The sequence below is a fragment of the Triturus cristatus genome, chromosome 7, assembly GCF_964204655.1.
Source record: "Triturus cristatus chromosome 7, aTriCri1.1, whole genome shotgun sequence".
NCBI lineage: Eukaryota > Metazoa > Chordata > Amphibia > Caudata > Salamandridae > Triturus > Triturus cristatus.
In genome coordinates this window covers 1,249,439,042-1,249,583,220 of record NC_140590.1, presented here as the reverse complement: position 1 = coordinate 1,249,583,220, position 144,179 = coordinate 1,249,439,042, and the positions used below count along the sequence as shown (strand labels likewise).

At 45.7% G+C, this 144,179-nt stretch overlaps 1 pseudogene across 1 annotated transcript; it reads right to left on the bottom strand.

Annotated features, from left to right (window-relative positions):
• Window positions 1-53,040: 53,040 nt before the first annotated feature.
• LOC146811728 (perforin-1-like) lies at window positions 53,041-115,563 on the bottom strand (annotated as a pseudogene). Its single transcript, XR_014966773.1, has 3 exons — window positions 115,462-115,563; window positions 108,754-109,310; window positions 53,041-55,259 (listed from the first exon to the last, which is right to left on the bottom strand). The product of XR_014966773.1 is annotated as a perforin-1-like (transcript).
• Between the last annotated feature and the right edge of the window lie 28,616 nt (window positions 115,564-144,179).

Genomic DNA, 144,179 nt, shown 5'->3' with positions numbered 1-144,179 from the left:
ATACTGTCGACGAAAGTACAAGAGTAAAGATAAATTCTACACAAAATGTCGATTTGGATTTCCACGACCTGTTCTTTCAAAAGGAAGAGTAAACAGTTTTATGTCAGCTGTGCGACATACTATTACAAGAAAATCGCCTAAGAATACCTACAACCTAAGAAGAAAAGAAGAGTCAAAATATATAAATGACTACAATCCAGTCATTTTATCCATGTGGAATGCTAACATGGATATACAGTATGTGGCTGACAATTCTATTGCTGTTGCTCGGTATGTCACATCTTACATCACTAAATCTGAGAAAACGGAATTGAAGGAAATGTGGGAAGAGATTTCTCACGAGAAGACTGTCAGTAAGAAGCTATACAGTTTCAGTTTAAAGATGTTATCGCATCGAGAAATTGGATCCTACGAATGCTCAGATAGGTTATCATCTGCAAGTCTGTACTGCAAATCCAGAAGAATAATTTGGGTAAGTTTAGGCCTTGCAGGAATGCGAAATCGAGTACTGAAATCTATTCGAGAAATTGAATATTTAGCAGAGTTTGAACCAGAAAGTACAGACATTTTAAGAACTAACATGTTGGACACATATTACCCACAAAGAAGTCATCACCTTGAGGACATGTGTCTTTATGAAGTGCTGCAGAACTTCATTTTTAAACGGAATGCCACAGAAGATATCAATAATGGAAAATATAAAGTCAGTGGTGAGGAAGGATGTTTGGTGAAACAAACAAAAGGATGTTTGATAAATCACCGGAAGCTGAGTTGCGACACTCCTGACAAAAAGGAATTTTACTACTTGGCACTTTTGCAGCTGTTTAAACCATGGCGTTCAGAGGACGAACTACTTGGAGAATTCCAGAGTTATGAAGATTCCTTCAATGCTAGCAAAGACAGCATAGAATGCAGTACTTTCACAACTTATGTTCAAATGTTAAATGAAGAAATTGAACAAGAAGCAACAATTGCAGCTGAAGTAGCTAGAGACAGTTCTCAAGACAGTCAAAGTTCTGGGACATTCAGTCAAGATCCTCTAGGACAACCAATCGTAGAAAATGAAGCAGCAATAGCCATGAATGAAGTGGAAACAGCTATGAATCAAGCTCAGGAAGATTTAGTAGACTTAACATATTTGGAGCAGCAACTGAATGAAGAACAAAAACAAATTTATGAAGAAGTCAGGAAAAAAATTGATCACGGATTACTACATGAAAATAAAGAGTGCTCATGCACATCTTTTGAACCAATGAGAATGTATGTAAGGGGACAAGCAGGAACTGGAAAATGTTTTTTAATTAATGTAATTAGAAGCTACCTACAGAAGAAAATGGATTCCATTTTGTCTTGTGTTGTTACTGCTCCAACTGGGTTAGCAGCGTATAACATAAAAGGAGTTACCTTACATCGTTTGCTAATGTTACCAGTAGAGCATGAGAACAAAATACAGTACCACAAACTAGCAGGAGAAGCATGCTTGGAAGTTTCAAGAGTATTGAAGAAATTGAAAGTACTCATTATTGATGAGGTAAGCATGGTATCAAACTTAATGCTTGCCTTTGTGAATTTAAGAATGCAGCAAATTCTGAAGACAGAGTATGACGTGTTATTTGGAGGAAAACACGTCATAGTTTTTGGGGATCTTTTGCAACTTACTCCAGTTAAAGGACAACTGATATTCCATACACTTACACATGAAGACACGAAAAAGTCGTTAGGAAGTATAGGCAATGTAAATATTTGGACATATTTTGAGTATAAGGAACTCATTACCAATATGAGGCAAGCCAATGATGAGGACTATGCAAGTATTCTGAAAGATATAAGAATTGGACTACTCACAGAACATGGCAGAAAAGTATTACAGAGTCGATTGCTGAGTAATTTGTTTACAACAGAAGAAATAGTTCCAGAGAAAATATACAAGAAAATTGCTGAAAAAAATACTGTAATCTGCTTAATGCCAACACTACATGAATGCTCTGTATTCAATCAAGAACTTTTGAAATTGGAAAATGAAGAGATCATAAAACTGGAAGCTGTGGATAAAATTCAACATGAACGAATAACTATTATATTGACAGGCAAATTGGCTACTAAATTGGATTCTCTGGAGAAAAACATTTCAAAAACAGCTGGTTTGGAAAAGAATCTTTATGTGTGTATGAACTGTAGAGTAATTTTAAGACGCAATTTGGATGTAGAAAAAGGTTTAGTGAATGGAGCTATGGGTAAAGTTGTGGGTTTTGTAAAGTACCAGAAAAAAGATGGAATTGAATTCTTAAAAATAAAATTTGATCAGATTGAAGAGGTTAAAGTTATTAGTCGTTGTTCAGTTTGTTTTTTGCTAGTGAAAGACTTATATGTACGCAGGAAGCAGTTTCCGATTTCTCTAGCATATGCTGTAACTATTCACAAGTCTCAAGGATTAACTGTTGATAGTGCTTTTGTAAACATTGGGTCTATTGTGTTCAAAGAAGGTATGGCATATGTTGCTTTGTCACGCGTGAAAAAAGTATCTGGTTTATTCATGATAGACTTTGATGACTCAAAAGTAAGTGCTGATGCAAACTGTGTAAAGGAGTATAATAGATTAAGAAGAAGCTATGCTCCTCATTTAGGTCAGTATCCTGTGTTTGAAAAACATGTTGTTTGTCGGAAAAGGAGATTTGAGAATATCTGTAATGAGGATGTACAGAAGAGAAAACAAAAAGATAGTGATGTGACTGCAAGCAAAAAGAAAAAGGACAGTGTGGAAGAGGTTGTTGGTTGTCATTTTGAAAATAGCTCTGGTGTCAACTGCTACGCAAATGTAGTACTGAATGTTGTATTTTATCTTGAAACTTTGCAAGAGCAGATAATACTAAATCATGAAAAAAGATTCTGTTCTTTGCTGAGTCTCCTTTATGAGAAGCTGAGTAATGATAAAAATAAAATAGAAAGTGCTTCTGATGTTAGAAATCTTTTAGATGTATGTTCTGGATGTACACAGTTTACACAAAATGTCCAGCAAGATGCACAGGAATTCTTGATGTATATCCTGATGGTACTGGAAGATGAAGGAGTAGAAGTAGAAAATTTATTTGGTGTCTCTTATAAATGGGAACATTGTTGTGATAACTGTATGAACACAAGCAGTAGTAATGTTGATTCTGAAAGGTTCATATATTTACCATTACCAGAAAGTAAAACAGTGACTTTTAGTAAATTAGTTAAAGATGCTAATCACAACATGGAATGTTCTAAATGTAAATCTGAAATGTTGTCAACGTTATTTTTAAGGAAATAGGGACAGTATGTAATTTTAATGGTACAACGTTGTAGAGCTGATGGAACCAAATTGGAAACTTTAGTAAAGAAGTTTGTTGGTAATCAATTATCTATATCTGGAAAAACTTTTGTAGCAGTTGCAATAATTTTTCATGACGGTCCTTCTATAACTTCTGGTCATTACACAGTTTATCTTAAATGTGAAAAAGGCTGGACACTGTGTAATGATTCTCAATTGATTTTCAAGCAACGTTTGCCTTATGATTTACCAAATTGTTACTTAATTTTTCTGAAACCCACATTTTAAATACTAAATTCAGCATCTGAAGAAAGCATTATTTAAATTTTAAAGGATTAAAATGAGATATTTCACTCAAAAAGGATTTTAAACTTACCATTTGGCCTCAAGGAAAGGTAAAACAAACAATTGTGGACTTCTTTGACAGATATTATCTTGGAAAATGTTCTTTTGCAACAAGGTTTACAGACGTGATTTCTTGTAATTTGTTATTGTTCTTAAAAGGTATGTTTGACATTTCTATTAAGGTATGTTTTAGTGAGGATACATTTGGGGCTTTTTTAAACAATCTTTCAGATTGTTTTTTTTTGCCCGCTGTTAAATGATGAATACAATTGATTTCACTATTTTCAGAGAAAATCAAAACATTCTGAAAACAGCAAACAAAGGGCAAAAAATTGCTTTGCTAAATATAAAAAACATGTACTGTTTAATAAAATGTATTGTTGAATATTAATACTTTTTTTCTTTTTTTCAGAACTAGAAAGAAAATTTAGAAAATGTAATTCAGTTTCCTTGCAATTAAATAAAAACATTTATTTCTAAATAAGTTACTTTGATGGTCAGGTAAGTTTAAAATATCTGTATGTGTCACTGCTTTCGTTTCATGCTTCCTTTTCTTCACCTCCCCTTACTCTGCTTTTCTCATTTCTCTTCTCACTCACTCTTCCTGCTTTACTACTCTTTTGTAACTCCCTCACTCCTTCTCTACTACTCCCCTACCTTTACTACCTCCATCACTAATTTTTCATCCATGTTTCTTTCTCTGTATCCATATGTCTTAGTCTTTTTAACTGCCTTACTCCTTCTCAGTTGTTTGCTCTCTGTCTCTGTATCTGTCACTCTCTGTTTGTATGTTTTACCCTTACTATCCTTAACATCTCTGGCGCAGATTTACAAGCCACCTGCACCACCACTACGTCACTTTTCTTGACATACTAGTGGTGCAGGGTGCTTTTCCATATTTACAAGGAGAGGATAAGCCACTCTGTGTGTCTTTTCCTCTCCTTGTAAATACAGCCAATTCAAATGTAGCACTAAAATGAGCTATTATCTTTTTTGGGTACCTATACATACGTACTGATGCAGAGTTTAAAGTTTAATAGGAAGACTCTCTTCCCTTCATCTGTGAAATGTACACCATCTCTTTTTTAATTACTTTGCCACTCCCCTCTCTTTGTCAGGGAGTCCCTGAAGGTTTACTAAAGGTGAAAAAAATGATTATTTTTTTTTTTTTAAAAACCCGTTGGGTGCGCGCAGGGTGCGCGCACCCCCCAAAAAAAATGACAAATAGATTCAAAAAACAAGTTTTTGTGTTTTGATTTTAGGTGGCTCTAAAAAGAGCCCTTGAGTTAATGTAGGGACAGAGGAAGAGAAAAACGAAAAAATAAAAATAAAACTATGGCCTAGTGCAAGGGTGCTCCTCAAATTTTCTTTGAATGAGATCAATACTACTCTCACCCATAGTAATAAGAGTAGCACAATCCATGCACCGTGTACTCATCCTCCCAAAACAAGGACGAATATCCAGAGGTGTGTTAGAAGGTGAAGGCACCATTGCAGAAGAAGTGCTCGGCTGAGCTGCCGAAGATGTGCTCGGCAGAGCTGCTGCAGATGTCATCGGCTGAGCAGGTGGAGGGTTTGCTCCAGAAGCTTGATGAAAAGTCACAGGATGCATTTTCTCAACGTGCCTCATCATAGTGTGAATACTAAAAGAGTACTTCTTATTAGCATTCCCACGTGACAAGATGCGTTGACAAAGTATGCAGGTGACCTTTGGTGCATTCACCTTCTTTTGTCCCTCAGGAAAAGTGAAAAACTGCCATATAAAGGAGTCTTTCTGCTTCCTCTGCCTCTGTCTCTCAAGAGTGTCCTGCTCACTCTGAGAAGGTGGCTGGTGCTCTGCCATTGTCTCTCAAAAACAGAGTAGCTCCTTCTCCAAGGGAATCAGAACTAACAATGAGGGGAGTGGGTGTAGTTTTGGAAGAATCTGGAACTGAAAGTACTTTGAACCAATGAAAAGTGATGTTTCTTGATCACATGACTTACCATGAGGGGATTGGGTGTGGTGTTGAAACAATCTGAAACTGAAAGTAATGAAAACCAATTAAAAGTGTTGTTTTATTAATCACATAACCCGAGGTGCGCGCACGGAGCAAGCTCAGAGCGCGCACTGTGCAATTACGCATGCGCAAACGCGTACGCGTGCATGCGCATAAGTATTATGCGCGTACGTAACGCGCATACGCAGCACGCACGCATGCGCGAACGTCAGCGCGCGTACTCCATACGTATACGCGAGTGTAGCGCGTGGAGCACGTACGACGCACGCATGCGTACGTACGCATGCGTACTGGGTGCGCGCTACGAGCGCGTACTAAAACGTATGTATGCGTACGTAGATAACGTACGCCTGCATACATGAAAAATGTACGCAAACGTACTAGGTTCGCGCTCAGTGCGCGCACCCTAAAAATTTATAGAAAAAAAAAAAAGAAAGAAAGTGGACATAAGTTAATAGAAGAGATTAACTATGCTGTACAACTTTATCCAAATTCAAAGTAAAAAAGAAATGACCCACACAAAATTAAAGGATACAGATAATTTATAAATGTATACATAGGGAAATTTTTGTAAAAGAAATATATAAAAAATATATTAAAAAAATACAAAATTAGCATTTAAAAAACCTTTGAAATTCACTGAAAAACCATAGGTTTCACACACGTTATAGTTAGGAATTAGCATTTAAAAAACCGTACAAATTCAATGAAAAAACCATAGGTTTCACACACGTTATAGTTAGGAATTAGCATTTAAAAAACCTTGCAAATTCACTTAAAAAACCATAGGTTTCACACAAGTTATAGTTAGCTGTACATTTCACACGTAAAAAACCAATGAAATTCCACGTTATAGTTAGATCAGGTAACTATAACTTGCGCGACCGCAATCCACAATGTGTCCTTTCAGATGTCATCATTGATGTCATGAGTGATGTCACTGACCATGTCATGAGTGATGTAATATGTGACATCATCAGCAGTTTATTGTGGGCGCGCAAGTTATAGTTACCTGATCTAACTATAACGTGGAATTTCATTGGTTTTTTACGTGTGAAATGTACAGCTAACTATAACTTGTGTGAAACCTATGGTTTTTTAAGTGAATATATATATATATATATATATATATATATATATATATCCTGAGAGCATATTTTCTGTAAATTCACATTATCTTTCTCAGTCATGTGAGAATGAAGTCTGACATTTTCAGTAAAACATGTACATCCAACAAGGGCAGAGACTGTCAGTTGATTCCTTTGTGTTCTACTGCAGCTTCCCAGAGTGTTCTAAGGAACAACTAGAGCGCTAACAGTCCTACATATGACAAACGTATGGCACACCTGAAGCCATCTTGATTGGAATAAAGTGGTAACTCTTAAAACATTTAATTTAAAAAGGAACAAAATGCGGGGGTTCATTTTGCCATAGTAAGTATGATTAGTGCTGCAGAAAGAAAAATTAGGGCACTTCATTAAAACATTCTGCCATGCAGACTGAAACATGCACTTTGAATACCAGCAGCAGACTTCCCTGGTGAGCAGTAGCTTTACTACAGTGATCTAATAAGCAACTAGAGTGCTAACATTCTGAATTTATGGCAGATGTGGGACACATCTGAATTCCTTCTTGATGGAATCAAAGTAAAAAACTGAAAGTATTCCTACTGAGGAGACTGTAGTAAATGAGGAAATTAGGAAACTTCATAACAAATAAGTCTCCCAAGATGGCCACCAGAGACAAAAGAGCCCAAATGTAGCAGAAATATCACCCAGATGTAACCCAAGTATAGCCCAATGACAGAATGTCCCAGAGTGTTCTAAAGAACAACTAGAGCGCTAACAGTCTTACTTATTACAATAGTATGGCACACCTGAAGCCATCTTGATTGGAATCAAGTGGTAACACTTAAAACATTTAATTTGCAAAGGAACAAAATGAGAGGGTTCATTATGATTAGTGCTGCAGAAAGAAAAATTAGGGCACATTTTGACTTCTCAAATCCTCTTCTATTTCATTTAAAAATTCTGACATGCAGACTGAAACATGCACTTTGAATACCAGCAGCACACTTCCCTGGTGAGCAGTAGCTTTACTACAGTGACCTAATGAGCAACTAGAGTGCTAACATTCAGAATTTATGGCAAATGTGTGACACATCTGAATGCCTTCTTGATGGAACCAAAGTAAACAAGCATTGAAAATGCAATAGGTCTCGCCCTCGTTTAAGTTAAAGCAATTCTGTTTGTAATTAGGTGACTTTTTAGCTTTGCTTTTATTAGTGTTTTTCAAACTTTCATGTACATAACATGCATATGCATGCATATATGTATATGTATATGTATGCATGCATTTATATTTGTATTTATATAGATATGCAGATTATATATATGTTTATATATGTATGTATATATATATACACATACATATATATAAATGCATATGCATATATATGCATATATATATATATGCACATGTGTGCGTGTAGAGAGAGGTAGAGGTGTAGAGGTAGCGAGGAAGAGGTAGAGAGGTAGAGGTAGAGAGGTAGAGAGTAGTACAGAGAGAGAGGTAGAGAGGTAGGGAGTTGAGGACGAGTAATAGAGAGTAGAGAGTGAGTAGTAGAGAGAGTAGCAGAGAGTGAGTAGTAGAGAGTAGTAGAGTGAGTAGTAGAGACTGAGTAGTAGAGAGTAGCAGAGAGTGAGTAGTAGAGAGTAGTAGAGTGAGTAGTAGAGACTGAGTAGTAGAAAATTGTAGAGTGGGTAGTAGAGAGTGAGTAGTAGAGAGCAGTAGAGAGTAGTATAGAGTGAGTAGTAGAGTGAGTAGTAGAGAGTAGTAGAGAGGGAGTAGTAGAGAGAGAGTAGTAGAGAGTGAGTAGTAGAGTAGGAGAGAGTGAGTGTTAGAGTAGTAGAGAGTAGTAGAGAGTGAGTAGTAGAGTGAGTAGAAGAGAGAGAGAGAGTAGTAGAGAGTGAGTAGTAGAGAGTTAGTAGTAGAGTGAGTAGTAGAGAGTAGTAGAGAGTGAGTAGTAGAAAGTGAGTAGTAGAGAGTAGTAGAGAGCAGTAGAGAGTAGTAGAGAGTGAGTAGTAGAGAGTGAGAAGTAGAGAGAGAGTAGTAGAGTGAGTAGTAGAGAGTAGTAGAGAGAGTAGTAGAGAGTGAGTAGTAGAGAGTGAGTAGTAGAGAGAGTAGTAGGGAGTAGTGGAGAGTGAGTAGTAGAGAGAGTAGTAGAGGGTAGTGGAGTAGTGGAGAGTGAGTAGTAGGGAGTAGTAGAGAGTGAGTAGTAGAGAGTGAGTAGTAGAGAGAGTAGTAAGTGAGTAGTAGAGAGTGGGTAGTAGAGAGTAATAGAGAGTGAGTAGTAGAGAGTGAGTAGAAGAGAGAGAAAGTAGTAGAGAGTGAGTAGTAGAGTGAGTAGTAGAGAGTAGTAGAGAGTGAGTAGTAGAGTGAGTAGTAGAGAGTAGTAGAGAGAGTAGTGGAGAGTGAGTAGTAGAGAGAGAGTAGTAGAGAGTGAGCAGTAGAGAGTGAGTAGTAGAGAGAGAAGTAGGGAGTACTGGAGAGTGAATAAGAGAGAGAGTAGTAGAGTGAGTAGTGGAGAGTAGTAGAGAATAGTAGAGAGAGTAGTGGAGAGTGAGTAGTAGAGAGAGAGTAGTAGAGAGTGAGTAGTAGAGAGTGAGTAGTAGAGAGAGAAGTAGGGAGTACTGGAGAGTGAGTAGTAGAGAGTGAGTAGTAGAGAGAGTAGTAAGTGAGTAGTAGAGAGTGGGTAGTAGAGAGTAATAGAGAGTGAGTAGTAGAGAGTGAGTAGAAGAGAGAGAAAGTAGTAGAGAGTGAGTAGTAGAGTGAGTAGTAGAGAGTAGTAGAGAGTGAGTAGTAGAGTGAGTAGTAGAGAGCAGTAGAGAGTAGTAGAGAGAGAGTAGTAGAGAGTGAGATGTAGAGAGAGTAGTGGAGAGTGAGTAGTAGAGAGAGTAGTAGAGGGTAGTGGAGTAGTGGAGAGTGAGTAGTAGGGAGTAGTAGAGAGTGAGTAGTAGAGAGTGAGTAGTAGAGAGAGTAGTAAGTGAGTAGTAGAGAGTGGGTAGTAGAGAGTAATAGAGAGTGAGTAGTAGAGAGTGAGTAGAAGAGAGAGAAAGTAGTAGAGAGTGAGTAGTAGAGTGAGTAGTAGAGAGTAGTAGAGAGTGAGTAGTAGAGTGAGTAGTAGAGTGAGTAGTAGAGAGTAGTAGAGAGAGTAGTGGAGAGTGAGTAGTAGAGAGAGAGTAGTAGAGAGTGAGCAGTAGAGAGTGAGTAGTAGAGAGAGAAGTAGGGAGTACTGGAGAGTGAATAAGAGAGAGAGTAGTAGAGTGAGTAGTGGAGAGTAGTAGAGAATAGTAGAGAGAGTAGTGGAGAGTGAGTAGTAGAGAGAGAGTAGTAGAGAGTGAGTAGTAGAGAGTGAGTAGTAGAGAGAGAAGTAGGGAGTACTGGAGAGTGAGTAGTAGAGAGTGAGTAGTAGAGGGTAGTGGAGTAGTGGAGAGTGAGTAGTAGGGAGTAGTAGAGAGTGAGTAGTAGGGAGTAGTAGAGAGTGAGTAGTAGAGAGTGAGTAGTAGAGAGTGAGTAGTAGAGAGTGAGTAGAAGAGAGTGAGCACTAGAGAGTGAGTGGTAGAGAGAGAGTAGTATGGAGTAGTAGAGTAGTAGAGAGTGAGTAGTAGAGGGTAGTGGAGTAGTGGAGACTGAGTAGTACAGAGTAGTAGAGAGTGAGTAGTAGAGTGGGTAGTAGGGAGTAGTAGAGAGTGAGTAGTAGAGTGAGTAGTAGAGAGCGAGTAGTAGAAAGCAAGTAGTAGAGAGTAGTAGAGTGAGTAGTAGAGAGTGAGTAGTAGAAGGTAGTAGAGTAGTGGAGACTGAGTAGTAGAGAGTAGTAGAGTGAGTAGTAGATAGTGAGTAGTAGAGAGAGTAGTAGAGAGTGAGTAGTAGAGAGAGTAGCGAGGAGTAGAGTAGTAGAGACTGAGTAGTGGAGAGTGAGTAGTAGAGAGCGAGTAGTAGAGAGTGAGTAGTAGAGAGTAGTAGAGAGTGAGTAGTAGAGAGAGTAGTAGAGAGTGAGTAGTAGAGAGTATTAGAGTGAGTAGTAGAGAGAGAGTAGTAGAGAGTAGTAGAGAGTGAGTAGTAGAGTAGTAGAGAGTGAGTGGTAAAGAGTAGTAGAGAGTAGTAGAGTGAGTAGTAGAGAGTAGTAGAGAGTGGGTAGTAGAGAGAGTAGTAGAAAGTAGTAGAGTAGTAGAGAGTGAGTAGTAGAGAGTAGTAGAGAGCGAGTAGAGAGTGAGTAGTGGAGAGTGAGTAGTAGAGAGTGAGTAGTAGAGAGTCAATAGTAGAGAGTGAGTAGTAGAGAGAGAGCGTAGTAGAGTGAGTAGTAGAGAGTAGTAGAGTGAGTAGTAGAGAGGGAGTAGTAGAGAGAGAGTAGTAGAGAGAGAGCGTAGTAGAGTGAGTAGTAGAGAGTAGTAGAGTGAGTAGTAGAGAGGGAGTAGTAGAGAGAGAGTAGTAGAGAGTGAGTAGTAGAGTAGTAGAGAGTGAGTGGTAGAGTAGTAGAGAGTAGTAGAGAGTAGTAGAGAGTGAGTAGTAGAGAGTGAGTAGTAGAGAGAAGTAGTAGAGAGTAGTAGAGAATGAGTAGCAGAGAGTGAGTAGTAGAGAGTAGTAGCGAGTGAGTAGTAGAGAGTCAGTAGTTTAAGTTAAAAGGAACACAAAGAGGGGGTTCATTTTGCCATAGAAATTATGATTAGTGCTGAAAAAAGATAAATTAGGGCACATTTTGATTGACTTCTCAAATCCGCTTCTATTTCATTAAATAATTCTGACATGCAGACTTAAACCTGCACTTTCAATACCAGTAGCAGGCTTCCCTGGTGTGTAGTAGCTTTACTACAGAGATCTAATAAGCAACTAGAGTGCTAACATCCCGAATTTATGGCAAATATGTGACACATCTGAATACCTTCTTGATGGAATCAAAGTAAAAAACTGAAAGTATTTCCTACTGAGGAGACTGTAGTAAATGAGGAAATTATGAAACTTCATGACAAATAAGTCTCCCAAGATGGCCACCAGAGATAAAAGAGACCAAATGTAGCACAAATATCACCCAGATGTAGCCCAAGTATAGCCCAATGACAAAATGTCCCAGAGTGTTCTAAATAACAACTAGAGCGCTAACAGTCTTACTTATGACAAACGTATGGCACACCTGAAGCCATCTTGATTGGAATAATGTGGTAACACTTAAAACATTTAATTTGCAAAGGAACAAAATGAGGGTGTTCATTTTGCCATAGAAAGTACGATTAATGCTGCAGAAAGAAAAATTAGGGCACATTTTGACTTCTCAAATCCTATTCTATTTCATTATAAAATTCTGACATGCAGACTGAAACATGCACTTTGAATACCAGCAGCAGACTTCACTGGTGAGCAGTAGCTTTACTACAGTGATCTAATTATCAACTAGAGTGCTACCATTCAGAATTGATGGCAAATGTGTGATACATCTGAATGCCTTCTTGATGGAACCAAGTAAAGAAGCATTGAAAATGCAATAGGTCTCGCCCTCGTTTAAGTTAGAGCAATTCTGTTTGTAATTAGGTGGCTTTTTAGCTTTGCTTGTATTAGTGTTTTTCAAACTTTCATGTACATAACATGCATATGTATGCATATATGTATATGTATATGTATGTATGCATTTATATGTGTATTTATATAGATATGAAGATTATATATATGTTTATATATGAATGTATATATATATACACATATATATAAATGCATATATTTATGTGCATTTGTGTGTGTGTAACGAGAGGTAGAGAGAGGTAGAGAGGTAGAGGTAGAGGTGTAGAGGTAGAGAGGTAGACGTAGAGAGGTAGAGGTAGAGAGGTAGAGATAGAGAGATAGAAAGGAAGAGATGTAGAGAGTAGTAGAGAGAGAGGTAGAGTGAGGTAGTGAGGTAGAGAGTGGAGAGTGAGTAACAGAGAGTAGAGAGTGAGTAGTAGAGAGTAGTAGAGAGTAGTAGCAGAGAGTGAGTAGTAGAGAGTGAGTAGCAGAGAGAGAGTAGTAGAGAGTGAGTAGTAGAGTCAGTAGTAAAGAGTAGTAGAGAGAGAGAGTAGTAGAGTGAGTAGTAGAGTGAGTAGTAGAGAGGGAGTAGAAGAGATTAGTATAGAGTAGTAGTAGAGAGAGTAGTAGAGAGTGAGTAGTAGAGAGTAGAAGAGTAGTAGAGAGTGAGTAGTAGAGAGTAGTGGAGTAGTAGAGAGTGAGTAGTAGAGAGTAGTAGAAAGTGAGTAGTAGAGTGAGTATTAGAGAGTAGTAGTGTGAGGAGTAGAGAGCAGTAGAGAGCGAGTAGTAGAGAGCAAGTAGTAGAGAGTGTGTAGTAGATAGTGAGTAGTAGAGAATAGTAGAGAGTGAGTAGTAGAGAGTGAGTAGTAGAGAGTAGTAGAGAGTGAGTAGAAGAGAGAGAGTAGTAGAGAGTGAGAAGTAGAGTAGTAGAGAGTGAGTGGTAAAGAGTAATAGAGAGTAGTAGAGTGAGTAGTAGAGAGTAATAGAGAGTGAGTAGTGGAGAAAGTAGTAGAGAGTAGTAGAGAGTGAGTATTAGGGAGTGAGTAGTAGAGAGTGAGTAGTAGAGAGTGAGTAGTAGAGAGTAGTAGAGAGCAAGTAGTAGAGAGTGAGGAGTAGAGAGTGAGTAGAGTGAGTAGTAGAGAGTGAGTAGTAGAAAGTGAGTAGTAGGGAGAGAGTAGTGGAGAGTAGTAGAGAGTGAGTAGTAGAGAGTATTAGAGAGTGAGTAGTAGAGAGTGAGTAGTAGAGAGTAGTAGCGAGTGAGTAGTAGAGAGTGAGTAGTAGAGAGAGAGAAGTAGAGAGTAGTAGAGAGTGAGTAGTAGAGAGTGAATAGTAGAGAGTAGTAGAGAGTTAGTAGAGAGTAGTAGAGAGTGAGTAGTAGAGAGTAGTAGAGTAGTAGAGAGTGAGTAGTAGAGAGTGAGTAGTAGAGAGTGAGTAGTAGAGAGTAGTAGAGAGTGAGTAGTAGAGAGTAGTAGAGAGCGAGTAGTAGAGAGTGAGTAGTAGAGAGTGAGTAGAGTGAGTAGTAGAGAGTGAGTAGTAGAGAGAGAGTAGTAGAGAGTAGTAGAGAGTGTGTAGTAGAGAGTGAGTAGTAGAGAGTAGTAGAGTGAGTAGTAGAAAGTGAGTAGTAGAGAGAGAGTAGTGGAGAGTAGTAGAGAGTGAGTAGTAGAGAGTATTAGAGAGTGAGTAGTAGAGAGTAGTAGCGAGTGAGTAGTAGAGAGTGAGTAGTAGAGAGAGAGAGTAGTAGAGAGTAGTAGAGAGTGAGTAGTAGAGAGTAGTAGAGTAGTAGAGAGTGAGTAGTAGAGAGTGAATAGTAGAGAGTAGTAGAGAGTGAGTAGTAGAGAGTAGTAGAGAGTAGTAGAGAAGTAGAGAGTGAGTAGTAGAGAGTGAGTAGTAGAGAGAGAGTAGTAGAGAGTGAGTAGTAGAGTAGTAGAGAGTAGTCAGTCAGTGTCAGTCAGTGTCAGTCAGTCAGTCAGTGTCAGTCAGTCAGTGTCAATCAGTCTGTGTCAGTCAATGTCAGTCAATCAGTGTCAGTCAGTGTCAATCTGTCAGTCAGTCAGTGTCAGTCAGTCAGTGTCAGCTAGAGCAGCTCTGCTGACCTGGTTCTCTGGCTCTAAAGCAGTTCTGCTGACCTTGTTCTCTCCCTTTAAAGCAGCTCTGCTGACCTGGTTTCTCTGGCTCTACATCAGGTCTGCTGACCTGGTTCTCTGGCTCTCGAGCAGCTCTGCTGACCTAGTTATTAGGCTACAGAGCAGCTCTGCTGATCTGGTTCACTGGCTCTACAACAGCTCTGCTGACCTGGTTCTGTGGCTCTAAATTAGCTCTGCTGACCCGGTTCTATGGCTCTAAAGCAGTTCTGCTGACATGGTTGTCTGGCTCTAGAGCAGCTCTGCTGATCTGGTTCTCTCCCTCTGGAGCAGCTCTACTGACCTGGTTCTCTCCCTCCAAAGCAGCTCCACTGACCTGGTTTCTCTGGCTCTACAGCGGCTCTGCTGACCTGGTTCTCTGGCACTAGAGCAGCTCTGCTGACCTGGTTCTTAGGCTCTAGAGCAGCTCTGCTGACCTGGTTCTCTGGCTCTAAAGCAGCTCTGCTGACCTGGTTTTATATGCTCTAAACCAGCTCTGCTGACTTGGTTCTCTGGCTCTAGAGCAGCTCTGCTGACCTGGTTCTCTCCCTCTAAATCAGCTCTGCTGGCCTGGTTCTCTCCCTCTAAATCAGCTCTGCTGGCCTGGTTCTCTGCCTCTAGAGCAGCTCTGCTGACCTGGTTCTCTGGCTCTAGAGCAGCTCTGCTGACCTGGTTCTCTGGCTCTAAAGCAGCTCTGCTGGCCTAGTTCTCTGGCTCTAAAGCAGCTCTGCTGACCTGGTTTTCTCCCTCTACAGCAGCTCTGCTGACCTGGTTTCTCTGGCTCTACAGCAGCTCTGCTGACCTGGTTCTCTGGCTCTAGAACAGCTCTGCAGACCTAGTTCTTAGGCTCTAGAGCAGCTCTGCTGACCTGGTTCTCTGGCTCTACAACAGCTCTGCTGACCTGGTTCTCTGGCTCTAAAGCAGCTCTGCTGACCCGGTTGTATGGCTCTAAAGCAGATCTGCAGACCTGGTTCTCAGGCTCTACAACAGCTCTGCTGACCTGGTTCTGTGGCTCTAAATTAGCTCTGCTGACCCGGTTCTATGGCTCTAAAGCAGTTCTGCTGACATGGTTGTCTGGCTCTAGAGCAGCTCTGCTGATCTGGTTCTCTCCCTCTGGAGCAGCTCTACTGACCTGGTTCTCTCCCTCCAAAGCAGCTCTACTGACCTGGTTTTTCTGGCTCTACAGCGGCTCTGCTGACCTGGTTCTCTGGCTCTAGAGCAGCTCTGCGGACCTGGTTCTCTGGCTCTAAAAGCAGCTCTGCTGACCTGGTTTTATGGCTCTAAACCAGCTCTGCTGACTTGGTTCTCTGGCTCTAGAGCAGCTCTGCTGACCTGGATCTCTCCCTCTAAATCAGCTCTGCTGGCCTGGTTCTCTCCCTCTAAATCAGCTCTGCTGGCCTGGTTCTCTGCCTCTAGAGCAGCTCTGCTGACCTGGTTCTCTGGCTCTAGAGCAGCTCTGCTGACCTGGTTCTCTGGCTCTAAAGCAGCTCTGCTGGCCTAGTTCTCTGGCTCTAAAGCAGCTCTGCTGACCTGGTTTTCTCCCTCTACAGCAGCTCTGCTGACCTGGTTTCTCTGGCTCTACAGCAGCTCTGCTGACCTGGTTCTCTGGCTCTAGAACAGCTCTGCTGACCTAGTTCTTAGGCTCTAGAGCAGCTCTGCTGACCTGGTTCTCTGGCTCTACAACAGCTCTGCTGACCTGGTTCTCTGGCTCTAAAGCAGCTCTGCTGACCCGGTTGTATGGCTCTAAAGCAGTTCTGCAGACCTGGTTCTCTGGCTCTAGAGCAGCTCTGCTGACCTGGTCCCTTGGTTCTAAAGCAGACCTGCTGACCTGGTTCTCTCGCTCTAAAGCAGCTCTACTGACCTGGTTTCTCTGGCTCTACAGCAGCTCTGCTGACCTGGTTCTCTGGCTCTAGAGCAGCTCTGCTGACCTGGTTTCTCTGGCTCTACAGCAGCTCTGCTGACCTGGTTCTCGGCCTCTAGAGAAGTTCTGCTGACTTGGGTCTCTGGCTCTAAAGCAGCTCTGCTAACCTGGTTCTCTGGCTTTAGAGCAGCTCTGCTGACCTGGTTCTCTGGCTCTAAAGCAACTCTGCTAACCTGGTTCTCTCCCTCTAAATCAGCTCTGCTGACCTGGTTCTCTGGCTCTAGTGCAGCTCTGCTGACCTGGTTCTCTCCCTCTAAAGCAGCTCTGCTGACCTGGTTTCTCTGGCTCTACAGCAGCTCTGCTGACCTGGTTCTCTGGCTCTAGAGCAGCTCTGCTGACCTAGTTCTTAGGCTCTAGAGCAGCTCTGCAGACCTGGTTCTCTGGCTCTACAGCTGCTCTGCTGGCCTAGCTCTCTGGCTCTAAAGCAGCTGACCTGGTTCTCTCCCTTTAAAGCAGCTCTGCTGACCTGGTTCTCTGGCTCTAGAGCAGCTCTGCTGACCTGGTTCTATGGCTCTAAAGCAGTTCTGCTGACCTGGTTCTCTCCCTCTAAAGCAGCTCTGCTGAACTGGTTTCTCTGGAACATAAACTTTTTTTGCGGGAGTTGCGCACCCAGCGTGCCCCAGCACGTATATGACATCACGCGGGACCTGCCACCGCGCAAGCATCTCGTACCGTAATGCGCATGTCTCGCAAATGTGCGGGAGCAGTAGTCGCGGACTGGTCGCATACCAATTGCACACATCACGTAATATTAAATGTATATGATGTAACTGAAAAACAAGCAGCCGTCGCACACCGTACGCGGATCCTTCACGACTTTTTTAAAATAGCGGCTAGAATCCGCGCCCCCAACGTAATGTGTATGCTTTGAGTGTGCGACTCCGAAAAAAAATTGGAAACATTTTTTTTAAGAAAATAATATAAATATATTAAAATAATTTTTTTATGTTTTTTTTGCAATTTTCAAAAAAATATGTTATTTAATGAATAAAATATTTATAAATGAACAGTTAAAAAACTGTAGAAAATCAGTACAAAAAATAGGTATAACTACTATCACGCTTAACAATTAGCATTTAAAAAACCTTTGAAATTCACTGAAAAAAAACCTTAGGCTTCAGAGACGTTATAGATAGAAATTAGCATTTAAAAAAGCTTTGAAATTCACTGAAAAAACCATAGGTTTCAGAGACATTACAGTTAGAAATTAGAATTTAAAAAACCTTAGAAATTCACAGAAAAAACCATAGGTTTCAGGGGTGTTATAGTTAGCTGGCCATTTCACTCATACAAAACCATAGAAATTCCTCCGTTATAGTTAGTTCTGCTAACTATAACTCGTGCGCCCGCAATGCACTGCTGATGATGTCACATATTGCATCATTCATGACATGGTCAGTGACATCACTGATGACATCTCAAATGACATCACTGATGACATCACTGATGACATCATCCACATGACAATCTGATACACCTCATCATATACTAGTATAACCTTTCATCACTCACTGTAAAATACAGAGTACCATATTTGAAACCATTGACACACCAATACCAGAAACTACATACCCACTCTCTGATTCCTAAGTCTACACACACAACCACCCATTCAACAACAGAATCATTTATACATGCAGTCACTAATTAATAGAACACTATCAAATGCACTTATAAACATATATAGACATTGACACATCAGCAGTCATCTTAGTCTGTTATGCAATCATCCTACTCACTCATGAAAAAAGTTAATCACACTTATATTTACTCACTTACACAATTATCCAACAACACCTCATTTATTAATACATATAGTAACTCATAGTTAATATGTTAAAAAAATCACCATTACAATTATACACTCATTCATATAGTTACTCTCACAATCAATGACTCTTACACATACTTATTTATATACACCAACTCTCACATACAATGCCTTTTATTTTTTTACTTTGTTGAAGATGTACAACTAAAACATATATTCGCTCACCAACACACAAATAAATACACTCACTCACCCAATCCACATGCACTCTTAAACCTATACACCTAGTCAATAAACCATTCACACATCTATGCATAGAGTTACACACACCCCATCCAACCACACACAAACTCAGTGTCCCATACATATACTCACCCAACTAATCAATAACAAATTTACACGCTCATGTAGTTAGTGACCAACTGATGCAGCATGTTATACAACAACAGAGACATTCACATACTTTAGTTACTAATCCATATATTAAGTGAGACACTTTTAATTACTCACTTAAACAGACAATCAGACAGCTACTAAATCCTCCATTCATAGACAGTTCGGTGAACGGAATTACCACAAATTTGGCAGGGAGAAGGGTCTTGGTCTAGAAAGCACGCTTTTGTTTATTTGGTGTAAATTCGTTCAGTAGTTTTTGAGAAATATCGAAATTTACAGATATCCATATTTGGAAATTCTGCCATCTGATTGGCTGAGGTGTTACGAGCACGAGCTTGTTGCTGATTGGCTACGAGCGGTGCGAGCGGTTGCAAATAGGAAATGTTGGCTGCCATTTTGTGATTCCGTTGAAGCGAGTAAGGTGAAAAAAGGGAGAAAAAAGGGGGGAAAAGTGGGAAATAGGAGGGTAGGCGCACTGTAACCTCTGTGGGGTGTTTAGGGTGTGCTATAGAGGGGGTGCGAAGCAAAGTATTTACCCCTACCGGTGTGTAAGTGGTGGGCTACGGAAATTAAGTGAGGTATTGGGTAGAGTCTGATGCGGGTAAGGTGAGCTGGTGCGGGACTCGGGATTAAAGCGTGAGCCCAAATTGTGTGTTTTATGCTAGGAAGTCATGTGCCGTGGCCGCTGCACTACAGTTGTGGAAGTAGTGTCTGGATGTGTTTATAACTACTAGGACGAACTACTGACCCGTACTGGTATGAAAGTCCTGGGGTACGGAATATATGTGAGGTATTATCTAGAGCACGGTTACTCATAGTACGGCCCGCGGGCCGCCAGCAGCCCGGCAAGGCTTCCTTGGCAGCCCGCGGACCGTGAAGACATCCTACCTGTGTTTTAAAAAAAAATATTAAATAGTGTTAGCAAATACTGCCTGGTGCAGCAGCCCGGACTCTGAGACTCTGCTCTGTGGGGGCCGGGGGATTCCAGTGATTGTCAAAGTGGAGATGCAGGGGCCCCAAGAGTTGAAATACAACAAAGCTTTATTAACATGTAAATGGTCTTTTAAAGACCTGTGAAGTACTTGGGTGGGGCTGTGTGTGCGCGCTGGGAAGCTGTGTCAGCCCGGGCTGACACACACACGGGGTGAGATGACAGAGGATGACGGAGGGAGGGAGAGGGAGACAGAGGGAGAGGGAGGGAGACAGATGTTAACAGAGGGTGACAGAGAGAGGGAGACAGAGAGGCGCAGTCTGGGGGAGAGGGAGGGAGGGAGACAGAGGGAGACAGATGGAGGGAGGGAGACGGAGGGAGAGAGACAGAGGGAGAGGGAGGGAGATGGAGGGTGACGGAGGGAGGGAAGGAGACAGAGGGAGGGAGAGGGAGACAGGGAGGGAGACGGAGGAAGGGAGAGAGACAGGGGGAGAGACAGTGAGGGAGACAGAGAGAGGGAGGCAGAGAAGGAGACAGAGGGAGGGAGACAGAGGGAGGGAGACGGAGGGAGGGAGATGGAGGGTGACGGAGGGAGGGAGGGGGAGACAGAGGGAGAGAGACAGTGGGAGAGAGACAGAGGGAGAGGGAGGGGGAGGGAGGGAGAGAGACAGGGAGAGATAGAGGGAGAGAGACAGGGAGAGATAGAGGGAGGGAGACAGAGAGAGACGGAGGGAGGGAGGGAGACGGAGGGAGGGAGATGGAGGGAGACGGAGGGAGGGAGACGGAGGGCGGGAGATGGAGGGAGACGGAAGGAGGGAGACGGAGGGAGACCGATGGAGGGAGGGAGACGGAGGGAGGGAGACGAAGGGAGACAGACGGAGAGACGGAGGGAGACGAAGGGAGACGGAGGGAGAGGGAGGGAGACAGGGAGGGAGACGGAGGGTGACAAAGGGAGGGAGACAAAGGGAGGGAGAGGGAGACAGAGGGAGAGAGACAGAGGGAGGGAGACAGAGACAGTGAGAGAGACAGGGAGAGATAGAGGGAGGGAGGGAGACAGAGAGAGAGAGATGGAGGGAGGGAGACGGAGGGAGACAGAGGGAGAGAGGGAGACAGAGGGACACAGGGAGAGAGAGGGAGGGAGACGGAGGGAGACAGAGGGAGGGAGACGGAGGGAGATGGAGGGAGACAGAGGGAGGGAGGGAGACAGAGGGAGACAGAGGGAGGGAGGGAGACAGAGGGAAGGAGACAGAGGGAGAGAGACAGAGGGAGAGAGACAGAGGGAGAGGGAGGGATACAGAGGGAGAGGGAGGGAGGGAGACAGAGGGAAGGAGGGAGACAGAGGGAGGGAGACAGAGGGAGAGAGACAGAGGGAGAGAGACAGAGGGAGAGGGAGGGAGACGGAGGGAGAGGTAGGGAGATGGAGGGAGAGAGACGGAGGGAGAGGGAGGGAGACAGAGGTAGAGAGACGGAGGGAGAGAGACGGAGGGAGGGAGACAGAGAGGGAGACAGAGAGGGAGACGGAGGGAGGGAGATGGAGGGAGGGAGGGAGAGGGAGGGAGACGGAGGGAGAGAGACAGAGGGAGAGAGACGGAGGGAGAGGGAGAGAGACAGAGGGAGGGAGACAGAGGGAGACAGAGGGAGAGAGACAGGGAGGGAGATGGAGGGAGGGAGACAGAGAGGGAGACGAAGAGGGAGACGGAGAGGGAGACAGAGAGGGAGACAGAGAGGGAGACGGAGAGGGAGACAGAGAGGGAGACAGAGAGGGAGACAGAGAGGGAGACGAGGAGGGAGACAGAGGGAGGAGGGCGACAGAGGGGGCGACATAGGGGGTGACAGAGGGGGGAGGGAGACAGAGGGAGGAGGGAGACAGAGGGAGGAGGGAGACGAAGGGAGGGCGACAGAGGGAGGGCGACAGAGGGAGGGCGATGGAGGGAGGGCGACGGAGGGAGGTCGACGGAGGGAGGGTGATGGAGGGAGAGAGACAGGGGGAGAGAGACAGGGGGGAGGGGGAGGGAGGGAGAGGGTGGGGGAGAGAGACGGGGGAGGGGGAGGAAGGGAGAGGGTGGGGGAGGAAGGGGGAGAGGGAGAGAGAGAGAGATGTGTGTATGCCGGGTCTGGTGGTTCTGTGGACGAAGGCGTCTGCTGCAGGGACCTGTGTTCAACCTCATGGTCACAATTTTTTTTGCTTTAGCCCCGCCCCTCCCCCTCTGACCCCGCCCCCACAGGTGCGGCCCTCGGCCACAAACCACACTGTAAATTTGGCCCCCGAGAGAAAGTTTGTGAGTACCCATGGTCTAGAGTCTCATGTTGCTAAGCTGAGCTGCTGCCGGAGTCGGGGATTAAAGCGTGAGCCCAAACTGTGTGTCATATGCTGTGAAGTCATGTGCTCTGGCATCTGTGCCCCATCTGTGCAAGTAGTGTCAGCATGTAGTTATAGGTACTTGGATGATCTTTTGTTTAGAACATTGTAGCTTGTGTATGGTGCTTAGGTGGTGTTGTATAGGGAGTGCGAAGGTAAATGATTATGGTATTTGTAGAGCGCAAACTAATCACCCCTATGGGTGAGTAGAGCTGGGGATCAAAGCGAGAGGTCTGTGCTGCAAAGTGAGATGGTCTGGCCGCTGCGCCACAGCTGTGTGGAGAATACATTTTGGCGAGGGTACGGGAGCTGGCATTATATGGCCCTAAAATAGGGGGCCTAAGTTGTAAGTTATAGGGTGGCTCTAAAAAGAGCCCTTGTGTTCATTAGTTGGAGCTACATATAAGTGTGGATGCACAGCTACCAGTTATTCAGAAAAACTCGGTTTCCCTGATCTGTGAAGTGTACTCCATCACTTCTGTATATATCTGCCATATCAAAACGTGTGTTGTTGTTGTATATGGAACCCATTTTGTGGTCTCTGAGGTATGCAGAGACAGCTTTGTTGACTTTTTTCCGAGATTTTTCAATCTGAGGAAAAAATTGTTTGGACCATTTCCACTTCTGTCTTTGGCATATATTGGAATATACAAAGACAGTTTGAGGCAAAAGTAACATCAATTGTCCAAAGGTGTCCTTCATAAGCATTTCCAGATCTATCCCAGTCAATGTGCCTAGGTCGTTTCCACCACAGTGCACAATCATGAGGTCAGGGTGTTGGAGATGCAAACAGGTTTTAACCAAGGCAACAATTGGTGCCTCTTCAATCCTCTCTGTCCAAACTATTTAATGTCCACTTTTTGTAAACCTAGGTCTAAGTCAATACGTCTCTGTTCTGCATACCTCTTGCACCAGAAAACATAGCTATGTCCTACGATCCACACTAGCATTTTGAAGGTATGGCTAGAAGGTATGGAAAGATGTCTTTTGCTCATGCAGTTCCTTCGTAGAATAAGAGATATGTTTAAAGATGGGGAACTAGTTTCTTTTCGCATACAAAATGGTACCTGATTGGGAGATGAAAAGCATTGTTTTTTAAAAGTAGGGTGCACATTCGTTTTGTGGAAAAGTATGTTTGTGATTGGTTAAGAAAAAGCGGTTTGCACGTACATATTATAGTGCATATTATAGGATAAAATTTGCTCAACTCAACTACACCTGCTACTTGCATTTGGAAGGCACTGTTCTAACTTAAAACAATCGTGAACTTTTAACCTGCACGTGCCGTTAAATGTTTGAGAAAATGTTGCAAAAAAATATTGTTAGGTTTAAAATAATTGATGAACTTTTAACCTCCACGTGTTGTAGAATGGTCTAGAAAGTGTGTTGATAGAATACGTTGCATTTCTGACTTCGATTTGTGTCCTCGAATATTTAAAAAACTATTTATATGGAAAAGTAGAAAGACAGTAATAGAGAGAATTTTTGAAAGCTAAAAGAATCAAGGAACTATTGTAATTTGTTCTTGATTACCTACTGGCAGTCGCCAGTATGTAGTTATCACTATTAACGGTCTGAAAGTGCGGTGTTGCTCAGAGTGGCATGGTGGTGATATGATATGGTGCTACACTCGGGTATGAAACCGAGAGTCTAAACCGTGAGGTCATTGCTGTAAAGTGATGTGGTCTGGTGTTTGTAGCATACATGTGCAAATAGTGTTAGTAGGCGTTTATACCATACAGGGAGTGGGAAGCGAACTACTGACCGCTACTGTGTGTTGATAGTATACTGGAAGCGGGAAACAAAGTAGTTACGTCTACCGGTGTGAAGACTTGGGGATGAAACCGAGCTGATTGCTGTAAAGTGATGGGCTCTGGGCAGTGTATGATACTAGCCGCTGTAGTATAAGTGTGTAAGTAGTTTTACTATGTGTTTATAGTATATAGGGAGTGGGAAGCGAACTACTCATCCCTACTGGTGTGAAGACTCGGGGATTAAACCATGAGCCTAAATTGCGAGCTCATTGCTGTAAAGTGATGTGCTCTGGGCGCTGTAGCATACTTGTGGAAGAAGTGTTAGTTTAAGTTTATACAATATAGGGAGTGGGAAGTTAAAGTCTTAGCCCTACCGGTGTCAAGACTCGTGGATGAAACTATGAGCTCATTGCTGTAAAGTCATGTGCTCTGTGTAGTATTCCATTGTAAGTCATAGTAGACTGTTAGTATGTAATTCTACTAGAATCAAAGGGGCATATTATCAAGGAACGGCGTTAAAATTATCACCGCTTTAGTGGCAGGAAACTGCTGCTAAAACGGCGATAATGGGCTTGATAATATGCCGTAGAGAATTCCAATAGAAGCCCATGTTAACACGAGAACATGCACTTCTATTGGAATTCTCTATGGCATATTATCAAGCCCATTATTGCCGTTTTAGCGGCAGTTTCCTGCCGCTAAAGCGGCAATAATTTTAACGCCGTTCCTTGAAAATATAGCCCTCAGTATGTAATGTTAGAATGTAGGGCTGTCATGAGGGGAACCATGCGGAGTTTGTACATGGTGCTGGATTAGACGGTTGCTTTGCTGCCTGCTCCTGTTGGTGGTTGTTTCAGGTGTCTTGTTTTCTTGTAATAAATCTACTTATTGGATTCACTGCTGTCTGCCTCTTCACTACATAAATTTGGCAACGAGTGGGAGAAGGCAAAAAGAAGGCACCACTCAACAATATTTCAAAATTGCTTGCGTTGTGCTGAAGACCCATTTTGTTCGTGTAGCTGTTTCTACTCATGCCAGGGTCGTCGGCTCATTGAACTATGTCATCCGACTTCTGGTAGGATTTATATTTTTAGATTTTGCGCTTCCTCTACTTCTTCACTGCATTATGGTGGCTGTACTACACGTGTGTAAGTAGTGTTAGTATGCGTTTATACTAACAGAAGCATCATGGTAGTAGGGAGGGCGACCTCTCAGGCACAGCTCATACAATGTCCCGGGGTGTGCATTCACTGGACATTTGTGTTTGCTATTAGAGGGTGGTGCATGGCTTCCAACCTGTGATAGCAAATACTTGTTCGACTACTTGAAGTGAGAGGAGGAAAGCTTTGTATCGCTGTAATAGAGGGGATGCAGATGGTAAAAATGGAGAGAAAAGAACAAAACAAAAAAAATGCGGGGTCTCACCAGTTCTTATACATGAGGCTCCTGGTGGGTGGGTAATGTTCCGTGACCAATCCAATTATTATATTGCGGGGTCTCTGAAGGACTGGGGATCTTAATGTCACATGTAAACTAGGCGCGGAAGGGCACAGAGACGTTTTGCAGCCTAGGGGAGCACCACCTTCCTGGTTATTGTTTACTAATTGTTCAGGGGGTTCGAGGCCAACTGAAGTCCGGGGATCGCCACACTCCGGGTCTTTATTTAAATATGCAAGGTGGGCCTCAGCAGTCCCTGAAGCCTCAGTGGTCCTAGGCAGTGCCATATTTGTTCTGTAATCACACGGGCAGTACTTATGGTGTTCTAAAGTGATACACTCATAGAACTCTTGCAATTGTACAATTACCCAGGCTTCATTTGTCTAATAGTCAGTTAGATTATGATTGGTAGGTACACTATACTATTAAATAATGTTGTCCATAAAATCTCCTATAAACAGATGAGTTTCACAATAAACAATAGACAAGTGTCGTCAGAAAAAGAAGACCTATACACTCAGTTATTTAGTTGAAAAAATAAGTAACCTTTATTAAAACAGAAATAAATGGAAATATAACTTTAATAGAACAGTATAATAAAAAAAAAGTGGGTTGGACTCCAGTGGAAGCAGCGTAGGAAACCTGCACGACAAAAATGAAACATAAGTATGTGTGCTATGTGGAAGAGGTAAAGAAAGGTAGTCCGAATGAAAGGACCATAGTGAGAATGGAAGGGAGGGAGAGTGGGTGGAAGGGAGAAGGGGAGGGAGAGTCAAAAGATGAGAGGGAGGAGGAGACAGAGCAGAGACCTATTGCACCCAGCCCTTAGTGTTTACCCTCCGTCACCTGTTTGTCTAGGAGGCTGGGGTCTGCGAGAAAGAGTGTGGTTCAGCAAGTCCTTAAAATTAAATACATGAGGCCAGAGATTATGGGCCATATTATGAAGGAAGGGCGATAACATTATCGCCGCTTTAGCGGCAGGAAACTGCCGCTAAAGTGGCTATAAGGGGTTAATATGCCCTTGTGAAATCCCTTAGAAGCCCAGGTTCTGGTGTGAACCTGGGCTTCTATGGGAATTTACAAGGGCATATTATCAACCCCTTATCGTCGCTTTAGCGGCAGTTTCCTGTTGCTAAAGTGGTGATAATGTTATCGCCGTTGTTTGATAATATAGTCCTACATTTTTAGCTACAGGAAAATCGCTTGCATGCACCTGTGCATCCAGGGTGCTGCACCCCAACCCCTTCCCCCGCACTGTGCTCAATTGTAGGTCTTCTGCACACCGAGGCTTCACTGTTCACCTGCCACCACTGGTGTGTCCCACGACGTGTTGGTGCAAGCTCCTAGTCCGGGGTATGTTTGTACGATAGACCAGGTCTCCGGTTGGGGACGGTGTCTTGATACCACGATGGAAGGTGTCAGAATGCCAGGGCATCATTGCGGGGTCAGCTCCTGCTCCACCCTTCTTGTGGCAATCAATGGAATGTCTGAAAAGGGAGGAATAATTTAATGGTGGAAACGTCTGGAGGTAAATGAAGGTTTATTTCAAGCTTGATTGAAAATAGGAGTTGAGTGCATTCTTCGTTTTTGAAGTACGATCTACCAACTGTTAGTGGTAATCGTGGTTCAAAGAGGAGTTGGAGTGCACAAGAATACACAAGGTCAAATAATAATATGTTATGCCAACATTCACATACAAAGGAACAGAGCGCATGCTAGAAGCATAATGTGCGCGTGTAATGCAGTGGCGGGAGCCTGTGTGCATGTACACTTAGTAAGGAGCTCACTACAGTGTCCTAAAAGCCAACACCACGTGTCTGTAGGACAGCGCTGCCCGCTGGCTCAGGCCTACAGTACGGTCCAGCAGGTCCTTAAAATTAGACCGATGTGACTGAATGAAGTCAGAGATCACATCATTACGCATGGCAACATCGCTTTTTTGCACGTGCGCACACAGGGTGATGCACCCCACCCCTCCCACAGAACTGCCCTCAACAGGTGTCTGTAGGGCAGCGTTGCCCGTAGGTTCAGGCCTACCTTATGGTATAGCAGGTCTTTATAATGAGACACAGATGTGACTGAATGAGGTCAAAGATCACATCATAACACATGGCAATATCGCTTATTCGTATGGGCACAGTCTGGCTGATGCATCCCATCCCTCCCGCAGTACTGCGCTGAAGAAGTGTCTGTAGGGCAGTGCTGCCCGCTGGCTCAGGCCTACAGTACAGTCCAGCAGGTCTTTAAAATGAGACAGAGATGTGACTGGATGAGGTCAAAGATCACATCATAACACATGGCAATATCGTTTGTTCGGACCTGCGCAGCTAGGCTGAAGCACCCCACCCCTCTTGCCACAGCGCACTCAATTGGAGGCCCTGTGCACCCAGGCCACTCTGCTTACCTGCTGTCATTGTTGTGTGAGCAAACACTATGAGCAGCAGTGCTCACAATTCCGATGGAGTGTTGATTGCAGGAGAGTGTACACCTCATGGATCCCTTTCGTAGACGACGGGCAGTAGGGCTCACAATTTAGATCCCGTGTTGATTGCCAGGTTGGAGTACACCTCATAGATACATTTCTTTTTTTTATTGCGCATTGTGATATCCGAGGTGGATGTGGCAAATCATTTGAGGTAATGTGGAAGAAGAGGGTCATGTGGCGTCGTGGTTATCCTATTTATACGTACGCAAAGTGGGCTGGGCTTACGTACGCCAGGCCAGCGTAGGGGTGTGAATAATTATTCCGGGGACTTGGGCGTTGTTCAGTTCCTGCCTGGCCAGGAAATGTACTTATGTGTGTTTCTTTTGTAGTTTTGACCTCGCAGAGTGTGCAATTTAGATTAGTGTAGCATGTGTCGAGAGTGCTGCCTGCCTGACGCTACCTGCTGCCGGCTTCCCGCACTTTTTCGCCGCCGACGCCGCCCAGTGACTTCTTTCCCGCCGCTGACCCTGCTGACCCGCCTCCCCTTCCGACCCATTGGACACCCCGCTCCCGCCTCCCAGCGGCTCCTCCCCCCCGGCTCCTTACTTATGACGCCCCCAGAGCGACCGCGCAGCGGACGCGCGCAGCGGGAGCACCGATTGAGCGCCGAAGGCCCGTCTGCGCCCGTCCGCGCCTGGACCGCGCCCAGTGCCAGGACCCCTGGCCCCCGCAGTCACCCGCCCACCCGCCGGACCTACGACGCCACCGAACTCAACGCACTCAACGCCGGCCGAGTCCCGAGCTGCTACCAAGCCACCCCGGGACGCACCCACGGACCCTTCTGCTGCAACGCCTGCAAATTCACCTGCATCCAGACCTGCACTACACCAGCACCAACCAAGACCAAGACGAGCAACAGCAACAGCCACCTGAAGTGCATCCTGCTCAACACCCGCTCCGTCCACCGACACGCCATCGAACTCTGGAACCTGCTCGACACCGCAGCCCCAGACGTCGCCTTCCTCACGGAAACCTGGATGAACGCCTCCTCAGCGCCCGACATCGGCATCCCAGACGGCTACAAGATCATCCGAAGGGACCGCATCAACCAGACCGGAGGAGGCATCGCCATCATCCACAGGAACACCATCCATATCACGACCAACACCGACGACACCCTCACACCCACCGAGCACCTGCACTTCCAGATCCACATCAACCCCAAGACCACCCCAGGCCAGCGTAGGGGTGTGAATAATTATTCCGGGGACTTGGGCGTTGTTCAGTTCCTGCCTGGCCAGGAAATGTACTTATGTGTGTTTCTTTTGTAGTTTTGACCTCGCAGAGTGTGCAATTTAGATTAGTGTAGCATGTGTCGAGAGTGCTGCCTGCCTGACGCTTCCTGCTGCCTGCTTCCCGCACTTTTTCGCCGCCGATGCCGCCCAGTGACTTCTTTCCCGCCGCTGACCCTGCTGACCCGCCTCCCCTTCCGACCCATTGGACACCCCGCTCCCGCCTCCCAGCGGCTCCTCCCCCCCGGCTCCTTACTTATGACGCCCCCAGAGCGACCGCGCAGCGGACGCGCGCAGCGGGAGCACCGATTGAGCGCCGAAGGCCCGTCTGCGCCCGTCCGCGCCTGGACCGCGCCCAGTGCCAGGACCCCTGGCCCCCGCAGTCACCCGCCCACCCGCCGGACCTACGACGCCACCGAACTCAACGCACTCAACGCCGGCCGAGTCCCGAGCTGCTACCAAGCCACCCCGGGACGCACCCACGGACCCTTCTGCTGCAACGCCTGCAAATTCACCTGCATCCAGACCTGCACTACACCAGCACCAACCAAGACCAAGACGAGCAACAGCAACAGCCACCTGAAGTGCATCCTGCTCAACACCCGCTCCGTCCACCGACACGCCATCGAACTCTGGAACCTGCTCGACACCGCAGCCCCAGACGTCGCCTTCCTCACGGAAACCTGGATGAACGCCTCCTCAGCGCCCGACATCGCCATCCCAGACGGCTACAAGATTATCCGAAGGGACCGCATCAACCAGACCGGAGGAGGCATCGCCATCATCCACAGGAACACCATCCGTATCACGACCAACACCGGCGACACCCTCACACCCACCGAGCACCTGCACTTCCAGATCCACATCAACCCCAAGACCACCCTCAGAGGCACCCTCATCTACAGACCCCCAGGACCACGCACACAATTCAGCGAAGACATCGCCGAGTTCATCAGCCCGCACGCCCTCGCCTCCGCTGACTACCTCCTCCTCGGGGACCTCAACTTCCACCTGGAGAACAACAACGACCGCAACACCACCACCCTGCTGGACAATCTCGCAAACCTCGGACTCAAGCAACTGGTGACCACCCCCACCCACTACGCGGGACACACACTCGACGCCATCTTCTCATCCAGCAAGGACATCTCCTTCAGCCACGCCACCGGACTCCACTGGACGGACCACAGCTGCGTCCACTTCAGCTTCAGAAGGACCACGATCCACCACCACCAGCAACAGGTTGCACGCCGCAGCTGGAACAAGATCACAGCCAACCAGCTCGCAACCTCCCTGAGCAAGAACCCACCCACCAGCGCAACGAACCCCAGCCAAGCGGCCACCAACCTCACGAAGTGGATCAGCGACTGCGCAGACGACCTCGCCCCTCTGAGGACCCCGCCTAGCAGACCCGGCAGCAAGAAAGCCCCATGGTTCACCGACGAACTCAAGAGCTCCAAGAAGAACTGCCGAGCCCTCGAGAGAGACTGGCGCAGAGACCCAACACCTGACAACATGACGGCCCTGAAGCTCGTCACCCGAAAACACCACCAACTGATCCACGCCACCAAGAAGACAGCATTCAAGGAACGACTGGACAACAACGCACACAACAGCAAGGAACTCTTCAACATCGTTAAAGAGCTCTCCAACCCCAACGTCGGAAACAACGACATCACCCCTTCGCAAGACCTCTGTAACTCCCTCGCCTCCTACTTCCACAACAAGATCGCGGACATACACAGCTTCAGCACTCTACAGTCGCACGCCACGTCCGAACCACCGCCCCCCACCACCACCCTCCGCGCCTGGACCCCGATCAGCTCCGAAGACACCGTCCGCACGATGAACACCATCCACTCCGGGTCTCCGACCGACCCTTGCCCCCACCATGTCTTCAACAAGGCCGACGCTGTCATCGCACCCCACCTGCGAGACATCATCAACACCTCCTTCGACACCGCTGCCTTCCCGGAGAGCTGGAAGCACGCCGAACTCAGCGCTCTACTAAAGAAGCCATCAGCCGACCCCACCGACCTCAAGAACGACCGCCCCATCTCGCTGCTCCCGTTTCCAGCAAAAGTCATCGAGAAGACCGTCAACAAGCAGCTGTCTGCCTTCCTCGAGACGAATGGATCCCTTGACCTCTCGCAGTCTGGCTTCCGAGCCAACCACAGCACCGAGACCGCCCTGATCGCAGCCACCAATGACATCCGAACCCTGCTCGACAACGGAGAAACAGCGGCCCTCATCCTCCTAGACCTCTCCGCAGCCTTCGACACGGTCTGCCACCGTACCCTAGTGCAGCGCCTCAACAACGTCGGAATCCAGGAGAAGGCACTGGAGTGGATCATCTCCTTCCTCACCGGAAGGACACAGAGAGTCCGCCTCCCACCGTTCAGATCAGAAGCCACCGAAGTCATCTGCGGTGTTCCTCAAGGCTCCTCGCTTAGCCCAACCCTCTTCAACGTCTACATGAGCCCCCTCGCAGCCATCGCACGCCAGCACAACCTCAACATCATCTCCTACGCCGACGACACCCAGCTGATCCTCTCCCTCACCAACGACCCCGACACCGCCAGAGCCAACCTACACGAAGGGATGAAAGAGGTAGCCGAATGGATGAAGAACAGCCGCCTGAAACTGAACTCGGACAAGACGGAAGTCCTCATCCTGGGTTCCTCACCCTCCGCCTGGGACGACTCCTGGTGGCCCCCCGCCCCAGGCAACGCACCCAAACCAACAGACCATGCTCGCAACCTGGGCTTCATCCTGGACGCCTCCCTCTCCATGACCAGACAAGTCAACGCCGTCTCCTCGGCGTGCTTCAACATCCTGTGCATGCTACGTAAGATCTTCCGGTGGATCCCCACCGAGACCAGGAAAACGGTCACCCAGGCCCTCGTCACCAGCCGTCTGGACTACGGCAACTCCCTCTACGCCGGAACCACCGCCAAACTCCAGAAGAGACTCCAGCGGATCCAGAACGCCTCTGCACGTCTCATCCTGGACATCCCCCGCCGCAACCTCATCTCCGGACACCTGAGAGACCTGCACTGTCTATCTATACTTTACTTTATTCGGTTATAAAATACAATAACCATCAAAGTACAATGTTAAAAGACATATATAATTAGCAACAGTAAAATCCCGATCAAAACATAAGTATTTTAAAAATCACATAATCATTGTTTTCCGGCATCTAAAAACATTTTTAAGAAATACAGTTACAGTAGCAATGATGAATTTGTCTTCTAGAAATTGCAAGGCTAAGAGGGCAGGGCGACAACGTCTCAAACCAAGGGTCCTCAAGGCTGGTACAATCCAGGTCTTTCTTGACACTTCATAAAATTTGCAAAATAGAATAACATGAATAGTGGATTGCATGGATGTACCATCACAAGGACAATTGCACAAATGTTTGGACCAGTCGTTCATCATTGGGAAGCTAAGAAGTCTAAATATCAGGTTGAATCTAAAACGAGTCAACAAAAAACGATCAAAATCACTATCAGTTAGGGATAGGTATAACTGGATGGTGGGTGAGGAGAGGGTCAGATAATGAGCTTGGGCAGTAGGTTTTTTTAATTCAATAGCTATTCTTTTATCATCTAGATGCTCCATGCAGCAAGCCTTAAGGTCTTTCCTGGAAATGGTACGCATGGTAGTTGGATCTATATAGTATTCTGGATGGCCTATGTCTAGCATGAGTTTTTCCACGTATTCCAGCCACCTGATGGATTTAACACCGTCTGATTTCAGTACATCGGTGAGTAGGTAGCGGTTAAATCCTGTTTCCTCTGACATCCAGATACTATGCCATAGAAGGACGGGTTGGATTTTAATGATATCTTCCAGGTATGGGATACCCAATTCCATATGTATTGCATATGTTGTGGTACTTTGGGGTACTGCTAAGAGGAACTTCAGGAACCTGTTTTCCGCAGTCTGCATAGTGTGTGTATCAGCATATCCCCAAACGCCTGCTCCATAGATGGCAATAGGAACACATTTTGCCTTGTAGATGTGTATAAGTTCAGCCGGTGAGCGCTTACCTAATTTTCGACTGAAGTTTGACAGGGCCGCTAATGCCCTGACGAACAGTAGATGTCTATTCTTAATCGACTCAGTCCAGCTTCCTGTCCTCTCAAATAAAATCCCCAAATAGGAAAATGTTTTAGTTTGCTCAATAGGGCTGGTATTAATAAATATAGTCTTGGCCCTCCTGTTCGTCCCAATCCCGCAATTCATAGTGTAAGTCTTTGTACAGTTTATAGACAACCCCAAATTTGACATAAAACTAGTGTAAGAATTAACTACCCTCTGTAGAGCAAGTGGGGTACGGGCCATTAAAACAGCATCATCTGCATACAGAAGTGCTGGGATAGAACGTTTTGCTGCCATGGGTAGATCCCTACACTCCTTGGTTAGGATAGTTTCCAGACCATTTATATAGAGTGTGAAAAGGAATGGAGCAAGGACGCAGCCTTGCCTCACCCCTTTCTCGATACCAAAGTGCCTCGTGCATTCTCCATTTCTTCCATATCTTACCTTAGCCCTGGCCCCCGAATAAAGTTCCCTTAAAAACGAAATGATTAAAAGATCTACGCCGAGCCCTTCTAGAATCAACCACAGCTTGTCATGCAGGACACAGTCGAAAGCTGCCGTAAGGTCGACAAAGGTCATGAATAATCTACCCTTTTTTGCCTTTGTATATTTTTCCATCAGTATATGGAGGTTCAACCCCTGTTCGACTGTGCCCAATCCCTCGCGAAACCCGTATTGGAGGTCACTAATGATAGCTTGTTCGTCAGCCCAGGTCTGTAGTCTATTAAGTAGTACCCGGCCTATGATTTTGGTGGTAGAATCCAGCAAAGATATCGGGCGATAACAAGCTGGATTTGATCTATCACCCTTTTTAAAAATTGGCACGATCAAAGATTCGTACCAAGTTGGTAAAAAGGTAGAATTGCATGCGTTAGAAACCTGGGTTAAAAGAGGACCCCATAGTGCTGTACTAGATTTAAAAAGGTCCGCGGGAATGCCGTCTGGGCCTGGAGCTTTACCAGAAGGGCTAGAATCAATAGCTGCAATAATTTCATTTAAGGTAAAATTCATTTTAAAATCATTTACTATATCCAATGTATTAAAAGTGGGACCTTGTTCCTCAGAGTTTGAATTCTTGTACAGATTGGAGTAGTGTTGGACCCATTCAGATTCCGAGATGGCAACCTCCATTACTGCCATATCTTTATCTGCCATGAAAGGTGAGTTCACCACTTTCCAAAAGGCAGAGAAATCACGACTATCTGCAGCGTCGCGTAATGCCCGCCAAGTATTGAGTTTTAAAATAGACTTAGCATTTTTAAGGACATTTTTATAATTTCGCCTTGCCTCCCTTATGTGTTCAGTGTTCTTGGGTGATGCATGAATACAGTTTTTAAGGTAAGAATATGCTTCTGAACACTCGATGTTAAACCAGCCTGATTTGCTTCTCGAGGTCTTATTCTTTTTAACAGATAATGACTCTTTTATGTATTTCGAGATTGCCAGAAAATTCTCCCTAATCTCAATACTGGGTGTGGTCTCGTCGAGGCACTTCAGAAACATGTTTTTACAATTGGTAACTATATTTGAGATAAGTTCATTAGTATTTACGTTGGACCATTTTAGTGCAAACCCATTTTGTCTAATGCCAACAATGTGGTCAACATTGTCAGCAATTATTGATCTAGTGGTACAGCTCTGTTTGGACGTAGTTACGTCAACACTAAGAGGGAAATGGTCACTAAGGACTATCTCATGTGTCTTAAAGTTATTAATACAAGAGGAATATCTGGATGAGAACAAGATAAAATCAATAGTAGATACTCGACCATGTGCATGAAATGTAGGGGAAAAGGGAATCGTGGGGGAGCACAGTGTGTTAGCAAACCCTATATCAAATGTAAACATTAGATCATTTAGAACATCTCCATAAAGCGTGTGTGAGAAATGAGCGAAATTATCCCCGTTTCCATAAGTTAACCCACATACATCGTCATCAAAGTGTTTACATAAGGAGGAATTAAAATCCCCACCCCAGATCACAAGCACCTCTTTCTTTAGTCGGGCAATTAGTGTGTGCAGGAAATCGGTCAATGATCTCAGGGTATCTGTAACCAGAGTCGGTACAATATTATTATAATAATTTATAATTACTAAACAGAGGGCACTATTCAGATGGAGGGTCACAAGATGATAATAAGGATTGGTGGAAAGAAAATCAATTTTATCGACAATAAGAAAATTAGAAACATATGTGGAGAGGCCCCCCTTGGCTCTCCCATGTGGTGCTGCAATGGCTGACGTATGAAATGTTTTATAACCATTGATATGTAGGGGGTCTTGCATCCAGGTTTCTTGTACATTAATTACATTAGCGTTATCGATAAACTCGATCCAGAGGGGGTTATCCACCTTTGATTTTAGCCCGGCGATGTTCCAAAAAATTATTTTACTCTTAGCCTCTTGGGCTCTTTCATGATCATTAGTCCCTACTCTATTGTCTTGGGGTTGTAATGAATCAGTTTGTTGATCTGGGTTAAGCGCTCCCTCCCAGGTACAAGGACCCAGCACAGCTTGCACTAAGGTAATGTTTGTTGGGTCATTATGCGCAAGTGGCTCTTCCAGGGTGGTATCAGATTGTAATTCAGGGAAGTTTGCTGGGTCATTTTGTGCGGGTGGCTCTGCCAGGGTGATGTCAGGTTGTAATTCAAGGAAGTTCATTCTGTCCACCCGATCTTTGATATTGAATACATCAGTGCTGGGAAGTTCTCTCAGTTGTTGTCAATCAACTGAGTTGAGGTTTGAGAAAATTTCAAAGCGGTTTTGAACAGGGATACTAAATGAACTTGCGGGGCCTGAAATAGATGTTTCCCTGAAATGGGCCGGTTTACTTAGGCTATCTGGATGGTAAAAAAAGCCTAGTGGCACCAGATTTATACCCTGAGTGATGGTAGAGAGGGAGCCTGCTCTGTGCAAAATTTCCCGGACCAGATTTGGGGTTTTAAATGACAAGATCACACAGTCCCCTTTCATAAGTTTCTGGCCTTTGCCAATCCACGGTGCCCTTCTGGCCAACTTGAATTCATCATACAACCTTTCTGTGAGGCCGGTTCTAGTGCCTAGCCAGTGTAGTGACTTGTTTCGTAAGCTCTCCCAGGATTCTGTGGTTCCCTTTGGAAGGCTCGGTACATTGGTTAAAACGGCTACATAGGGGGTCACTGCGGGTGGTAAATCCGGATTATTTTTCCATTGATCAACTGCACGATCTTTACCAGTAACGGCGGGGGTGTAGTTTGGACCCCCGGCATTCAAAGTTGTGAGCATGGTTGGGGAATGTATGATTGGATTGATGTCAGGTTTAGGAGAGGGATTGTGAGCAGAACTACGTGGTAAGCCTCTAGTCTGTTCCTCGTTGCATTCAGGCAGGATACCGACCAGCTGACAATTGACTCTCTTTTCGTTACCTCCCTTTTTTGGTTTATGCATATCTAATAGACCCTCAGAGAGCTGCTGGGTACTACTAACGCTGGTGTGTACTAGATCCTCTAACTTCCCAATTCTATTAGTTAAATCATCTAGGGTTGCCCTAATGAAAGCATCCAAAGAGTCCAATTTAACATTCATCTTGTTTATCTCCTTTGTAATCTGTGCGTTTGAAGTGCCTAATTGCTTGCTCCTGTCCCCTGGTTTATGGTACCCTACCTGGGGAGCCTTTTTATAAGTCTTTTGGCGCGTCGTTGGTTGGAGTATTACCGGCGGTACATTAAGGTTTCCCGCGGGTTTTTGTGTGGGAGCTGGGTTTCTTGGTCGTTTCGAGGGTGGTTGGTCTTCCTGCTCGTGATCGCTTTCAGAGATGTGATCTGAAATATCCACACTGCACCCATTAGTAGTAATATTTGCTGGTGCAAGTGTAGCAGAAGTATTAGAGTGCCCCTGCGTATTGTTATCGGCCGTTGACTTAGTAGAGGGTTCTAGGTTGGCAGTACTTATCGACTCCTCCACCGTTAGTATCTGCTGCTCAATTACACCCACTGCCCCAGTTAAGTAGGTGAGTAGTGTCTGTCGTGAGCGCGTCTGTGGGTTGGGTTGTTTATTTACATTATGGGGACCAGTTTGTGCCTTTCGTTTACCCATAGTTAGTACTCTCCAAACTCAATTCTGGAGTGGATATTACTCTCCCACCTTAGGCATTAAAAATATGAACATCAAAAGCGTATGATCTTAATAAGCAAACACAGGAGTAACAGTCACAGGACTAGCTCACACAGTACCTTGCAGGCTCGCGGGACGTGGCCCAGACCAGTCTACTTCAGTCTATGACGGGCTAAGACGGGCCCGTCTTGGCCCGGTCTTCGCCCGGGCGCGCCCGCGCGCGTCCCGCGGTGCGGGACCTCGTCCGTGCTTTTCACGTCCCTCCAGGGACCGGTAACAAAGTGCTGCGTGCATCTGCAGGGCCAGGGCTCAAAGAAAAGTGCAGGGTGCTTCTCAGGTTTCTAGCGCTCTCCCGCCGATGCGGGACCTCGTCCGTGCTTTTCACGTCCCTCCAGGGACCGGTAACAAAGTGCTGCGTGCGTCTGCAGGGCCAGGGCTCAAAGAAAAGTGCAGGGTGCTTCTCAGGTTTCTAGCGCTCTCCCGCCGATGCGGGACCTCGTCCGTGCTTTTCACGTCCCTCCAGGGACCGGTAACAAAGTGCTGCGTGCGTCTGCAGGGCCAGGGCTCAAAGAAAAGTGCAGGGTGCTTCTCAGGTTTCTAGCGCTCTCCCGCCGATGCGGGACCTCGTCCGTGCTTTTCACGTCCCTCCAGGGACCGGTAACAAAGTGCTGCGTGCGTCTGCAGGGCCAGGGCTCAAAGAAAAGTGCAGGGTGCTTCTCAGGTTTCTAGCGCTCTCCCGCCGATGCGGGACCTCGTCCGTGCTTTTCACGTCCCTCCAGGGACCGGTAACAAAGTGCTGCGTGCGTCTGCAGGGCCAGGGCTCAAAGAAAAGTGCAGGGTGCTTCTCAGGTTTCTAGCGCTCTCCCGCCGATGCGGGACCTCGTCCGTGCTTTTCACGTCCCTCCAGGGACCGGTAACAAAGTGCTGCGTGCGTCTGCAGGGCCAGGGCTCAAAGAAAAGTGCAGGGTGCTTCTCAGGTTTCTAGCGCTCTCCCGCCGATGCGGGACCTCGTCCGTGCTTTTCACGTCCCTCCAGGGACCGGTAACAAAGTGCTGCGTGCGTCTGCAGGGCCAGGGCTCAAAGAAAAGTGCAGGGTGCTTCTCAGGTTTCTAGCGCTCTCCCCTGCACTGGCTCCCGGTCAACAAGAGAATCACTTTCCGTCTCCTCACCCACGCACACAAGGCCCTACACAACCAAGGCCCAGGATACCTCAACAGCTGCCTCAACTTCTACGCTCCCAAACGCCAGCTTCGATCGACCAGCCACGCCCTCGCCGCCGTCCCCCGCATCCGAAGAGCCACCACAGGAGGAAGGTCCTTCTCCTACCTCGCCGCCAAGACCTGGAACTCCCTCCCGACCCACCTCCGCCTTACCCAGGACCACCTCGCCTTCAAGCAGCTCAAGACCTGGCTGTTCGAGCAGTAGCGGACCCCCTCCCCTAGTGCCTTGAGACCCTCCGGGTGAGTAGTGCGCTATACAAATGCTTTGATTGATTGATTGATTGATTGATATTGTTAATGAGATGGCATGTGATCTAGGATGTGCAGTCTGCCCATGGCTGATGATGCTCCTTAGAGCCAGCAAAACCCAGGCCGAAAGGCAGCATAATAATGTGCAGACACACACACTAGGGGCATCGTGTAACACATATTTGTTTTTTGATGGAATGTTTGAGATGCATGGCAATCACACGTGGAAGGCTAATGTACAGAGCATGAATATTGATCAAGATGATCGTTGCATGTTGTGTATAGTATAAGATATGTGTATACAGGAAAACACTTTTCAAAAAAGCTTTCTAAGCAGAAGAGTCTCTCATCAAATGCTGTAGAAAGAATAAGTAAAATGGGTGGGGTCGTACAACTGTTACAATGGGAAATGTTATGAATCAATCAAATGCTTTTTTTTAAGGTCACATGGCAATCGCGCACAGAGCGCGCAAGGAGGCCGCACCCGACGCGATTTTGACAAAATATATTTATCATAATATAAGTTTATTACAGTTAGAAATATGTAAATGTTTAAAACAATTTAGATTTTCGCGTGCTCTCATATACTGTTTAAAGTTATTTAGATATACTCAGGTGCGACCCCATACGTACATGACGTAATGCGTGGCTTGGTACTGCATACTCGTCGGATACCAAAGTAGTACCTGGGGTGACTTCATGCGTACACTTCACGCGGGACACTGTGGCACAAACTCGTCGGATACGAAATGCGCATCATTTATGAGTTTAGCAATATGGCGGATAGGATTCGTGTGGTGATGGAGCTTGGTACGCTACCGGTATGGGAGTGCAGTTTTCTCCCCCCCCAAAAAATGTATAAATTTTTTGGGAAGATATAAAACATTACATGATTTTTAAAGTTAAAAAGAAGAAGTATAATAGATTTCCAAAATATTTAAAAGTATAATAGAAAAAATATAGGTTTTGTAAACATTAAAATATGAAATTAACATTTAAAAAACCTTCGAAATTCACTGAAAAAACCATAGGTTTTACAGACGTTATAGTTCGGAATTAGCATTTAAAAAACCTTAGAAATTCACTAAAAAAAACATAGGTTTCAGGGACGTAATAGTTATTTGAACATTTGACTCATATAAAACCAGAGAAATTCGCCTGTTATAGTTAGTTGAGCTAACTACAACTCACGCGCCCGCAATGCACTGCTGATGATGTCACATATTACATCACTCATGACATGGTCAGTGATGTCACTGATGACATCACTGATGACATCTCAAATGACATCACTGATGACATCACTCATGACATCATCCACGTGACAATCTGATGCACATACTGATGCTCTAATATAAACTTTGATACACCCATTCTAAAATGCTGACTACTATTTTTGAAACCATACACAGAAGAATGCCATATACTACATAGCACTCACTATTTCCTAGGTCTACACACACATCCAGTCACTTATACATGTAGTTACTCATCAATAGAGGACTATAATATGCACTCATACATCTATACATGCGGTCACACGCTGCCACTCATCCATAGAGTTACTCACACGCCTAGTCAGTAATGCAAAGAATGAATCACATACCCATTTAATCATGAATACATGCTGTGCTGCTGCGCTTTATAACGCTTTGTCACTTACCACCGTGCAGGACGAACACGGGCCACACCCGGGCAAAGTCTGGAGAAAGGGCGGGCCCGTCTTGCAACCGTCATTGCTCGGAGGAGGTTGGGCCACCCCCTGACATCTGCAAGAATGAAAGGTAATCCCGAAACATGGAGCACAGCCTCATATTTGCTACTACTATTTGGATCTGTTTAAGGATGTATTGATGCCATCTATTGGTTGTTGGAGGCTAGTGCCGGTAAAATAGTTTTCAACATTTTTTAATATTTCCTGGTGAACTTTTTAGAAAGTGTCCAGCCACATTTCACATTACAATGGGGAAACGTAAGCTACCAGTTAGAACTAGAAAGCCCGCGCTAGCACTTCCCTGGATTGGTTCCTACAGTGAGCTTAGGGAGGTTTGGGGGGCAGCCGAATGTAGTGAGGTCTGCCCCCTGGGCAGTTTGGGAGGGGTCTGGGCTGGCCGGATCAGTCATTTTGTAGTTTTGGGCTTTTTCAGGGTGTAGCCCAATTATAGCCCAATTGTAGCCCAAGTAGCCCTATGCTTATATAATCCTATGAGGGGATATGCCAAGCCACCATTTTAGGTTTTGGTGACCTGGTGGCTGGCAGCAGGGTAGCTAGTAATAGTGTTCTTGGCTGTTTAGTTAGCTGTTTTCTTGGCTGTTTAATTAGCTGTGTTTAGCGAGTTAAGCATAGTTATGCAGGATTATATGGTCTTGGAGGCGGTGCGCCTGCTGAGCGAGGCAGGCCACCGTTGATGTATTGATCCTTTCAGCTGCGGAGCTTTCGCGCCCTCCTGGGTGTGCTTCTGCAGGGGTAGCGGCCATCGTCTCGGCCTGCACGTCCCCTAGGCGGGCGAGAAGAAAAGCGGTGAGTTTTAGGGGCCACTCTTAGGCACGAAGAGCGGCCCCTTTCTCCCCAGATGCACCAGAGCCTTGTGCGTATTCCGAGGCTCCTGCGAGAGTGTGCAAGGGCGGTTTGGGGGTTTGGGAGGTGGAGGGGATATACCCGGTTGGGTTAGGCATCGTGAGGGCCTGAGGGATTTAGAATGGGAACTTGGGTTTGGGGAGTGGAGTGGAGAGGGGAGGAAGGTAGAGGGAGTTTGGGCAAGGCGAGGGCTCAAATGGACGTTGGAGGAAGAGGAGGGGATCCAGGAGGATTGGGAGACGGCCGGGGGTAGCAATGCCTGGAAAGGGCTAGATATTTTCACCTCATGGAATGAGGAGGTGAGGGCCATTAGTAGAGTGGGTCAAGTGGATGCTTATCTTGCACAGGGAGGGTCAGCTGGTTTGGAGGGCAAAGGTTTACATTTGATAAGAGGGGGCAAGGGGGCGAAGGGGGAGGCAGCAGAAAGCTTGGTGGGGGGCTCGGGGGACAGGTCTTGACCTGGACTGGCCAGGGTAAGACATGGCTGGGCTGGAATGGAGTGAGGGGAGGAGAAGGGGGTTGAGTGACAGGGAAGTAGGTGATTTGTTTAAGGTAGGCGTCAGTGGGCAGAGAAGGCGCATGACTAGTCAGGTATTTGTGTTGGCTAGGAGAGACTTCACCAGTGTCAATTTTGGAGTTCTCCCTTACTGGGATAGAATCTCCCTGGCCCACTGGAACTGTGGCTAAGATTTGCCCGCCTTTCCTACACTGTTTCTTCTTTTTCGTTTGGGGCTTAGCGGCGCAAACTGCAGGTTGAGCCCCCCCCCCCAGGTTTCTGGGGTGAGGTCTGGCATTGGACCAGTACCTCTCTTTGGCTCAGGCCAATCTCTGGGTGGTCATTCCCCAGGAGACAATCAAGGAGGAGGTTTTAACTAACTACCACCTTTCTCCATCTAAGGGTCCCAGCTACTTCTAGGAGCACTACAGCCACAGGCCTAACAGTGACACCCCCTGTTACAGTCCTTACTCTTTTTGTTTCCCCTGGGACATACTGGGGTGGGAGTACCAACCTGTCATGCACCACAGTGTGACTGGCACAGGTATCTCTCAGAGCAGTGGCTGGGATTCCATGCACCAGTAGGTGGTGGAAGTGTCTACTCCCCTCTGGAGCTTCCAGCTCTCCTTTTGGGTCCATTTTCCAGTTGAAGGCTAGGAGTACTTCCTCATCTGAGGAACCATCCTCCAAGGCTACACTGCCAACCCCTGGAGCTACACTAGTAACCCCGGTAGCTGCACTAGGGTCTTTGTTTTTAGGACAGCTAGGGTCCTTGGTGTGGTGTCCTGCCTTTTGAAAGATGTGACACCATACTCTGTTGGGATCCAAATTTTTACCTTGGTACCCTGTTTTAGTTTGTGAGGCGTCTTTTGGCCCACCCTCCTGGACAGGTTTTTGGGGGAATACCTGGGACTCCTTATTTTTATATTTAAGGGGTTCACTGTCTTTCTTCTGGGGAGGCTGTGTAATCCCTTTCTTTTGGTCACCCCCAGTGGACGGCCTAGTGACCCTTGTTTTGACCCAGTGGTCTGCCTTCTTTCCCAATTATTGGGTGGAAAGTGGACCTAGGTCTACCAGGTACTGATGCAACTTTTCATCAATGCAATTACTTAATATGTGTTCCTTCATAAACAGGTTGTAAATTCCATTAAAGTCGTGCACATTGTTTCCAGTCAACCAGCCATCTAGTATCTTTACTGAGTAGTCTGCAAAATCAATCCAGGATTGGTTTTTGGGTTTTGTGAGCCCCCCTGAATCTAATTCTGAATTCCTCAGTTGTGAGTCCAAATCCCTCAGTCAGAGTTCTCGTCATGAGGTCATAGGACCCAGCATCTGCCCCAGAAAGGGTCAGGAGTCTGTCTCTGCAGTTACCAGAGAACAGTTCCCAAAGGAGTGCCCCCCAGAAAGTCTTCTTCACCCTTTTGGCTTCACAAGCCCTCTCAAAGGCTGTGAACCACTTGGTGATCTCATTACCCTCCTCATATTTAGAGACAATCCCTTTGGGGATTTTAGGATCATAAGATTGCTCTCTATCCTGATTATTTTGATTGCTGCCACCATTGATGTGTGCTAAACCCATCTCCTGTCTTTCTTTCTCTAGAGCCAGGAGTCTGGTCTCTAGATCCAGTCTTTTGGTCAGCCTTGCTAAAAGGCTATCCTTTTCATTGAGGCTGTCCTCAATGCCCTCACCAGAACCTGAGACACCTGTGTGGTCTCTAGGTCCCCAGAGGTTAACTCTTGGAAGTAAGGGTACACCAACCCTCTCTTCCCTAGGAAGTGGTGGAGGTGGACACCTATCTCCATCTTCCTCAATTCTTTCTTCCTCTGACTGGTCATCACCATTTTCCGAGGGGTGGGCCTTTGAATACTCAGTCAATAGCTCCTGGAGCTTTTGTTCGGTTAGATTAGGGTCCATTGTTATGTTTTTAAGTTTACATAAGGACCTTACTTCCTTGAAAGACAAGTGAAGGTAAGGGGTGAAGTCAAGCTCCTCAACCATGTCCTGTATGTCATTATTACCTTCACTAATACCTGAGTTCTTTTCTTGGGAGATTTTAACAAAAAAAGTTCTAACCCCTCTACCCTTGACTATAGTGACTTTTTATTTTCTAAAATTCTAAGGGGACTAAAGCAAGGCCCTAGCAAGACTTTTAGTATTTTGGAAAAAGAAATTGCCAATTTGAAAAAATCCGAATTCTAAAGGCAATTTAAGAATTCTGTCATCTGATCAGGTGGTAACTAAGTAGTCCAACAAATGCAAGTTGTAAATCCCACTGCTGATCCACCAGTGTAAGAAACTGGCTCAGTATATACTACACCAAAATGAGGTATAGTGTGTATAGGGTCCAGGTGACTCCAGAGGTAGGCAGAGGTTAAAGTTAGATAGAACCTTGCTCTCTACTAGTGGTAGCTTGGTCGAGCAGTAAGGCAGTATCAGAGGACAGTGTTAAACATTTGATGTACAAACTCAGTCAGCAAATGAATTCACACACTCAAGAACTGAACTCTAGGCCAAATGTTTTGTATAAAAAATATACTGTTGTTTATTTTTAGAGCCAAGCAAGCCTGGCACAAGCAAGCATTAAATACTTTTCAGTAATAAGTTACTGGGTGTAGAACAGTTTGAAAATGCAATGGAAATTGTACTTTGTTTGATTTACAGGGAATGCAGAAGGTTGTAACCAGTACATTGAAATGAATAGGCTTTTTCAGTAAATTGCAGGTAAGTTACTTTTTATGTTACTTTTCTAACTCAGTGCTGGATACCTAGATTCAACACTGGGACATTTCCTGTAAACAGGTAAGTAAATGCGTTTTAATTATTTGTACGATTTTTAAAGAATATCTTTAGTTTTCAAATATCCACGCAGTCTTTTTTTCAAAGCAAAATTGTCAATGTTATCCTATGGATGAAAAACAGGTTATCGGTTTGAAGATAAGTAATCGACTGTGGGAGTTAAGGTTTTGGGGTTACACTCAGTGGTCCCCCAGGGTCAGTGATGCACTTTTGTTTCACCCTCAGCGGCACTAGAGGGGCCGGGTGCAGAGTGTTGAGGCCCAAGTGTTATCCTATGAAGGATAGGGTGTCTCTGGTTGGTGGCTGCTGACAAGCAGGCCACTGGGTTGTAGGAGGAAAGCTCCTGGATTTTAGCTCAGGAAAAATGGGGAAACAAGTATGCACAAAAAGTGCACCCTCAGCGGCACTAGGGCGGCCGAGTGCAGAGTGCTGTTTCGACTTCGGGCGCCCTGTTGTTTTCTATGTAGAACCTCTGGTTTGAAGAAGCACTGCAGGCTCGGGGACGAAGATCATCTGGGTGCGACCACCACTTCGAGGGGTAAGTTGGGATGTCTTGGGTAGGTCAGGCACCGTTGGTTTGGGCACACAAGGCTGTGGGGCGCCGGGTGCAAGAGAGCCTTTTAGAGTCGGATTTTCTTACCCGCTCTGGTTACGGTAGAGGGGATCCTCTGAATTGAGGCTGGAGGCGTCGTCTGGAGGGTTGAGGCAGGTCAGGGGTCGCCGGATCTTGGGTCAGGATCGCCGGGGTGACTTCCTCGTGGTGTTTTTCCACTGGAGCTCAGGCAGGGTTTGGCGGGTGCAGAGTGGGCTGGATTCGCAATATCCGGCAGGAGCCAGAAGCTGCAGTTTAAATTAAACACGGCCGGTGTTCTCGGGAGAAACAGACTTGGAAGTGAAGGGAGGTAGGTCCTCCGGGGTTTGTAAGCTTGCTGGCTGCTGGACACGCCGGGGTTTCGCAGGAGTAGGTTCGAGGAGAGACAGGCCTATTGGGCTGAGGCCAAATCAGTGGGCGTCGTCCTCTTCTTAGCTCTGCACGGCTCTTCATCCTTCTTTTTCTTTTCTTCTTGTTGGTAGACTGGATATGAGGAAGCAAAGTTCAAGGTACCCACCAAATGCTAAATTTAGGGGCGTTTCAGGTAGGTAAAGGGCAGGGACCAATGGGTCCCCTTCCCTGGGGTGGGTACACCCCCTATTCTTCCACTCTCCAGTGGGAGGGGGGCAGGAGCCTGTCCCTGGTTGGCTAGGTCCCCCCATCCTCAAAACTGTGGGGATTCGAGGTTGTGCTTCACCTCGCCTCCCCCACCTGAGGGGTGGAGTTGCCAGAGGTGGGCACACCTCCCTATCTCACTTGTTTTTACCGCCAGTTCTCCCACCCAAAGTGGGGGGTACAACCAGTGGGGACCAGTTGCTGAAAGCAGCAAATGGTCTGGAGAGGCTGACAAAGGTGGCAGAAGATTCTCCTTCGTGAACCGTGCCCATCCTAGGGGAGGAGGTTTGGCACCTCATCCCAGGATGTGCATTGTTTCAGGTCCCCGAGAGCAGCAGTCTCTCGACCCAGGGGTCCAGAAACATGTCTGGTGGTGGCAACCTAAGCAGCCCCTCATTCAGGTCACTAGAAGTTGGTTGAGTTTCAGGGGGCATCTCTAAGATGCCCACTGTCATGCATTTTACATTAAATCCCTCACTGGCATCAGTGTCGGTTTAATGTGCTAAGAAGTTTGATACCAAAATTCCCAGTCTTAAGTGTAGCCATCATGGTGCTGTGGAGTTCGTAATGACAAACTCCAAGCACCATATACTCTTAATGGCAGCACTGCACTTACAGTGCCCAGGAATGGACCTGGGTACTGTCGGGGTACAGGGCTCATGCACCTGTACCCTCACCACTGGCATCGGGCACCCAGCTAAAGAGGTGACTGAGGTATGCCAGGGCAATTGTTTGTGGGCATGGCACACAGGGATGTGTGTGCCATGTCGACTCTTCACTTTGTTCTGCACCAAGACACACAGCCTGCAAAGGCAGTGTGTGAGTGTCAGGGTACAGGACCGCTAAGGGTGGTACAATAAGTGCTGCAGCCCTTAGAGGCCTTCTCTTGTCACAGTACCTTGGGTATATGTGGTACCATTTACCAGGGGCTGACCTATGGTCCAGAGATGCCAATTGGGTTAGTTTTGGGGAAAGAACACAGGCCCCGGGAACATGATTGGCAGGGACCCAGGGCACACCAAGAAAAAGTGCATCAGTAGTCTGTCAAAAAGTGGGGGGGTTACTGCAACAGAAACCCACTTTCCTACAAATGTGTCCATCTGTAACGAAACTGGTGCTCATGTAAAGCGCTCTGATACCTGATATCTTCAGGTTTAGTAAAGCTCTTTTACATGCCAACCATAAATTGCTAGGAACCCAAATTCAAACAGCGGATTAAGATCAATCCATAACACCTTCGAGATTTTCACAAAACAATCAACATGTTTTTGCAACTCTAAAGTTTTTTCTCTCAATCTCAGGAAATCATTAGTAAATGCAGCTAGATTACCCCTACTTTAATGCACATGTAGATATCCTCCACTTGGCACCTCTCGTAAAGGGAAAGCTTGAACACTCGCTCCCTTCTCTTTAGAAGCCTTCCTTTTCACCCATCTCTCCTCCCAGTTATGCAGCATGCTCCAGATTTGAATGCACAATATCAGTTCACAAATCTGTGTTTTAAGTCCTGACACTCTCAAGTTCTCTTTGTATAGCTCACTAAAGGCAAGCCAATGATTCTTCTGCAATGCCTTAGTCCATTCCATGTCAACCTCAAACTTACTGGCCAATTCAGATAGCTCTGCGTGTGCCTCTCTCGCCCTTCTAGTAACATCTTTACTCATGAGCAACAATTTATTCTGTTGGTAAGAGTCTATCCAATAAAGCTCTAATGTTACACTTATCATTGCATCTAACTCAGCCTTCAACTTGAGCACATCCACCAAATCCACCATTATGGCGTACTTGATAGTCCCCTGACTCAGCTCTGTATTCTCGCTCTTGCTAGTATTGCTATGCTCTTTCAACCACTTCTCTAAGTCTAGGACATCAAATAGGCTCTGGCTCTCAGGTGATTTTGGTGTGTTCCCGGTCTGTCGATGTGTGCTATTTCGCACTCTGGGGAGTGTCTACCAAATAGGCTTGTCTATCCCTGTTACCTCAGAAAGGGGCCTAACAGTTCCAAACCCAATGTGGACTGCCAAAGAATCTGAACTTGCTACACAAGGGGTACTTGCATTCATTGGCGTCAAGGGAACAAACCTTGTGCAAGAACCTTCTACTCTTTCCTGCGATGAACCCCCCTTTGTTACTGTGGACCTCCCTTGGTCCTCGTTCTCTCCTGGGTTCTGATCGTCTATGGGAACAATAAGCCCATTAGTAACCGGTATTGTAAGAGTATCCGGGATCCTTGAAGCCGGTTTTGAATCACGACGTCCTAAAACTTCCGGTACACCTGCTCTCATCTCTTCCCTCCTCCCAGTTTGGGACATCCCAGTTGAAAGGATCCCTAAGACATTTGTGTTGGGAACCACTGGAGCTGCAGCACTTACGGTATTGTTAGGGGCATCCAAACTTTCCCCGTTCTCGGTCAATTTCTGGCTATACGGGAATGGATGATCCTCCAACAACTCATCCAACAGACTATCACCAACATCACCGTCGCTGTCCTCCTATGCTTCTCCTCCTATACCCTTTCATCCTTTCTTTCCTTCTTCCCCCATATCGTCCCCATCAGTCACTAATGCAGGGCACAATCTTGCAATCTTGCTTTCTCATGTCTACTCTCCACTTTTTAACTTTTTTAACCCATTGTTTAGCTTGATAAGCACGCATTGCTTGTTTCATCTTCCCCTGATATCGACATCTCTGCTTTCCATGTGCTGCACCCATCCATGCATCAATCACTTCAAGTTGTGTGGGTCTAGGTAATGGCATCAGTCTAAACAGTGTTACTGTAGGAAGGTGGAATCTGACTATATGGTTGCCCCCACTTTTTTCCTGGTGTTTTGATGGTTTTTGACTAGTCTGGCTGGGATCCTGCTATCCAGGACCCCAGCCTATCTGCTTTCTCCCTTAAATGACTTGAAGTGCAGATTAGATGCACTAGTGATTGGATACTGTGGTACCTTATGAGCCCCTAGTATATGGTACCCTAGGTACCTAGGGCATAGGTACTTCACAGGCCTACCAGGGGCTGAAGCATGTATTATGCCACTCCTGGGAAGCAGACTAAATCTGACACCACAGGCCTGCTACTGCAGCCTGGGTGAGGTAGTGTTAGCACTCCTCACTGAGGTATAGGTTCCTATATCTCACCATACACACACATATAAACCTATCAATCACCCCTAAGGCAGGCCCTATCAATCCTGAGGGCAGGGTGCTTGGTTTACAATGTGAGGGGGTGCGTCTGCATGAGCAGGACCCCTCTGCAGCTGGCTGAGTCTATTCTCTGTGGCTGTTTGTGGATGCGGTTAAACCATATACTCTTAAGTGCATTATAACCCAACGGTAAATGCTAACTTTGGAATGACTGCATCAAAACATGTCGTGTTTGGTGTCAAACATCTTGGAATCATACCACCACACCAGTAACTTGTGTGGGAGTATGATCCCACCCTTCTAGAGGGGACGACATGTGCCTACTGTGGTAACACGGTAGAAATCTGAAAGAGACCTGGCATCACAAAATGGATGTCACCAGCACAGACACTGGGCTGCCCTCCTGCTGCTGACTGAAACTCACAGTGAAAGAGGCCCAACAATCACAGGGAGGTGTCACTACCTTCCAGACAGGATTTAGTGTATTGGGGCTGGGTGGGTGCACTTCTAGAGTGATTTGAAATCCTGCACTGGGGGAGTAGTAGGCTTCTCTGTGCATATGCCAGCTCAAACCGGTTCAGGGGCTACCTGTCCCTGCTCTGGCGTGAAACTGGACAAAGGAAAGTGGGTGTAACCACCCCCTACCCTGACCCTCCCAGAGGAGTGATCATAGAGCTAGTCCCTCCCCTACCTTTAGTACAAGATAAGGAAACCTTGCCATTGCAAGTCAGATATCCCTGGACGACGCTCTACAAGAAGAATCCTGGTTCTTCGACGTTCCACTACCTTTGGAAGACAGAAGAATCTCCCTTGGAGTCAAGGAGTGACTCCCCTGCTTGGCAGGCACCAAAAACCTTAATCAACGGTCGCAAACTTTCCCGCTCCCGCCGGAGTCCAAAGTCCCTGCAGCCCCAGAAGTGGATTTCCTGACTTCTCAACGGCCATTGTGAGTCCCCAACAAAGCTGTGGTGAGTGGACCCCACGAGTGACAAGGAACAGCAATACCTGTGTACCGTGCACTATTGTCAAGTGCAACCCCTTCATGACATTCTACGAACTTGTGCATTACACCATTTGTGGCCCAAGCCTCCAGCAAGTTTTGCAGTGAAAATCAGAGGCCTACCCCATCCCGAGTGACTGTGGGCTCCTGTGAAGCATTTCCTCACGAGGCGTCTTTGCGATCCCTTGCCTGTTGGCTTGTGGGTCCCCCGAAGACTATTTCTTTGAACCAAAGGGCTCCCCTGGTTGCTCCAGGCCTGCCCTCACTCACCCTTGCTGGGTGAGTCCCTCAGACCTTGCTGGTCTGCACCGCTGACTTTATTCACTTTCCACAAGACTTGCTGTTGACAAGGCTTGTTGTCTCCAATCCGGTTGCCGACACCTCAGTAAGCTGCAGACATCAAGGGACACTCTGAATCCAGCTGCTGGTCATCATCGATCCCTCCTGGACCTCGTGAGTGAAGAGTCAACACACCCTTGATCACCTGAAATCACCCGACTTCCGTGGGCATCCATCTTCCTGGCCCCGGGTCACCGGCAATTGACTGTGAACACTGTCCCTTCTGCTTTCAGGTCATCTTCATCTTGAATCCAGCCTTGGATTCCACCGGACACTTCTTCAGTCTTCGCAAGCAGCAAATCTTCTTTGGTCTCCATAGAAAACAGCGACGCGACCTGACACCAAAAGACACCTATGCACCCGGCTTCCATGGGTGAGGTAACTCGTGCACTCCGGTGCCCTAGTGTGTGTTGGCGCTCGAAATACTTACCTTGTAAGTGGCTTGCTTGTAGACTTCCACCAAGTACCCTAGAACTTTAAAAATCCAACTGCGACTTGCTCCATTGAAATCAATAGGGAACCTACAGCTGTGTTCTCACAATGCACGCGTCCCCCGTGGGTCTTTTACTTACCTGCTTTTGCTGCATTAGTGAAGCCCCAGCGATTGTAAAGGCCCTAGGCCTTGTCCCTCTGCAAGTCGACTTTCCTAAACCTCTTTTTTAGTATATGGTCTGGTACGCCCCTAGGGCCCCAACCATATTTGTGCCTAATTTATTGTGAAACGTTGATATTTGAATGTGTTCCTGACTTCTAATCTCATAAAGAGATTAGTAGAGTGTGTCTAGAAATAAATACATATATATTTGATATATATACCTGTGTGGTGTCCTTTCATTTGGTAATTCAAGAGATTATAAGGTAAAACAAGCTGCTTTACATTCCTCTGAGACTTAGCCTGAAGGCTGCTCTCCACAGCTACCACTAGGATAGCTTTCTTTAAAAGGTTGTCTTAAACCTATCTACCATAAGAGTCGAATTGGACTGGTGCAAGGTGGCCCCTATAACTAGTGACCAGCATATGCCGGGCCAACTTCTCACAGTTCCCCTTAAATTATCAATTATTCTCAAATTCAATATGCCATAGCGTGGAAATGTCAATGCACCCTCTTTCTTGGTGATCTTATGACAATCTTAAGCCAAATGATAGTATGAAGCCCTACGCTTCTAGACATATAGTGGGCTGGCGTGTCCTCCAGGGGTGCTTTTTCACCCATTCTAGTAGGAACATGCACGTCTCCTCTAAACATCTCTAAGATCACTATAAAACACCTAATTTTACCTTTTCTTGTTCGCAATACACAATACAACTTCAAATTTAAATCCTCAGGAGTTCCAACAGCAATACAAGCTCAAATATTTGATCCAACCTATCCCAGCATGGTCTACTCTGACATCACACTCTCCCTCCTCGCAGCAGCTCCCCCTTCTTCGCAATTTCTCTGCACACACATGTGTTCTTCCAAACAACAATTGTCTGCTGCACTAAAAGATCCGATAGAATTCACGCACTCAAGAACGCACTCTCACAATGAAATCTCAACCAAATGAAGATCAAGCCTGTTTTCAAACGCACAATAGAAAGGAGACAAACAAGGCATTAGCCTAACTGCCCCAGCCTGAGAGCAGACGTGACAGCCACCAGAAAAAGAAAAAACATCTTCAAAGTCAGAAAGCGGAACCCCCACAGACTCCAGCGGCTCAAAAGGGATAAACAGAAGAGCCGTCAACAACAGTGGCAAATCCCAAGATGGACACACCACCTGGGGGATCAGACCGAGATTGGACAACCCCTTGAAGATCCTAGAAACCAGACCCTGATCGTCCACCTGAAAGAGTATAGTTTTCCTTCAGCGCAAAAAAGTCCACCACACTATTCTCTATTGGCCCATCACACAAAGTTTCCTGGCTCAACTGGGGCCATCAACGATGTCTCACAACACCCCCCCACAAAACACAGCAGACAAATACAACAGTGTCTTCTGCACCTTACTATATATCCTGGGATCTTAGGCCACGTCGAACCAGATAGCAACTTAGACAACAACTTATCATCACATTCACACGACTCTCACAACATCTCCACCAGACTTCACGCAACCAATTTTTCACTACAATCTAGCATAACTTTCATATGCACACAACCCTACTAATACTCACTTCTCCTCTGCTATTGGGTTCGCGGTAATGTCACTGGAACTCCGCTTGCCCTCCAATTCTCGATCGTAGGACCTAGACTAGGAACGATGGGATAAGGCTCTAAAGCTATTCTAAATTTGATTCTAAGTTCTCTCTTACTTCAAGTGCAGAACCATCCTCTGAATCTACCATCAGGGAAAACTGGAACTCGTACTCCTCAATAATCTGCTCTATGGTTCTTGTTATGCAGCATGAGCGGTAATGAGAAAACTCCTTCCACAATATCTAAATTTCAAAGTAATCATACTACTAAGTAAGAACTCAGGTTGCCAGCTACATTCAGGTTAGTTGTGTATTCTAAATTCTGAAACAGATTAATGTACACGAGTCTCAGCATGATGGTGTAAAAATACAAAGTAAAAAGGATGAAGCCAAATCTCTAGAACCGATTCACCCTATATAACAAAAAGAAAACAACTAACTATATCACCGCAACATATGTTATCAGGAGACAAAACATTTTGTTGGATTGCATTAAAATCTCATGCATAAGCCCCTAAAATTCTCTAATTGTCCTTACACTTCTTTAAAGTGGAAATCTTAACCTAAAGTAAGCTTCAGCAAAGATGGGAAAAGGCGTCAGATGTTAGAGCCCTCCTAAGAATTACTGCAACCAGGGTCCTGTAGCATGAAGCCACAAAGCCAAAGATGAGGTCTGTACCTCAATGCGTCCTAAAGCAGAAGTGTCAGCTATCCCTAACTCCGTTACAACATAAGAAATTGCTGAATTGAGGCCCCTCCCACAGCGTTACTAGGGATTTTCCATTATTCTAGCATTGTTCTGCTTCCATTCTCCACCCAAATGTTCATACGTTGAGATACTTCGTACATTCTTTGTGCCATCTCCTCTCCCACGAGAACTTGTCCTCCATCCATTATCGCATTTCTTCTTCTCAGGCCTCTCTCTCTCCTAGGAACAATAACTCTTTCTCTCAACTAATGAAGCCTTGTCCATCTGCAGTGGGAACACAAAAAACATGCAACATTCCAAAATGCAAACAAAATACGAATTCAAACATTAGCTGAAAAATTAATTGAGAATATATTTCAGGCCTACCGTTAGGCTAAATTAACAAAGAGCAGGTTACATTATGTGTATCCTTCAAAAAGCGGGTGAGTTATCCTTTCAAAGTATAATGCAATAGTTATAAATGGCAACACCGTAAACCGTGTCATGAGAAAAATATTAAACAAAATTAGCATACCACCTTTAATTGTTATTCTCACCAAGTATTAATGCACACTTTTGTAAGTTACATCTCTAAAGTACACGAGATTCATGTTAATCATGAGAATTACTTAAAAATCTTGTATTCCGTTTCTTCTATTTATACATTATTCACACAGAATATATGTAAGTGCAGAATAACCGTGATATAACGCACTCCTACTGTAAATTCAAAAAGGGATCTCAAACTACTCTCCTGCAGTATTCTCTCTGGGCTATTGACTAAGCTTCTTGCTTGTTTCTGTCAGGTGTTGCCTGTCTGTGGAAGGATTGGGATGTGGGGAAAGATTGTTGTTTGAGTAAAAAAAGGGAAGAAATACTGCTCATTAAAGAATGAATAGGTGAAAAAACGTCTTCCCAGCTATGTTATTAAAGGTTATCTGTCACGTAGGTAAGGACGGAGATGAGGTGGTAATGAATGGGAGTACTGGTCTCCATTGGTTCATGCAGAATGTGTAAATCTGGAAACAGGTTATGGGGGTTACCCCTGCCACCAAGGGTGCAATCCACCTGGTCCAAGGCTGACTCCCAGCTGACAGATGTAACACACTGCTGTGCACGTGTACATGCTCCCTCTATTTTAACTGCAGGGCTGAGCAGATGCAGTGAGGTCAAAAATCAGGATCGGAAATCCCAAAAATGTGTAGGGTTTGTAAATGAATTGGGCTGGGGCTTAAAGTGTGACATATCAAGAGTATGAAATACACATTCCACAATATTCTTGGAAGAAAGTCAATGCACTGAATTCACTCAATTGGAAAATTGCAGAAACCCCAACCCCTTCTTTTTATGCCTGAACTTTACAGTTGTCAGTTTTCCCCGGCTAATGATAGATGGCACAGATTCCCAAAACATATGATTTTCATCATATCCCATGCACCTGATACTGCTATCTAATCAATTAGATCAAGACAAAAGTGCCCCACGACTCTTGACTGGCTGGTAGTCGGTGCAATAAGACCCAGTGAGGTGCGGCCCACACTCGATCCTATATCTAAACTGAAAATGTCCATTCTCTAGATAGCATGTCCGTGGCCGCACACCGGGGGCAGCATCAGCCGCCACCCGGCAGCTTCCCAAGTTGTCATCGTAGGTGATATCCTTATCCCAGGCTTCAAGTACCAGCTGCTTGCTTGGAGAAAGCGTTACCGTCCCCATCGAGAAGGCTGTATTCCAACGAGGGTTTGCGTTATCTTTCACCCAGTTTGTGCGATACTCTTGTCCATCATAGAAGACCTTCACGTATGGATCAGGTGGGTTCCCTGCAGGGTCCCCCTTTAGACCATTGGCTCCCACCACCACCACAGTCATGGTTGCCAGGCCCCTCCTCTTGGCACAGCAGCCAGTGGAAAGGAGGCTGCTGGATGGGCAGACACAGTTGCATTTCACCTGTGGATCGGGGGAGGCCCCGCTGGGGCAGGCAGCGCAGGCTTTCGTGAGAGACTTCTCAATAATGTAGTCGGTGATGGCCTTCTTCAGAAGTGGCTTCCTGGAGTCCCCGTAGGGCACTAGTTCATGTAGTGCTGCTAAGGAGTACGTTGTGACATCTGGGGTTCCCTTGAGGGACATTATCCAGTCCTCATATGGGCTGACCTGGTTGTCTCTGGGGAACAAGATATCAACACGTGCATCCAAACTTCCTCCAACAATTTCAGATCTCCTGTCGATGTATTTTTCAGAGAACTTCAGATTGGACAGCTTCTGTTCTCGAAGAGTCTTGCATTTGTTGATTGCTGACTCAGCTGATACATCCTTGATTGACAGCGCGGCCTCCACCCCCAGGCAGTCCTTCACCTCCTCAATGCTGAGTTTATCCTGGGTCACCTCGCAGGTTCTCAGGGCTGTGACCTCACTGACGCTCCCCCCAAGCCGCACTTGCTTGATGTAATGGGTGCCATAGATGTCAATAAGGTTTCGGAATCGAGGTTGGGTCGCGGAGTTATACACGGTCGGGAGACGTTTCAATTGTTCAGAGAATGTTGGCGATAGCTTTGGAAAGTCATGTATTCGATACCTGTAAAAGAAAAGAATAATGCTGTCATTATCTGACACTTTGAAACAAGCACGCATATCAGAGAGAACTTTAACTGCACAGAGCATCGAGATAACAAAATCACACGAATGATTGAAATATGCCAACGGCCGCTTGCGCTTACAGATGTTTTTAGAAAGAGTGTTTTCCTCATAGACATGAGAGCAAACCTTGAAGTTACTCACACACCACACGACGGCACTCGGAGCAACTGTGATGTCATTTCACAGAAACCAGTTAAGCCTGGAAATAAAAAGCCAGTTGAACAACACAACACCGGACCGAGGTCAGCACAAAAACATCCACACAGAAAATGTTTAAGAAAAAATATTACAACAATATCTATAATTAAATTAAATATCACTGCAACTGGAATTCATATCTCATGTATTGTAAATAAGCACGAGGGGTCCACAAGAAGACACAAAACAGAAACCAATCATATCAACACCGCTGCAAACATATACAGAGAAGGCCAAAGTGATGAGAAAAATGCATCTCTAAAAATACTCATGTACACTGGAAAGTCTGATTGTTGGGGGGAGGGGGCTCACTAGCAACACCTTTTCCACAATCCTCTAGAGATGCATGTCAATAACGCAACAGCCAGCCAAAGGCACAGCACATTTATCACAATGTTGGTGTCAGTGTGTGTTGGATTGAGGAGGAAAGAGGGGATATTTAGACAGATGATCCCTTCCCTTGACTTGTCTGAGGAAGAGGCACTAAGACGATGCTGCTTTTCTCCAGATGTGATCCAGGGCATGGTTGGAGAATGAGAAGAGGAATACATTAAACAGCAGCAAGCGCCATGCAATTCCTACCCGTGCCAAGATACTGGATGCACTACGATTCCTGGCATTTGGTCGTTACAGAGGACCAGTGAATTTACTGCTGGCTTCATAGAGGGAGGTTAATGCTGGTGCTTGCACATGTTATTGGCATGTATCACCAGTTGAGTGCAGCAGCACGTCACTAATGCCACTGCAGGATAGACAAAGGGTGTCAATGGTGTTCTATGCAATTGCCCATGTCCCCTGTGTGCTGGCAGCCATTGATTCCACTCATAAGTCCCCTCAGCCCCCTAAGCAAACTGTACCCCATCATCTCACTCAACACCAGTGGCATTTCACAAATGTGCAAACTGAGATGCTGGGGCAACTTCACACGTGTGAACGCGGCCTTTCCCAGTGAAACACATGACAGCTTAATCAACAATCATCTGGTGACTGCATGTTAATAGATTGCTCTGAATTATCAAGATGTGTCTGGTTGGTGAGTACTGCAAACACATATAGGACCTGCATGTTTGCTCGAGTGTATGACAACTTCCCGTTTCACAACCCTACAGACTTTCCTACATAACCCTTGATGTAATTCATGAATGTATGCATGAGTAAAAAAAATTAAAATGTGAATGAAGAGGAACAGTGATCCATTCATCCGTACCCTGTTTCCTGCTGATGCTCAGTGTGGCCCTTCTCCATTTAGATGTCTTGCCACTGTCCCTCAATAGAGGTAATTAGAGCACACCCGAGGCATGATGGTGAGCACATTTAGCATCTCCAAGAGACACTTCAGATGCCTTGATTACATGTGGTAGGTACCACTGCACTCCCCTGTAGTAGTGTCCCATGGCATCCTTGCCTGTTGCACGTTGCATTTTATTGCTTTGCATGTTGCCTTCAATCAATCATGGCATTTGACCCACGAGGGTCTCAAGGCGCTGGGGGGGAGGGGGGGAAGCTGCTACTGTTCGAAGAGCCAGGTCTTGAGAAGACTTCTGAAGGTCAGAAGGTCTTTGGTCTGCCGCAGGCGGATGGGGAGGGTGTTCCATGTCTTGGCGGCGAGGTTGGAGAATGATCTGCTGCCGGCGGTCACTCTTCGGGACGGTGGCGAGGGCGCAGTCTGCGGAGCGGAGCTGGCGGGTGGGGGTGTAGAGGCTGGGTCGGCTGTTGAGGTACGTTGGTGCGGTGCTGTGGAGTGCTATGTGTGCGTGGGTGAGGAGTTTGAAGGTTATCCTCTTGTTGACAGGGAGCCAGTGTAGGTCTCTCAGGTGGGGTGTGATGTGGCTGCGGCAAGGGATTTCGGAGATCAGGTATGCGGAGGCGTTCTGGATTCTTTGAAGCCGTTTAAGGAGTTTGGCCGGGGCTCCTGCATAGAGTGCGTTTCCGTAGTCCAGTCTACTGCTAACGAGGGCCTGGGTGACCGTCCTTCTTGTTTCGGTGGGGAGCCACTTGAAGATCCTGCGAAGCATGTGGAGGGTGTTGAAGCAGGAGGAGGAGACGGCATTGACCTGCATCGTGATGGAGAGGGTAGAGTCGAGGATGACCCCTAGGTTGCGTGCGTGGTCGGTGGGTGTTGGGGGTGTTCGTAGTGCAGTCGGCCACCAGGAGTTGTCTCAGGCCGAGGGGGTGGACCCGAGGATGAGGACCTCCATCTTGTCCGAGTTCAGCTTCAGTCAGCTGTTCCTCATCCATTCGGCGACAGCCTTCATTCCTTCGTGGAGGTTGGTTTTGGCAGTGTGGGGGTCCTTGGTGAGGGATAGGATCAGCTGGGTGTTGTTGGCGTAGGAGATGATGTTGAGGTCGTGCCGTCGTGCGATGTGGGCGAGTGGTGCCATGTAGATGTTGTACAACATTGGGCTGAGGGATGAGCCTTGGGGTATGCCGCAGATGATCTCGGTGGCTTCGGAGCAGAAGGGGGGGAGGTGGACGATGATCAACACCAAGCTCTCCATCCCATCAGGTTCCTTAGCTGTCTCAATGTCCAGAAGCCAAAGTCTAAATGTATCGGAACCAACTTGCCTCATTTGCCTGCCATGAGCTACTTGTATCACAGTGGAACAACAGTGTTAAGTCAATAATGAAATGTAGAACATTCCTGAACCCAAATCTAAAATCCTAAAGCACCATTGAGTGCTTCAGCATGATACAACAGGCAAGTATTGCATGGGAAAGCCTAACACACATGACTATGTACTATGGGCTCAGTCCAACTTTTGGCTTAACATTTGGGACAACATAGTGAAAAACACGTGTGAATCCTCCTTTTTCTTCTCAAATTTCTAATATTGATTTTTGCAATCATACAACAGTACAAAGATAATAAAATCTCTCTGCCTCCCCCACACCCCACAGATGCAGTGGAAGAGGTAGTATTCCACAAGCTTATTTCGCTAAAAGCCAGGACATGAGACCTAAACATCATAGATAGACTGTGTGCAATACACTCAGAGGCGCCAACACCCAGTAATCACCCCCCCCCGTCCTCAAATCTTCTGGCATATTTACTTTTTATTCTTCTCCAGAGTCTACACCCTGCTCCATTACAGGCTCCTCAAATTCTTGTTGTAATTGTACCTCAACCTGGTCCCACTCCATTCTACCCCCGTGGTCAGTCCCGCTGTACACCAGTCTGTGTCTCACCCCACATTTCGCTCCTACCTATCACGCTGGTTCCTACAACCATTGTTTCTTAGTGGGCGATCGGTTAGTTATCCATCGTAATGCTATACATTTCTTCACCACAGCTATACATAGGTGTACTACCTGCTCTGCATATTTAGTGTGTTTATTTCGGGCCACCAGACTTAAAAAGCATAGCTGCACCTTGGGCAGCAGTAGTAGCTTTGTTAAGACCTTTAGCACTTGAATCACCTTGCTCCAAAAGACTACCACATTTGGGCATGTCCACCACATATGCATATAAGTCCCAGGGGTGGATCTGCATGTTAGACCATGCTCCTGTTTGGCTGCGTCCAGTCTGTGCAGCCATTGCGGTGTGACATAATGCCTGTGTACACATTTATAATGTATCAACTTCAATTGTGCATTACAAGTCAAGCTTCTGCAGTTACCCAGCACAGAAGCCTATTTACGTTCACTCAGCTCTTCATCCATATCGCCCTCCCATTGTGTTTTCAAAATCATAATGCGGGTGCGAGTAGGGTATACAAGTGTGATATGAGTTTGCACTCTCCCCCATGTCCGGTAGTGTTTGATTTAGTACATGCGTCTCCGGTTCCTGCGGAAATCCTCGCCAGGCTTCCTTATGACTGCCGCTAGGTCAGCGTACATGAGAAAGCAGCTACCTGTGACATCCCATAGAGGACCCCCAAGCAATGTGGGCCACTTTCTTACCCTCTTTGCCTTAGGGATGCAAGTGGCGTAGGGCTAAGCAAGGTGCACCAGTTGACTAATTGTTGCATGTAGATATTTGCCGCATTTTCCCACCTTGCTGTGCGGTCCTAGATATATAATATTGTCCATACTTTTTCTGGTAGGGCAATTCTACATATATGCATTGCCATTGGCATGCCAGAAGCTTCCGGGGCTGGGTCAAGTGAGCCAGCATCCCTGCGACAGGGTCAGCATCCCCCTCTTGGAGCCATGGTATTGTATGCTGTAGATGTGCTGCCCAGTAGTAAACCCTGAAGTTTGGGGCCTGTAGTTCCCCATTGTCCCACGAGAGTCGCAAAACCTCCAGGCTGATCCGCGTCCTCCAATGCACCCAATATAGCAGCCGGAGTGGCTCAACCAGTTTACAAAAGCAGGACTCTGGAATGCACATTGGCATGTGCTTTAGCACATATAGCGCTTGGGCAGCATGATCATCTTGCATATGGCTATTCGTCCCATTAGGGACATCAGGAATCGTGGACATTTTGGTAGGCTCCTGCCTAAGCAATTTAAAAGTACCCCCACATTGGAGGCATAGGTTTCAGACAAGTACGAGCTTAGATAATTCCCCAGATATTTAACCAGTGTTGTCTGTAGTTTTGTATTTGACAAATTCATCTCCACAGCAATTAGTGCTTGTGTGAGATAGAGAACCGACTTATTGGTATTCAGCTGGAACCCCAAGTGGGTCACAACCTCTACCATTGTGTCATGTACCGCATCCCACGTACCTGTTGGGTTTCTCAGTGCCAGCAATATTTCGTCCACATAGAGCGAGATAACCTCTCCCTTGCCTCCCACCATGATCCCGGCATCTTCGTATCTAAGGTGTAAGAGTTGAGCTAGTGGTTCAATGACCATGGCAAATATCTGCGGGGAGAGGGGGCACCCCTTTTGGGTCCCCTTTCAATTGGCCGGCTGTCTGAGATTCTGTGGCCTACTTACACTCTTGCCCGGCTGTCAGTGTCTAGTAGCATCACCCACCTCAATTAACCCGCTCCCAGGACATTCCTGTGTAGCGCATGTGTCATAAACGTCCAATTGACAGTCAAAGTCCTTGTGTGCATGTGTGCATCCAAACTGGCCACCGCACAGGGCTCCAACCCTCTCACTGCTTGCTCTATGATAGGAAAAGCTTTCCTGATATTAGTGGTGGTAGTGCGGCCTCCCACAAACCCAGATTGATCATTATGTATGACCCTTTCAGCTACTTTAGATAGTCGTTGCACCAGTATATTCCCTGGTATATTTGTATCTACATTGATCAATGATAGGGGCTGGCAAGATTCACAATCTGTGGTGTCTCTGCCTGGTTTGGGCAGGACTACGATATTGGCCTACCTCAGCGATGTTAGCAACATGCTCATATCAATGGCCACCATGTTCATAGCCAGCTACGGCACCCACAGCAGATCCACATACATCTGGCAGTACTCAACACTAAGCCCATCTATACCCAGTGTCTTCCCTGTATATATGTGTTTGACGACCCACCTTATATCTGGCTCATCGATCAGTAGGTTTAGTGTGGCTCTCGTGTCTTTGTCTATTTTAGGGATGTGTGCTTCGTCAAGAATGGTTGCTATGCCTGTGTCCTGACCCATTTGTACATAAAGTCTTATAGAATTCCGCAAATTGGGCCAGAATGTTCTCTTAGGTGGTCAGACGTACCCCACTTGCATCTCTAATGGATACTACAGCGTTTCCACCACTTTCCCTGTTGACTAGCCAAGCTAAAATCCTACCAGGATGTTCTCCCTGCTCATGCTGCATTTCTGTATACATTTTGTAATCGTGTTTCCTGAGGGCATTCCAGGCCTCATCTAGTACCCCCTGCAATCCATGTCATGTTTCGCATACCTCTGCAGTGTATAGGGCCTGACTGTTGATGTCCGCTATCTGCCATTCCAGTTTGTTGAATGTGTGTCCCAGGGATCTACGTACCCAATATGTTATGGCCATACATTTCCCCCATATGGTCACCTTAAAGGCTTCCCAAAGTACCCCAGCCGATTCATAGTGAAAAAGTCCTGTGGCAACTCCCTAATTTCCTCCCGAACTACCTGGTCTAATAGTGCCCTGCGTTGTAAACACCACTGTGGCACGGATGCCACATAGACATGGTCTTCCAATTCTACTGTGAGTGGTGCATGGTCCAGTAGTGTTTGATCTAGGTACTGGGCCATACCAACTTGCACAATTTGTTCCGGGTGAAAAAATGTATGATCTATCCTGGAGAAGGACCCATGTGGGGGAGAATAGAATGAGTAACCCCTTGCAGTGCCATGCTATGCCCTCCATAGCTCCAGGAGGTTGAGTGTGTTCATACCTTCCAACAGCACCCTAGAGGATCTGCCAAGTGATCTAGCAGAGGGCCTGGAGCTGTCTTGGTGCCTGTCCAATGCACAATTGCAATCACCCATCGAGATTATGTCATAATGAACATATGGTAGCAAAAGTTGCACCACTGTCTCAAAGAAATTAGGTATGTCAACATTTGGTACATATGTGTTTGGAAGCACTGTGGGTCTACCACCTATCTCGCCCACTACGCCTACATATCGGCCATCCACCACCTTCAGCTCAGCAGTTACTTTTATGGGACACTAGCATCCACCCACAGTAGCACCCCGCGTGCCAATGAAGTAAAGCTGGAGCACCATAATACACCCCCCTATTTGGTTCGTAGGTTCTCATGCTCATCTGCTAGCAGGTGTGTTTCCTGCAAAATCACTATCTTTGTCTGGCATTTCCTCTCATAAGATCAAATTCTTTGATGCTTAGTGGGTTTCTGTATCCCTTTAACATTCCAAGATAGTGCTATCACCCCCATGTGTGCATTGTGTGTATCCCTCGCATGTCCAGGCCCAGTCGAGCCAGCTTTTCATTGTGGTACAGGTACCCCAGGCCTCACTCTCTGATTGTCTGAAACAAATCTCCCCTGAAAAACTAACTATCCATAATAGCCTTCTTCCCTCCTCCAGTGTGGCCCACCCCAACTCGGCCTCCACAACTGACACAAATGATGTCATCTCAACCCCTTCCTCCAAACTGCAATCAAACGTCCCTCTCCTGGTGCAATTCCACCACGGTCCCTGTGCTAGGGTGCCCTGGTAGTTACGCCTCTAGGTCACACACACACAGTATGGAGCAGTAATGTACATGTATACCTCTCCAGTCACCACGGACATGCATGACATTCTCAGTCCACTGGAAAGCACCCCGCCCTTGGGATTATACATAAACGCATCAGTGCCCCCCCACCACTCAGAAAGCATGTACCACCACAAAAATTCCCCTGAGGTCTTCAGCCAATGATTTTCAATGAACTGCATAGCGTCCTCTGCATTGTCAGAGATGTGTCTTTTCCCTGGTATATCCACATGAAGGCTTGCCGGAGGCAACAGTGCGTAGTCCAGACCTCAATCCCTTAATTTCCGCTTCACCTACATGAATGACCTCCATCTCCTTTGCGCCTGTGGGTGGCCGCACCGTAGTCTGTATAGAAAGAGATCCGGTTCCCTTTACACTCCACATTGTCCGGCTCTCGTGCCACCACCAGTATGCCCATCTTGTCTTTGTATTGCAACAATCGGGCTAATTCACAGCGGGGCCCCAGTTTGGGTCTGCCGCCTGGAGTTCTATTAGCCCTGTCCACTGGCACCTCCGCCTCACCCTCCAACCCCGGGCAGCACCGCAGGAAGCCAAGTTTCTAGGAACTGTTCCACTAGGGTGGTCTCTGGCCCCTCAGGTAGGCCAAGTATGTAGACATTGTTGCATCTTGATCTGTCCTCCAAGTTCACCAGTTTGCCCTCCTGCGCCTGTAGTCGCCTCTCCTGATCAGCCAGTTGGCTAGTGTGCACCTCCAGTACCTCATCTACACCATCAGTTCTAGTTCCCAGATCTTTCACACGCTCCCTTATTTTGTTCATGTCTTGTTGCAGTAGTGCCACTGCAATGCTCACCCCATCAATTTTCTCTGTGATGGCCTTGTTGCCCCCTGAATTAGATTTTTAATTTCCAGAATAGACGGGTTAAGGGGTTGCCCATGTTGGGTTCCTTGTTGGAGACAGCACCCTGTGCTATTCTGGCCAGTCCCTCCTCAATGTGGTGGTGAGTCTTACAGGATATGGCCTGGTCCCCTTTGGGCTTTGGTGGCATTCGGGGTCGGCAGGGGATCGCCGGAGAGTTCAGGACACGGGGCAAGTCAGTTTGGTCTCTACTATTCTCACTGAAAGCAAGGAGGGAACGTTGCATGTTACATCGGGGTGGCGGGAAATGAGGCACCCTCTGGGCCACTACTGTGGCAGGCATCAAAGACGGTCCTAATGCTCCATGCAATAGGCTATGCAGTTGTGCATGGTCTGGGAGGTGACACAGTTCTGGGTAGATAATCTCAGCAGATGTGGATCCTCCGGTTCTTCACTCTGGAGCCCTCTGCCAGGAGTGCTCAGCGTTAGCCCCTTCACTATTTAGATAGTCCTGCCAGGGTAAGGATATAACTTCCCCCCCCGCAGCAGGAAAACGTCCAGAACTCTGGCTCCTCACCTTCGTTGTGCATGTGGGGGCAAACTCCTCATCATCCCAATCCATCCAATGTGAATTGCTTTGCTAGGTAGGGAGGCTCGTCTGCCGCTATAGAGGCCTCTGTATGCAGTAAGTCTTCGGTGTGCTTCACTTGTGTGAGTGTCAGAAACCCCAGGGCCGTCAGGCTTCAAAGTAAACCACTGATTCATCATGCGGCCCCTTCCCTGCTGTGGTTGGGATTGCCATCACAGCCCCCCTAAAAGGAGCTGATTCAGGGGATGCTCCATGGGTGCCCCAGGTGCTGGATATCATTGTGGCAAAGGAAGGGTAGTGATCCTCTCCTCCCTCGTTGTGACTCAAAAATTCCCTGGGACTCATTCTCCGTGTGCAGCACCTCACAACAGCCGCCGGGGCCGCAGGCCATGCCTTTCACCTGGTATTGCCTGAGACCATCCCCGGCCCCTGCAGAACTTCGGCATTGCTCTTTGATCACCACCGGCGGCCCCATCTGCTCCCGCAGGCACCTCTCCTGGAGCTCCGAGGTCCAGTGCACCATGGGTATGCTGTTGCTACGGCCCTCACCACAGCCCCTTCACAGCTCCGGCACCATGTCAGGACATTGCGGCACATTCTTAACAGAGGGCTCGACTTGGGGGGCTGCAGCACCTATTCTAAATCATTGCTCTATACCCTATAATCATCTCTCGATACACACCTGAATCTCCTTTTTGGGCCATCGCTCATACATAAATGTTGGCAGGTGGTGAAATATGCTCACGGAAAATATCAGTGGGCAGATTTACTAATATTTAATGCAATGAAAGGGAGAGATCAGAAATGCACCATATCTAGTAAGATATGGAGCACTTCTGCTCTCTCTTATGCTTGCTCACTGAGTGCTGCCTAGCGCCAACGCAGACACCCTTGTGCTATGCGGGAAGGTACCTGCATTACAGGCAGGATTGCTTTTGTGCAGGAAGGGACACCTTCCTGCACAAAACAATAACAATTTCCTCTGTCTATGTGTGATTCAGAATGTATCACACATAAAAAGAGGATGTAACAACCTAAAATAAATATATGTACATGAATTAATTACCGGCACTGATGAATCAATTTCACCTCACATATTATAACTATGCAGAAGACACACAAATACTCCTTAAACTGGAAAGCCCTGAAGACTTTGGAAACTCACACATTTTCAGTTGTCTCAGAGCCGTGGATCAATGGATGACATGAATGCTTCCAAAATGGAAATACTCACATATGGCGTTTGGTAAAATTATGACCTATTCGCCGCCTGGGCTGATGATCTGGGAACACAGTTTAAAGTATCAAAGGAAGTAAGAAACCTCAGAATTACCATGGACTCCAAGCTATCAATGAATGCCCAAGTGGACAAACTAGCAAGATCAAGCGTCGTTACTTTAAAAAATTTGAGACGCATCATCCCCCACATGGCATTTCCACACAAGGGCCATGCTACAATCTCTCTTGTTCTGTGTAAACTCGATTACGCCAATAGCCTCTACCAGAGATCACCTTTAACAACTGTGAAAAGACTACAACTGATTCAGAACTCTGCTGCCAGACTACTCTTACATATAAAGCCACAAGCCCACATCTCCCCTGCCTTGAAAGCCCTACATTGGTTACCGGTTGGCAGAAGATCCGCATTTAACTGCTTTCTATCACCCACAAAGCGATACATGGAACAGGACCACTCTTCATCAGGAATAAAATCACAAAATACATTCAACAAATGAACCTCTGCTCTAGATTGGTACCTCACCTCAAAATCCCACCATACAAGTAATAAACCAAAGGTGGCACATCCTTCTCTGTTCAAGCAGCCAAACAATGGAACTGTTTACTTCCAAACATAAGATCCACGGATAACTACCTTATATTCAGAAGACTACTCAAGAGTTGGTTCTTCCCCACATAACCACCATACTCAAACATAAATCTGCAGCATATCCCTCTGTATATAAGCATTTATTTGGACTATAGATGGGTACCTACATATGTGTATTGCTTTGTATAAAGATGTATAATAATTATTAGGCCTGGGCAATAAACTCCTGCTCCGCTGCCGGAGTTTGTGGAGATTTGTTAAGTACGCAAACCACGGAATTCAGGCAAAAACTCTGATCCTCCACGTTAGTGGAGTCAGCTACTAAACTGCACCCACAAATGCACAGTTATGGGCAAAAATACAATCCCAACCAAAGGCCCTGCAAAGCATTATGGGATGAGATTAGCAGTCGGCAGTGAATAATATAGTATCCAATATCAAAATAATTCTACAAAGAGCTGCAGTTCAATTAGTCGTTACTAGGTGTCCCTCACGAGTCAAATGCAAAAGCATTGAAATTATTACGTCAAGTTGCACTTTCACTAGTCATTGCTAGGTGTCCCTCAAGTCCAAATGCTTTTGCATTTGACTCATGAGGGACACCTAGTAACAACTAGTGCAACTGCAGCTTCATGAAAGAGTTTCAATGCTTTTGCATTTGACTCGTGAGGGACACCTAGTAACGACTAGTGGAACTGCTACTTGATGTAATAATTTCAATGCTTTTGCATTTGACTCACGAGGGACACCTAGTAACGACTAGTTGAACTGCAACTCATTGTAGAATTATTTTTATATTGGATACTATAATATTCCCTGCCCACTGCTAATCTCGTCCCATAATGCTTTGCAGGGCCCTTGGTTGGGATTGTATTTTTGCCCATAATTGTGCTTGGGGTGGTTCTAAGAGGATGGGACCACCACCGAATCTTTCAGCAAGATGTGCTCTTTGTTTTCAAGGCATCTGCTTGTTTCTCTCCCTGGGTTAGGGAGGATCCCAAAATCCTCACCACTCTCACTGCTTACTAAATTTTCATTTTCACTTTTGTGAAAAGACTATAGGCATTTAAGCATGTAAAGACAGAGATACTTGTTATTTTACCAAAAGTATATGAGGTTTCTGTTTTATTAATTGGGAGTCCGACAGAACAGGAGCGAAGGAATTCACTTCAACTTCGTGGAATTCCACATAGTAGTACTCCGCCAATTACGCCCATCTTAATAATTATGTTAATAAATATATCGATATTCGTTAGTTCTGCTTAACAAATGTACATTTTACTTAAAGTTATATTATTCTATGTTTAACTTGTATATAGGTGACTGCATAAATGATAACTATTTATCTACAATTGCTTCACTATTAAATTACAAAAAAAGTAACAAAGTACAGCGACACTTGAAAGTCTGAGTTTATTAAATACAACTTAAATCTACATATATTACCTTCCTTATACATATATACCTTCCATGTACTTATGTATTTTTATATTTATTACTTTGCTTGTAATTCAGCATCTCCAATGCACTACCCTATGTCTCACCCTACACCTCTCGCAATATATCCTCTACTTCAACTCTCTGACTCATCTCAAACCTCATTCTACTCATCTTTCCAATACATTACCCTACTTCTCACCCTATACCTCTCTCAATACATCCTCTACCTCCACACTCTCACTCATCCTAAACCCTATTCCACTACTATGATCCCGAAAATAACCCTTTCTAGACTCTTCCCTCCTCTACCCCTCCTTGCATCATCTCATATCATCTTTTACTATTTAGATCTCCCAAAGAAGCCTTTCTAAACCCTTCCCTCTGACTCTTCCCCCTCCACCTCTCCTTTAACTCATTCCAAACCGCCTCCTACTGCTATAAACTCCAAAAAACAATAAAAAACGTTCTAGACCCTTCGCTCTTCTATCCCTCCAATATTCCTTTTCAGTCCAAATAACATATACCATGTTCACTGATCAAAATAATTTCATATTTCCCTATACTAATTCCCCACTAATCCTGTTTGGGTTCCAGAGTAGCATGCTACCTGCCAAAAAGCACTTCCACACCTCATCAAGGGTAGCAAGCGCTTTATAAATGCAAACCCTTCCCTATTATATCCCTCCACTATCCTTTTCAATCCAAATAACAAACTAACATGTCCAAAGCTCAAATTAATTTAATATTTCCCTATACTAATTCACCACCAATTCTTTTTGGGTTCCGGAGTAGCATGCTACATGCCGAACAAGCGCTTTGACACCTTGTCAGGGGTTAGGAAACACTATATAAATGCATTTACAATTACAATATTTCCCCTCATTACGGCTCTCTGTGGTAGTGGCACCATTTGGCACAATCCCAGATTTAATGCCTTTAGCAAATCTGGATTACGTCAAATTTCATGGGAGGATGCATGAGAGCACCCATGTCCCACCCATGGAATGCCTACCACAACGAAATGTAACGCAGTTCAAGACACTTCATTGTGGTACCTTTCTTTACATAGTCATGCAAGGCAACACAAACAGCCCCTTGCGTGGCTTTGTAAATCCCATTTAAGGACTTACATTGCCTTGTGACGACGTTTGTCACGCAAGGACAATCAAGTCCTTTGTACATCTGCCCCCAGGAGTCACAGTTTTACTGCGAAGCTTGTAATCCTGATTCAGCCAATAATTACAGTCAGTGGGCGAATTGGAACTTAAGGGCCATGCGTAATGAGGGCCTATCTGTGATTAACTGTTTGTAGTTTTTAGGTACTACAGAAAAAATCATGGGTACTAGCAGAGACATTTTACTTTGAAAATATTATTATCAGGAAAAACCTTCTCCTTCTTGCGCAACATAATATTTCTTTACAAACATTTGGAAAGAAATTCTGAACCTAGTATTTATATTACCCACATTATAAAATGGTGCATGCCCATTCTTGGTTGGCAGAGTGGTTTAGATACTTTTGATAACGGACAAAGTTATTCCATGCTAACTAGCCACAGGACCATCAGAAATTGCCATTCAACTTCTTGGAAGGGCAAGTAGCTTCAGCCACACAAGATTATGAAGACTGTACCCTCATTGGGCCAATGGCAGAGTTAATTTTGGATCACTGACAGAATATAGGAAACTAAAATATGATGTGGAGAGAATATTGAGAAGGTAAGTGCAAATAGGTAAGTATAGATTTACTATTCTCAGCTCCACATCTACGTACCTTGATGATATGTATATATTGTCAAGGTACATATATGTGAAGTAATATATTGTAAAACTTTGCCTATCTATAGAAACTTACCTTCAGAATACTATTGTCCTTGATATTCTTGACACAATATTTTGTCCTGCAGATCAAAGATTATAGCACATAGGAAGGTGCACCAGGAAATACTCGAACTCCAATATGCATTCAGTCAGTAGGTCAAAATTACTTTATTCGGTTAATTAAAACCATAAAAGTACACTTAATAAAATCTAAAAAAAACATTAAAAATGTTTACATTCTTCTTTTCAAAACAAAATCTTATGCCCCAGAAACATCAGGATAAAATCATGTATCATCATTACAGTAATGTGTATTCAAAGTATATCCTTTATTCTCTTTTCTTCAATGAAAATGGTTAAAATCCAGCCAACCCATTTTGTTCGAAGTGCTCCTGGAACTTCATCAGGGCTCTAAATAGTGTCATCAAGTGTGTTTTTTAGATCCTATAACATTACAGTCCATCCACGCAATATAGATTGCCAGTCCTCCAAATAAGTTCATTAGTCAGTTTAGTGGCTTTCGGTTAGCACCAAGGAACACTCTTTTTGATACCATAATTAGTATCTTATGCGCCCATTAGTCGTAGAAGATCTGATACCTGGCATCGAAAAGAGTATTCCACGAATTTCCTTGGTACTAACCGAAAGTCTGTCAGTACATTTTAGGAACTGTGTTTTTAACACCCATGGTTTGTCTTGTTGTAGTTGTTTTGGCTGTGTTGCCTTAACAATGGTCCCCCTGTTTTTGTTTTTAAGTATGGAGAGCTGGCATTTCCGGGGATCTGGCCATGGGACATGAAGATCAAGTTTCCCCTCTGCAACCACCATGGCCACAACTTACATTTCTTTACCTAGATATTAATGGTCTTTATAAATAACATTGTTTTGATACTTAAGGAGATTTTTTTTTAAGTCATCCCACTCTGTATAATTCCATGGGCGTGGCTAACAATATTTGTTTTCTGGATCTGAGAGCAGGTAACTTATGGTCATAATGAGCAGCATCGTTTTATTCTGCAGGAGTTCTATTGAAAGTCTTTTCCATTTAACTCTCATGGTATGTAGTAAGACCAAATTAATTTTATTTCTATTTTCTTTACATGCATGACTGACTACTACAAACATTGGGCTTACATTTTATTTTTAGCTGCCATCATGAGTGTCACAATGAGGGAATAGTCAAGGCTATTTGGCCCAGGCCTTGCTCTGGGCCCTCTGCTGTCGCTGCAAAATCTATTTATATACAACAGGCTTTTTTTGAGATATTCCGGAGAAGGCAGGTAAACCTAGGTGTCACCATAAAACCAGAGAAGGGCCCCATATCCTGCTGTGGCAAGCTTGGCTGCCATCATATGGACAAATAAGTACTAAAGCTACACTCACATTTCCAAAGGTACGACCAAGGGGTCGATTATGATGCCATTCTGAAAGCATTCCGACCAAATTGGTCTCAGAATGTTTTCTGACCAAATCGGATACGAATCGGCCGACCGAATACAAAAGATCCCGTTGAAAAAAGGGGACGGTGGGGAAAATCGTGCACCCTGTGGTGGGCTCCCCATGGTGCCTCCCACACTGTGCATGGTTGGAAAGGGGGTCCCTTGGGTACTCCGACGGGACCGATTTGGAAGGCCCCGGGTGAAGGGGGGCCTGCTACGGGCCCTCAAAGTCAGATTCCGACAGCTGATCTGAGTCGGAACAACTGAATCGGAAAGGCTGTCCGAATCTGACATCGTAATCACTCGGTCGGAAAGCTTCCCAGTCATTCATAATGCGGCCCGTAGCCACACACGATTCGGCTCCGAACAACTCGGACTTTCCGAATGCCATCCGCTTCGGGTTCAGAACTGATTCGAAAAGTCCAAACATCGTAATCGATCATTCTGAAAGGTTTCTGAATCGGTCGGAAACAAAGCTTCCGAATCCGATTCGTCAGACCCAAATCCGATTCAGAGCCTTTCTGAATGGCATCGTAATCGACCTCCAAGTGTAGTTTTACTACTTTCGGGAATTCACAAACCCCTTTAGGAATCCAAATTAATGCTGCACCTAACACAGATTTCCATGATAATTCCTTGGGAAATCATTTCATATCCTAATTGCGAAAGTATTTTGTCTGTTCAGAGTTCTCCAAGGCAGGGACCTCCGCACTGTACGAATGAATTTTACAGTGTGAATATAGATTTTTTTCTTGTTTCTTATCGGGAAAAATATTTTTCTGTTTGGAGAAATCCCTTCCACATTACCTCGTCGAAACCCATTACAACATGGAGAAGAGAATCATAGTGGTTTGTAAATATCTACAAACATACTTGTTTGCGGGTGTTTACAAACTTTCAAGGCTAATCATACCTTGCAACTCCCCAAAATGCCCATAACGCAACCCTTTGATTTACAGGTACGGAGATCTCCACACTTACTATACGTGGGCTTACGCCTGCCAAGAATATCTATATGAATGCCTGGCCAGCGTCGCTGAAACAAAAAATGCAGTTGTAAACTTACATTTACAACAAAATTTACCATTATCAATAGGGCTTTTTGTAGGATGATTGCGGCACAGGGTATTTTTAATCAGAAACTCACACCATGATCTTATTAAACGTTTGTTTTTTGTATTTTTTACCTGAATGTTTTTAAGTGACTTAAAATTAAAATTGGACTGAACTGATTATGAAATGCATTTCAGAATTAAAGTTATGTATCTGCTTTTGCCATGAGATGAATGTGGGCTACTATAGAGCTGAGGAGCGCTAGCGGCTGACTCATGGGAGAGTGTGGGGCAGACCTCCCTTAACTTTGCCAGCCATTACTGGTAGTAAGTAAACTGATCAATCAATAAATCAATGAGGGTTGGTGAAGCGCAACTACTCACCCGTGAGGGTCTTAAGTCCCTAGGGGAAGGGGGCAGCTTCTTAGAATGCTGAGGTCATCTGAAGAGCCAGGTCTTGAGGTCCTTCCTAAACAGGGGCAATGTGGGAGATTGCAGGAGGTGGATGGGTAGGGTGTTCCAGGCTTTGGCTGCGAGATAGGAGAAGGACTTTCCTCCCATTCTAGTCTTGTTGATATGAGGGACGGTGGCCAGAGAGAGCAGGGCTGATCAGAGGTGTCTTTTGGGTGCGTGGAAGGAGAGGCGACTGTTCAGGTATGCGGGTCCAGTGTTGTGAACGGCCTTGTATACTGATAGCCTCAGATGATGTGTGATTTCTTTTTTTTTACATGAAGGCATTTCCGTTTAGTTGCTCATAGAAAAAATATGGTATGGGACCTTTGTGGTCCCTCATCTCTCATTTGTTTTAGCATTGTCCCATTTTCTTCTCCTGGTAAGCGTTGGTATCTACCGGACCCTAACTGTCCCTATGGTTGTTCTTTAAAATGTTGGGCCAGTGACAGTTGGAATGAAGCAGCTAGTGCACAGTAGTGGAGCAGTGAGAAAGCTTCGGAAATTAAAGCGTTCCAAGAATATATTTCATGTTAATACTTGCTCTCTGAACATTCTTATAACAGATGAGTTCAGAGCATCAGCATCACCTTAATTACTGGTTCCAGTGCTTAATTTGTAAAAGAAAGAGTGCCGGTGACTGAAGCTCTGCTCAGAACCGGCCAGTGCAATTAACCCTTCCGCTGCGTGCGTCGGGCAACGGCAGTCGCGAGCACTACCCCCGTAGTGCTGCGCACGTCCGTTGGTCGACGCGGCCCCGCCCACGAACGGAAACGCACGCATGCGTTTCCTATGTGGCTGATACAGCCAGGGCTTTCTCAAGGCTAGACTTAACATTCTAACATCGATCGAGGATTTACCCTAGGACCTTACAAGAGACTTTGTTTCTCATGTTCACCAAATATTGGACTGTAATCACAATGCCCAAATAACAACTTGAAAATGTAAAGATTCATCATTTATTCCAGGATGTTAGAATGTTAAGTCGAGCCTTGAGAAAGCCCTGGCTCTATCAGCCACATAGGGCAAAACACGTGTCGACTGTACACTTTCCCTAAAAAAATATTTTTTTTGCTTTATGAAAAACCAAAAGGAGTGAAATGATCATACTAATGTGGTGAATAAAAAGAACTACTTGCACTCAAATCCACCTGGATTAAAGTGTGTTATTTGAATAAGGATTTACCCTTCGACAAAATACTCCTTTGGAACAGAGGAACATTTGCTCACAACCCTTCCCTTAACTGGAGGTACCATATGACTGCCAGTTTGATCTGGCACTTCATCTAGGGCAGTGGAGGGCAGTGGGCACCACCGGCGAAAGAAGTGAGTTGTCAAATGTATGTGGTGGCGGGTTGTTAATGTACGAGTGCGTGAGTATGCACATATGTCTGTCCATGTTACCAGGACATTTGTGTTTGTGTCCATGTGGGCGTGTCTGTATGTTTCCTTCATGAGGTTTGTGGCCTCCTTGCCTGATTAGGATAACTGTTTAGCAGGGATAAAGCCAGAATACTCAGCCAGTGTGTTTCTGGTTTTACTTAGGGCCTGATAATGACTATCGCGGTCCATTGGACCACCGTAGTCATGGTGGCTGTCCGTGGAATGCCAGACTGGCGGTCCACCTGCTTTATTACAGCTTTGGCAGTTTTTAATACTACTGGACCACTGCTACTGCCGGGGATTCGCAATCTAGCGGCAGTGGTGCAGCGGTCCGATGAAGTAATTTGCTGGCGGTGCTGCTGTGGCACCACTGAGCATATTATGAGTTTCCTTACCACCCTCCTTTTCATGGCGGTGAGCTTGCCATGAAAAGGGTGGTGGTGAGAAAACTAAGGGATGCCTCTGTGCATGGGGGCACATCCTTTAAGCTCTAGAAAGGCACTGTCGTGGGACCACCACAGCATGTACTGCCCACCAGGATTACCTCATAATCCAGCAGGCGGTCTGACTATGAGTTTGGCAGTCTTCATGTGTGGCGGCCCACATGAAAACTGCCAAACCCGTATTCAGGCCCTTAGTCTGAGCATGGTTCACTGTGACATTTGTTTTATTTACTTATTAGGAGAGCATTTGCCAGGGGTAGCCTGTTTATTCTTGAGTAATGCATCAGTACGTATGCCTCAGTTATGCAGACTATGTCAGTGTCTGCAAGAGCTTAAGCATCTGTTGAAGCCATCACTGGAATGTTGGGGCTGGTGATGAGGTAGAGGAGAAAATTAGTCAGTTGGCGAGTTGGCAAAGAGAAGTGCTCGTCAAACAAAAGAGGGGGGGACGAGGAGCTATTAGGAAAAAAAGGTCCTGTACCAGAGCTCCCAAGTTAAATGCGGTAGCAAAATAGGATGGTAACAGTTCCTATGGGCAAAGGGATGCAAGTAGACGGCCAGATAGGCTGGAGAGAAGTGTAAGATGTCTCCAAAAGAGTTTGAGTGTGCCGAGAAAGAGTAAGGTACTCCTGTGGGGATCTAGAGGTGCCCTCACACACCCTTTCAGGTGTATAGCATCATCATCGGGCTGGTGCTCCTCGTGGGGGTGGCGCTGCAGTCCCTCACGGGCCCGTTTGACGGGGCTCTTTGATGGAGATCTTTTAGGAGTTTGCCGCAGTTGTGCATGGGGGTGTGTGGGACAAAGTGATGGTGGTGAGTGAGATATAAAAAGAGCCCAAGGACACTAGCACTTTATTGAGGATGTCCCTGGAGTCTGGTTAAGATATGTCACGAACCTCCTCTACTTCCACACGGCTATGCTGACGAGGTCCATCCTTTAGCTAAGGAGGGCCGCATCTAGGGACACGCATAATTGACGTGTCCCCTACCTTCTTTCCTACTTGATCTCCTAAATATAGGACTATTGGGATTATAGGGCGTCTCTTCCCGATTCCCTTGTTGCACATTCTTTTTTAAGGTCCTGATGAAGCGCTCTTAGATCCATTAGGGACTCATAAAAGCGCGAAACATGTCGACCCTTTAGATCCACCTTCTGCACTACACGGGTGAGAGAAGAGGGAATGTATTTGTTCAAATTCCCCTCTCATAAAGGCAAGTGACCTTGCTTCTCCATCCCCCGTGACATATCTTAACCAGACTCCAGGGACATCCTCAATAAAGTGCTAGTGTCCTTGGGCTCTTTTTATATCTCACTCACCACCATCACTTTGTCCCACACACCCCCATGCACAACTGCGGCAAACTCCTAAAAGATCTCCATCAAAGAGCCCCGTCAAACGGGCCCGTGAGGGACTGCAGCGCCACCCCCACGAGGAGCACCAGCCCGATAATGATGCTATACACCTGAAAGGGTGTGTGAGGGCACCTCTAGATCCCCACAGGAGTACCTTACTATTTCTCGGCACACTCGAACTCTTTTGGAGACATCTTACACTTCTCTCCAGCCTATCTGGCCGTCTACTTGCATCCCTTTGCCCATAGGAACTGTTACCATCCTATTTTGCTACGGCAAAGAGAAGTGAACAGGGTTGAAGTTCAGGTCCTGTCAGAGCATAAAGGTGAGCGGTACTCTTGTCACATTCTGGATGCCCTCGTACAGTTGGCCATTGGCTTGATGTTAGCCACAGCTTCTCTCATGCTTATCCTGAGAGATGTCCAAGATTCCTCATGACAGAGTATGTGTTCGAGAGCCAATACCCTGCACCGGTGGCAGAGTGCAGATTGAGAGGGAGACCCCATGGTAATTAGTGTCCTGTGAGACACCAGGAGTCTGCATTTTAGTAGTTCTGACTTTTAAAGAAAACTTGAGGGAAGGCCTGAGAAAGACAGAGTAAAAGGAAGTGACGCGACCAGACCATAATTTAATTTTGACCTGCACTGAGCACTTTCCAGAGGAGAAGTAGGCGACTACATATCCCGACAGGCTGACCAACTCGCTGCATGCAAGAGACGCTGTCCAAGCGCCAGGAGGTGTATTTTAAGGCCCCAATCCTCCCGCAGCACGGGAGACCATAATTGAGTTTTGACCTGCACTGAGCACTTTCCGGAGGAGAAGCAGGGGACTACTTATCCCGGCAGACTGACCAACTTCCCACACGCAGGAGACGCTGTCCATGCGCCAGGAGGCGTATTTTATGGCCCCTGTCTTCCCGCAGTGCGGGACGTGTGCAGGAGTGCCCGGGCCGCGCCCGAGCCAAGGGGGGGTCCATCTACACCCGTCCGAGACCGGAGGAGGCCGGGCTGGACCACCCATCTAGCCCCTGTTATCCGGCCATCATTTGCAGTTGAAGTTGAAAGTTTCGCTGGGATGGTGAAAAAGAAGCCTACAGCTACAGCTATGGCTACCCCTGGGGTAACTGTAGCCACCTTGGACTCATTGCTAACTAAAGCTACTGATGCCATTTCCATGGAGATTGCCATAGCTGAGCGAAGGCTCTCATTGGGGGCTGGTGCCTGTGCTTCACTGGAGGGCTCTGAGGGCGTCACTCTTGTTCCCGAGTCTAATATTAATTCTGGAATAGTGGGCCCGGGACTTCCTGAAGGTAGTAGCTCGCTTTGAGAGGTCCTGTTGCCTCCAACAGTTATTGCCACAGAAAAAGCTACGGCTAATCTCATACCAACTACTACATCTCTTATTACGGAGCCTCTAATTCTAGCACCGGCAAACGGAAAGAGGAAAAAAGGCCCATTGAAGGAGTCAGCCCCCCCTAAAACTAAAAAGGCAAGGACGTCAACCACCCACCAGTCAACTTTAGATCTGGACTCCGTAAACCCGGTCTTATCTCGGGTCCCCCGGGGGATCTTTATGCTTTATTATCCCCTTTGTTCCAAACAATTTTGTCCCGTTTGGACTCCATCAAACAGAAACTACAGGAGCTTTGAATTGCAGTTCTGTTTCTAATCAAAAAATTGCTCTTGCTAACATTGTTTTACAACACCCAGAAATTCTTCCTAATGCTCCTTCTCTGCATTCACGGGCAGATAGCCATGTAACTGCGGGCAAACCCGGGTCCGGGCCGGGGGCAGCAATAACTCCCTGTACTGCAACGCCTCAAACTAATGACAGTTTAACGACAAGTGTTAGAGATATCCCACAGGTGATTAGATTTTCGAATAGTACGCCCCTAGGCTCCTCTCCCCCGGTTCTTCATGAGTCCAGAACGCCCATCAGAAGCTCGCAGAGAGAATTTAATCAGCCACAGGGTGATTCTTGCAATCAAATATTGAATCTCCTGCCTGCAGCTTGTCCATATGTCTTAGTACTGGTAAATATTCCAGCACTTAGAGCCGCCCAAAGAGAATCTACTTTACAACTAATGGACAAATATCGGCATTGACTTTCTAATCACACACAATCGGGACACTTAATGCAGAATAACTTATTAATGGCGAGAAGAACACCATGGATCGGTCCTACTACAAAGGCCTTTGAGGGTGACTGTATTGTGCTAAATTTTGATAATTAATTTATTGTAAGAGACTTACTTTTTCAACCCTCGCAAGCTCACAAGGTGCCTACTAAAATCTCTTTTGTACCCCTGGGTTTTTTCTACAATCAACAGAGTTTGCATTGTGGGTCAGTCCCTACTGGCCGTATGGTTCCCCCTGTTCGTGATAATTCCCACATAAATCATCAAGATTATCTTTCTTATAACAGGAATGCCCCCCTATCAGGTTTGGATTCCTGTGATTGACTCGTACCTGCTAATCAGTCATCCCACATGCCACCTGAGCAAGGGGAAAATGGGGGCACTGTAAATGTTGATTGTTTGTCACTCCATGGGGCACTGGATCCACACTTTACTCAGAGCCATGATCCCACAGTTTTATCTCACCTAGTTCCCCGGGGTACTCATTATGATACAAACTCCTTATCTTACACAAGCCTATCCTGGGATATAGCAGGCTACAATGGCAAGCGAGAAAACGCAGACTGGCTTTCTACCATTACTAACTTTCACATTATCTGCGTACAAGAAACCTGGGAGACTGAAACAATCTCATTAATGGATTTTGCTCCTTTCAAACATTAGCAATACCCGCCACAGGGGGGGAGACAAAGGGGCGGGGATCGCTCACACTGATTTCTAATTCCGCCGTATTCAACATTCAAAATTTTATAAATATCACCCTATTTTCATATCTTAATAATTAAAGATTATGACTCCTGGGCTCTTTTGTTGGTGAATTTTTATATTAATAATTTTCTAAACCCCGATGTGGTCCCTAAACATTTAGACAAGCTACTAGAAGAACTAGTGGAGTCCCATCATAACCCTTTAAAACGTATCTGTTTGGAGACTTTAATTTAAAGCTGTGTCCAAAAAATACTAGGGAAACATGTGGGATAGTGGATTTTAGAGAAGATTCCATTACACATGTTCAGCATGCTATGCAGGGTGATATCGTAAATAACATCTTGATGAAGTGGCAACTGGAGGTCCGTAATGAGATACACTCAATTACGGGGCAGCTGTTCCCCACATTCTATAGAGCAGAATATTGCTCCATAATTGACTATATTATTTCCACAGACACCCTTGAAAACCGCTTTATAGAATTAGAGCCACAATTCACAGCCCTCAGTGATCATGCCATGTTCTCCTGTGCCCTATGTTGGCATGACCCAAAATTGCGTAATGGCACTAGAGTCCCTGAACCTATCCTAGCCAGGAAAAATGGCTCTGTGCCAACGTGGGACAGAGTCGATGATATCAAGCTCTTTGCGGTTCTTGTCTCGGTAAATCAAGAGGCTATTAATCTCTGCTTGGACCCCTTGGCAGGTCAAACCCAGGTAGTCGAGGCGTTTAGTAATCTTTTAATTAATATGAAGTTACAACTGACATGCCCACTGTCGGCAAGAGCCATCTGTAGGAAGGTGGATATCTGACTATGGTTACCCCCAAATTTTTGCCTAGTGTCTATCTGGTTTTTTCGACTTAGTTGGCCTGAGATCCTGCCATTCAGGCTCTCAGGCTATCTGCTCTCTCTTTAAAATGGACTCCATGTACCCTAGGTACATACCCAATTGGTTGGATCACCCTGTGAGCCCCTGTACCAGTGTACACTAGGTACCCAGGGCATTGGTGTAACCAAGGCCTGCCAAGGGCTGCAGCATGTATTATGCCACCCCAGGCTTGGCCTAACAATTTGACACAACTGGCTGATCACTCAGCTGGGGTAAGTTGGTGTAATCACCTCTTACTTAGGTGTAGTATACCTATACCTAACCTTAAATGGGACACCTGGTAACCTATAAGTCACTCCTATGGCAGGCCTTAACAATCCTGAAGGCAGAGTGCTTGGTTCCATGTGAGATGGTGCTCTGGCATGAGCTGAGCCTGTCTGCAGTGGTCGGAACAGCTTCCTTCTACTGTTTCCAGATATCGTCATACCATATACTCTTAAGTGCATTATGAACCTCGCGGTTAAATGCTATCTTTGGTTTGGCTTTATCAAAACATGTCGAGTAAGGTGTCATACGAATTGGAATACTAACCCCTCGCCAATTCTGGCGACGGGGTTAGCATTCCACCCTTCTAGAGGGACACGACATGTACAGTGCCTGAAACCCGGGTAAAATCAGACATAGCCTCAGCTCCACAAAATGGATGCTGCCACCACAGACACAAGTCTGCCCTCCTGCTGCTGGGAGTCCTTCCAGCTTGGGAGGTGTGGACAAAGGGTTTCCTGCCAGGGGAGGTGCGTGCACCACCCCAGACAGGATTTTGTGTATTGGTCAGGTAGGGCTTGAAAGAAACCAGACATGCCTGTGGCTCACAAGGAGCCTCGGTGCATATGCCAGTTCAAACCGGTCCTGGGGCACACCAGTCCCGGGCCTGGGGCGAGCTGGACAAAGGATTGGGGGTGTAACCACCCCCTTCCTGGTCCCACCCATAGGGAGGGACCTAGCAGGTAGTCCGGCCCCTAGAATCCGCTTAAAGGTAGGAGCTGTGTCCTAAGACTTCAGACATCCTGGAATCAACTTGAAACTAAGAAGAAGACGGGAACTTCGACGCTCTGCCGCACAGAGGACTGAAGCCAATCTCCCCTGTGGTCAGGGAGTGACCACCTTGCTAACGCAAGCACCATCCAGCGAATCAACGTCTGCTTTGCCGCCGCCTCCCGCCGGAGCCCGAGCCCAGAGACTGACAAGACCTGGACCTCCAGACCTCTCACCGCCCGATCCACAGTCCCTGCAAAGAGGAGACCCGTGGAGGCACCGAGACACGTGGAGCCAGCCATCTTGGAACGACTACGACAAGCTGACCAGTGCAACAACCGAGGCTCCCTCCAAGTTGTGCTTTGGGTCCTGAGAAGCCCAACCCTCGAGCAGCATCTGCACCAAAGGTGAGCCCTCCAGCATCTCCACGATCTGCGTGGGGCCCTTCTGCATTTTGCCACTCGACGCGCCTAACCGGTTGCTGGCCCGCTGGCTAGTGGCCATCTTGGCGACGAAATCTACGACAAACACCGCTGGTCTGGTTGCTCCAGACTGGCCCTTGCTCCCCTCCAAAGGAGCAGTTCCTCTGACCTCGCTGGTCAGAACCATCAGCTTAAACTCCTTGCCTACAACAATTGCTTTTGCCAAGGCTTGTTTGCTTCGATCAAGTCGCCGACACCGCCGACAGCGAGAGCCTGCGTGGGACAGCTCGTGACTCGACTCCTGGACGTCGTCGACCTTCAGGGACCACGTGGCTGCAGAGTCAAGCTACACCTTCCTTCCTGTTTGCACCCGACATCGCCTGGTACCCACCTGGTGCCACGCTGGTCACTGGCTAGTGACTGTGAACACTGTCCCCTCTGCTTACAGGTCTTCAACAACTCCGATCCACTCTTGGATCCACTGCATCTCTTCCCGACCGACCGCCTGCAGCACTTTTGTCTACAGGCCCCACGGAACAGATAGAAGAAACCCGACGCACTTCGAGGCCTATGCACCCGCTTCCTGTGGGTGAGGTAAAGCTGGCACTCCTGTGCCCAAGTGTAGTATTACATCTCTAGTGCCTGTGTTCCAAATCTTAAGTTCCTAGGTCATCCGGAAGATTCCTTTTGCAGTAACTTTGTACTTTTTACGCACCCATTGAAACCTATGGGAGCACGCGTGTGACTATTTGCTCTGCACACGCCACCCGTGGACCTCCTGGTCACTAACTGACGTTAGCTCCTTGTAGGCCCAGCGATTCTAGAGGCCCTAGGCCTTTTCCCTTTTCTGTTCGTGGTACTTATACCACTATTTTAGTATATGGTTCGAGTGGCCACCAGGGCCTATCCATATAAAGTGCAACTTCTGTGTATTCTGTGATAATCTTGTTTGACGATTTGTGCTCCTGTGCTCATAAAGAGACTAGGGGTTACTTTGATAAATAAATACATATATATTTTGAATATATATCTGTGTGGTGTCCTTTCATTGGTATAAAAGGGGGTTGCATTTGGTAAAACAGCTGGCTTAACACGCTTCACGAGTTTAGCCTCAAAGACTGCTTAGCCTACGCTACCACTAGGGCAGCTAGTCCGAAAAGGTTGACTTACAACCACACCATAAGGGTTGCTTGGCATGGTACAAGGTGATCACTTTAACTAGTGAGCATCATATACCAGGCCAACTTCTCACATTGGTGAGCAGCGGTGGGATTTGAGCTTGCTGTGTTTTACCATTGTAATCTCTTGGTTACCAATTGAAAGATCACATAGGTACCTGTAGGTACATATAAAACAAGATTAGATATACTTAAGTTCTACTGAACTTAGTTGTTGTAGAGCAAAGGGAGTAGCACACCCTGACTACAACTACTAGATAGGTTTAGTAGGTAAACCCAAGTGTAGGTAGATTGCAACACATCCACCCACACTTAAGAGCAATGGCTGGGGCAGAGGGGTCCACTGTACCCATCTCTGTTGAGAGTGACCCCCCGAGGGCACCATCCATCTATGCTACCCTTAACCAGAATGAGCTCAGGCATTTGGCAACTCTTAGAGGCCTTAAACAGCCCAAGAACCCTACCTCTGCTGTGCTCAGGGAACTCTTGCAAAATGATGAGAATCAGAAAGAGCTCCAGAAAGCTTCCCAGTTAGCCCCCTTAGGGACAGGAACAGGAGGCCCCCCTTCTGAAGATGCCACTGAGGTACCCCTTTCCAATAGCCATCCCTTAGATGAAAACCATACTACAGAGGAGGAAAGTGAGGGGGATACAGACAGTGGTGAGGATGAAGGGAGAACTAGCCCAGTGCCAAGTGTTATACTTGGCCCAGCTAAACCAAGGCTATTGGGGACTGACAGTGGGTTCACCCCACTGGATCTCCCCAGTGGACTTAACACAGGGCTTGGAAGGCAAAGGAATCGCTCAGGTGACTCCAATGCTTCCCATGGCTCTAGAGGCTCTCAAGGTCACTCCAGGAGAAGGATGACCACCCCTCAGAGGAGGGAACATGAGGCCAGAATGCAGGAAGCCCAGCTGAGGATCAGGAAGCAGGAGCTAGAAGTAGCCCTGATGGAAGAAAAACTGAGGAAGGCTAGGCAACCTAGAGAGAGTGGGTCTATACCCACTGGTGGCAGCATTGTCCCTAAGGACAAAGATAGGGTCTTTGATAATAGGAACCTGTCTAAGGTTGTGCCCCCCTACAAAAGTGGGGATGATATCCACAAATGGATAACTGCTCTTGAGAGAGCCTGCAAAGTACAGCAGGTTCCTGAAGACCAGTGGGCAGCAATCCTCTGGCTCTCCTTTGAAGGAAGAGGCAGAGACAGACTCCTCACTGTTAGAGAAGAGGATGTCAGAAATTACAGAGTCCTGAAGAGTGTTCTGGTAGATGGGTTAGGCTTAACCACTGAACAGTACAGGTTAATGTTCAGAGACACCCAGAAGACACAGACTCAGGACTGGTCTGAATATGTTGAATGTGCCACTAAGGCTTTGGAGGGTTGGTTGCTGGGAAGTAAGGTATCTGATTATACAGGATTGTACAATTTGATGATGAGAGAACAGATTTTAAGTAACTGTCAAAACCAGCTCCTCCATCAACACCTGGTAGACTCAGATTTGACCTCTCCCCAAGAATTGGGAAAGAGGGCAGATAAATGGGTCAGGACCAGGATCAGGCCTAAGAATCAGGGTGGTGACCAAAAGAAAGATACCACCAAACCTCAAGAGAAGGGTGGGGATAAAACAAAAGAGAAATCTTCCTCAGGGCCCCAAAACTCCACACAGGGTGGTGGGTCCCAAGCTCCCTCCTCTACCACAGGTAAAAAGCCCTACTGCCATGAGTGTAAAACTCCTGGGCATTGGAAAACTGACAGCAGTTGCCCAAGGGCTACAAACAAAACTGTTCCTCCAATTACTCCTGTCACACCACCTATTACTGTCAGCAGTAATCCCCCAGGTGGTGGGAGTGCCCCCAAAAATGTGGGTGGGTTTACTTGGGGAACACAGGGGGACCCTGGCTTAGCCAATTCCCCTGCAGCAGATACTCTTGTCTGTGATGGTGGCATGGGGTTTGCCAACTTCACTGCCTGTCCCAACACTTTGGGTAGGTACAGACAGGAGCCCTACATCAATGGTACAAAAGCTGAGGCCTACAGAGACACTGGAGCTAGCATCACAATGGTGGCCCATTGGCTAGTTCCCTCTGAGCAGCTTTTGCCTGGTTTCTCCTACCAGGTGACCAACATTGATGGCAAACAGAACAGTCATCCCATGGCAGAGGTATGTCTCAGCTGGGGAGGTGTCACTGGCCCTAAAAGGGTAGCAGTGTCCCCAACCTTGCCTGTAGACTGCTTACTGGGGAATGACTTAGAACTCTCAGCTTGGGCTGGAGTTGAACAAGACACCCATTCTAAAATGGTAGGCCTTTCACAAAAGGGTAGGGGGGTTGTGCCATTCACAACCCCTGTCCAAATAGATTTCCTCCCTGAAAAGGTTGGAAGGGCAGTGGTAGCCACAGCCCAGGCACAGACAGACTTCCCTGTAGAGACTGGCAGAGCTGTGACAGTCACAGCTCAAACACAAACTGAGTGCCCCCCTGAAAAGGTTGGCAAGGCTGTAATGGTCTCAGCCTATACTCAGACTGACATAGGTGTAGTGAAGCCTGAAACAATGGATCACTCCACACAAACTGAGAGTAGTGGGGAGGAAGAAAAGTCTCCCTCTCCCCAGACATTAGGAAAAGGTCAGCCTCCTCAGGGATCTGACCTCACCCCTTGTGAAGGAACTGCCCCAGAGGTAGCCAGGCCTGGCCTGGCAGAGCCTCTGATGTCAGTGGCCCCTTCCAAGGTGGGACCCAGTCTGGTGCAGGTAGCCTGCCTCTCTCTACCCTGCCTCAGTCAGCCCAGGGCTGCAGAGGTCAGGGAGGCCAGTGGACCCCCAGAGGGCCCCTGTCCACAAGAACCCCCCCATCAAAAGAATGAGGATTGCCTGGCTAGTAGCCCTAGACAGGTGATGGGTAAAAACATTCCTGAGGGATCTCCTTTACAGGTAGTTAGGGACCTCCCCCAGAGGGATTCTGTTGGGCACAGGCAAACCTGGGACCTTAGGGCCCCAAACCTGACCTGTCCCTCCAGTAAGCCCACAAAAGGGACCCAGCCTCCAGCTTTAGGTAGCCAGAGGCTGACCCTGAGAGCACAGTGCAACTCAGTTAAGGAAAGAAAGGCATCCATGGTGAAGGATGATTGGAGGAAGCTGAGGCCTCACTTTGAGGACACTCACTTCAGTACTCCATCTCAACACCAGCCTTTTACTTTGCCAAGACACGCCAAAGGTAGAGATTCCCTATGGTGGAGACCCTCTGATACCCTTAGGGTGAGGGATTGCTTAGTGGACCATGAGACAGGGGGTAACCATGCCAGTGCTGGTTCCTCCTTATATGGCCACTTGGGCAATATAGGCTTACCTGGTCAAGGTCAGCCTTATCTCCCTTCGTTTGGGGGGGGGTTGTGTAGGAAGGTGGATATCTGACTATGGTTACCCCCAAATTTTTGCCTAGTGTCTAGCTGGTTTTTCGACTTAGTTGGCCTGAGATCCTGCCATTCAGGCTCTCAGGCTATCTGCTCTCTCTTTAAAATGGACTCCATGTACCCTAGGTACATACCCAATTGGTTGGATCACCCTGTGAGCCCCTGTACCAGTGTACACTAGGTACCCAGGGCATTGGTGTAACCAAGGCCTGCCAAGGGCTGCAGCATGTATTATGCCACCCCAGGCTTGGCCTAACAATTTGACACAACTGGCTGATCACTCAGCTGGGGTAAGTTGGTGTAATCACCTCTTACTTAGGTGTAGTATACCTATACCTAACCTTAAATGGGACACCTGGTAACCTATAAGTCACTCCTATGGCAGGCCTTAACAATCCTGAAGGCAGAGTGCTTGGTTCCATGTGAGATGGTGCTCTGGCATGAGCTGAGCCTGTCTGCAGTGGTCGGAACAGCTTCCTTCTACTGTTTCCAGATATCGTCATACCATATACTCTTAAGTGCATTATGAACCTCGCGGTTAAATGCTATCTTTGGTTTGGCTTTATCAAAACATGTCGAGTAAGGTGTCATACGAATTGGAATACTAACCCCTCGCCAATTCTGGCGACGGGGTTAGCATTCCACCCTTCTAGAGGGACACGACATGTACAGTGCCTGAAACCCGGGTAAAATCAGACATAGCCTCAGCTCCACAAAATGGATGCTGCCACCACAGACACAAGTCTGCCCTCCTGCTGCTGGGAGTCCTTCCAGCTTGGGAGGTGTGGACAAAGGGTTTCCTGCCAGGGGAGGTGCGTGCACCACCCCAGACAGGATTTTGTGTATTGGTCAGGTAGGGCTTGAAAGAAACCAGACATGCCTGTGGCTCACAAGGAGCCTCGGTGCATATGCCAGTTCAAACCGGTCCTGGGGCACACCAGTCCCGGGCCTGGGGCGAGCTGGACAAAGGATTGGGGGTGTAACCACCCCCTTCCTGGTCCCACCCATAGGGAGGGACCTAGCAGGTAGTCCGGCCCCTAGAATCCGCTTAAAGGTAGGAGCTGTGTCCTAAGACTTCAGACATCCTGGAATCAACTTGAAACTAAGAAGAAGACGGGAACTTCGACGCTCTGCCGCACAGAGGACTGAAGCCAATCTCCCCTGTGGTCAGGGAGTGACCACCTTGCTAACGCAAGCACCATCCAGCGAATCAACGTCTGCTTTGCCGCCGCCTCCCGCCGGAGCCCGAGCCCAGAGACTGACAAGACCTGGACCTCCAGACCTCTCACCGCCCGATCCACAGTCCCTGCAAAGAGGAGACCCGTGGAGGCACCGAGACACGTGGAGCCAGCCATCTTGGAACGACTACGACAAGCTGACCAGTGCAACAACCGAGGCTCCCTCCAAGTTGTGCTTTGGGTCCTGAGAAGCCCAACCCTCGAGCAGCATCTGCACCAAAGGTGAGCCCTCCAGCATCTCCACGATCTGCGTGGGGCCCTTCTGCATTTTGCCACTCGACGCGCCTAACCGGTTGCTGGCCCGCTGGCTAGTGGCCATCTTGGCGACGAAATCTACGACAAACACCGCTGGTCTGGTTGCTCCAGACTGGCCCTTGCTCCCCTCCAAAGGAGCAGTTCCTCTGACCTCGCTGGTCAGAACCATCAGCTTAAACTCCTTGCCTACAACAATTGCTTTTGCCAAGGCTTGTTTGCTTCGATCAAGTCGCCGACACCGCCGACAGCGAGAGCCTGCGTGGGATAGCTCGTGACTCGACTCCTGGACGTCGTCGACCTTCAGGGACCACGTGGCTGCAGAGTCAAGCTACACCTTCCTTCCTGTTTGCACCCGACATCGCCTGGTACCCACCTGGTGCCACGCTGGTCACTGGCTAGTGACTGTGAACACTGTCCCCTCTGCTTACAGGTCTTCAACAACTCCGATCCACTCTTGGATCCACTGCATCTCTTCCCGACCGACCGCCTGCAGCACTTTTGTCTACAGGCCCCACGGAACAGATAGAAGAAACCCGACGCACTTCGAGGCCTATGCACCCGCTTCCTGTGGGTGAGGTAAAGCTGGCACTCCTGTGCCCAAGTGTAGTATTACATCTCTAGTGCCTGTGTTCCAAATCTTAAGTTCCTAGGTCATCCGGAAGATTCCTTTTGCAGTAACTTTGTACTTTTTACGCACCCATTGAAACCTATGGGAGCACGCGTGTGACTATTTGCTCTGCACACGCCACCCGTGGACCTCCTGGTCACTAACTGACGTTAGCTCCTTGTAGGCCCAGCGATTCTAGAGGCCCTAGGCCTTTTCCCTTTTCTGTTCGTGGTACTTATACCACTATTTTAGTATATGGTTCGAGTGGCCACCAGGGCCTATCCATATAAAGTGCAACTTCTGTGTATTCTGTGATAATCTTGTTTGACGATTTGTGCTCCTGTGCTCATAAAGAGACTAGGGGTTACTTTGATAAATAAATACATATATATTTTGAATATATATCTGTGTGGTGTCCTTTCATTGGTATAAAAGGGGGTTGCATTTGGTAAAACAGCTGGCTTAACACGCTTCACGAGTTTAGCCTCAAAGACTGCTTAGCCTACGCTACCACTAGGGCAGCTAGTCCGAAAAGGTTGACTTACAACCACACCATAAGGGTTGCTTGGCATGGTACAAGGTGATCACTTTAACTAGTGAGCATCATATACCAGGCCAACTTCTCACACCATCCCACAGCACCACTGGTTTGATAAGTCCAGTTTCACAGCCTCAAACAAACTGCGGTTAGCCCTTAAAACTATACCAAGGGATAGAGGTCTTATTCGTACTTTGAGGGATGCTTATAAATCTGCGAAAGTCTCAAGGCTAAAGCAGCTTAAATCTGAGGCCTGGGACAATTAAAAAAGAGCTTCTGCACTTCGCGATAATAACACATTTGGAAGGTGATTAACACTCCTTTTCTAAACGATCGTGGTGGTCCCTCTACAGACAAACATATTGAAGAAGACTCCTGGATAAGGTACTTCCAGGAAATCTTTAAATCTTCAGACGTTTTGAACTTGCCAGATAATTGTCCACCAAAAAAGCCGCTATTCTATCTTTCATTTGAGCTTGAAAAAATCATACTGGCATTGACTCAATCGCCATTGATGAAAGCGCCAGGGCCTGATGGGGTCTCTATAGACATATTCCTATCGAATATTCCCTTTTGGGCTCCTCTGTTGACTGTGGTTTTCAATGTAATCGCACAGTCTGGTCCCCTGCCCTCCTGGAAACAATCTGTTATCATCCCAATCTTCAAGAAAGGGGAATCCTCCTCCCCTGCTAATTAAAAACCTATATCTTTACTTGACAGTACGGCCAAGCTAATAGGTAGACTATTATTAAATAAATTGGAAGCGTGGGCGGAGGATAATAAGATCCTTACGGATGTACAGTATGGTTTCAGGAAGGGCAGGGGAACCATTGGCCAGTGCCTTAACTTGTCCTTGATGATAGGAAAGTGTACTGTAGCAAAAAAAGGCACTATATATATATATATATATATATATATATATATATATATATATATATATATGTATATATATATATATATATTCACTTAAAAAACCGTAGGTTTCACACATGTTATAGTTAGCTGGACATTTCCCTCGTAAAAAAACAATGAAATTCCCCCGTTATAGTTAGTGCAGGCAACTATAACTCACGCGACCGCAATCCTCTGCTGATGACGTCAGATATTACATCACTGATTAAATATGTGTCTTTCTGCAAAATAAATATTTGTAATATATGTATAGATAAAGATTAATGGAAGAAGACATGGGTAAATAGGTGTCTAAATACAGTGATGTAATATCTGACGTCATCAGCAGAGGATTGCGGTCGCGTGAGTTATAGTTGCCTGCACTAACTATAACGGGGGAATTTCATTGGTTTTTTACGAGGGAAATGTCCAGCTAACTATAACATGTGTGAAACCTATGGTTTTTTAAGTGAATTTGCAAGGTTTTTTAAATGCTAATTCCTAACTATAACGTGTGTGAAACCTATGGTTTTTTAAGTGAATTTGTACGGTTTTTTAAATGCTAAGTTATGTATTTATTAATAGTTTTTTTTTTCAGGTTCTTCACCGTGCGCGCATATATATATATACGAAAGCTCGCCTTACGCCTCCATGCCACTCCACTGGAAAAAAGCGAGAAAGGACCCAGATAGGTGCTTGATTAGTTCTTTATTACAAGCAACACTCCACCATGACGCGTTTCGGCAGCTCCTCTGCCTTGATCACATGACAGCGCTTGCACGGAAGGACTTCATTTTTAAAGTGCAAATAATGGGTCACACGGTGCAATGAACATAGAAAACAGAATGTGTATTTACAACAGTGTGTAACTCGGCAACAAAAGGACATCAGGCATTAAAATGTTATCGCTGAATGCCTGCCCTATTTCAATGTCCTAATTGTGTGGACAACTTTATAATAGTGTTTTTGTTGGGGTGCCATACATAATCAGTCTCAAAAACCATAAATAGCATAAATGCCAGAGACATCTGAATTTCCACTTTAACATTCATTGCAAGAAAATCCTATATGGGACCCAATGTGATAGAATGGATATAACCGTGCATCCAATAAAGTTATAAAAGAAAAAAGAATCAGTTAAGGAACCGGTGAAAAGATATTAAAGTGCCAGTGCGTAAAAAATTGTGCAAATAAACTGGTTATACGTATATAACCAGCCAATGTGTATAAATATCATAGTAACAAGGTTAGTTCTAATGTCACAGACTAGTATTGTCTGAGCTATGTAATCTAACAAAAAAGTCTCGTAAACACAGGAACAGGAATACCGTGACCTGTGTTCAACAGGTTCATCAAGGAACATTTTTAGATTTATATATGGCCTTTATGGACCTTTCTAAGGCCTTTGATTGTGTTGTGCATAATAAACTTTGGGTCATTTTGAAGGAAATGGGAGTAAACAAGGCAATTATAGTGTTGATTAGGGATTTATATAGGGATGCTACCGCCATGGTTTGGTATGGGAGGCATGGCGAATGCACTAATTTCTTTAAGATTGAAAGGGGCGTCAGACAAGGGTGCATTCTGGCACCGTTTCTGTTTGCCCTTTACACTAACAAATTAAATACTGCTTTGTGTAACAGCGCGAAAGATACTCCCCATGTTCTGGCGACCCCCCTTCCAATTCTGCTCTATGCAGATGATGCCGTTTTGTTGGCCAGGACCCCTCTCGCTCTTCAAAATTTTATTGTACATTATTCTGTTTTTATGAATAAATTGGATCTACATGGTAATAAACCAAAAACCCATATCATGGCATTGGGGGGGGTCCAAAGAAGAAGCAATTTAGCCTCCATCTGGGCGGGGACAAAATAGAGCAAGTTCAGTGTTTTAATTATTTAGTTTTTTTTTATGACAAGCAGAATTGGAAGGAGATGTTGCAGACGCTATCAAATCTTATGAACCAAAGTACGGCTGCCATTTTTAGGTTCTTTAAGAAATTAGGATGTAAACCATTAAGGGAAATGTCCAAAATCTATCTGGCCAAAACTGTATCAATTGCCACATACGGAGCAGCTATATGGGGAATATCAGAGGTGAGGGCACTTCAAATCTTAGAGGACAATTTGTTAAAAGATTGCTCTCACTCCCTTTAGCAGGGAATAATTGTATTCCTCACAAGGAACTAATCTGCCTTTTATCACTGATGCTATTAAATTGGCCCAATTACTCTATGGCTCTCAGTCTGGAAAAGAAGCTCAGTTGATTTAAATCAGAAGATCCTAATAGGTATTATGAACTTAGATCTTGCCCACAAAATCCCTTGGCTTTCATATGTTCGTCAAACTCTTGCCTCCTTGGCACTTGCATACTTATATGACAAGCCGTCCCTATGCCAAAAATTCCCTAAAGTAAATTAAAAAGATATTTTTATAAAGAAAACAGTAGTAGAAGATGGGAAAGATACAGAGGCAAACAATCTGTTAGGGTCTATGACAGACTACCTCACATTCCTTTAGACCATAGTTCTTACCTTGTGTTTGTAGAGAATATACAGCATCGCCATATCTTGATTAGATTAAACTATATTCCGTTAATGTTGGGCCACCCGAATAATGTTTTTTCTATGAATGATCTACCCCCTTGCCCTTGTAATGATAAGGCAATTCAATCTACTGAGCAGTTTCTCTTTCATTGTCCATTTTATACACTAGAGAAAGAATTTTATTGTGGCACTTTTAACTAAATTTCTCTTTGTTCTTTTGCACTTGTACTTTCCACATTTTATCAATTAGAAACCACGTTTGTGTGCTTCGCTGTGTCATAATTTTTATTGGCAGCTATAAGATCTCGAAAAGATCCATATTACATTTCCGTTAGTATTCTAATAATGATTGTTTAACTAGAAATTAGATGCTGGCTGTTATTTTTTTAGTTCTTAATGTGAAATTTTTAAGCTTAATTGTGCATTGGCTGTTTTGTATTACAGTCACTTTTTTTAATCACGGTTCCTTATATCATATGTAATGACATTTTATTTGTACTTTCATGCATTCTTTACAGTAATGCGAAATAAAGTTATTTGATGATGATGATGAGGATGACGCAGCCAGAAGAATGGCTGGAGCACATGGGATGTTTGCTGAGAACCAGGAAAGTGTTTAGTACCCTTCATTATATAGGGCAGTGTGGTTCCTCAAAGAAAGAGCTGACACCCAAGAACGTGTTTTATTTTGGTCAGATTTAAGTTTCACTCAAGCCCTAAGTCCAAAGAAAATATTATTGTCAGTGATGGATGGTCGCAAGGAGTCAAATGGTGTTCACATTAAACAGGACATAGGGTTCATTTCAGAGTGACAAAAGTTGTTGTTTGCCCAAACTGAGAATTAAGTGTTGTTTGAGTGAAGGAATGGAATTCACAAGCAACAAGGTTATCAAATAGTTCAGAAAATTATGAGAACAGATTGTAAATATATGTACGATCAAGCAGAGTCTATGACCAAACCTGCCATACTGATATGAATGTATTCGTATTTAATCAAGTAAAATTGTTTGCAGCCTTAGAGGTGTGCAGAACGTTTATTCAACACTAAAGATGGCCTCAAGCACGTCTTTGCTTATCAGTGAATTCAAATATTTATTGGGCAATGTGGTGACAGAGCAGGACCAGCCCCATGAATTACCAGTTTTCTGGCCTCTCAAGCTTCTGGTTTCCACACTCTATTTAGAATTGGGGGAAGCACTGTATTTAGACCTGCAGAGACTGTGGTGGCACTGCCAATGTACATTTCTGGCATTGGAACCTGCACACTAAGGGGCTCCCAGCTGACATTGATCGCCGTCCCGACCTACTGAGGGCAGCGAAACTTGAAGGGGGCCCCCCTGCAAAGTACATAGAGGGGGCCCCCCATGCTCTGGACCCAGACAGGATCTCTCAGGCCAGGGCCGGACTGGGAACCCAAAGCAGCCGTGGCATATGTTGTCAGACCAGTCCCTCTATGGTACGTAGCGAGCCAGCCTGACTCTTGCAAGTGGGCTTGGGGGGGGGGGTAGTAAATGATGACCTTACAGTGCACAGGGATACCCAATCATACCCAAGTTCTTACAGAGGTCATAGAAAATAGACCAGAGAAGCTACACTAAATCTGTATCTCTTTTGCACATTTTCCATCAAAGGTCACTGCTCTGTCTGTAATGTTGGGCCCCTGAGGGTAGAGCGTGGGTGGCAGACAGAAGACACATGGAAGTCTGGCTCATTTTGGTCTCGAGGATCCCACCAAGAAGAGCTAAGCCAGAGCAATCATCTGCACAGAGGGTCCGATCTAGCTGTAGTGCCGGAGCTGGTTAAGGCCCAACACCCATCTGGAAGCAAGATACCAGGAGAGAGGAAAAAGCCCAGGCTGAGCCTACCTCCCATCAAGCCTCATATGGAAAGCAGCCTGCACAACTGGGGGCTGCCAGACACTGAAAATATCCCAATAGAAGCAACGCTTTCCCACCACATCTCCCTGAGAAGAGAAATACAGAACCCCCAAAGAGGAAGAATGCAAAGAGGTTCTGGGTTCACTTGCTGCTCAGGTAGAAATATGCCTCAGAGGAACAGGCACTGCCCACGAAGACTGAGGCGATGCAGCTGGACAACCGCCTGATGGTGCCCTTCACCAACGCAAGGGAGCTGGCTCTATAAACCTTCTTGTGCCCACCCCCTTCCCTTTTGTGTCTTAGTGCACTTAAGTAGACCTCTATCTGCCTGCAGCACTCTTTAAATCAGCAATGGTATGCCGTATCATAGCCCAGTAACATAACACAGCAGAACAACGTAACATAGAAAAACCTGACACACCATACTATTGAACAACATAACATATCATGCAATTTCATTATACCATAAGCCAACATACATGACATAGCAGCTCTTATAAGGTGGTCCGATTCTTACAATGTTGCTCTCAAAGTTTTATGTTTAATATAACCTTTCATTTAAAACAGCAGGATCACAGATTTTTAACGTTTTCAAAACCATCTTTAGAGTCGCGCTTTCATCAAACAATCTACTACACTCTGTCTCGTGTTAAAAACATCAATGGTGCAACCTCAAACAGGGCTGGTCTGAGGCATGAACTCAAATATTGAGTCCTGCCCCTTATAGGGTTATCCAAGATATCAGGCATCCGAAAGCCCTGCCAGGTTAACTAACACATAAGGCAGCCTCACCCATGCAACCCAGGGATTTTGAAAAAACAGCTTTTCTGAAAAATGGTCAGATGTTTTTTTTAAAACTAATATGATGTCAATAAAATTCATCTCACTAATATGCTTCTTACTATTATGACCACATTATCAATACTTTCAGCCACTGTAAAACTATGCACACCCACAGTTCCTGTCAATAGCATGGGCTGTACTGGCAATTTGGTGTCAAGAACACACACATGCTGGAGAAAGTATCTCTTTTTAACAAATAATAAAGTCAATGGTGGCTTGCGTATTTGAACTGACATATTGCCAACTTGGTGGAAAACCTTCGCATCCTTAGTCAGTTGTTCTCAAAATAGCTACATTGTGTATTTTTTAATCCTTTGCACCTTAGCAATGACAAGGACCACTTCAAGACTGCGTTACGACGGAAAGGCAGACATTGCACTATAGAAAATACAGGGACATCCTAGGTAGGTCCAGGAGAGCCAGGGCCTTGCCAAATATTTAGGATATCCAAATAGAAGACATGCACATAAAATGACTCTAAATTGCATTTGTTTACATAGTGCGTGAATAGCTGAATATCTTGCATGGATCTGGTTCTCCTAGACCTATGTTGGACACCCCTGAGAGACTCAACATTTGAATTTCTTTCAGAGGAGGCATAGAAAGAAAAAATAACAGGAGAAGATTTGTATTTCAAGTGGCTGCTGAATTTTAACAACTGTTTATTTTAGAGCTGACAGTTCTAAAAGCAAATCAGCTATAGTGCCAAATGACCAACCATGGACAGATGCACAGATAACTCAGGCTAAAAAGATGATGCTTGGACAATTGAAAAACCAGTCTGCACCAGGGGAGTGCAGCCAGAGTCGATAATAAAAGTAATTAGTGGAGGTGGCAGCCTATACAAAATTTAGTGGAAAGTGCTTTTCAGCCAGCAGATACACTCTTTTTGTGTAATCTAAGTATATTTGTTCATTTCAGAGTCAGAGAGGGGAGCAGAGATCTACCTTGAATGACGTTTCTGAAGTTTTTTTATTTTTTTATTTCAGCAAAACAATGTCCACAGTTTTGTTAAAAAAAAGAATTGTTTGTGTACTGATATGATGACCTTGAGTTTTCTCAATTTGAAAGGAGTCTCCTGTACTGTAAAGATTGGTTTACATTGCTTTTGTTTGGGTTTTTCATTTGAGTGTGTGCACTACTGGGCAGTCTGACGAAGGGAGATAACAATTAGCAAAGATGCCGAGGGCATGTGGTGTGGACAGGTAGGAGAACAGAGTTGCAGAGGCTTGTCCTGGACAGGTAGACTGTCTCACAGGAGTCGAACCCTTAACACTGAGCAGTCAACACTTGGGTGGCACTTGGTTATAATGCGGCTGGGTCTCGGATACGCTCATGGACTCATACTGTACGGAAGAGTGACAGAAGTGCGGAAGCAGGGGTCTCTACCCCAGGTTTATCCTCCACCAAAGCTATAGAAAATACAGTTAGATGATCCAGCCAGTGCCAAATCCGTGAAAGGATGTAGCAGACAGGCTCTAACCACTAAAGGCACACATCAATGGCTGAAATAGCAAATACATTCAACTCATACAGTGCATGTTGCACCCATTGAATATTGGTTTCACCTGAATCTGTATTCAGATTAATGTTATGGCCTATGACACAGTAATGTTACTCAAAAAGTAAAACATACTAAGACGACTCTCTTCAAACTGCCGCCCTTCGCAGCAAGTCTCTTTTATTATCCTAAAAGGCATGAAGTCTTTCTGGAAGAAGCACGCATGCCAACTGCTGCGACAACATAAGACGCCGGCCGACTTTGTGTGGCCTCCGAAAAACAATGATGTACATATTAGCATGTTTAATTTACATCTCAAGGAGGAAACTGCAGGTGATTAGGCTGCATCTGAGTTCTCTCCTGGCCTTAAAAGTGTGCTGGTAATGCTTAGCCGGTCTAACTCAGTGCGGATGCGCACTAAACTCCTCCTTATAAGTAATTGGGACTGCTGACCTTTTGCTGTTGTGATCACACAGGGCCTGGCCGTCCTGGTGCTCACCCTTACCTTGCTGTGCATGCCCATTCACTAAGTCCGAATCAAGAACTTCTACTGAGGCAGCCTACTAAACACCTTTCAACCTGCAAAACCAACAAGAGCAATTACCTTTTTCATGATCAGACTGGCGCTCCACATCACTACAGGTTGTGCCATCTGCTATCGCGTGAGTGAGCGCAGAGCGACGTAGTCTCTCTTTTATTTCCATGATGACTGACTTGGAAATAAAAGAGAGACAACAGCATTTAGTTTAACCCCAGTGCTTCTTCTTTTAAAGCTGGCATTTAGGCCGCGCCAAACACCCTTGATGGGTTGGGTGGCCTGATGTAATATAGATCTCCAATAAGAAAATCGCCCACCCACCCCCAGAATAAAACCGGCCCCAGGAAACCACAGGCACTGCCAGTCTGGGCCTGTCTCAGGGCAGGGACCTGCTGCACGTGCACAGTGCCAGAGGGTGCCCCCTGGAGCTCGGGGCCTTCCCGCGCTGCGGGGGCAATTGTTACGCCTCTGCAATTGAGCTCAGTGACAGTTAACTGGCACGCTCATTTATTAAGCAATGCTCCAAACACCAATCAGATTAGCCAAGGAACTAATACAAGGGAACAGAGTGGAGGGAGGAAACAAAAATGAACAATCAAAGTAACCTAATGAAAATTGTATTGCAGTGCTTGAGTTAGATTCATAGTTAGACCAAACACATTCATAAAGAGGAGGAAGCTGTACGAGAGGTGGAGACTGCAGGAGAGAGTGACCGCCATAGACGAGAAACAATACAGGAGGAAAGAAGCAGCAAGTAAATAAGAGTGGTCAAATAGCGAGAGACAGCAGACCATAATGGATGTATAAGAGGAAAGAGAGACTGAAAGAGGATGCAAGATGATACAGTCAAGGAAAGAGAAAGAAAAGGAGATCGAAAAGGACAGTCATAACAAAAACTGGCTATAGCACTCTTAAATAATGTGTTTGAGAGAGAGTAAGTGAAAGAGTTAGGGATAAGGAGAGAGAAAGAGTACTTAGAAAGTCAGGACAGTTGGCAAAGAGATAAAGGAAAGAGTGAGAGGAAACAGGTCAGAGAGGCAAGGGCAGAAAGGAAGGACATTTATGGGAAAGAGAAGAAAACAAGAAAGGGAAAAAACTGAGAAAGAAACAAAAGAGCGAGAAAGTGACTGGGGGTTTGGAGGGTCAAGAGTGACCACCTTTGAGCAGATGCTGTCATGAGAGTAAGATTGCCTGAAATGAGGGTCATTCACAGTGCATGAACGGCGCTATATGGAAGAATGAGGAAGAGGCACAGAACAGTACGTCATAGTAGCAGCCATAGAGAGGGGAGAAAAGAAAGCAGGATGGAAACTAAATGTTAGGAAATAACGGAGATCAAGTAACCCACAGAATAAAAGGTGAGGCAACCAACAGGGAAAAAGAGGGATGTTGTGTTGGGTGTAGAGATTTGCAAGGTGATGGGAAGGAATAAGTACATTGAATGCAGGTGACTATGGTATTTTAAATGTTTGCTTTATTTCGAGTAGCAGAGCTCTGAGAGCTTTTACACAAGTTTTCAGTGCTTTCCTACAACACGATAAACACACATTTTAAGGAAGTGCAGTGCACTCATTTTAGTGCAGTTTGAAAAATAGAAAAGCTGTCCCATCTTTCTCACCGAGCTTTCAATAATTATGGAGGAAAAAAATACATGTAAAAGGAGCAATGTCCACTATTCAAAGGGTCATTGGGATAGAGCTGCAGGCCAGGGCTCTGAGCCATAGGGCCACCCTGCTACAATACCTAGGCACTGACAGTCTGAGTCGACAGCACCACTTCCAGCGTCACAGGATCTGAACCTGGCTTGGTTCTCATCTCCATCCTCAGACCAGAGCAACATGTGCAATCCACATCTGCGCTAAATGCAATTCTGCTTGAGGTTCGAAACCCTAATGCAGGTGCATTTACTTGGTCAGATCTCACTTTGGGTGGGCAGAACCTACCTCTGAAAAGCCGGGCCAAGCAATGCAAGGAGTCACTCGCAGGGGTCCCAGTGGGGGCTTCTGGGGTTTTTGTTAAGTCTGGTGTGACGAGGTGGTGAGGCATAATGAATGCTTCTATGGTATTGGCACAATACTCCCAGGGCCTGCCATGCCTCCCATTATTACATCAAGGTAACCAAGGAAAGAGCTGTTGGTGGACTCACCTGTTTGGGGGGGCACCAGCTAGTCCAGCGCTGGCCTCACTACTTCTTTAATCCCAGGGAATCACAACCCTTCAGCAGCTGAAGGATGCCATCATGGCCTGGGAGAAGGCTGCTGCAGGACCAGGACACATGAGACCCTTTTGCTCTTTCCTGTTTGCCACCTCTGTTGACTCCGAAATGGACTCTTACTGAGGGTGCAGGCTGGATGGGGGAGGGTCCACAATCAAACACTGATTCTTGCTTTAGTCATCCATCCAGGCCTTCTGCAAGAGCCCTTCACCCACTCGTACAATTACAAAAACCCTGGCCTGGCTTCCTGTAGAATCAGTGGCTTCCTAAAATGTAACAATAAAGTGTTACATACATTTCTTCAGAGCAGTGTCAAATTATCGCACTGTCTCTGAACAAAGAACAGAGTAAGTTGCTGTCTGCTGCATAATATCAGGACAAGCAAGGTGCATGAGTGAGGGGTCCCTGGGGCCTCCTGCACCATAGAGGTGGGGGTGTTAAGCCCCTTTGCATGTACACACATTCACTCACAGAGTTCTGTCTTAGCATTGCTTCTTCCTTTGAACTTCCTTTTGACCTTCTCCTTCCCTGCTCTGTCGACTGTTTCTTTCTGCACCCCAGAGCTCAGGTTCACAGATAAATCCTGGGGTGCCTTTCCTTCCAGGCCTCTGTATACAAGCAAGAAACACAAGCTATGAATTGCAACTGTTTCCTTTTTGTGTGCGAGATCTTCAGAATAACTGCTACCTTCCGGAAGAAAGGCTGAAGCGAAACATGTACTGATGTGCATTGCTCAGGCCTGTTGGCCCTGTGCTTCAGCACTCACTTCAGTGTGGGGCCGAGGGGGCCCCTTCAAGTGTAGGGAAGCCTGGGCGCCCCTACGCATCGCGGGGCCTGCGGGGGCTTTTGTTACGCACCTGCAGCGAAACCGGTACTCATGTTTCTGCCGATGTCTGACATGAAAGGCGTGGTGAACATGGGCAGCAAAAAAATAGAAAACTCCCACAGGGCACATCAAGTCATTGTCATAAGGTGGTGCCTAGGACACATCATAGTATTGACTGGTACATGGGGGACACCAGGGAATATTATAGAATTGGCAGGCATATAGGGGATAAACAGGTGTATCATGTCATTCATGGTGAACATGGGCAGCAAAAAAATAGAAAACTCCCACAGGGCACATCAAGTCATTGTCATAAGGTGGTGCCTAGGACACATCATAGTATTGACTGGTACATGGGGGACACCAGGGAATATTATAGAATTGGCAGGCATATAGGGGATAAACAGGTGTATCATGTCATTCATGGTGAACATGGGCAGCAAAAAAATAGAAAACTCCCACATGGCACATCAAGTCATTGTCATAAGGTGGTGCCTAGGACACATCATAGTATTGACTGGTACATGGGGGACACCAGGGAATATTATAGAATTGGCAGGCATATAGGGGATAAACAGGTGTATCATGTCATTCATGGTGAACATGGGCAGCAAAAAAATAGAAAACTCCCACAGGGCACATCAAGTCATTGTCATAAGGTGGTGCCTAGGACACATCATAGTATTGACTGGTACATGGGGGACACCAGGGAATATTATAGAATTGGCAGGCATATAGGGGATAAACAGGTGTATCATGTCATTCATGGTGAACATGGGCAGCAAAAAAATAGAAAACTCCCACATGGCACATCAAGTCATTGTCATAAGGTGGTGCCTAGGACACATCATAGTATTGACTGGTACATGGGGGACACCAGGGAATATTATAGAATTGGCAGGCATATAGGGGATAAACAGGTGTATCATGTCATTCATGGTGAACATGGGCAGCAAAAAAATAGAAAACTCCCACATGGCACATCAAGTCATTGTCATAAGGTGGTGCCTAGGACACATCATAGTATTGACTGGTACATGGGGGACACCAGGGAATATTATAGAATTGGCAGGCATATAGGGGATAAACAGGTGTATCGTGTCATTCATTGACATGAGAGGCATACTTGGGCCACGGGTGCTGCATATGTTGCTTTTGGTCCACTGTCCACATTTCGAGTGCACACTTGGGCCACCTTATGGCATTAATGGTCACATGGGGACTAGCTGGGTACATGATGGCAATGACTGCCATGTGATTGGGAGCCTTAAAACTTGATGGAAATGATGTGCATATGATAGGGATACCTACATGCTGAAGTTAATGGTGTATATTGATTTACTAAAAATGAACAATATTGGTGGCCAACAAGTGTAATTATAGCCAATAAGCAGCTGATGTTTGGGCTGGTGAAAAGATGAGTATATTTAATCAAGGTGACAACCTAATATTTTGGGAAAGATTTTATGTATTTGCAAAAGTGGCAAGCTGATATTTGAGTACCTGTTGTTTTGGGGATAAGTATTACTGATGGTATGGCATGATTTTCTTGCTGCTTTTCTGGCTCTTGTGTACTTGCATGTGAAAGTTTTGCATGATCCATATTGATACGTTTTTCAGTGATGCATCATGTCTACATAAAACTGAAATCTGAGGCCTGGGCCTGAACAAGTGGCATAATCAGTCTGTTCTTCTGAGTATGGCGGATCTGTCTAAATTGAGCGATAAGTCTGCCTTCAAAGGTTTACAATTGTGACAGCTGCGTAATTTTCAAATGTTCACTTCTCCCCACTTCCAAGTAGATGATCGGTCATGCCATATGACTGATACTCTACTTAGAAGGTGAATGATGAGAAAATGAAAGGAAGTTGAAGGTAGAAGTCAGGAGAGATGGTTCTTTTTAAGTCTAGCATTAGCCAAGACTTTTTGATTTGGGTAAAATTGCAAATAGTATACTTATGGGGGCTTTCAGATAGCACTCTACATCCATTGGTCTCTTGTTGTGTCATTCACATTTTTATTCTCCTCACTATGGAATACTGCAGGTGGAAAATAGGCCAGCCCAATTCACCCCTTGGCTAGCTTCACCGTGATGGCACATTGCTCTTTCACAAGGACTACATCCACATAGGGAAGAGGTGTGGCCCCACGGCCAGGGTGACTGCCTCCAGAATCTGGGGATCACGGTTCGTTCGGCGGCGGAAGATTAGCCCCGCACCATGTGACTCTGGGCAATAGCTTGCTTAATCTTCCCAACGGCCCTCAGCGCCTAGAGACCCTTACGGGTAATTGTTCGCACTTTACAAATGTAGATTATTAGAATTACATACAAAGTAGTGTCTGTCAGTGTCCTGGTCTCCTATATCAAATGGTCCTTTTTGAGACCAAAAAATATTTTTGCTTTTCGCTCATTTTTTTAAAATTTGTTAGAACCCACAGCTCCTCCAACAATAACGTTTCACAAAAACATGACAAATCAAAACAAGCATTGACAAAGCCAAAAGGCTGGCAACCAACACCACACCCATTGGCTTTGCCAGTGGTTTGTATATTAATGGTTGGAGGCTGTTTAAATAGGCATTCCTTGATTATTATTTGAACCTCTAAAACCTGCTTCTTTTAAGCCATTTCTGGGGAAATAAATGCAATAAATGCACCACTTTGTTTATTCCAAAGTTTTCTTGAAGTGGGAGCCACCACAATCGAGTGAGGAGGGTTGAATATATTCTGAAACCACCAATCATTCAATTATTTCATGCATGCCTGCATGTAACATTTATCATAGTCATAGATGCCTTTATTCGGAGTTGCAGCAAACGTCCATAAAAGCGTTTACACAGATGCAACATTTATCGATTTTATTCTGCCTATTTAATTACTGTTTGTACTGTTAAATGCTTCATTTATTTTTCCCCAAAACCTTTTTTTTTGGGGGGGGGGCGGTAGGGACAGGAGGGGCAGGCTTACTATGAGTGGGAGGGATGGCTTTACTCACTAGAGTGCAGAAATTGGCCAGGGAATTTGCACAGTGACGGGCACTAATTGTAAGGGCTAAAGGACAGTGAGGGGCAAGAAGCACAAAAAATATTTTGTAGTAAAAAAAGAGAGAGAAAATAAAAGACACTCTGATAATAGTGTCAACATTCTCCGACACAAATACAAGTAAACTGTTATTGTTATATGGAATAAGATAAGGGGAATGTACCATAGCTCACTTTTTTGTCTGGATCAGTGCAGAGAATGGAGGGCCTCAGAGTCGTTCTCGATTTGGTTTCTCTACAATCAAGTTTGCAGTTTATTATGTTTTGTAATGTTCTACTCATCTATATAAACATTCTCTATTACCCGTGTTAAAGGATTTGAATTTTTGACAAGCGAAACCAGCTTAGATTTATTTCCAAATGTTACCATGTGAATACACTTCTTTTGCAATTCCTAGTGTCCTCAAGAGGGCTTGTAATGTAAGTTTTTACCTTTTTATTATGTCATCTAATTAGTATTTTATACTTTTATATATGTATTTGTTTAGCTATACATTATTTTTATCATTATGGTTTATTGAAAAAAATGAAGACAATAATGTATGAATGAAATGAATGAATGAAAGAATAAATGATTACCAGCTTTGAAGAAATTAAGGTTTTTCTGAAATCAAAATAATATACATGCAGAAAAAGTAACTGGTGATTGCACTGAACCTTGACATGTAAGTTCAAGCATACTCCTCAGGATTCCAATTTATGTTTAAAATGCAACAGGCAAAATTGATTTGTTTATGTACATATCCATGAAGCACAATTGAATTAACGAATTGTGGTATGATGTGAAACAACAAATTCGTTTAGTGATTAAAATCAATTAAAGTTTGACATATAGGTCCACAGCGGCCCTGGTTGGAGAAAATGAGAACTAGGTCCAAAAGATTGTGAGAGGTTGGGGAAGGGCGAGCAGTCACGGCGGCAAGACGGTATGAGTCGCACAGAGGAGAGTGACATCAGCGACGGGGTTGGACTACAGCAAGGTAGAAAGGTAAGTAGGACTCTGCTTCTTATTAGCCGATTCTCTGAAGGGCAGAGTATCAAACCTCTTAACAGCACAGTTGGAGTGGAGACTCAGGGAAGAAGAAGGTCTTCAGTGGAGGCCTTCAGTTTGGATGCTGGTCATATACAGAGGAGTGCCCCCATGGGATTAAAAGTTTTGGAGATGGGAAAAGGATCTGCACACTCTAAGGGTGCAGCTCCCAGCCTGCTGGGGGGAGAAGGGTTTGGAGGTGAGACTGGGGCAACAGTGGGGGAATGGCAGAAAGAGGTTGGAAGGACCCCAAGACAGAGGTGAGGTAGAAAGCAGAAAAGGCACATGCAGTGTTGGTTTCAGAGAAGGAGGAGACAGGAATTATGTGGATTTTGTGACCGTTTAGACCCCACAGGCATCACTGGCACACATCATGAACTGAAGAGCAGGACAGCAGCTATCCTGGAGAGCTTGGTGCGGCTCTACTACCCACAGGTGAAGAGAGGGGACAGTCAGCAGCGGCTGCCCCAGGGCAGTGATGGACCACCCAGCAGAACAATCGAGAAGGTCTAGAGTGGTCATTCATAATCAAGCAGACAGCGAAAGGCCTACAAATGTATCATGGTGACGTGGTTGATGGTGAACTGCGGGAACGAGTGGGGGAATGCTAAGTATGGGAGGCATTGGGGAGTTGTCTGCACTTGATTATGATGAGGATGAGTTGGAGGAGGGAGAACAGGTGGACATGGCAGTGGGAGAGGGAGCAGAGGAATGGGATTGCTATTGATTCAGTGAGAAGTGAGACGAGGCTGATGGAGGATAAGAAGGAAGCGATGCTGGTAATCCTGGAAAGCATATTGTCTAAAGAGAAGGTGCAGGTACTGGAAGTTCAGGTCTTGCAATGGCATTGAAATTTTGCATGCAGAGTGATGAGAGCAGACAGAACACTTGACAGGTGATTTGAGCTTTCACTATTTGGGTTGTCCCTCCCTTATCAAAGGGTGCATCAGTCGGCAGGAGTCAGGGCAGATTTGAGAGTGTGTTGTACGTTTTGAAGCTTTTTAATAGGATAGCACTGCAAGGGCTGGCCAAAGAATCAGAGTGCAACATATACATAATTTTGGATGCAGCAGGAAGAGCTGGTTTTGGACTTCTTTGGCAGGGGGAGTGGTGTGCTGAGCAGTGGCAAGAGGTGTGAAAAGCAGGAAGTAGAAGAATTGCATTTTTGAAGTTCTTTCCATTAGTTGCAGCACTGGCTTTCTGGTGTGAGAGGTTTGTGAACAAGAAAGTGCTTTTCAATGTCGGCAATATGTCTATGAACAACATGGTAAACAGGCAACTGGCATGGGATTTGAAAGCCTTGCAATTCCTTTGTGTGTTTGGGTTAGGCTGATTAAAGCATAACATTATTTTCAGAGCGAGACACGTCCCAGAAATTGACAATAAAAGTTTGGATACTTTGTATCGTTCGCAGTGAAGAAGATTCAGTTTGCTTGCCATGGGAGTGGACAAGGAGATGACGCAGATGCTGTAGTGTCTCTGCTTATTAGGCTTTAGTAAGTTGCTCTGAGAATGTGTGCAGTTGGTGCACACATTCAGGTCTAGGATACTGCAAGGGTGGATTAGGGAGTTGGGAAATGAGGGAAGAGTCCAGAGACCTTGGACTTGGATGATGATTCGTAGGTTGATGGTTGCACTGCTAAAGGTGTGCATAAGGAAAGGCAAGAGTTTGTTGTTTTCAGCTCTTATACCTTGGATGTTCTTTGAAGATTTTCGGGTTTCCGAGATGTTGGGAAAGAGAAGTCAGGACGAGGACGTGAAGTTTATGTCTGAAGGGGTGTTGATGCAGCTGTGGAAATCAAAGACAAATCAGAGAGCATAGGGAAGACCAGTTTATCTGAAGGCTTATCCAGTTTCCCATTTTGTTCCAGTGTCTTGGGTGAAACGCTTGTTGGGGGAGGCAAGAGGGCATGGGGAGGATATGTGCAGATACAAGGATGGGTCAAGGGTGACAAATTATCAATTGCTGACAGTACTAAGGAGAACAGTGGTGGAGATGGGTTTGCTGGGACAGGAATATTGGAAGCATTCATTCAGAATAGGGGTGGCAACTGAGGCAGGGATGCGCGGTTGGTCAGATGACAACATTAATAGTCTAGGCAGATGGTCATCTATCGGTGTAGGAAAGTGCCCATTTTTGCATGGTTACCCCCCACTTTTTGTCTAATGTTGATGTACTTTGATTGAGTGTGCCCTGGGTTCCTGCCAACCAGTTACCCAGGGCCTATGTTATTTCCCTAAACTGTATGTCGCAAAACCCAATTGTCATCTCTCTGGCCACATGTAAGTCCCTTGTAAAAAGTACTATAGGTACCAAGGGCACTGACCAGGGAACACCTGTAAGGGATCCAACACTTATTGTGCCACCCTTAGAGGCCCTGTACCTTTACACACACACATTGCAATTGCAGGATGCTTGTTTTGGTGCAGAACAAAGTAAAGAGTCGACATGGCACACACCCCTGCATGCCATGCCCACAACCCACTGCCCTGGCATAGGTAAGCCACCCCTCTAGCTGGGTGCACTATACTAGTGGTGAGGGTACAGGTGCATGTGCCCTGTACCCTTACAGTGTCTAAGTCAATTCTTAGACATTGTAGCTGCAGTAATGACATAAAGAGTATATGGTGCTGGGAGTTTGTCATTACGAACTCCACAGCACCATAATGGCTTTACTGAAAACTGGGAAGTTTGGTATCAAGCTTCGCAGCACATTAAACCCACACTGATGCCAGTGTGGGATTTAATGAAAAATGCACTCAGAGGGCATCTTACAGGCGCCCCCTGAAAATCGACCAAACTCTGGTGTCCTGCATGAGTGGCTGCTTGCCAGTTGCCACCACCAGCCATGTTTCGTGACCCCTGGTTTGAGAACCTGCTGCTCCTGGGGTTCTGAAACAAAGCACATCTTGCGTTGAGGTGCCAAGCCTCCTCTCCCAGGATGAGCAGGGTCCTTTGTGAGCTACCCCAGCCATTTGTTGCTCCCAGTAACTGGCTCCCACCAGTTATGACCCCCACTTTGGGGGGGGGGGAATCAGCGGGAAAACTAAGTTAGGAGGAGATGTGTGCTCACCTTTACCAACCCCACCCCTCAGGTGGGGGATGCGAGGTGAAGCACAACTCTCAGTCCCCACCATCTTGCAGATGGGGGAGCCAACCAACCAGAGTGCGGCCTATGCCCCCTCCCACCGGAGGGTGGCATAATGGGGGGTATACCCATCCCAAGGAAGGGACCCATTGGTCCCGACCTGTACCTGCCTGTAATATACCTAAATTTAGTATTTAGGGCAACCCTGAACCTTGCCTCCTCAGACCAGAGCCAACAAGAAGACACAAGAAGATGAAGGACCGAACCGCACTGATAGAGGAAGAGGAGGACACCAACTGACTTGGACCCAGCCCTACTGGCCTGCCCTGACCTCAGACACCTCCAGCAAAATCTCGGTGTGTCCTGCAACCAGCAGCCCTCAGTGAAACAGAGAACCTGCTCTGTCTGAGCAACCACAAAGACTTTTGTCTCACGTCAGCACCGGACTTGCTCATAACCAACCGACTCTGACTCCGGCCAACTCCGTGAGTCCCAACCACATAGGTCCCAGCTCCCCGAGCCCTAGTGGTCCAATACCCTAAGGAGGTACCCCAGGCAATCCTAACCTGGATACCAGTGAACCCTGAACATCCACAAGCTTCTAACCAGAGCCTGCAGCCCTTGTCTGGGAGGTACCCTCCGACCTCAACTGAAGACGACACCTCGACCTCCTCTCTAACCAAAGCGGTTCAGAAAGACTAAGCTGACCAACACTGTCCGCGAACGCTGCAGTGACCAGACGTCAACTCCCAAAGACCCCATTCGCCTAATCAGTCGCTGACTGACTCCTCAGAATCCTCAACTGAATCTGCAGCATCGACCAAGACCGACAGTCTCCACTGAGAAACCTGGGGAATCCAGATAACAGCATCCTACACCCGGCCTCCTCTGTGCTGCTGGCAGTGTACTTCTTGTCTTGGCCATTGGGCCCTATAGTGCTAACCTCGACCCCAGGAGTTTTTTATTCAATTAACCTGGTGACCTGCTTGTCAGGAGTTCCCAAACCCATGACCTTACTTAGCCCGTTGGCAAACGTATGGTCCCTGCACGAAGCACCATGTCACCCTTATGCCGCTGCTGGTGCTTTGCTCGAGTGCCCATCTGATCGAATCTTACTCCGAGACACGTAACCTCGTTTCTGGTTGTGAGTAATATTGCAAAACTGTAATTATATTGCAAAACGTATTACCTTCTTTCCTTTCTCTTAGGAAATGTACCAGTGTGGGGTCTAGAGATACCTCCCTGTGTAAGAAAAGTAACTGACAAGTAATTCAAACTGTTTTATAGACAAATGATTTACATGTAACCAATCCAATTGCATTCAACTGCATTCAAGCTGTATTTCACTGCAACAAATCTTGCAAAGCATTATTATACTTACCTGTTCCAGGCCTGAGGTTCTAGAAAATAAAAATACAACTAAAGATTATTTTTTTTATACAAGCAAATTTGTCAAGGTTCAGACTTTGAGTGTGTACAATAAATGCTTAGCACTACTGTCTGATAAAGCTTTACTGCTCACCCACACTACCACAAATAGAGAATAAGGTATTATCTACTTTTACCTTTGCCTACCTTTGGGGATCCACTTGGACTCTGTGCCCACTATATCTTACTTTGGTATATTATATACAGAGCCAGCTGCCTACAATCGGTTACAGGTAATACTTGCAGGAAGGGGCTGGGGATTGCTGAAAGGAAGGATCAAACTCTTTTTGTTTGTTTTAGGTTCTGACCTAGCTCCAATAGGAGCGTTATGATGCTATGGGTATGTGGGCATTCATTCACCAAGTGGGCAGTGGCGTAACAAAGGCCCCGCAGTGCGGAGGACCCCGTGCTCCAATGGGGGCCCCCTCAGCACAGTACCCTGGCCTGACTGCTCCTGAAGAGGTCCGGAGGAGGGCCCCTCCATGAACTTTGCAGGGGAGCCCCCTCAAGTTTCGTTACGCCACTGCAAGTGGGCAGGGAAACATGTACCAATAAGGAGACATGAGAACCAGCTGGGCTTCGAAGAGACGGTCATGAGTGGAAGGCGGTGCGGGAAATGAAAAGACTTGTTGCCCATGTTATATAAGTTGTTGGGGAGAGAAGGCTGCACGGAAGTACTAGTTGTTCCCTTAGGTTAAAATGACTTGGTGATTGGGGATTTGGCTAAAGTTAATCAGCATTGGGCAGGCACCTTCATACTATGGACAGAGCTGATACCCTGAAGAAAATGGAAGGGGGGTCAGAATAGCCCACAACTGTCTATAAAGGGAAAAAGAAGGTTAGCAGATAAATGGGGATGTCTTGCAGGGATGAAGGGATAGACAGCGTACACATCCAGCCTTGAGATAAGAGGAGCATGAGTTTTTCTTGAACGATGATGTCCATTTGTCCCCAATGGGTATGGATGGGCTTGTATTTGATGCAGATGGGAAAAGGTCTGGGTAAAGATGGAAGTGTAAAAATGTGGTAACTTTAGTAAAGACATTAGGAAGGGGGACAGAAAACTGCTCTTTAAGGGTTTTTCTGGATGGCAGTTCGACAGGATGTTTGACAACAAGAAAGAGGTTCATTGCATTTTGGGGGGGGCAAAAAGAATAGAGGGGGCAGAAGAAGGGGGTGTCAGAGAGTTGACATTTAAGTTAAGGTAGGTGCAATTGATTTGGGAATAGGTTTGGGTGATCTGTTAGGGGAGGGAAGGTTGAAGATGCACTGAAGGAAAAAAATAATCCAACTCTCTGGTTGCAGGTTTGGTTAAAAAACATGGTTCTACATAGGAAATTCACCTGTACACATTACAGGATGCTTCTTGGGTGGAGTAACTGTACTTGTCCTTTTCATCATGTTCCATCCCAAACTCTGAAAGCTTTGAGTGAGACCCTGCTGTCACCATACCAACAGAAATCCCAGGCAAGGGCATGACATCCAGTCCGATGCGCCAGTCATTCTTAATTTTGCGGCTGGTGGAGTTGGCAAATGGTAGGCTGGACTCATGGACTGTGCTGGTGACTGAGAAGGAGCACCTGAGATCCACGCGCCAGTCCTAGACATTCAGTGGCACTTTCTGCAGTTGGTTTGTGAGTTGTGAGTTCTTGCAGAGGGTGCAAGTTTCATTTGTCGTCAGATAACTCTCCATATCGATGACATATGCACCTTTCCTCTGCAACGTTATGACATCAAAGCCTTCTCCGCCCAAATTGTGGCCCGGAATGAAACTTGCGATATTGCACTGTGCTGCAGTGCCTGTGCTGCAGTGGGTGTGGACCGGTGGGAGGAGAAGAACAGGAATGAGGCTGCAAGCCCAGGGAAGGAAGATCCCTCTGAAAAACATCATGGCTTCCACCTATAATATAAGAACAAAGACAGTGAGAATTGCCTATGTAGTCTGTACTTAGTCTCAAAATAAGCCACAGGACAGATCTCCCATTAAAACTTCATAAACACAAAACTGTGAAGGTGAGGGAAAGTGTTTTTTCTTGTAAGGCACACCCGTTGCCAGGTCCTTTGTAACTAAAGAGTGGTCCTACTCTCTGTAATACAATTGGTTAACTTGAGGGGGTGCTTGCCTGATTAAGCACTGAGCACAAAAGATCTGTGAATCCTGAGGGATGGCTCATCTCGCCGAGTAATGCATCTATAAGATCTTTACCACTCGGGACATAGCATTTCTCCCTAAGGTCTACGTCATTAATATCTGCATGAATTAGTGGATAGTCCTCATCGAATATATGTAATTTTCCCACAAGTTATAATCCCGCATACCATCACCCCGCATTTTTTAGAACGCAAGTGATGTTACAACGCGATACAATCACCCCGCAAACATTCACTCCGCATATGCCTTTACCACGCATGCCATTACAATGCAAAGGCATGCATGGTGAAGGCATACACTCTGTAAAAGTGGTTAAGCTAAATATATATATATATTGTTTTATATATATATATATATATATATATATATGTATGTATATATGTTTTATATATTTATAAATATATATATATAATTTATTTATATACATATTTAAAATATATATATATATAATTATTTTAAAATACCCCCTAAAACCCATAAATGTCCATTTGTATCCCAATGACTAAACTACCCCAAAATTGTTAAATTACCCATACCACACCAATACCATACCCACTAAAATCTTAAATTACCCTTGGCACCCCAAAACCACTCTGTACTCTAAAATTACCCTGTGCACCCCAAAACCCAAACCCACCCTGATCCCTAAAAATACCCCTACACCCCTACACCCTAGTCCTCCCTGACCCCTAAAAATAACCCTGCTCCCCAAAACCCAAACAATCCCTGAACCCTTAAAATACCCCTGCACCCCAAAACCTAAACCCACCCTGTGCCCTAAAATTACCCTGTGCACCCCAAAACCCAAACCCACCCGTAATCCTAAAAATACCCCCTGCACCTAAAACCCAAACCCACCCTAACCCCTAAAAAATACCCCAGCACCCTAAAACCTAAACCCACCCTGAACCCTAAAAATACCCCAGCACCCCAAACCCTAAACCCACCCTGAACCCTAAAAATACCCCCTGCACCCCACAACCCAAACCCACCCTAAACCCTAAAAATGCCCCAGTACCCCAAAACCTAAATACCCCAGCACCCCAAAACCTAAACCCACCCTGAACCCTAGAAATACCCCCTGCACCCCAAAGCACTAACCCGCCCTGACCCCTAAAAATATCCCAGCATCCCAAAACCCACCCAGAAGCCTAAAAAAAACTAGTACCCCAAAACCTAAACCTACCCTATACCCTAAAATTACCCTGTGCACCCCAAAACCAAAACCCACCCTGAACCCTAAAAATCCCCCCTGCACCCCAAAACCCAAAGCCACCCTGAACCCTAAAAATACCCCAGCACCCCAAAACCTAAACCCACCCTTAACCCTCAAATTACCCTGCGCACCCAAAAACCCTAACCCACCCTGAATCCTGAAAATACCCTGTTTACCCCAAAACCCAAACCCACCCTGAACCCTAAAAATACCCCAGCACCCCTAAACCCACACATACCCTTAACCCTAAAATTACCCCTGAACCCCAAAACATATACCCTGCACCCCCAAACCCAAACATACCCTTAACCCTAAAATTACCCCTGAACCCCAAAACATATACCCTGCACCCCAAAACCCTAACCTACACTGACCCCTAAAAATACCCCTGCACCCCAAAACCCAAACAAACCCTGAACCCTAAAAATACCCCTGCACCCAAAACCCTAACCCAACCTGACCCCTAAATATACCCCCTGCACCCCAAAACCCAAGCCCACCCTGACCCCTAAAAATACCCCAGCACCCCAAAACCTAAACCCACCCTGAACCCTAAAAAAAACCAGCACCCCAAAACCTAAACCCACCCTGACCCCTAAAAATACCCCCTGCACCCCAAAACCCTAACCCACCCTGCCCCTTAAAAATGCCCCAGCACCCCAAAATCCAAACCCACTCTAAAGCCTAAAAATACCCTAGTACCCCAAAACCTAAACCCACCCTATACCCTAAATTTACCCTGTGCACCCCAAAACCCAAACCCACCCTGAACCCTAAAAATCCTTCCTGCCCCGCAAAACCCTAACCCACCCTGACCCCTAACAATACCCCAGCACCCCAAAACCTAAAGCCACCCTGAACCCTAAAAATACCACAGCACCCCAAAACCTAAACCCACCCTGAACCCTCAAATTACCTTGTGCACCCTGAACCCTAAAAATACCCTGTTTACTCCAAAACCCAAACCCACCCTGAACCCTAAAAATACCCCAGCACCCCAAAACCCAAACATACCCTTAACCCTAAAATTACACCTGATCCTCCAAACATATACCCTATACCCCAAAACCAAAACCCTATACTTGCCTTATACTTACATATAAAAAACATACGCTTTTACCATTCATGCATTTACAACGAATTTCGTTGTAAAAGCATGCGTGGTAAAAGCATATGAAATGTAATGACATGTGTTGTAATGGCATTGCGGAGTAATGATAGTTGCGTTGTGATGGTATGCGGGGTGATGGTAGTCGTGGTAAAAGATTTGTTGTAATGGGTGTTTACCCAGGCTCGAAGAAGGATCAGATCTCAGACAGCGGGACTGTCAGCCATTTTATGTAGATCTCATTGGTTTAGATAGCAGAGCTAGCTGTCCCTCAAGTGACAGAGACTGATATTTTCAGCAGGCTGCATGGACCTTGCAGGCAGGGCCGGACTGGCCGTAGCGGGCACCGGGCGTTTCCCCGGTGGGCCACTAGGTTGGGGGCTGGTTTTGGGGCCCAGGGGGCCGTTTTTATAACTGGGGGCCCGCTATCTCAGTAACCAAATTGGGCGAAACCGGGACTAGCAACCAGATCGGCCTTCCCCCCCAGGGGGGCCGACAGAGCTGTTTGTCAGGGCCAGTTTTGGTTAGTCCACAAAACTATCTCATGGGTGAAGACAGTTTGAACTGGCTTAGGACTCGGAATATAGAACTATCTCTCAGTTTACACCGATTTTACAGATATACACATGCGGGAAAACAACATATACACCTGAGCCTTAAATCCACATACTCATGAACCAACTCTTCTGGATGCTACTGACTGTAGTCTGTATGTTCAGTGTCACATGAGGTGTACTTCTACTGCCCGAAAAGGGTATTTATCAGATCTCTGTAAAGTGTGATCATTTTGGTGTTCAAGAAAGGGTCAACTCCATGAGATTCGAGTATCACAAGAGAGGCCTTGGCCTCTTCATGTCTAAAAGTGTGTCCCAGGAATCAGTGCCACTACTCTCTAATGGAATACCTCATTAGAGGGACTCAGGCCAAAGTACGTGGCTCAAGTATTGGTTTTTTTTCTCAGAAATCAGGGCAACTGCTCTCCAATGGAATACCCCCCTTGTGGGGGCACATGGTCAGGTACATGGATATAACACTATTCCTTACTCTCCGGCATCAGTGGCACTACTCTCCAGTTCAATACCCAATTGTGCACTCTCAAGCTAGAAGCTACCTTCAGCTAGCCCTGGAATCTACCAAACTCATGAGACTTTGGGACATGCAACTCGGCAATTTAACCTTTAAAAAACTAGTCTGGAAGTCCATAAAACAAATTTCCTTGGTGGAATACAAGGCTAGCTTCTCAAAGAAATCTCATGCCTGGATGACCTTGAACTCTTACAAATCACTTGCCTCTGTGTGCTCAGCATCTTCCACCATGGCTGAGGGCAACAGTACAAGACATGTGTAGGCTGTGGAACATCAAGCAAGGAGATATCCTACATTTAATCTGCTCATGCAAGGAATTGCACCAAGAACGGCAACAGCTCCTAAAAGAACCTCTTAAGCAGAAAGGCACCCATACCAGGAGACAAGCAGTGCTGGCCTGTTTAAATCCGGAAAACATACAATTGAATTGTAGATTTGTAAAATTCCTTATGCTGTCAGAACAAAAAATGCCCAAAATACCGAAAACGTGAAATATCTATCATAATGCTCTGATGCCACAGGACGTCCTGAAGACGGGAAGAGGCCTTTGCCTGACCACACCAAGGACAGACCATCTGCACTATAATGGAAACCTCACAAGAAGTCCACATCATTTGAACAGCATATATAACACGATTTTGGTCAATGGGCAAGCACGGCTGGAGCAATATATCTGTGACTGTATCGTATAGTACCCAGCGAACTAAGGACATTCATAAACACCATTATTATTAATTCTGATTTTAAATTGAAAGGAACTTTCCCTACCTCTGGGTTTTAACTGGTTTTATTGAAGATTACCCTTTTACAATTATAGAGCTTAAAAAGGTAGCAAAGGTGGATGAAATTATATTGAATGTTTGGCTAAATTCTTATCCTTTTAAGTGTTAATATGGCAATGATTTTAGTTAACTATGCAAAAAATAAAGAAACTTGAAACCATTTTAGTGACATAGGGCCAACTACATGGTCGAAGCACAGTCTCTTTTGGAGTACTTGAGGATTCAGCGGGCCTTCCTTTTTTGATCATTGTATACATGAGGTCCAGGTGAAAACAAGGGTAAGTGGATGAAGCTCAGATTCTTTTCTTTTTTTTTAGTTGCTGCTATCTACCCTCTCTGAGTACTGTCTGAGATAGCCATAAGAATGGAGCAGAACATACAGTGGCTCTGTTCTTGCAGTACTGTACTTTGTTTTTAGGCTGGGAGGCTAGGCACATTTGTTGTGGGTTCTCATCCATTATCCGCTAGACAAATAGGTCTAAGCTTCTATTTTGAAAATGCTCAGGTCCTCGATGGTGACCACTTCCCCTTGTAGTAGCATGTACTGTCTCCAGTGAGAGAGTGGTTTAACAATTCCAGGTTTTGCTTTGATTTGGGTCTGCTTTCAACTTCGTCTGACTGAGACGTATGCTTAGACTGACATATGAACTTGCCTGAAATTCAGGAACTCCATTTTAATTTTACTCCAGACAAAACAGGGAAACTATATCCTCTAAGTGGAGGGCGACATTTGCATGAGAAAGATAAAAATCAACTATCCCTGCACCGCCTCTTACATCGAACAGATTTCACTATTTCAGGAAATATCCAGTCACAGTAAATTTCCTCTGTACACCTTGCCAGTGCTCGCGAAACTTTCTACATCCCGTTTTTAATACGATTGACCAGTTTGTGTTCTCATTTCAATTGCATATCAATGTTACTTCCATTTGACAACTGACTTGGATCAATACTCAGACCAAGGTCCTGTGAGATGTACAAGCTACTTGGCCTTCGGTCTCTTTGTTTATGAAGTTACCATTGCCCCTTGATGGCAAAATAGGTCCATGGCCCACAAACGTATGGCACGACAGTCTTTTCATCATATGGTGCCTTTTTAATTTGGTGGCTATCCACTCAGCCATTGGAGGTAGAAGGCAAAATGTGAGTTTCTAGTGTTAGGGGGACATTTACAATAAAATTTCGGAGCGCGGTGTTACTCCAAAATGGATTACAGAAATACGGCGCACCTTCCTGCCCATAAGCAATCTTTAAAGGTGATTTGCTCTTTCTATGTGTTCTGCAGAATGCAACACACATAGAAAGAGCAAAATACAAGGAGAAATTAAAAATTTCCCCCGTATCACCATCCTAAGAATGGGTTTTACCTGACCTTAGTTTTTGGCGCTGCTACATCCTTGTAAATATGAGGCAGCGTAAAAAAGCAATGGGTGTTGCGGTAAAATGCCCACAGCAACACCTATTGCCCGCCCCTTTGCCGCACATTAAGTGGCTTAACGCAACCATGTAAATATAGGGTAGAGAGCAAACGCCACTGGAGCATCGGAAAATTTGAAGCTCCGGTGGCTTTAGGGGCGTTTTAATTATGCACCAAAGTGTCAAAATATGTATATATATATATTTTAAATTGTGAACATCAGATCGCACATCGACAAGCAACAGGTCCGTATTACACATGCATTTTGTCCATGCACAAAGAACTCTTACTTGGGTTTTGCTCCCAATGTTCTCAAACATCCATGGGAAAACAAAAGAAAATCAGAAAAAAGGAAGCAGCTCAACAGCAGACCCTGTGCTGCACAATTCGTATGAACATCTCTCCCCAGTCTCTCAAACAGCCAAGGGAGACAGCCTTTCTCTCCCCCTGCCCCCAAGGTCTGGCAAGGACCAGGGTTCACATATCACTCCGCCAAGGGCTGGAGGGCAAACTAACCACACACCGGCGCAGCAGTAACTGTCATGGTGTCTGCCCTTTCGACATGGTGAAGCGAGTGCAAAGCAAGTGCAAAGGAAACTGGGGAATAACGCCATCCTCCTCTTCCTTTGCTGAAGTTGAGGGGCAGAAAAATATCCCACTCCCCCAAAATTGCCTAAGTGCAGACGGAATCTACACTAACCTCCCTAGTCAAGAACCAGAGCTGAAATAACAACCTTCTCCCCATCACTTGACCACGGGAAAAAGGGTTTAATAACACTTACTTCTCCTCATCCTCATCCAATGGCAAGGGGAGAATGCCCCCCCTCCATCTCACCTTGTGCACGGTATAAGGGGCACCTTCCTGCAGAAAAATATTCCTCTGAGGCATATTTCTCTTTCTTTGTGTGCTGCACAATGCAGCACACATTGAAAGAGGTAGTAACAAGGAGAAATAAAGATATTTCTCCTTATTACACCCCCCTGGGAAGGCGTAGCACTTTAACACATTCTCAGGTTTTCCAGTTCTGGTAAATCTGGGAATGCATCAAAATCCATGGGAGTTGTGTTGCAACACCCACGCAATGCCCATGGAACGCCTTCCTAGGGCACAGTAATGCAACGCAGCAATTTGCCCTGTGTTGCGTTACTCCAGATTTATGAAGCCACTCAGGGCCATGAAAAGAGGCCTTTTATGTCATCATAAATCTAATTTTTGAGTTGCATCGCACATGCACCACGCTGCGTGGTGCAAGTGCGACACAACTGGCCACACAAAGATGGCCCTTTGTTTTAAGTACTGCTAACAATCCGCACTGCTCTCTCTTTCCACTGCCCCTTAGGCCCCACTCAAAAGCTATTATACTAACCAAGCTACTCCCCTGACTATGCAGCGTTGTCACTCTGCATCCCCAGCATTTGTAGCACCGGCAGCACGCTCCTAAGAAATGTTTTGGTAAGCTATAGTTGTTTCTTTACAAATTAAGCATTGCACGTCTTCAAGCAAGGATTCACTTCACTTAACAACCATGGGCACAGTTAAAGAGAGGTGTGGTGCACACACCGACATCATTCATATACACCTGAATTTAACTGCGGTACTGTGACATTGACAGATTAATCGACTGACAATAACAAGTAAATGCACTTCACCTACTTACAGCATCAGGACTTCAGCATCCTGTCCTCAAAAGGCCAAGAACACCACAGGAACCACTTCCAGACAACCCACCACAACAAACGTCTTCACTACTTCTAAACAAGGCCTCCAGATTCAATAAAGCAAAATAACCATCAACCACCTACACCTTCAGTAATGGGTTGGCATACAACCGATTCCGACAATACATATTCAATATCAAGAAATGTGCCTCTCCCACATGTACACACGTATTCACGCACACACCAAGGTTGATGTAGAGACAGTCAAATGTGAGGCATTTCTGACATGAAACTGACGTTCAACTACCACCCTTTCAGACATATTCCTAAAATATACCTTTATACAGTGGCAGCCGGCATGGCTCACAGGTGGGGGGCGGGTGCGGGGGTTGGGGTCACATGGGGGTGGGGGATTGGGGTTGAACGTGGGACATGGGGGGGTCGCTATTACGAGAGGGAGTGCGCATAATAAAAAATTTAAAAAAAACTTACCTTGCTGCCAGGTCCCGCACCTCTGCTCCTGCTCTCCTCAAGGAACAGGAAGCACAGCCAGGCCCCACTGACCAATCACAACGCTGAAATGCAGCGTTGTGATTGGTAGGTACCCAGGCTCCCCTGACCAATCACGATACTGCAATGCAGCACAGGGAAAGTGTGCATGCCTGGTTTGGGCAGCCCCAGAGGGCCGACCAAACAGTCATTGCGCACTTAGGAGTGGGCAAACAATCCTACCCTTCTCCGCTCCAAGAGCACAGCAGCCCGCCCACCCCCAAAACAGCACAAATCCCCCTGCTTCTTGCACTGCATGAAAGCAGTGGGGAGACGCTCCTCCACCATAGCAGAGGAGCCACCACTGCCTTTCATTGAGGTGTATCTGTCTTTTGCCCAGAAGTCTGATGGTTCAGGCATATGCTGGTCCTTTTCTGTCATGTTCCTGCACTAAAAGTTCCTCGTTTGCTATCTCAGAAGGAATCCCACAACCTCACAAACACTACAGCACCTTTAATGTCTGCAAAATGTTCTCAACCCAAACCTCCTTTTCCTTTGCCACATTTCTCTTCCCTCAACTGTCTTCTGATCTGTCGCTCTCTTCTTCCACTCTCCCTATGCCTCTGTCACTCTGTGCTCTCTTTTTCTCATTCTCTCTCACTCTTCCCTTCGACTGTTTGTTTTCTTCTCCTTGTAACACACTCCTCGTCTCTTTTCATATTTCACAGGCACCATTGATCGTTTACCGACAAACCAGAAAACTGCTCTTTGTGTGTGCTGTACCTGACCAACAAGTCACAACAGACACTTACCTTGTTTTTTTGGGTGCCCTAAAAGCGAGGAGACTGGCCACCACTTGCACAACTTCTTTATTATAAAACCTCAGACTCACAAAAAATAAATCTTTTCAATGATTAATGAAAACTTCTAAAGTCCAAGGACAGCAGCGGGAAACTCCAAAGCATCAGATCAATAACTTCTGACTTCTTTCCAAGTTCCTAGGTCCATGTCTTCCAGGTCTCTCCACACTTGTTCCAGGAACAAACCTGCAACAATATATGAAGCCAAGTGAGTCAAGTAGCAGATCAGTCTGCAAAAGCCTTAAATTGTATTAAACAGTTTGACACTCTTCACACTGCCACTCCCTTATTTGATTGGAAGCCCAAAGAGACGCGGTGCAGGGACGTAGGAACAACAGCGATGAAAAAGCAATAACAATGCTTTAGAGAATTTGTCATCTATGGGCCTCTTTCTGAGTTTCCCGGTGTAGTGTAGGTTGTTCTGATACTGGTTACTCTGCGGGACAGAGCTAATGGTGGAGCTTTGAGGATCCCTTAGAAATGAAGAAAAGCATGGGGATCCCAGTTCTTCACTTTATTCCTCAATAAATGCTTGGAATTTCACCAGAAGACAGACTTCAGCAGCTGAAGTCTGCAGGTGCAATTTACCTGGTCAATGGTGTTTCTGCAGCACTAGTTATTACGATGGGGCATGTCACTTGTGATATAGACTGCATCGAATTACATGGGCGTTTGTAATTGAAGCCTATATGTCAAAAGGGTATGGAGAAATAGAGGACTGGATGGGCTGTTTGTCTAAATTTCTCATTAATGTCTTTGGTTATGTTGAATAAAGACGTAGATCCTGATTCACAGTGTGGCTGTTGTAATTGTACTTTGTTATTGCTGGACATTTACCTTCTTCTCCTAGGTGGCAGAGGAAAATCAGCCTTATCTAGAGATCCCGGCCAAGACCGTGGATGATACTCTCCACACAGAGATGAGTTTGCCATTGGATGAACCAATTAAAGATACATCCAGATATTTAGCATCTCTAAGATGCTTGGGGTGTTTCGAAGCATGTTCACGACACCGTAGATACCTTATTTTGAAAGTCTGCTACCCTTTCAGTGGCGGTCCTTCACAGCGGTACCTTCACCAGTCATGGTGGCAGATCTGCCATTCTGAATCAGGCAATGGATCACCCACCATTTCTGACCAGGTGACCTGTGCGACTTGAGGGAGCATAGAGGTTTCCAACTTTGGGATATTCACCATTTGCCAGACTCTAAATTGTTGGTTATCCAACTGGTAGAGTATGAAAATAAACACATCCTAATTCTAGGGCTCTCTTCTATAGCAAGCACAATGTCGGGAAAAAGGCTCTAAGAAATCGCAAATTGAAAGTTAGAGCTAAAATTAGCAGGATTGCAGTGTTTTTGCAGATAGTAAATAATAATCTACATTTGTAAAGCGCGAACAATCACCCACAAGGGTCTCTAGGCGCTGTCAGGAAGATTAAGCAAGCTATTGCCCAGAGTCACATGGTGCTGGGCTAATCTGCCGCCGGCGCCGGGGATCGAACCGTGATCCCCAGATTCCAGAGTCAGTCGCCCTGGCTGCGGCACCACACCTCTTCAAGTAAACACCAAAGGAGGGGTTGCTCACGCAGTATTTAGCAATAAGTAAGGCAGGTAAAGTGAAGTCAATACAGCATAGATGGGCATCCAAGATCAAACAAAAGGATAATGACAACCAAAGGCACAAATACCTCAACCACAATCACTCACACACATAATTATCAAACAACCCCGCTCACCTGGAAACAAAAATCCTGTTTGGGAGGAAGGTGTAATGCAGCAAAGGACAGAAATGTTTCATATGAAACATGTTAAGTGTACAAAATGGATGACAGTAGCAAAATAGGAAAAACTACATGGCCAACAGGTAAGAGCTCATGCCTCCAGAATCAAAGCACTAGCCACATCAGCATCATAACAGCTAAAGGAGAATTCCTACCTGCTCAGCCATTTCCTGTGACCCATTTACAAAGACTCTGCAGCGTTCGCACCTCAGGGTTTATAACAATAAAAGAGCCAGGGCCGCAAAAAAATGGAGGCATGTAAAGATGACATCTTCCAAATGGAGCCGCACTGGATGGAAGGGGAACTTCAGCTGGTGCATGTCCTCATCACCCAAGCCAGACAAAGGGTGAACACACACAAGAGTAAAAGACAGCTAGAAACTCCACAGGTTTGACCGTAAATGTATCCAGAGTTATCATCTGAAGAAACACCTCATCAAGGACATTCTATGCTTGATTAAATAACACATTAAACATAAAAGGGTGACACAGGTGGCCATGGCTTCTGAGAAGAAACAGTTGAGTGCACTCAGATGGTATGCCCGACAATTCCTGGAGATGTGCTCAGCGTTTTATAAACACTTATGGCAAGGCAATATGGCATGCCAAAGACTCCCATGCCCCCAGTGCCACACTTTGGCACTTTCCCTCATCCAATACAAGAATTCAAAAGTGCCACACACACCAATAGCAAGCAAAGACCCACCCCTCTGCCTATTAAAACCAAAAAGAATACGCCATACATGAGCTTCAACATTCATCAGACAAGTACTTCCTACCTACACTCCACTGCCCAGGGGCGTAACAAAGGCCCCCGCAGCCCCTGCAGTGCGGGGGGCCCAAGCTCCAACGGGCCCCCTCAGCACAGTATATGTCCTGAGAGCTCCAGAGTAAGTCCGGAAGGGGGCCCCTCCGGCAACTTTGCAGTGGGGGGGGGGGGGAGCTGAAGATTCGTTACGCCACTGCCACTGCCTATACACTACAGCTGTCTGGATCATGGCATGATGCTAGCCCCAGAATGCCACTTGTGGGGTCATGCAAATACAAAGAGATACAGGCTGTATCTTGCCGGCTGCTATGTTACGTGCATGCAGAGACATCCCAAGGTGCAAAAGTCCGCGCACCTGAACACACTAATTTATCCGACCTTACCCTGTTTAAAAACTGATGTCTCTTGAAGACATGGTTGATGACGTCTTACCACAAACCTGCCACCACACAACTGAGGAGAACTTACAATTCACACTCCTTCCCACAGTCCTCCACCTAGGGAGTCATGGAGGTCCTTAAGCAACATAGTGTGTGCCCGCATCAAAGGATCCACAGGAGTCGAGTGCAGGCACTGAAGCCCACGGGCACTACTGCACCCACTGAGACAAGGGGCAGGCAGGCCTCTGCAACAATACCTAGGTGTTGGAAATGCTGATAAAAAAATGTGGGTGTCCTCATTGAGGATTTGTTGCTGACACATATACTGGTAAGCAGCCTACCTGCAGGTACAATTATTTATAGGAATTATATTAGTACAGGAAGTAATGCAACCACTGAGTGGTCTCCTAGCTACAGCCATCACACGCACATCTACTTACACCTACAGTGGTGACCCCTCGAACGGAGCATGGGGCAATCTAGTATGTAGATGTTGCCCCTCTGACTCACTACAGCATGGAAAGAGTTATGGGAGAGATGAGGTTCAAAGTGGTACTAACACAGCCATTGTAGGCATCACAACAGGCAATAGAAGGCTTAGCTAGAGAACGCTAACTGACTGTTGGCCGGTCTTAGCAGAGGAGGAGGCCAGGCCAACTGCACGCATAGATCCACCACACACATTTGGTGTGCCTGGTCAAAGAGATAAATGTCATGGAGGTCAAAGCAGTAGGGGGCACATAATGTTGGAATTCATAACATTCAGTTGTGAAAGAGTGTGTTGTCCCTATCACTATTCACTGTGCGTCTGTCAACCAGTAGTCACCACAAGGCTTTTCTTGAGCTTTTAATAGCATACCTGTGTAGGTTTAAGTAGGTTGGTCCCACCTCTAACAAGCATTTGCAATGCAATAGGTCTCGCATTGGTGATAGTTTGAGTTATTGGCATTGCATTATTATTTGCAACACCAATAGCTTAAATTTTCAGTCTTGCAAGACCTATTGCGTTGGAAATGCTTGTTATTTCTATATCTAGAATGCTGGTGTGGGCCATTAATGGCCAGTAATGCCTGTTGCGGCAGGTTGTAAGGCTGCATAATCCAATAGTGGATGGCCATGGTTTAATTATGTTTGCGTACAAGCACATGATGGAGGTCACACTGCCTTGATACCACTAGTAGGACCAGCTGAGTTTTTTTTGACGCACAGATAATTTTCCATAGAACCTGAATATTGAATTTTTCATATTCCGCTTTATTTTAGTATTTTGTTATACTTACTCCTTTTATAGGAGGCATATTCAAGTAAAACATCTCACACAGACAACTACCTAATATAATGAGCATGGTATATCGCGTAACTTTTTCATGGCCAGGTCATATGACATTCCAAACCTATGCTCAACATGCATAAGACGAAAATTACTCCGGTTCAGCTGTTTCTAGCCACGAGCTTCTGTCTGTTCCAAAGAATAAAAATGCAGTAGCAGTCTCTCCACTGATTCCAGATTGAAACAGGTTTATTTTCTAAAGGTGTAGAAGATTGTGTCATTTTCTAAGAATATAAGAATTATTGATTAAAGAAATCTTTTCCTAGGCAATAGTGGTCCGGTTCCCTTGCAAATTCCCTTCAAATGTATGTAAGCATTATTGTATTTACTTCAAACATAAAGGCACTGATGAAAAGCAAAATCATGATTTCTAATGAATGCTGCAAGTGAGAACACAGTATGCAAAGGATAGCCCTTCTTGCGAGGAAAGGTATTTATCATTTGACTAGCAATAGTGCACCTGGGTAATCAAATCGGAAAGAGAAGAGCAGCAAAAATCTGTCCTATGGTAACAGAGCCCAAGATGCAGAGACATGAAAGAATGAAAACAGAAACACGAGAAAAATCCACATTAATGTCTAGGAAAAGCGATTTAAAAAAACTGCTCAACAAAAAACTAGCAAGAAAAGGTGGACAGAAATTTAGAGAAAAGCTGAACAAGAAAATAGAAAACGAAATTGTTAAGCGACGAGGAAATGAGCTATAAATGCCGAACTAACGGAGAAGAGCTAGACAACATGATAGGAAATCAAAAACTAAATGGTTAGGCAAAGATGCTAGATACAAAATACTGAACAAAGGGTGAAGGGTTAAACAAGAACAGAAAAATAGAGTAAAAGTATGAAAAGTCGGCAGAACAATAGCAATGCAAACAAGGAGAAACGGTGCCATAAATGTGACAGGCCCCAAAATAGAGAAATAGAAGGAGAGAAAATAGAAAAGAATGAAAAGAGAAGGAAAACCTCTGAACAGGTTCATATATGGACGAAATTGCTCAGCAGGTTAACGAACCGTCTGCAGAGATCTTTGTGTAAGCTGCAAATCAACACTTGTAATCCTGGAGAGAAGTGTTTTATTTGTAGGTTACTGAATCCAGTGTTTGTGAGAAAGATCCCTGGGTCAACATCCTAACGGCATGGATCTGTGTCTGAGGTGCAGGTCTCAGCAAGAAAGCTAAGGGGATAAATGCACTTTCCTCAGGCATGTGCACATGTAACTTGAACAATATAGTTTCTAATAGCAGTGGCAAAGCTTTATGGGTTAATGCACATTCTGCAGAAAATATTATGTGTAATAGATTTCAATACTAATACATTTTTTTTGTTGCAGTTTTATACAGCACGAACTTAACCCTAGGCCGTTAGGGCGCTTTCCACGAGCACTAGATCTACCTCTGATGCACTACTGTCCCCTGTCTTTCTTGCCGGTGGGGCCCTTTTGCTTGAAGTCTGCCTGGATCTGGTGTGTTAGGAACAGCAGCGGTGTGGAGACGGGTGTGTACAAACGAGGGCTGGACTCACAGCTAATCATTGCGGAAAGGCACGCTTCCGAGGCCCGTAGAGTGTTCTTGGAGGATTGGCCCCAGCTGTCTTGAGAGATAATATAGTGCACCGGCTTCCTAGCGCCAATGCCTCATACCGATCATGACCATAGAAATGAAGCTCATGTAGAGCGCTCCCTGGAGCTCTTCATAGGTACCCCCAAGATCACTCACATCCTTCTTCTGTCCACTGGAGGGTGGCAGGCCGCAGCACAGCAACAGCAGAACGCCAAGGACTGGCAGCAAGAATCTCATGGTGGACGTCGTTTTTACCCTGTAAACAACCTTTTTGCAGTAGGTCTATACAATAGGACAATAGGTCTCGCATTTGTCAGATGGTATATTTATTGGCATTGTAAATGCCGTCTTAATCTGAATAGGAAATCAGTAACCTCATATGTTGTAGCAAATAAACTGAAATACTATGGTAGAATGTCTTGTTACTTACCAGTAATCTTCATTACCCCGATTAGGGTCCTCCCCGTCCCAGTTCTTACAAGGTGAGGAAGTTCTGCCTCCACCCAGCCAATCAAAACGCTAGAAAACCAAAATGGCTAAAGGTTACATAAACCCTTCCCACCCACCGCCACGCCTGTTATCAACAAGACCCAGACACAAACACAGCGGGAGGGAGGGAGGGAAGAGGACTGGGATGGGGAGGACCCTAATTGGGGTAATGAAGATTATCGGTAAGTAACAAGACATTATCCCCTCATGGGTCCTCCCCGTCCCAGTCCTTACAACGTGAGGAACTCACAAGCAGAGAACCAAGAAGAAAAAATGCAGGATACCAGGGATCCATGCAAAAAGTACAAAATGATTAATCAAATAAATGATCAACGAACAGCAGCGTTCAGAACGCCAACAGCAAAACTGTCAACAGATTCATGCAAAACATCAAGATGATAATGCCGAACAAACGTGTGATGGGACTGCCAAGTGGCCGCACTACAAATCTCCTGGATAGAAACCCCCGCCGCCTCAGCCCAGGAAGCGAACACAGAACGTGTCGAACGACCCTGCACCTGAGACGGAGAAGGCAGAGCCATAGATTTATAGGACTGACAGACAGCCAAACGCACCCATCGACCGATCGTGGAAGTGGACACCTTCTTCCCCTTAGCCACAACCCCACAGGAGACAAACAGGGCAGGAGAAAGCCGAAACCCCAACGAATGCTGCAGGTAAATCTGAGGAGCCCTGCGAACATCCGAAGAAGAGGGAACAAGGGAATACCTCCGTAGGCAGATCAGGAAGGATCACCTCCTGTCGCAAATGGAACCGTGAAGAAACCTTAGGCAGAAAAGCCGGATCAAGCCTCAAAACAAACCGATCCTGGAGGAACTGTAAGTAATGGAAAGAAATGAGCAAGGCACCCAACTCCCCCAACTGACGAGCGGAGGTGATGGCTAGCAAAAAATCCACCTTAGCGGACAACCGCAACAAATCCGCATCCAACAAAGACTCAAAAGGGGGCAACTGCAGACCCTGCAAAACAGTAGGCAAATCCCAAGAAGGCACGATCACAGGAGAAACCGGCAGATGAAGCTTAAAGCTCCGAAGAAACCGACTCACCAAAGGGGCAACAACCTCCGAGGAGGCCCCAGGACCTCTGCAAGCACGAACCGCCGCCCACTGAGCAGACAAAGTGGAAGGGGAAAGGCCCTTCAGAAAACCATCCCGGAGAAAATCCAACACAGACGCAGGATCCCTCAGCACAGGATCCACCAGCACAAGATCCACCCCATGGGAAGAACACCAAGAGACAAAAGAGCCCCAATGACGGCCATAGCATTTAAGGGTCGATGGGCGATGTGACAACTGGATGTCACAAGCCACCACAGAAGAACAGCCCAAAGACTGCAACGTCAACCACTCAAGAGCCAGGCCGTCAGCTGCAAACGACAAAGACAAGGAGCGGAAACTGAAGAGGAGCCGGAACCAAAGGAAGCCGGACAAACGGACCCCCTGCCAGCCGCAACAAGAGAGGAAACCAAAGGCGGTGAGGCCAGAAGGGAGCAATCAACAGGACTGACACCCTCTCCCCCCCGAATCTTCTGCAGCATCCTCGGGAGGAGCGGAATAGGAGGGAAGGCATACAGAAGGCCCGAAGGCCAGGGAATCGAAAGAGCATTCACCACCCAAGCCTGAGGACACGTCAACTCCGAACAAAACCGGGGGAGAAGAGCATTGTGAGTAGAGGCAAAGAGATTGATCCAGGGAGTCCCGAACTGAAGGCAAAGGGACTGGAACAGAGGAAGAGAGAGATGGTACAGAACAGAGGATGGAAGGTTGCGTCTCAAAGCGTTGGCATGAAAATTCAACTGTCCCAGAATGTACACCGCCCTCAAGCCCAACAGGTGAGATTCCGCCCAAGCACAAATCATGGAACCAACAGATTCAGAGACGCGCACTTGGTCCCCCCCTGAAGGTTCAAGTAACAACGAGCCACCTGATTGTCGGTACGAAGCAACAGATTTGTCCTGTGGAGATGAACCTGAAAGAACTGCACCGCCTCCCAGATGGCCGCCAACTCCTGCCAGTTCAAGGAACAGGTGCTGTCCCTCTGAGACCACTGACCCTTGGCCTCCAAGGACCCCAACGTGGCCCCCCAACCCCAAAGACTGGCATCCGTGGTCAACAAAAGGGGAGGAGGAAGACAAAACCGCACCCCCTTCTCCAGATTGGGAGTGCAAAGCCACCAGTCCATGTACTGAACCAGAGCAGGGGAGAGGGGAACCAGAGTCTCATAATCCACCCGGGAGGAGTCCCACAGAGCCAACAGATGAGTCACCAAGGGCTTGAGATGTAGACGAGCCCAAGGAACCACAGCAGTGGTGGCAGCCATCAACCCCTGGACCCGCAGCCAAACACGAGCCGAAGCAGAAGGACGACTCAACAGATCCCTCAACAGAGTCTGCAGGGAATGGATCCGAACAGGAGGGAGAAACACTGCCCCCAGAGAGGTGTCGAACAGACCCCCGATGAACTGAAGTCTCTGAACAGGATCCAGATGAGACTTGGCCAGATTGAACTTGAACCCCAGATACTGGAACTAAGTTCACATAGCCTCCACCGCCAGAAGAGCCCTAGGAAAGGAGGAAGCAGAGATCAAACAATCATCAATATAGGGAAACACGGAGAAACCCCAATACTGCAAAACCCCCACAGCAGGCGCCAATACCTTGGTAAAAGTCCTGGGAGCAGTGAAGAGGCCAAACGGAAAAACCTAAAACTGGAAATGCATCCCTTGAACTGCAAATCTCAGGAACCGCTGACCAGCAGGATGGATTGGAACGTGAAAATAGGCATCTTCCAAGTCCAGAGAAGCCAAAAAATCGCCCTCCTGGATGAGGGGAATGACATACTGTAAGGTGACCATCCGAAAATGATCCAATCGCACCAACTTGTTCAAAGCCCTGAGATACAGAATATGGCGGAAGGAACCATCTGGTTTTGGGACCAGAAACAGATGGGAATAGAACCTAAGGCCCACTTCTTCCACCGGAACGGGCACAACAGCCCCCTTTGACAACAACATGGCGATGCTGGACAACATGGCAGACCCATTACTGGATCTCTTGACAATGGGATAACTTGAAAGTAATCCAGAGGGGGAGGGCCCCGGAAGGGAATTCGGTAATCCAACCTGATGACAGACAAGACCCACTGGCCGGAAATTAGAGCAGACCAACAGTCCAGAAACAAACGGAGCCCCCACAATGGCATAGTCAGTTCTGGCCCACACCAGAGGGATGCTGCTGCTGTTGCTGAGGCCAAGACTTATAATGGAATGCGGCCCCCTGACCACGAAAGGGCTGAGAAGACAGAGCCCCCTGAAAAACCTGCTTATGAAAAAAGGACTTCTTCTTAGGCACAGGCTGAAAAGGCTTCAACATGTTTTCCTCCTCTGCAGAGCGCTGCACCATCGCATTCAAGGTGTACCCAAAGAGACAGGCACCCTCAAACGGCAGCTTATGGACCAAGGCTTTCCGAGCAGCCTCAAGATGCCAAGGCTTGGTCCAGCGAGAACTCCTACCAGCCACCGCCACCCCGGCAGTTGAGGAGAAAGCCCATGATGAATCAAAAGTCACATCTGAGAGGAATTGCGTCAAGACCTCCATTTGAGCCAGGACAAGCGTAGGGTCGCCTTGATCCTGCAAACAGTCAAACAACTTCTCAAAATCCTTCAAAAGTACCTGCGAAGCATAGGCCGCATAGGTGCTAGCACGGACCCCAAAATGATAAGCCGCATAAGAACGCTTGAGAGCAGACTCCACCCTCCGCTCCACCGGATCCGTCAGAGAAGCCTCCTCCGATGACAGAGAGGAAGAGGAAGAGGAAGCAAAAGCCATAGAGGACAAAAGAGAATTGACTTTTGGAACAGCTGGAAACTGGGAGTCAAAGTCCACCAGGCGATACCACTTCCCCAGAAAGCGAGGGGTACCCTGATTATCAACCTCAAACCATTCCTTAGTCAGTATATCCTTCAGGACATCATAGAAGGGAAGGTCATCCACCACAGAGAAACTATATTGGGTGTAAAACCCCTCATCAGACAATGATTTAGGGTCAAACCCAAGCACCTCTAGAATATAGACCAACATGTCCGAAAAAACCTTGCCCTGGACGTATTTTCCCTTAGGGGAATTATCCATGTCCTCCTCATCATCCTTGGACCTCTTTGCCGCAGGCTCCAGCAGCGCAGACTGGACAGCAGAATTGATCAATTCCTGCAAGTCAGCCCTAGAAATCTGCAAAACGTCATCTTCTTGCAGGTCCTAGACATTATGCTGCTTGGAAACTGCCTTTGCAGGCACCGGAGAAGAAGCCCCCTCACTCATTGCGAGTTAAAAAAGGAGTAAACCCCACAGGAAACTCCCAACACACACAAAGGAAGTGCCCAGCAATCTCCAATAAGTACTGTCCCCAATTAACCAAGTCCTTTGACGTGAGACTTGGAAAAACCAACAAAAGGGCAGCCCTGCAGTCTCCACCCACAGCCACGTACAACTAATATGGCCGCGGGGGACGGATGCTGCCTGTAAACTCCAGTGCCGGAACAACCCGTGGCCAGGACACCAGTAGAGCTCCCCTCCCCAGCCCAGCACATACGCGGGGAGCATCCTGACCCCAGAGCAGAAGCGTGGCCGATCAGAGGACCTGTACAGCTGCGCATAGACAAAACAACAGAATAAACATAAAACTGCAAAAAACAACCTTAGAAAACATGGACAGAAAGACTCACGGTACCGCAATCATCCCGCAGGAAATCCGGAAATGGAAACAGGAACACAGAGCACCAGCGTTCAGACCGCCGTCGGAGCAGAAAAAAAACAGGCATGGCGGTGGGTGGGAGGGGTTTATGTAACCTTTAACCTTTTTGGTTTTGATTGGCTGGGTGGAGGCAGGACTGCCTCACGTTGTAAGGACTGGGACGGGGAGGACCCATTAGGGGGTAATGTAAGACATAGAAATATGTCTAACATAACATACATGTGCAGTGATTGTGACTCTCAAGAATGAATGTGTTCACTGCACACGTTTTGATTTGTATATGCAGTTTGTATTTTTATCATTATTGTTATCATATGCACTCGCGAGTATTAATTCACGTTATTGACCTTGTCAGTAGAAATGGGTGCACAAATTATTGCAGCTGGTGTATTTATCCACTCAACACACTTTCTTTCTTCAACTCTTATTGTTGCACTGACTGACAATGAGTTATGTTATGCGCGAGCCCGACAATGTCATACACCATCATAATGAAAATATAGCAAAGAAAATACACTTTTCCAAAAAATAAATTGTATGTGATTTTTTCCTAATTGCATCAGAGATTGGTATTTTGTGCACATTGAACAGAGAGCTGAATAAAGAAACTTGGAATTGAACATTAACGCCTAATAAAAAAATAAAAAAATAAAAATGCCCCTTTTGCTCCTTGCTGGGGCATGAGGAGGTGATGGTGGGAACACAGTCCAGCCAGAAACATGTGTATCTATAAACATGAATGGACCGCATTAAGAATTCGCCGAACCCCTTATGATGTTTATTGAGGAAGTTTTACCTGGTCCCTCATTTCACACACTTTTGTCCCACTACTGATTTTCGAGGTTGACAGACTGTAAAGCACTAGGTGGGGAGGCTGTGCTCAAACATGCACGAAAAACACGTAGCACTAGCTACTTACCCAACCAAGACTGCTTCGTGGCATGCACGTTTTCTAATAATGAAAGTAGCAGGACAGCCTAGGATTTACGAACAGAAATATGCTGTTCCAGCCACTCCGCTTCCTTGGAAAGAACCAATGACAGCGCATCTAGTAATTTAATTAGACATGTCTGGCAATGGAGAGTTTTCTGTTGGGCTGAACCTTGTCTGGGTACAGCCCTGAAGGTACAGCCCTGTCCATCCCCGGAGCGTGCCGTGAAATCTTCCCGGATCTCCTCTGCTTCCCCTGGCAGCCAGTGGGACGGATGGTGGCCCGGACTCCGTGCCGCGAGCTCCACGTGTCCCGCTGGCTGCGCGCTCTGAAGTAACCTGAAGGAGATGGGAAGAGCAGAGAAAGGCAGGGCTGTGAGGTGGCAGTGGCTACTCATCTCATGTTATCCATTTGCGAGAACTGGTCTCCCTGAGCTCTCGCAGACTCAACATCTCTCACAGCGACGCTCATCCACTGATGATCTCTCAGGAAAAACTTGAGAGTATGTACTGTCAGACTTAAGATTCCATAACAAATTCCGAAAAAGAGATTTGAGTTGGACCTTCCTCCTCCCTTGAAGGGTTGTCTCCTGCTTTTTCACACTATAAATACACAATATAAAATAAAGTCCCGTCAAACAAAAGGCCGCCATTGTCCCGGCTGTTTCGAAAGTAAAAGCGGGCAGGGCGAGCCGAATTTAAGCAAAGCACGTTGTCATGCCTTAGGTAGGAAAAACCGAATAAATAAAATAGTGCACGTACCGTGTAACAACCATGTAAAGAGGTCAGTACCCATGGGAGGATACAAATGACGACATGGCCGTACTAAGGAGGGACTAAACAAGCATATTTAGGAATCAGAAGACAGCATTTACGAAGGACAAAGACACAATCCAATGAAAAATATGGGCGGGGGAGTGGGCAGGGCTTCTTTCCCATACTGAACTTCAACATATCATAGCCAGAGCAGTGCTTGCTCGCTGGCTCAACCTAATAAATGAATGCAATCTGCCCAAAGTCTCACTGCGGCCCTGTCCTTGGAAGCTGACATATACACTGATACACTGATTCACTTGCCGGTTTCTATGAAATATAAATGAGTCTGTGTTATCGGCGCCACGCGCCAGCGGTGTTCAGAAGGGAGGCTGCTGCCATTACTCAGGTGCTATTGTTCAGATACACTTTGTAACAGTAGGGTGTCCCCTTCTCCACCATCACAGTTTTAATCAACAGACTAACGATGACCGAGGGGCTGAAATGGCATCCAGGATAGAGCTACAATATCAGAAAACAAGGGCCGCCTAGGGCATAGTAAACAAACACCGCACTGAGATCTCCAGCGCAAGCACTGTAAAAGCTCTACATAAAAAACAGACTGCATGTAGGGACTGTGTGTGCGTCCCTGCTCGTACCCGCAGCAATACTCCATGGGAGTGAGCTTACAAAAAAAGGTGGGACATGCACCCACCATTATCAGGCTACTATTTTTAAATGACAAACACAAAAGCCAATCCAAAGCTTGGGAGGATTCAGACCCCACAAAGTACAGATAACAGATCACCTCACAGTGCAAGAACTTTTTAGGCTCGACCTAAAAAGGAACAAAAACGTACAGTATAGACACATTTACTCCTGAACCCTGATTAACTGGACAGAATGGGAGAGGAATTTCAATAAGAGCATGATTCAGCAATGCTCACTAACACCTAGTATAGATAATTCTACGTATTCATATCTGACATCTGTCTCTAATGCTCCACATTTATATATTCTGTTACGATTCCGATTGAAATACATCTCATTACCGTTAGGTTATCCTGCTAAAATATACTCTGTTGATGCACTGCCACTTTGTTCATGTGACGGCCAATCCTTTCAGAATGACCTCCATTTTCATTTTTCTGCAATTTTTCTGCTGAGGAAAGGAAAAAAATTATGTTGCCACTCGTGTAATTTGCCTTTCAGATAATGTCATCCAGCATTATATCTTATACATTACTGCCCAACCCTTTTGTCTGTTATTGTGTAGCCACATTTTTGCTGTCTGCTATAAGGACAAGAAAATTAATTGTATATGATTGAATGTACATATAATAGGAATAGAAATATATTTGGATTATTGATTTTCTGAGATTACTTATTTTAGCTTTCAAATGAGTTTTATGCACTTCTATGTGATTTGATACTTAACATGTTTTTAATATTATTGATTGATTATTGTAGAATACTTTTTATGTCACTTGTAGTGGTGAAATAAAGTTATTATGACTGACTAATTGTACAGAATGTATTTTATCACAACTCTCAATTGCACAGACTTTTAGCAGCTTTTTACACCGTGAACTTCTATGACCTATTGTGATTTAATAATGACTGTATAAGCTTTTGGACAATGTTTTTAACTTTGTTTTTTTCCTAACTATTCTTTTTGCAAAGATTTTAATTAATCATAGAAATAAAATGAATTTTCTAATACGACCTTGTTTGCTCGTGCAACCTTTACCTTCACCCACCAACCCCTTATGTGCTCCTAAGTGGATTCCTGGGTGCCCACACGGGGCACCCTCTGTTCATCGCATGCACCCATTCTAGGTGCTGTGGAAGCTGTCATTTCGTCTGCCTGGTGGGCGTATCTGTTTCTGCTTGCTCCCGGCAACGGGTGGGTAGCAATGTGAGTTTCTGGCCCGCAAGAGTGGGGGCAGGGAAACAAATTTCTTCTCCCACCCAGTGGGAGCATTTTCAAAGTTTCCACCATGTGGGGCACACTTCCTTTCCATCCCCAAGCTTCTGTGGGCAGCGAAACCACAGTGTTCCGGGAGTGGGCTCCCTGAGACACAGTGTTTGAGCTAGCCCCCAAGGATGGGCGCCTCGAGGCCTTTTAAGGCTAAAGGACAGCGGCCGCATGCCCCCCCTCCCATATACTTAAATGCCTGCTCCGGGGTCCCCGGGGCTCATTGTTTGCTTAGGGAGGGGGACTGCACGCCTTCCCCTTTTATTAAATAATTAGCCCTGGGGAATGAGGTCCCCTGGACCATGAACCACCTAGAGAGGGGGGCCTCGCTCCCTCATGTTTAAACTTTGGCACCTGGGGTGGGGTCCCTAAGGGCTTCGATGAGTCTTGGGGAGGGAAAGTCGTGCGCCCCCCTCCGCTTTGATTGTCACAGGGACCCAACCGCCGTTTTCCTTTTTTTAAACGCAGTGTTCCATGGGCCAGAATATGACTTGGTAGGAAAATTCTGCATCAACGCAATAAATTCTAGCAGATCAAACCAAAAAGACCCGTTAATTACTGATACATGTGGATAATGGTGTGCTACACACCAAATCTGGATGTTACCTTTCCCTTGGAGTTTCTACTTCCTGCTTAACATATAAATGACTTAGTTCTTTCACACTAGCTACTTCATATTCTTGTTGGAAGCAGAATCATCATCGTAATCTAAATGAAATGCTTGCCCAGCAGTCATCATGCAAGTAACAATGATCCTCAAGTCATGATCCTTACGGATACCACAGAAAAACTTCAAAAGTGAATAACCAGCGAATGCCCATGCATAGTGCCATTCTGGACCAGGGTGACGACCACGATGGCGAGGGTGGTGGGTGCGCCGGTCCCGTTGGAGCCACGGTGGCTGCTCCTACTGATCAAGGGGGAAACGGACTGGTCCAGGTATCAGGAGATTTGGCTGGCTACAGCGGCGGGGGTGGCAAAACGGAACATTGCGAGCGCCTGGGGGGCGGCCGAGCCGCCGCAATGGGACCAGTGGCTCAGGGACCTGGACTGGTGTCAGAGAGCGGAGGAAACTGTCTACAAGTCCAGAGGGTGCGTGAAGAAATGGAGGAGGGTGTGGGGCCCATGGTGCAAGTACCGAACCTTGGGAGGCGGGGAGGACTAGCTGTAGCGGGACCCGGGGGGAGCTCCCCCGATCCTCACCTCTGTAATGTCCTATTGATGGTTCATGAGCCTTTTGACCACTGTTATGTCATGTATACGATCTTGAGCAATGTTAATAATAAAAAGATTTACAAAAAAAAAAAAAGTGAATAACCAGCAAATAAAATCAAAAACATGAAAAACTTTCACAAGTAAGATTCAGGTAAAACATTTTTACAAACAACACATACACTAAAACAAATAAAACTATCTACTAAAATAATGGTTCTCACAATACAAAACAACATAAAATGTCATAAAGTCCACAACACTACACTTGAAATAAAACGTAATTTACAAATTTGAAACTTATCTACCAATTCCAGTGTATGACACACCGCAAGTAAAGAAGCAAAAAAACCAAAATGAGCTTCTTAGCTTTCATAAACAATAAGCACAAATAAAGTCCAATCTCTTTATGGACACAAACTGTTACCAAGTATGCTATTCTATTTTTTTTTTAAAGTAAAAAATAACCTGAAAACTAACACAAACCCAAAGATCATCACATCCTTATTTAATCTCCTGACATTACAGGAGGGTACTACTGGAAAGCTAAGTACGAGAATGGAGAATAGTGCAGGTTTCAGACTCCCAGTGCACACCCAGGAAATCAAGTTATTGTTCAATTTTTTTGGGGGGGTTTGGATTTTTATATAGCACGAGGAGGTACTGGAGCGCTTTTTTTGAGCATCAGTTTCATAAGATCACGTTCATGCATTTTTGTGTTTTAGGCCCTAGGGGCACCATTTACAAGCTCATTGTGCCGCCAGTGAATCACTTTTTTTGACACACCGGCAGCGAAATGGGCTTGTCCATATTTACAAGGCCACGTAAAGTCACCCTGCATGACATTTATTGGTCTTGTAAATATGGGCCCCTTTCATACATTACTCTGTGTGAAAGGGGCGTTCCATGGGTGTTGCTGTGGGAGTTCCCAGGCAACATCCACAGAACCTGACACATTCCCAGATTTACAATGTTTTGTAAAGCTGGGAATGCGTCAAAATCCTACACTTCCCCAGGGGAGGCATTAGAGTGGTGCAACAAGGAGAAATACTTTTATTTCCCCTCGTTTTTTAGGTCTCGCTGAGCCAGCGCATGCGTTGCTCTGGGAGAAATTTAGTGTGTGGGTTTTTCAAAGTGCTGCCACAGGCTTTTGGTGGCCTAGCGCTTGCATTCACGTGAGCATGCACAGGCGCAGCCGCCATCTGTCTTTGATCACGATCACTTTCACTTTCGCGGGCTGCATGGCCGTGTCACTTTCACGGCCGCGCGGCTAATGCTTGTTAATGCTTTAAGCTAGTATATAACATTGAGGGACCTGGATAAGTCAGAGAATCGCGATTATAGGAGTCTGCTAATGAAACAGTGTTAGTAGCTGGCTTATTCTATTAAAATGCAACATAATACAATAATTTAGGGCAATCCCAGCGTCTGTACCGAAGCCCTTCTATTTCAGTGACTCACCGTATATACAATCATTTTAAAATCCCAATTAAATTTTTAATGTAGCTGAAAAACAAAGGCTGTGATGTGGGCGTAAAGCAGGTTATTTTAGGTAAATGCTTCTCAAGGCTCAGATGCAAGCAAGTACAATTTAAAGTGAATCAGTCATCGCGCTTAAACTATCATGTTCAAAGCAACGTGACGTCATACAAGAAATCCTGCACATGCGCCACGCTTCATTTTAAACCTCACAGAGGTTTATGTAATTTAATAAATCACTCGGATGAATTTCACGAGTTTTAGCGATGTCAGTGCGTAACCAAAAGATTTTTTTCTAACTTCCTTTTCCAGTCAGTGTAGTAGAGCTACAACATGAACACTACTACAAAACAAGTTGCTGGACTGTGTCACTAAAAACACCAAAAAGTTGGCTGGACTAAGTTTGTGATGAGTACAAGTTGTATTAGAAAATGCATATTTTTGCTCAAGCTATTAATTAAAGAAAAGATTGCGCAATTACGTTTGCAATAATGAAACATCTCTGTAACGTAATTACTCATCATGACATTCCTGCTTTTTTACATACCACTCGTTCATCTCCTTGATAAATAGCTTAAGATAGCCTACTTTTTTGTTCCTTTTAATAGGAGAATTTAATTTATGTGCAGGGGTGGGAGGCAGCTATACTCAATCCTTCTGGATGATTCACAACATCCCCTCAAACTTTTTTTTTTGCATTACTTTATTACCATAAAACCCTCCTTCCTCTCCACATTTTTTGCTTCAGAGGAAACAATATTTTATGGTCAGAGTGAGAGAGAGAGAGACAGTCAGTCAGTTAGACAGAGTGAGAGACAGTCAGTCAGTCGGTCAGACAGAGTGAGAGAGAGAGACAGAGTCAGTCAGACAGAGTGAGAGACAGACAGACAGTCAGTCAGAGAGACAGTCAGTCAGTGTGAGACAGTCAGTCAGTCAGTCAGAGTGAGAGAGAAAGACAGTCAGGCAGTCAGTCAGAGTGAGAGAGAGACTGTCAGTCAGAGTGAGAGAGAGACAGTCAGTCAGAGTGAGAGAGAGACAGTCAGTCAGAGTGAGAGAGAGAGACAGTCAGTCAGTCAGAGTGAGAGAGAGAGAGGCAGTCAGTCAGAGTGAGAGAGAGTCAGTCAGAGTGAGAGAGAGACAGTCAGTCAGTCAGTCAGACAGAGGGAGAGAGAGAGACAGTCAGTCAATCAAACAGAGTGAGAGAGAGTCAGTCAGACAGAGTTAGAGAGAGAGAGACAGTCAGTCAGACAGAGTTAGAGAGAGAGACAGTCAGTCAGACAGAGTGAGAGACAGTAGTCAGTCAGACAGAGTGAGAGAGAGACAGTCAGTCAGTCAGACAGAGTGAAAGAGAGAGAGACAGTCAGTCAGACAGAATTAGAGAGAGAGTCAGTCAGTCAGACAGAGAGAGAGACTGTCAGTCAGTCAGTCAGAGTGAGAGAGAGAGACAGTCAGTCAGTCAGAGAGAGAGAGAGATAGTCAGACTGAGTGAGAGACAGTCAGTCAGTCAATTTCACTGACTGACTGACTCTCTCAATCTCTCTCTCACTGACTGACTCTCTGACTCTCTCTCACTGACTGACTCTCTCACTCTCTCTTACTGACTGACTCACTCTCTCTCTCACTGACTGACTCTCTCACTCTGTCTCACTGACTGACTGACTGACTCTCTCACTGATTGACTGACTCTCACTCTCTCTCACTGACTGACTGACTCTCTCAATCTCTCTCACACTGACTGACTTACTGACTGATTCTCACTGACTGACTAACTGACTGACTGACTGACTGACTCTCTCACTCTCTCCTTCACTGACTGACTTACTGACTTACTCTCACTGACTGACTCTCTCACTGACTGACTGACTCTCTCACTCTCTCACTGACTGACTGACTCTCACTGACTCTCTGACTGACTCTCTCACTGACTGACTGACTATCACTCTTTCTTTCACTGACTGACTCTCTCAATCTCTCTCTCACTGACTGACTTACTGACTGACTCTCACTGACTGACTAACTGACCGTCTGACTCCCTCACTGACTGACTGACTCTCTCACTCTCTCTTTCACTGGCTGACTTACTGACTGACTCTTTCACTGACTGACTGACTCTCTCGCTGATTGACTGACTCGCTCACTCTCTCTCACTGACTGACTGACTCTCTCACTCACTCTCTCACTGACTGACTGACTCTCTCACTCACTCTCTCACGGGCTGATTGACTGACTCTCTCTCTCACTGACTGACTGACTGACTCTCTCACTGGCTGACTGACTGACCCTCTCACTCTCTCTCACTGACTGACTGACTAATTCTCTCACTGACTGACTCACTGACTAACTGACTCACTGACTCTCTCACTCTCTCACTATCTGGCTGACTGATTAACTGACTGGCTTTCTCACTCTCTCTCTCAGTAACTGACTCTCTCACTGACTGACTGACTGACTCTCTCACTCTGTCTAAAACTGACTGACTCTCTTACTGTCTGACTCCCTCTCTCTCTCACTGACTGACTCTCTGACTCTTTCTCTCACTGACTGACTCGCTGACTCTCTCTCTCACTGACTGACTCTCTCACTCTCACTGACTGAAATGCTCACTCTTTCTCACTGACTCTCTCTCACTGACTCTCTCACTGACTCATTGACTCTCTCACTAACTGAATGACTGACGCTCTCACTCTCTCTCCCTGACTGTCTCTCACTCTCTCTCTCACTGACTGACCGACTCTCATTCTCTCACTGACTGACTGACTGACTGACTCTCTCACTGACTGACTGTCTCTCTCACTCTCTTTCACTGACTGACTAACTAACTGACTCTCTCTCTCACTGACTGACTGACTCTCTCACTGACTATTATGCAGGTACTACTTCCCAACCTTCACCCTCCTGTTATTTATGCCCCCCCCCCATAACAATAAAAACTATAACAAGCAACCATTGGGACAGGCAGATAGAAGTTGCCAGCATTGAAAGGACTAAAAACAAAACTCAATACATTATTTATTGTCAATACTTTTTTAATATGGTCGTTCAGTTGTACATAATGCTTTCTTGGTCATATATAAGGTAACAAAAATGCTTCAGACACTTCTTTATTATAACTTTTAGGCATGCTGCAGACTTCTGTACAGCACAGCTTAAAGACATAGGCAAAGTCAATATCTCTGGCTATACACTTCTAAGGTCCCAAAGGCAAGACCTATTGGCTATGTCAATGCTTGTTTACTTTTGTAACCTCCCATGAGGACTGCCCCGTTACATGTGGTTTACTCGTAATGTTATTTATTACTGTCTGAGCACTCTTTTTTCTGTTTTAGGCTCAGGAAATCACTTTTTGTTTATTTTAACTATGGGTGTGCACATATGTGGGTGCTTGTGTGGCAGCTTTATATTAACAAAAAGCACTTGCGGCATGGCGCGAGCGCACGCTTTAGCTCTAAATATGGTGGCAGCACAGTTTTTTTACAATTTACTACAGACAAACACTCCATGTTTTTTTTAGACTGCACAACACCTTGCTTTATCTTTAACATGGCGGCTGCACACATTTCATTTGTGCTGCGTGGTTCACTCAACTTTTAAAGCATAATTTATTTTATGTTTTGCAGCACGCCATGCTGTGCTTCAACTTAAACAATGGCAGCCGTTCGCCTTTTGTCAGCAGCTCACCGTCCCTTTAACATGCATGCTGTACTCCTAGCCCACTCCTCCAATTGGCCAGTGCCTGTGCCATTAAATCCTGACTTACGTCCTGCTGCAAAGACCACCCATAGTACATACAGCATGGGCTTCGTGCAGCCTGAGGACCCAAGAGTGCGGGAGGAGACGGGCGAAAGCCACCTCTGCCAGGCCTACTACAGCTGGCAACGCTGGTGTGGCCTGTGAAGGTGCCAAATACTGAGCAGCGCGCTTCGCTGCACCAGTAAGTACAGCACCATGAGGTCCATCCATACAGCATTGTCCACCCCAGCCTTCCTCGTCTCACTTTAATCACTGCTCTCCGAATCCCCCTACCCACCCACAGCACTATTTAGCTGGGTAGTCCACCGTACTCTACAAGCAGTCATAAAGCACACACACAGGCTACACCAAGAGGGAACTTCTCTGGAGCACCTCGTTTGTCATTTTTACTATTTTCCTCAATGGAGTTGTTTGGATGATGTAATTCTCAATAATTGATATTTATTTTTCATTTAAAAAAATTACAACAGAGGGGTTGCATGAAGCCTAATTACAAATTAAAGCTCACCTTGTTTTCTGGTGTTAGAATGTTAGTCTATTTTTTCCTAAAGATTTTGTTTTGTTTCTTTTCCATGTGCTCTGCTGGTATTGCTAGTTCTCACAAGCCCTACCTACCAGACATAGTGCACGTCCTAGATTCTCTTCCATCCTTCTCGCTCCCTTGCTCTACCTGACAATGCCTCCATGGCCATTTGATTATCTGCAAGCAACAGAACATAGCATGGCCATTGAAGTGGGCTGTATCCACGCCAGGGTGCTGGTAAGTGGGTGCATAAGGGTCAGGATGCCAACCTGGCTTGTTCCTCTCCTAAAGATGTGTAGTAAAGGATTGTTTAGAATGGGCTGAATGCAGTCTCACTTTTTTCACCCTTTCACCTGCTTACTGCTCCAAGAGACCCCCGAAGCCTGCAGCTTTCAGCACCGCCTGTAAAAGGAGCAATGTCTGACAAACACTGTTGTTCCTGCTTACATTTCACATGATTTACTTAATCTTGCATTCTCTATGAGTGTTTGCTTTTACCAGGATGTTGGTACTTTTTTTTTTATGGAGGGTATTATTCTTGTCTCCCCTCCCTCATATCCTATTTCTCCCTCATATCCTATTTCTCATTTTCTGGTTTTCCAGCGCCACCAGGTCATACAAATGGCAACAGGGCTATGCAAATATAGACACTGCCACTGCAAATAAACAAACAAAAGTAAAAAAAAATGTCATTTTCAATGCCAAGAGCTCTTACTTTCACAAATGCGAGACTGACTGCATTGCAAATGCTTGTTCTTTTCACGCTTTCAGGGCATGTGCAAGTCCACACCAAGCTAGCTGACTCAGGATTGAGGTATCTGGAGATGGAGAATACAAGCTGATTTACATTGGAGTGAGCGAACCGAGGAAACAATAAAATATCACTGGTTTGTGGAGGATGTGCATAATTTCAGTCTAGGCTCTACCAGCAGAAGTTCCTCCATGTTACTATATGAGGAAGGAAATTCTGAATCTTGATTCTTCTGTGATTGAGGCATTTTCACCATATATCAGAGCATTTTTGTTACCACCTAACTCATGTCCAGACAACCCCTCATTTCCCGGTCCAAAGGAGATGATAGAGTTGCAGTCAGTTGTAAATGTTGATAATATAGATTTTGTGCAGCAGTTTTTTTTGTTGTGTCCCTTGTACCGTAGATAGAGATACTCTTTCTTGCAATTGGTTGACTAAGCACTTGCAAAGCATCCTTGGCTTGCAAGTGGCTTGCTAATGGTAGCCGTGGAGATACAGTCTCTGTTAACTCTTGAAATTTGTTAGGATTTGGCACTTAGGTACAGTATGGCACAGTTAATCACACAACGGTCAATGTCCTGTCAGTGGTAATTCTAAAATTCTAATTCTTTACAACGGAATACAACTTTATTATACACTTAGGAGAGCAGAAGAGTTAAAACAAACACAACATAAACATATAGAACTTGATAAGGCTGAGATATTGCCCTCCAAAAATTCTAGACTTACAAAATTGAAGTGAGAGGAAGCTATTCATTCGCGAGGTAAAGATTGTCTACAGGGAGATGCTCTCAAGCATCACAAAGCCTCAGCATTTCTCACATTGTTGAATGTACCCATTTAGGCAACATTTGCAATTGACTGCTATTGCCTGTTAACCAGTCAGATGGAAATCTAGAATGTCACAAGATTTGTCGCTCAGATCTGGCACAACAGTTTCAGTTTGTCTTTGGGTGAAGATAAACCGGTTGGCTTATGTTTCTGGTGCTAAATGCTGGAAAAAAGTTCAGTTCAATCCCTAAACTGCAAAAGACACTGGATGTTTGGGAAAATGTCACTGTAAGAGGTTTCTGAAGGCACTTGAGCCTCCCCTAGCTCTTGATGATTTCTGAGGATCTAAAAAATGCTCCATTGTCTGCAAACTGTATAGCTCATAGCTCTTTCTATCCACACCATACGTGGGGGCATATTATCAAGCACTGCGTTAAAATTATCGCCGCTTTAGCGGCAGAAAACAGCCGCTAAAGCGGCGATAATGAGCTTGATAATATGCCGCAGAGAATTCCCATAGAAGTCCATGTTGACACCAGAACATGGGCTTCGATGGGAATTCTCAAGGGCATATTTTCAAGCCCATTATCGCCGCTTTAGCGGAAATTTTCTGCCGCCAAAGGTGCGATAATTTTAACACTGTTTCTTGATAATATGCCCCATAGTGACTCTGCCCCCATAGTCATCACCCTCCCCACCTCTATGCCTTTGTGTCCACCTCACAGTCCCCATTCACGTTCTTGCACCTAAACTATGCTTCAGTGGGAGAAGCCAGAGGTAGGGTTGCTTTTGGACAGGTAGAGGATGCCCTCTAGGATATAGCAAATGTATCTTTTGGCTCTCATGCTGCCAAACTACATATTGGGCACCTGTGTGTGCCACAGAACAGGCAAACCGGGCAAAGGCAGGGGCAGTGTGTTTGATTATACAAAGAAAAATGCCATTCTCAGCACAAGCGCAGGCTCAGACAGTTCGCACCTCAGCTTGGCAGAACGCATTAGTGACAGACGGAGCTGTAGTTTAAAGCTGTAGCTCCTTCTTTCATTGGAAGCAGAACTGACTTTATTGTTAAACAGCAGCAGGGACTCTCCTTTTGACTGGTGTAATGAGTGACTACACCTGTCTGTGGAGGAATGCCTGGCGGGTTGTGGGGATCCCTGTCCTCGCCCCAAGTGCACCTGCGGGGTCCAATGATTGTCGGCTGCTTCACACGTGACGCAATAATTGTGTACTCCATGTGAAGTGGTGCACAATCAGTCACTATTTGCCCCTGTTCCTGCATCTGTAATACAGCATTCCCTCATTTATATGGGACCACATTCCAGTGAAAATGAAGAAAGGCCCCTTTGGTATAGCAGCAGCAAGAATTTTGCAGCACAATTCATATCACAGAAGGGGTGCACAACCTTCTGTAATATCTTAGTGATCCAGTGTGCAAACTCTTGTTGTGCACAAGGGTGTTATGCAGACTCTGTATGTTGATCTCTTTATCTGCTGTCTTTGGACTCTCATCACCTTTCTTCGACTGTCACTTATCCTTGGTTGTTGGCAGCATTCACAATCCTATTGCAGAATTAATCAATAATTCTATGCGGTTGTGGAACCCAAGGTCGCATTTTATTGGACTTTATCTCTACAGATTGAGGCTGCCTGGTTCCAGCATGGCGACCATGAAATCTTGCAAGATAACAACTCTTGAAGATCTCTCAAAACACCATGGCAGCCTTTTAGGGATAGGGCCGAGCTGACCTGCGAGATGAAAATCCAGTATGGCAGCTACTTTAGAAGCAGGATCCTTATTGAGTGCTAGGTCAAAAACTAAACAAGTCAACCTACATTCCCACTGCCACTTACCTGTAGTGCGGACCTGGGAAAGAGGGAGTACACTTGATGACAGTTCCATACCACCGGCATGGGGCTGCTCTCCCATCCTGGAGACAGCAGTTTTATCAAATCTCCACGGAAAAAAGGTAAATAACCACAAAATTCTATATGTAAAAATGAGTTTCCTCTCAGGCTAATGCAAAGCAACCAAGAGCAGAATGGGTCTAATCCAATGAAAAACCTTTGTGCAACGAGTTCTTGACTGCTCTAGATCTAAACCAGCCTGACATAAACCACACTTGCAGATCCACAGGGAGTATTATGTGATTTGTTGCCATTATTGATGGAGGGAGGGCCTTCATGACCCACTCGAGTCTCTGGCCTTCTGTGTGATCTGTCCTCTTATGTCTTCAGGAACACATTCCTTCTTCAGTCCAACAAACGCTACAACCATATTAATGTTGGAACAGTCTCTAAAAAGTAAATCAGTCTATGCTAAAAAGTTAATGTATACATTCTTCCTAAAGAGGATATGTGAAAGTGTGGGACTTTTTATTTGCACATCTTTTGAAATTCGTTGGAAAACAGTAACATTTTTATGAAATTTGTGATTTTTTTTAGCAATTACAGGAAAAAACAAGAAAAATAAATGTGATAGGTGAAAACGTATGTACATTGACATTTTGCCCATTTTTAAAAAATATTTAAGAAATCTTTTGGAATTTGTGCGCTTATTTAGCTCGAGAATCTTTCTAGCTCAAAGGTATAAAAGTTTTTTTCAAATAATGCCTTCAGGGAGTAAAAACAAGCCACCCACGTTGCATGAGTTAACCGGTCACTTTTCAACTGTTGCTCTCTGTATTCTAACATTACAAAGGTGACGATTTAACTGATGTGGTGTTAAACTCCACAGTTAATGGAAAGAGGAACCAACTTTTCTTTCAAGC